Source organism: Cervus elaphus, chromosome X (genome assembly GCF_910594005.1).
Source record: "Cervus elaphus chromosome X, mCerEla1.1, whole genome shotgun sequence".
NCBI classification, from domain to species: domain Eukaryota; kingdom Metazoa; phylum Chordata; class Mammalia; order Artiodactyla; family Cervidae; genus Cervus; species Cervus elaphus.
The window spans coordinates 178051767-178192683 of record NC_057848.1 but is presented as its reverse complement, the minus strand read 5'-3'; the positions used below and the strand labels follow the sequence as shown (position 1 = coordinate 178192683).

At 49.6% G+C, this 140917-nt stretch overlaps 2 protein-coding genes, 1 long non-coding RNA gene and 1 other non-coding gene across 7 annotated transcripts; 3 read left to right on the top strand and 1 right to left on the bottom strand.

Moving 5' to 3' along the window:
• Nucleotides 1-37576: 37576 nt before the first annotated feature.
• Nucleotides 37577-90262, bottom strand: PRKX (protein kinase X-linked). 3 transcript variants are annotated; one of them, XM_043895718.1, is made up of 9 exons: nucleotides 89802-90262; nucleotides 67538-67706; nucleotides 56373-56636; nucleotides 48216-48335; nucleotides 44260-44355; nucleotides 42500-42557; nucleotides 40685-40762; nucleotides 39026-39175; nucleotides 37577-38035 (listed from the first exon to the last, which is right to left on the bottom strand). In XM_043895718.1, the coding sequence occupies exons 1-8, from the start codon at nucleotides 89932-89934 to the stop codon at nucleotides 39050-39052; spliced, it is 1044 nt and encodes a 347-aa protein (XP_043751653.1). In that variant the 5' UTR covers nucleotides 89935-90262; the 3' UTR covers nucleotides 37577-38035; nucleotides 39026-39049. The 3 variants fall into 3 exon arrangements, with proteins under 3 accessions (XP_043751653.1, XP_043751655.1, XP_043751654.1); XM_043895720.1 differs by lacking the exon at nucleotides 89802-90262 and adding an exon at nucleotides 80856-81349; XM_043895719.1 differs by lacking the exon at nucleotides 40685-40762.
• On the top strand, nucleotides 71974-72698 carry LOC122689350 (39S ribosomal protein L35, mitochondrial-like). Its single transcript, XM_043895721.1, has one exon. The coding sequence runs from the start codon at nucleotides 71974-71976 to the stop codon at nucleotides 72538-72540; it is 567 nt and encodes a 188-aa protein (XP_043751656.1). The 3' UTR covers nucleotides 72541-72698.
• Nucleotides 90263-99276: 9014 nt separating the features above from the next.
• LOC122691130 lies at nucleotides 99277-99381 on the top strand. Its single transcript, XR_006340365.1, has one exon. It is a non-coding gene; the product is annotated as a small nucleolar RNA U13 (small nucleolar RNA).
• Nucleotides 99382-106822: 7441 nt separating this feature from the next.
• LOC122690235 lies at nucleotides 106823-117212 on the top strand. Of its 2 annotated transcripts, none has more exons than XR_006340029.1 (4): nucleotides 106823-106932; nucleotides 108808-108858; nucleotides 109615-109754; nucleotides 117170-117212. It is a non-coding gene; the product is annotated as an uncharacterized LOC122690235 (long non-coding RNA). The 2 variants fall into 2 exon arrangements; XR_006340028.1 differs by lacking the exon at nucleotides 117170-117212 and adding an exon at nucleotides 113672-113886.
• Nucleotides 117213-140917: the final 23705 nt, after the last annotated feature.

The window sequence follows — 140917 nt, the reverse complement described above, 5'->3', positions numbered from 1 at the left end:
CTATAGCTCTTTTTAAGTATCTCCTCAGGCCAGGGGAAAAAAAATGTTTAACATCATCGAGGTTATTTACATATTTTTGAAATGTTTTCACGAGGTTACATAGAATTTGGTAGGAAAAATCAATGCCTCGTGTCAGGGAATCATATGCAGATTGAAAAAACAAAAGTGTGTACATTTCGTGCAACGCCAGGGAATCCAAATCTGACATTCTCCTGAAATAAAAGGGATTCGAGAAATTCTTTTCTCCAAGTTTAGAAACCATTCAAACTTGATGAGTTTGCTGTTTTGATCATAATTTAAATTTCATCCAGATTTGTACCCTTAGGGGGAAAAAAAAATATGGCTTCATGCTTTTAGCTAAGAAAGATCAAAATAGTATATTAAATGCTCTCAGAAGCTTTTTTTTGTACATAGAAAAAATTTTCAGTGAGTTAATATAAATCAGAAACAGGCAGATTCTCCGAGATTACATAAGCATTTCAGCGTTAAGAAAAGGAAGGGTAAAAAAAAAAAAAAAAGAATCAAAAAGTTCAATGAAAAAATATCACCTCTCCAAAGAGAAACACCTTCTCATCTTTCATCGAGAAGATCAATGAAGACGTATCAACTAAGCAAAGAGAAAGACCTCAAAAGCTTTAATTACGGTTCAGACGCCCACTTCCCAACAAAAACCGAGATGGTGTGTCTCTGCTCCCTACACAAGATGGGATCTTCACCACGCGTTCATGGAGGGGAAAACTGGCTGGGTAAGAACCACGTTGGATTAAGCCACAAAGGCATCTGATGACCTTATCCGAGTCGGGTGATGAACAAAATCTCACCTGAAATGAATACATTCCTTCCCCACGGTCCAACGTCCCCTAGTCCAAGGGAAATCCCTTCTGAACTTCAAGGGGACCTTGGTTCGACTGTTCAACGCGGCCACTTTGGAGAGACACGACCTCCCTTGAATGTACCAGCCTCCACCTGCCGACAGGCTTCCCGGGGCCATCACGTCCCCTCAAGACTAACGGCGACTTCTCGTCCATGTTCAAATTAATTGTAAACAGTGTGTTAGTTGCTCAGTCGTGTCTGCCTCTTTGCGAGCCCATGGACTGTAGCCCCCCAGGCTCCCCCATCCATGGGATTCTCTGGGCAAGAATACTGGAGTGGGTTGCCATGCCCTCCTCCAGGGGGTCTTCCAAACCCCAGATCGAACCTGCGTCTCCTGCATTGGCAGGTGGATTCTTTACCACGGAGGCGCTGGCAAGCCCTTTGTCTAATACAGAGAGGGGATCGCTTTACAGAAGGCTAGAAAGGGGCTGTCTTGAAAGAGCCTTCACGTGGCAGAGGGGAGCTCAACAGACAGGAAGGCAGCGGCCTCCCCACTGTGTTCAGGGTTTGTGCGGGTGTGTGCTATGTTTAAGGGATTTAAGCCATCTCTCTACATGGCTGAACCCACGTTGCTGGCGACAGACAGGCTCCCCCCTCCGTGGCAACCTTCTGAGTGTTCCTTTCTGCCGCGGAAGCGAGATTTAAAACTAGAAGCTCAAGCTGCTGCTGCATCTGGGCCCCGTGTGTCCGGAAGAACGTAGAGACGGCTCGGTCCTCGACGGTGTCAGCTGCTGGGACTCTGGGGCTGTCCTGCTACCCACGTACACGCGTAGGGTTCACAGTCCGCTGGGCAAACCAGGCACTAGAAGCTGGCAGGTGATAGCTGGGTACGGGGTATATATAAAAACCACACACACACTGGGAAATGGAAAGTGTCCAAGGCGGGTCCGTGGAGGAACGGCCATTCCCACTCAAGTGTTGAAAGATGGGTTTCATCGGTGGACAAGACCCAGAGAATCAGCAGGATGGGAAAAACTCAGGCTGTGAATGAAGCGAGGCATGAAATAACGTTTACAGAGAAGCAGAACCATCTAATTCAGGTGTCCCAGAGTGGAGGGTACTGCAACCACATGTCAATCATACCAAGACTACCATATGTCATATCACTGCCAATCATAATGACGAATGGATCAAGAAGACAGAATACACACACACCACGGAATATTACTCAGCCATGAAAAAGGACGAAGCAGCGCCACATGCAGCAACACGCATGGACCTACAGATTTTCACACTGAGTGAAGTCAGTCAGAGAAGGAGAAATACCGTATGGCATCGCTTATATGCAGAATCTAAAAAAGAAATGATACAGAGGAACGTGTCAGTGAGATAACAGAATTAAATCTTTGGCTGACCAAAATAAAAAATCGCCAGCCTCAGACGTGAGTTTCTGCAAAAATCCACCAGTCGATAATGAGTTAATATGTCAATGTCTTCCCCAGATGTGACCTTCCTGAAAGAAGTGAGAAATACACAGTGGTTGTAAACTCACTCACACATCCTATCCATTTCTTGTTGCTGTTTAGTCTGTAAGTCGTGTCCGACTCTGTTGCAACCCCATGTACCGCAGTCCACCAGGCTTCTCTGTTCTCCACTGTCTCTGGAGTTTGCTCAAACTCATATCGATTGAGTCGGTGATGCCATCCAACCATCTCATTCTCAGCTGGCCCCCTTCTCCTCCTGCCTTCAATCTTTCCCAGCATCCGGGTCTTTTCAGAGGAGTCAGCTCTTTGCATCAGGTGGCCAAAGGACTGGAGTTTCAGCTTCAGCATACGTCCTTCCAATGAATATCCAGGGTTGATCTCCTTGAGGATGGACTGGTTGGATCTCCTTACAGCTCAAGGGACTCGCAAGAGTCTTCTCCAGCACCACAGTTCGAAAGCGTCAATTCTTCACTCAACCTTCTTTACAGTCCCGCTCTCACATCTGTATATTACAAAGATCTCTTCAATCTCTATCATGATTGATCAAATCCTAGTGCAACTGGTCTCCTGAAATGTTTCAGGGGCTGCTATATGGCCAATGCAGCTCTCTCTCTCTCTCTCTCTTTCTGCAGACAGGGATCCACATTCTTCCAGAGGGGAGGATCAATTGTGGGTTTCCTGGGCAATCTGGTGCCTCACAGGACGTCGGATGAAGCCGGTTGTGGGTTTCACGCCCGGATGTTACAGCTAATGGGGAAACAGATGGTGGGACTCAGGCCGACCTTAGGAAAATAAAGTCACTGCAAACAGCACAGAAGGAAATCAGAGCGCTGTTTGCAATCAGGGTGAGATCCTGGGTTCTTGTACGTGCATATGGCCACTGACCTTTCCCAAGGGTGGTTTACAACAAAGTCAGCACGATGCCGTTTTCGGGACCGACCACACCGAACGTTTGCAAACTGGCGACTATGGCTTGGTGGTCTGCAGGGGAGACAGCTGTTTGCGGTTAAAGGCATCGCCTGCGTTTTCAGGGTGTCATCATGCTCCCTCGGGCCCCCTTCCTGCAGCTCACTTCCTCAAGTTTAGGGGCCAGCCTGAAGGTTTCATGTCCCAGCACACAAAGGTCATCCCACTGGACACACACACACAAAATTACATTTACATTGGATCAATTTGGGGAAAAGGATACTCTGGTCCAAAAAAAAAAAAAGCCCTATTTTTAGTTTTCCTCTTTTTAGCAAACTGTTGAAGTAATCTCCTTCATTAGAGAAAGTAATAAAAGCAACGTTTTTTTTATTAGCATCAGCAACTTTCTACACAGAAGGGTTTCATCAAAAACATGCTGCATTTTGTCAAGTACAAGGGTGAGGTGGGATATTTTCCTGCTTGTTTGGTCTGCTGCTTACGTGGAAATCTGCCTTTTCGAAGCTGAATTAAGAGACAGATAATAATACTTTTATCTCTTTTAAAGAAGTTTTATTTAATATATATTTAAATAAGGCTTATTTAAATATATATTATAAAACAAAAGTTTTATTTAAAAGTATAGTTGATCTACTACTATAGCTGAGTTAGTTTCAGGGACACAGCAAAGTATTAGAATTAGTAACATATAGATTTAGTAACATGTAGAATTAGTAACATATAGATAAACAGATATGTAAATCACTAATTCACTAAACCCAGACAGCATATTAAAAAGCAGAGACATTACTTTGTCCACAAAGGTACATCTAGTCAAGGCTATGGTTTTTCCAGTGGTCATGTATGGATGTGAGAGTTGGACTGTGAAGAAAGCTGAGCACCGAAGAACTGGTGCTTTTGAACTGTGGTGTTGGAGAAGACTCTTGAGGGTCCCTTGGACTGCAAGGAGATCCAACCTGTCCATCCTAAAGGAAATCAGTCCTGGGCGTTCATTGGAAGGAGTGATGTTGAAGCTGAAACTCCAATCCTTTGGCCACCTGATGTGAAGAGCTGACTCATTGGAAAAGACCCTGATGCTGGGAAAGATTGAGGGCAGGAGGAGAACGGACAACGGAGGATGAGATGGCTGGATGGCATCGCTGACTGATGGACATGGGTCTGGGTGGACTCCGGGAGTTGGTGATGGACAGGGAGGCCTGGCGTGCTGCGGTCCATGGGGTCGCAAAGAGTCGGACACGACTGAGCGACTGAACTGAACTGAACTGAATTCACTAAAGTGAACACACACACACACACATATTCTTTTTTAGATTCTTTTCCCACATAGGTCATTACAGCGTATTGATTAGAATTCCCTGTGCTACACAGTAGTAGGTCCTTATCTATTTTATATATTGTAGTGTCTAGGTACATGCGCACTTGCTCAGTCGTGTCTGACTCCCTGTGACCCCATGGACTGTAGCCCACCAGGCTCCTCCGTCCATGGCATTTTCCAGGCAAGAATATTGGGGTGGGCTGTCACTTCCTTCTCCAGGGGATCTTCCTGACCCAGGAATTGAACCCAGGTCTCCTGCATTGCAGGCGGATTCTTTACCGACTGAGTTACAAGGGAACCCCCATGCTATACAGTAGGACTTTATTAACTATTTTATCAATATATTGATACATTATTAATTAATTAATATATAACGTGTATGTCAATCTCCCAATCTCCCAATTTATCCCTCCCCGCTTCCCCTCCGTGGAAATCTTAAGGTTGATTGCTACATCTGTGACTCTATTTCTGTTTTGTAGGTAAGTTCAAAAGACAAATAATTATCAAGCCTGGCCTCATCTTGGGCACAGTGTGGAATAAACCTAAGAACAGAAGTTCACATAATTTGCAATGTGTGGGTGTGTGCGTGCTCTGTCTCTCAATGGCGTCTGACTCTTTGCAGCCCCATGGACTGTAGCCCTCCAGGCTCCTCTGTCCATGGGATTCTCCAGGCAAGGATACTGGAGTGGGTTGCCATTTCCTCCTCCAGGGGCTCTTCCCGACCCAGGAATCAAACACGCATCTCTTTCGCCTTCTGCATTGGCAGGGGGATTCTTTACCAACAGAGCCACCTGGAAGCCCAATTCATAATATATATAGGGAGACATCTAAGGGCTTCCCTGGGGGCTCAGCTGGCAAAGAATTCGCCCGCAATGCGGGAGACCTGGGTTCGATCCCTGGCTTGGGAAGATCCCCCTGGAGAAGGGAATGGCAACCCACTCCAGTATTCTGGTCTGGAGAATTCCACAGGCTGTATAGTCCACGGGGTCGCAAAGAGTCAGACACGACTGAGTGACTTTCACTTTCATAGGGAGACAGTCCTCGGAAAATATCAACCAACTTCTAGGCAAAATTTTAATAAGCACGAGACTGGGTATCCAAGCCCAAAGACCCCCAAAGGATCGAAGTGGGCAGAATGCAACAGCCTTATGTCCAAAATGCCAAAGAATTTACGGGGTTCAGAAGTCGGCAGAGAACATTGTAGAGAAGGTGGTTTGGAGAGGCTGCAAGAAAAGACCCAGCACAGGTTGAACACGCAGACTCCCAGAGGCTAGACCAGTGGTGTTTTCTGGTGCTGTGACACTGGGTCTTTGTCGCTTTGAGCAGGCTTTCTCTAGCTGTGGCAAGCGGCGGCTACCCTCTAGTTGCGATGCTCAGGCTTCTCTCTGCAATGGCTTCTCTGGTCGTGCAGCATGGGCTCCAGGCACACGGGCTTCAGTACTTTTGGGACGTGGGCTCAGGAGTTCCCGCTTCTGGGCGCTAGAGAGTGGGCTCAGCAGCCGTGCTGCTCGGGCGGAGTTGCTCGGCAGCATGTGGAATCTTCCTCGGCCAGGGATCAAACCCGTGTCCCCTGCACTGGCCGATGGATTCTTATCTGCTGGACCACCGGGGAAGTCCCTAGAATAGCGGTATGTACTTTCTGGGTGAAGATAGCACAAAGAAAGCTCCCTCCGCAACCAATTTCTGTAAACACAGGAAGGAAAAAAAAACAAAACAAAAAACTCCCCATCCAAAGGAGGAGGGGGTGCTGAAGGACTTCAGAAGGTGAGAAGAATTGGTCATTTCTGGAACACACCTACAGGAAAAGCATGAGAAATGTTCTGAGAACAGGGTGGAGCGCATGCACGCATGCCAAGTCACTTCAGTCGTGTCCGACTCTGCGCGACCCCATAGACAGCAGCCCGCCAGGCTCCCGTGTCTGCAGGATTCTCCAGGCAAGAATACTGCAGTGGGTTGCCACATGACAACCCAGACCCATGAAAATGAGTGACCTCAGAGTGGAACACATCTCAGATCACATCCCACAGAAAATCACCTCCGAGAGGCTGAAGACAAACTCAGACGGAACTGTAGAGCCCAGAGGAAATGTTTAATGCAGAGAAAATGGCAAGAGATGTGTTGTTGTTTTTGTTTGAATATAGAGAGGAGATTGAGCACCTCCGTGTAAGAGGAATCACTCAAGAAGACAAGCCTATTCAACCAAAAGACAGTCCAGGAAGCATAATCCAAGAAAACCTTCCTGAGTTGGCAGACATGAACCCACACACAAAACACATTCCTGAGTTAGTAGAAATGATCCCACAGACAAAAGATGTTCCTGACTTGGTAGACATGAACCCACAGATGAAAGACGTCCACTGAATCTAAAGAAGTGAGAAATAAGTTACCCATTAATTCTGCCCCACATCAGACAGCTGTCCAGCCCGAAATGTCAGGAGTGCTGAGGCTGAGAAACTGTGACTGACGATGAGGTCAAGATTTTATCTATCTAATCCATCCATCCATGTCTATTATGTATCCATTCATCCATCACCTATCCATCCATCTATCCATCCATGTCTACTATCTATGCATCATCTATCACTACCATCTATCTATGTAGCTATCTGTACTATCAATCCATCATCTATCAATATACCTGGCTCTACTATCATCTATCCGTCCATCATTTCTATCAACCCACCGACCCATCATGTATCTATCCATCCCTCCACCCATGTCTACTATCCATGCATCATCTATCTCTACTATCTGTGCATCTGCCTATCTATCTATATCATCTATCAATCTCTATTATCTATCCATGCTAACAATCAGTCTACCATCTGTCAAGCTATTTAGCTATACTATCTATCATCAATGTATCATTTTCATCAATCCATGCACCCATCATCTATCTATTCATCCACCCATGTCTACTATCTTTCCAATATCTATCTCCACGATCATCTATGAATCAATCTCTGTCCACCATCTACCAACCTACCATTTCTATCAATCCATCCACCCATAATCTATCCATTCATTTATCTCTACTATCTATCTGTTCACCCATCATCTACCTATCATCTCTCATCTCTATACAACCACAATCAATCTATCCATCTATCTATGTCTACTCCCTGTCAATCCATTATCTAACTCAACTATTTATCCATCACCTATCTCTACTATCAACGTATCTATCAATCGGTCTGTCTGTACTCTCTATCACCGACCAACCTATCTGCACTATCTGTCATCCATCAATCTACCATTTCTATCTATCAGTGCAGCCACCCATCATCTATCTATCCATACATCTATCCCTCCATTGAACCATCCTCTGTCTATCATGTCTATCTATCCACCCATTCAACCATCATCTATCATGTCTCTCTATCCATCTGTCTCTACTACCTACCTATCATCTATTTCTACTATCAGTCTATGAAGTCTACCATCTATCCATTTATCTGTCTCTACAACCTACCCATCTGTATGTCATCTACCTATCTGTATCAATCTATGTATCTACCTATCATCTATCCACGTGCCTACCTCTCCTATCTGTCTATCTTTTTATCTATCCATGCATCTACAGCTGCGGTTCTCAACTGGGGACGACCGTGCCCCTCAGAGTATGTACGATAAGGCATGGAGACATTTTTTGCTGTCAGAACTAGGGCAGGGGGGTGCTCCTGACACCTCATGGGAGGAGACCAGAGATGCTGCTCCACACCCCACAACACACAGGACAGACCTTCCCCCCCTCCCCACAAAGAACTACCCAGCCCCTAAACATTAGAGGTTCCAAGGTGAAGACACTCTGAACTAGATCTCTCATGTTCTCTTAACCTCCAACCTCTTTTCTGCCTCCATTCTGAGCTGACTTGGCCAAATGCCAGTTATGCATATATTTTTGCGGTTGTCATCAGCTGGACCACAGTGTCAAGAGATAAATGATTGTCCTTTAAAACTGGCATCACCCAGGATGGAGATTCCTCAAAAGACTCGAAATAAAACTATCTTATGAATCAGCAATCCCATTACTGGGCACACACCCTGAGGAAACCGCTAATAAAGACATATACAATCCAATGAAAAAGACATTGGGTTGAAAGAGACATATATAATCCGATGTTCACTGCAGCGCTATTTACAATAGCTAGGACAGGCTGCTGCTGCTAAGTCGCTAGGACATGGAAGCAACCTAAATGTCCACTGAGAGATGAATGGATAAATAAGATGTGGTTCATATATACAATGGAATATCACTCAGCCATGAAAAGGGACACATTTGAGTCACCTCTGATGAGATGGATGAACCGAGAGCTTATTGTAAAAAGTGAAGCAAGCCAGAAAGAGAAGAACAAATACCGTATATTAACGCATATATACGGAATCTAGAAAGATGGTACTGACGACCCTATTTGCAGAGAAGCAGTGCAGACGCAGACAGAGACCAGACTTCTGGACATGCTGGGGGAAGGAGGGTGGGATGAATAGAGAGACTAGCATGGAAGCACAGACATATGGCATATATAAAACAGACAGCCGGTTGGAAACTCCTGTGTGACTCCAGGGACTCAAAGCAGAGCTCCGTGACAAGCTACAGACGTGGGATGGGCCGGGAGGTGGGAAGGGGGTTCAAGAAGGAGGGGACATGTGTACACCTGTGGCTGATTCATGTGGATGCATGGCAGAAACCGACACAGTTTTGCAAAGCAATTAGTTACGCTTCAAGTCAAAGCAAGTAAAATTTAAAATCGGCCGCCACCCACGGCAGGATCACTCCCTTCCTGACGTGTCTTCAACCTTCACCTGATCCCTGCTCTCAGCCCCCACAGCCTGCATTTCGCCCCCCTTCCCTTGCAGTCTGCTTGACACATGTCTTCCACGACGCCTGTGGCTTGTCAACCCCATCACGGCGCTCTGCGAGGACGTGGTTCTCATTTCTATAAATAGGACGGTGCAGTAAATCTCACCCTGTTTTCTAAACGCCTCTCACTCAGCAAAATGCTTTTAGGGCCTCATCATGGAGCCGAGCCTCCATCTGCGGGGCTCGACGTCCGTCTGCAGCGTCCGGCTCACACGGCCTGCGAGGGTTCACGGGGTGAGGACCGCCCTCAGGCAGCCTGGAGTTCCCGAAGCCCGGGAGAGACCTGAGATGTGTCTGTTAAAAACTCCTGCACACACATCTGTGAAGAATTCCTCTGGGCTTTAGACCTACACAGGGTATGGCTGGGTCACGAGACAGTCCACTGGGGGAAAAACTCTAAAGTCTGGCCGGAATGCTCTCCACGAGGGCAGCCACAATACTGACCGTCACCCTCGCCGTAGGGGTGTTCTCAGCTTCTCAGGCCCTTGAGAAGGTCAGGTGTGTTTCCATCATGCACATTCTGCAACATCAAGGCGCACAAAAATCTCTCTCGATGTTGCTTTCCGTCTCCAATCCTCTGCGCATTAACTCATCATTGAATAGGGCTTATTCTTTTCTGCAATGGAAACAGTGACAGACTTTTATTTTCTTGGGCTCCAAAACCACTGTGGGTGGTGACTGCAGCCATGGAATTCAAAGACGCTTGCTCCTTGGAAGAAAAGCTATGACCAAACCTAGACAGCATGTTAAAAAGCAGGGACGTTACTTTGCCAACAAAGGTCCGTCTAGCCAAAGCTGCGGTTTTTCCAGTAGTCACGTATGGATGTGAGAGTTGGACTCTAAAGAAAGCTGAGTGCCAAAGAATTGGTGGCTTTGAACTGTGGTGTTGGAGAAGACTCTTGAGGGTCCCTTGGACCGCAAGGAGATCCAACCAGTCCATCCTAAAGGAAATCAGACCTGAATATTCATTGGAAGGGCTGACGCTGAAGCTGAAGCTCCAATACTTTGGCCCCCTGATGAGAAGAGCTGACTCACTGGGAAAGACCCCGACACTGGGAGGGATTGGGGGCAGGAGGAGAAGGGGACAACAGAGGATGAGATGGTTGGATGGCATCACCGCCTCGATGGACATGAGTTTGAACAAGCTCCAGGAGATGGTGAAGGACGGGAAGCCTGGTGTGCTGCAGTCCGTGGGGTCGCAGAGAGTCGGATATGACCAAGTGACTAAACAGTGACAATTCCTTTGTTCATTGTCTGTTCCTATATTTCACCTGTTTCTTTCTTTTCTTTTTAAATAGGGCTTCCGGTGTTCTTCCCCCATTAATTTGCAGCAGTCTCGTGTCTTCTAGATAAGAATCTCTTTTTTTCATTTTTTGAGCTCAAAAGAAAGCCCTAATTAATTTCATGGCTGCAGTCATCATCTTCAGTGATTTTGGAGCCCAAGAAAATAAAGCCTCTCACTGTTTCCACTGTTTCCCCATCTATTTGCCATGACGTGATGGGAACGCATGCCATGATCTTCGTTTTCTGAATGTTGAGTTTGATTAAGTGAAATGCGTCTAGTTTTTTCTTTACTCATAACCTGCATTTTTAGGATTTTTTTTTTTTTAAGAAATCTTCACCGAGGGACTTCCCTGGTGGTCCAGTGACTAAGACTCTGAGCTCTCAATGCAGGGGGCCCAGGGTTCAATCACCTGGTCAGGGAACTAGACCCCAATTGCTACAGGTAAAGGGTCCTGCATGTCAATATAAGTACATATAGAAAGTGAAAGTGAAGTCGCTCAGTCGTGTCTGACTCTTTGCGACCCCAAGCACTGTAGCCCACCAGGCTCCTCTGTGCATGGGGTTCTCCAGGCAAGAATCCTGGAGTGGGTTGCCACTTCCTTCTCCAGGGGGTCTTCCCGACCCAGCGGTGCAACCTGCATCTCCTGCATTGGCAGGCGGGTTTATTTTTAACCACTGTGTCACATGGGAAGACCCAGACCCTGAATACCTCTCACCAATATTTATCTCCTTTCCATTCCTTTTATAAAGAGCGGGAAGGTGGGCAGACAGACAATGGGGAGGTGCATACTACTGTTTGGCTTCCCTGCTTCCTAGAATCTCCATCAAAGTGTGGTTGTCTCCAGAGTCCCGTGGATACACACGTTTTTATCTGTTGCAATGATGTTGACTACAAAGCAAACTATACACAGGTAACCTACACAATTTAACAACAAGTACCTGGTGGGTTTCTACATTTGCAACAATATGACAGTTGGATCATAAAGAAGGCTGAGCACCAAGGAACTGATGCTTTTTCACACTGTGGTGCTGGAGAAGACTCTTGAGAGTCCCTTGGACTGCAGGGAGATCGAACCAGTCCATCCTAAAGGAAATGAGTCCTGAATATTCATGGGAAGGACTGATGCAGAAGCTGAAACGACAATCCTTTGGCCACCTGATGTGAAGAGCTGATTCTTTTGAAAAGACCCTGATGCTGGGAAAGATTGAAGACGGGAGGAGAAGGGGACGACAGAGGATGAGATGGTTGGATGGCATCACCGACTCGATGGACATGACTCTGAGCAAAGTCTGGGAGACGGTGAAGGAGAGGGAAGCCTGGCGTGCTGCAGCCCACGGGGTCGCAAAGTATCAGGAGATGACCTGTGCGCCTCTGTGTTTGCAGAGACGGCGCAAGGTACCGCTTTCAAGACAAAGTGATAAAACCCCGTGACTCAGCGTAGACTTTTGCCTTCGAGGTCGCTGCTTCATGAAAATAAAATGTCTCAGAAGATGGAAAACCATCGCATGTGTTCATTCAAAACGTTTTCCTTTGCCTGGAGAAACAACTCCCATCTGTGTAAATATCAGATGGCCAGGACAGGACTGTTTACTTATCATTAGAGAGTCTTCAGGACTCCAGGAAGAAGGATGCTGCGTTTATTTTTCAGCACAAAGAAACACTTGAAAGCCGCTGCCATGGCAGGATGAGACGGGATAGGAATAGTCACAAAACTGGTACAAGAGCCCAGATGTATCATCTGGTCGTTACTCTATATGATGTTGAAACCACTTACGGTTTCTCCTGAGTAGGACGGTGTCCGGCTCAGAGAACAGCCGGCCGGCCCTGACACAAACTGAAGCCCCGTGTATTTTCCTTTCTGCTCTCCGGCATTCAGAGTGTTGCCGACCGGGGTAAACGCCAACCCCGGTCAGCCAAGATTGGAGATTGTCAGCCAAGAACCATGAGGATATCTTGGGTGGACCGACAATGTCATTTCAAGCTATTTTAAAGGACTCTTTCTTTCTCTGCCAGCCCCCTCTCCTGCGATGAATGGGAGCCTTGTTCTCTTACTTGGAAGGATTGTTTTCTTTAAGCCAATCCTATTGAGAGCTCCTTCTGAGTAAAAGCATCTGGGGACGGTGACATGATTATGCATCTCGTCACGGACGATTTGCAGTAGCAGCGCCCTTTACCGACGGCGGCTGGTTTAGCGAACTAAATTACAGGACGCCCACGAGGACAAGTCTGTCGCCGACATTGCGTGTAGGACACATCTGAATTTACCAGCAGCGGTGACCACCAGTTAAATGTGAAGATGAGATAAACAGTGAACACTTTTTCTTAAGCACGTATGTCAATCGGGGACAAACTTAGGATTTAAAAATTCATTCAAAGAGATATGGAACTTGAGATGGACATGGACACACGGCTGTGTGTAACATGGGGAACCAGCAAGGACCTGCTGGACAGCACGGGGAATTCTGCTCAATACTCTGTAATAACCTGATGGTCACCAGGGGGAAGGATGGGGGAAGGGATAGTCAGGGAGTCTGGGATGGACGTGGACACACTGCTGTATTTACCATGGAGAACCAGCAAGGACCTGCTGTCCAGCCCAGGGAACTCTGCTCAATACTCTGTAATAACCTTATGGTCACCAGGGGGAAGGATGGGGGGAAGGGATAGTCAGGGAGCTTGGGATGGACATGGACACACGGCTGTATTTAACATGGAGAACCAGCAAGGACCTGCTGGACAGCACAGGGAACTCTGCTCAATACTCTGTAATAACCTCATGGTCACCAGGGGGAAGGATGGGGGAGGGATAGTTAGGGAGTCTGGGATGGACATGGACACACTGCTGTGTTTAACATGGAGAACCAGCAAGGACCTGCTGGACAGCACAGGGAAGTCTGCTCAATACTCTGTAATAACCTGATGGTCACCAGGGGGAAGGATGGGGGAAGGGATAGTCAGGGAGTCTGGGATGGACATGGACACACTGCTGTGTTTAACATGGAGAACCAGCAAGGACCTGCTGGACAGAACAGGGAAGTCTGCTCAATGTCACGTGGCAGCCTGGATGGGAGGGGAGTTTGGGGGAGAGTGGGAACGTGTGTATGTGTGGCTGAGTCCCTTCCTGTCTATCGGAAACTATCACACTGATAATCAGCTATACTCCAAAACAAAGTAACAAGTTTAAAGATAAAAAAATCATTCACCATTTACCCCAGCTTGAAACGTAAGCACGTCTCTTGTATTGTTATTGGGCTCCCCTACTTCTATGAGCTGAAAAAATACCTTTTTCTTTTTCTGGTAAGTAGATTTGCTGTTCAGCCGTTCAGCCGTGTCCACCTGTTTGTGACCCCATGGACTCCAGCAGGCCAGGCGCCTCTGCCCTTCACCATCTCCTGGAGTTTGTTCAGATCCATGTCCATTGAGTCGGTGATGCTACCGAACCATCTCATCTTCTATCATCCCCTTCTCCTCCTGCCTTCAATCTTTCCCAGCATCAGGGTCTTTTCCAGTGAGTCAGCTCTTTGCATCAGGTGGCCAAAGGATTGGAGTTTCAGCTTAAGCATCAGTCCTTCCAATGAATATTCAGGACTGATTTCCTTTAGGATAGACTGGTTGGATCTCCTTACAGTCCAAGGGACTCTGAGCTAGATTCAAATACACATATTGTGGTCCAGGGGCTAAGACACCACGCCCCCAATGCAGGGGACCTGGGTTCCATCCCTAGTCAGGGAACTAGATGCCACATGCCTTAACTAAGAGCTCATAAATCTATCTGCCAGTGCAGGAGACGTGGGTTCGATCCCTGGGTCGGGAAGATCCCCTGGAGGAGGGCATGGCAACCCACTCCAGTATTCCTGTCTGGAGAATCCCCTGGACAGAGGAGCCTGGCGGGCTACAGTCCATGGGGTCGCAGAGAGTCAGACACGACTGACCCCCTCAACACAACACACGCTGGAACTAAAGGCCTCACGAGGTGCAACTGAGATCCAGTACGGCCAAATAAACAAATGAATTATCTTAAAATTAAGAAAAAAAAAAAGCCAAATACACATCTGATGGCAGTCCCCACTGCAGAGGTTCCTGGAGGAGGTGCAGAGGTGACGGAAGTATAAAGAACTGAGAAGATGCCTTGTCCCCTTGAGGCTGGTTGCCGTGGCAACCCATTCATAGCAGAGGGATAAAAGAGGACCAAGGCCGGCTTGACGGGGACAAGAGAAAACAGGCTCACATCAGTTGATCTGCGTTCTCTTCTTGGACCCAAACACATTAAACCACTTTGCTTCTGGGTATGGATGTGAGAGCGGGACTCTAAAGAAAGCCGAGCACCGAAGAATTGATGCTTTTGAACTGTGGTGTTGGAGAAGACTCTTGAGAGTCCCCTGGACTGCAAGGAGATCCAACTAGTCCATCCTAAAGGAAATCAGTCCTGGGTGTTCATTGGAAGGACTGATGCTGAAGCTGAAACTCCAGTACTTTGGCCATCTCATGAGAAGAGTTGACTCATTGGAAAAGACACTGATGCCGGGAAAGATTGAAGGTGGGAGGAGAAGGGGACAACAGAGGATGAGATGGTTGGATGGCATCACCAACTCGATGGACATGGGTTTGAGTAAACTCTGGGAGTTGGTGATGGACAGGGAGGCCTGGCGTGCTGCGGTTCATGGGGCCGCAAAGAGTCGGACACGACTGAGCAACTGAACTGAACTGAGTAATATCAAATAAATGGAACAGAGATACTTCTAATAAGCTTCTCATTCTAAACGGGGAAAACCTGCTTTGGGCCTTCCAGGGGCAAGCTTTCTAGAATTGGATCTGATGAGAAATAGCAGATTTTTTAATAAAACAGGGGAGAAATGAGGCTTTGGGTCCCACCTTATATTGTTATATAAGACATGGGCGAGACGCTGGGTACGTGCGTCCTGCCACGACCAGCTAACCATCCAGTCCCGAATGGAAGAAATATGCCTCGAGGCTTTTCTGGATTCCCCAAAGTGCTGGAAAACCCAGCATTTTGCCCACATTTATAAATAATGATAGGATGTACTGGTGATGTTGAAATTATTTATTTACATGTTGTCCCTAGCAGCCTAGGGGCGTTTCTTCAATAAGTCCATTCCTGGACACGGCTAATCCTTTTGAAATTAGCTACACAGACCTCCTGGGATCAGCCCTGTCCGTGAACCCCACAAATAGTACACTGCTGTTTAATTTTTCAATAACTGTGATTCTGGTCTCTCTGACTGATGTTTGATCTTTATTCTCTTTTTTGGCTATGATGGGTTTTCACTGCTCTGCATGACTCGTTGTAGAGAGCAGAGGCTACTCTTGAGTTGCGGGGGTACTCTGTATTTGCGGGGGCTACTCTCTAGGTGCAGAGCATGGGATTCTCATTGCAGGGGCTTCTCTTGTTGCAGCATACGGGCTCTGAAGTCGTGCACAGGTTTAGTTGCTCGGTAGCATGTGGAATCTTCCTGGACGAGGGATCGAACCCACGTTCCTTCCACCGGCAGGAGAATTGTTATCCACTGGAACGCCAGGGAAGCCCTGTCTTTGTTCTTTTGTATCCAGTTTTCCAGTGAATGGGGCAGAAGAGAATTGTGGTTAGGAAGGTTCTTTTGCCTAATGAAAGATGATAAACTCGATCATGGAAAGGTCTGCATGTTCCTTTGGCTGGTAACGGCTCCCCGATAGGTCAGTTGGTAAAGAATCTGTCTGCAATGCAGGCGACTTGATTCCTGGGTCGGGAAGATCCCCTGGAGAAGGGTTAGGCTACCCACTCCAATATTCTCGGGCTTCCCGGGTGGCTCAGCTGGTAAAGAATCCGCCTGCAATGTGGGAGACCTGGGTTCCATCCCTGGGTTGGGAAGATCCCCTGCAGAAGGGAAAGGCTGCCCACTCCACTACTCTGGCCTGGAGAATTCAGTCCACAGGGTCGCAAAGAATCAGACATGACTGAGCAGCTTTCACTTTTACTTGGCTGGTAAATATTCTTTTGAAGTTGTCCTCGTTATCTACTGACTGTTAAATTGCTCAGCCGGGCTTGGCTTAAAAATAAAGGCTTTTCACCGTTTCCAACAGCCAAGACAATCTAAATGTCCACTGACAGAGGAATGGATAAATAAGACACGGTACCTATATACATCAGAATATTACTTGATCATTAAAAAGAATGAAATAATGCCATTTGCAGCAACATGCTTGGATCTAGAGGTTGTCACGTTGAGTGAAGTCAGTCAGACAGAGAAAGGAGAAATATCCTAAGGTATCCCTTAGATGCAGAATGGAAGAAGAAATGACACAAATGAACTCATTTGCAAAACAGAAACACAGTCACAGACTTAGAGAATGAAACTCTGGTTGCCAGAGGAGCAGGATGGGAGGCAGGGATAGTTAGGGAGTCTGGGATGGACATGGACACACTGCTGTTTCACATGGAGAACTAGCAAGGACCTGCTGGACAGCACAGGGAACTCTGCTCAATACTCTGTGATAACCTGATGGTCACCAGGGGGAAGGATGGGGGAAGGGATAGTCAGGGAGTCTGGGATGGACATGGACACACGGCTGTATTTACCATGGAGAACCAGCAAGGACCTGCTGGACAGCCCAGGGAACTCTGCTCAATACTCTGTAATAACCTTATGGTTCCCAGGGGGAAGGATGGGGGAAGGGATAGTCAGGGAGTCTGGGATGGACATGGACACACGGCTGTGTTTACCATGGAGAACCAGCAAGGACCTGCTGTCCAGCCCAGGGAACTCTGCTCAATACTCTGTAATAACCTTATGGTCACCAGGGGGAAGGATGGGGGAAGGGATAGTCAGGGAGTCTGGGATGGACATGGACACACGGCTGTGTTTACCATGGAGAACCAGCAAGGACCTGCTGGACAGTACAGGGAACTCTGCTCAATACTCTGTAATAACCTTATGGTTCCCAGGGGGAAGGATGGGGGAAGGGATAGTCAGGGAGTCTGGGATGGACATGGACACATGGCTGTGTTTAACATGGAGAACCAGCAAGGACCTGCTGTCCAGCCCAGGGAACTCTGCTCAATACTCTGTAATAACCTGATGGTCACCAGGGGGAAGGATGGGGGAAGGGATAGTCAGGGAGTCTGGGATGGACATGGACCCACTGCTGTGTTTACCATGGAGAACCAGCAAGGACCTGCTGGACAGCACAGGGAACTCTGCTCAATACTCTGTAATAACCTTATGGTCACCAGGGGGAAGGATGGGGGACGGGATAGTCAGGGAGTCTGGGATGGACATGGACACACTGCTGTTTCACATGGAGAACCAGCAAGGACCTGCTGGACAGCCCAGGGAACTCTGCTCAATACTCTGTAATAACCTTATGGTCACCAGGGGGAAGGATGGGGGAAGGGATAGTCAGGGAGTCTGGGATGGACATGGACACACTGCTGGATTTAACATGGAGACCCAGCAAGGACCTGCTGGACAGCACAGGGAAGTCTGCTCAATGTCACACGGCAGCCGGGATGGGAGGGGAGTTTGGGAGAGAATGGATACATGTACATGTGTGGCTGAGTGCCTCCACTGTCCACCTGAAACTAAGACAACATTGGTAATCAGCTACAATATAAAACAACACTTAAAAAAAATAATAAAGGCTTCTCTATCCAATTCCCTAATGAGAGATACTGTGGAGCAATTACATATTGATACCTGCAAATTTCAGTCCCTTTCTCCAGGTAACAGTAACTCAGAAAGTGATCGCACATATTTTGGTTTTTTACACTGAGACCGTGTGTGCCCTCCTCAGCTGCAAAAAAGGGTGGAATTCAGAATACACTCAAGCCCAAGCCCACATCAATTTTTCACTCACATCTCAGAGGGCTGGCTCAACCACCGCAAAGAGAAAACCACATCTTCCAACCACATGAGTGAAGACTTGAGATGCAGTCAAATGTATTTCAGAAATATACGATGCCTTGGAGTTCTAGAATTTTCCGAAATAAATTAAAACATGCGACGTGTCTCACATGCCACAGAGACCACACTATAACCTCTAAATAGATCCTACAATGGTCTGGGCAAGAGGCACTTATGAAATAATGAGCAGACTTTAGATCTGATGGCCCCATAAAAAAAATCAGAAATTGTAAAAACCTATAATAATAATTCTCTCTTTCGTGAGCCAAAAATCAGAGTGGAATCACTCCCCACCGCCGATAATTTGTAATAAGCACGTTGCAAACCGTCTCTTCTTACGTGAAATCTGTCATCATTTGGACTGAAATTTTTAATAATAGTCATTTTCCTATTATTCTGATTGAAGCGGGGTCCAATGCCTATTTTTAAGGATTGTAATTTATCTTTTTTTAAAAAAAAATTTCTCTGTGCATGCATGATTATAATGCCTAACACATGTGCATCTCTCAAACCTCCCCCCCCCCACCCGCCCCCAGAGAAGATGACAGGTCTGTAAAAACAAAGTAGGTATTCAGCTCAACTCTGCTAACACCGAACAAAAAACAAGTCATCAAATAAGGTCACAGGGTATTTTTAGAACGCACAAGGGGTTCACAGCACGAGGCAGGGGCCACACAGGAGGGAAGGGTGTGATATCTTCCAGGAAGAATCTTTCGATCTCAGACAAAGAGCCCTCAACCCAACTCTTGAGAGAGAGAGAGAGAGAGAGAGCCCATCAGGGTCGTGGGGAAGGAGCTGCTGAAGGCGAGGGGGGGATATTTCAACGCAAAGGGAGGCTTCACGGAAAAACGCGACCGAATTGGAAAGCAACTGGACTTCAAGAAAAGAATCTGGAAAGGTGGAAGGGATGAACCTACTTGTAGGGCCACCGGGGGAGATGCAGACATAGAGAACACACGTGTGAACCCTCTGTGGGAAGGAGAGGGTGGGATGGATCCAGACAGCAGCATGGGAAGGTATGCAGGACCGCGTGCAAGAGAGATAGCCAGTGGGCATTTGCTGCGAGACTCAAACCGGGGGCGCCCTGTGACCACCCAGAGGGGCGGGATGGGGTGGGAGGTGGGAGGGGGTCTCAAGAGGGCGGGTAGACCCGTGTCTACCTGTGGCTGATTCATGCTGGGGCGTGGCAGAAAGCGACACCATATTATAAAGCAAGCATCCTCCAATTAAAAACAAAGACACTCAAATTAAAAGGCAAGGAAAACGCTGTACCAAGAAAGGTTATCTACTCTTGGGAGATGATCAGGGACCAGCCGAGCTGCACGCTGGAATCCTACGTGCCAGGAGAAACGAATCCGCCAGAGAAAAACAAGGGACGTGAAAACAGGCCCTTCGAATGCTACGGCGGTGTAAATTCTGGTGGGCATATTTGAATGTGGGGTTTGGTTTCCAAACTGAAGCCACAGAGGCATAGACGGGAGTAAGCCGAAGTTTCTGTTTACGATCGACTTCAATTTTCCCCTAGCTCGAAGTGTATCTTCCTAGATCTTCCCTACCGATCTGGGTCTACAGACACATTTTGTTTGTTTAATTTTCAGTCGATAACTCATGGCTGACTCCCTTGCGACCCCATGCACGACGGTAGCCCGCCAGGCTCCTCTGTCCACGGGATGCTCCAGGCAAGAAGACTGGAGTGGGTTGCCAGGCCCTCCTCCAGGGGATCTTCCCCACCCAGGGGTGGAACCCACGTCTTCTCCACTGCTGGCAGATTTTCTACCGCTGGGCCACCAGCAAAGTAAAGTCCCGCCGTTGTGTCCGACTCTTTGTGACGACATTAACTGTAGTTCACGGGGTTCTCCAGGCAAGAATACCGGAGTGGGTAGCCTATCCCTTCAACCAGGGGATCTTCCTGACCCGGGGATTGAACCGGAGACTCCTGCATGGCAGGTGGATTCTTTACCAACAGAGGTATCAGGGAAACTCAAGCTACCAGGAAAACCCCCCTCCCCAATAAATGTATGAAGATGCTGAAAAATGTGTCGTTTCCCAAGACACATCACTGTCACTCCCACACAGCGTAGTCATTATTCTGCAAGTTGCTTTTCGACATACCAATATGTCTTAGAAATCTGCCCTCAAAATACAGGGCTTCCACCAATTTTTTTTTTTTTTTAAACTCTTGAAGTTTATTCTGTAGATTGGTTACACTCTGATTTATTTTCAAATCCCACCTGAATTGGGTGATTACTTCTCAGGCCACTTTTCTCCTGTTTTGCTTGCTAGTCTATTTCTCAGTACGCTTCATAGAAAAGAGTCACACAGCTCAAGCTCTATGGCAACCGCATCACAGAGAAATTTCTGCTGCCGTTGTTGAAAGTAAGTCATGCATGCCCCTGGCCAGAAAACTCCAACTGTATGGAATTCCTTCTTTATCATATGTTGCGCATACATCAATTATTAGGAAAAGATAATTAATGGAAAGAGCAGATGGCTTTCTACCCCTTTTAAAAGCCACATGAACAAAATAATACGTTACAGATGGGCAGTGCGGTTCATCTAAAAATGTACATTGCGGAGGAGGAAATGGCAACCCACTCCAGTATTCCTGCCTGGAGAATCCTACGGACAGAGGAGCCTGGCGGGCTATACAGTCCATGGGTTCAAAAAGAGTTAAGACCTAAGTCAGTACACACACACAACAGAAGACAGGATCACAGAACATATGGGACAGGACGTTAGAAGATATGGAAACTGAATAACAGATAAAATGGATAAATGGGAAAGACAATGCAAGAATGCACAGACAAATAAATCCCCCCCCCCAAAAAAAGGACATCAGTGACTTGGAGGACACTGTGCTGAATGAAATAAGTCGCAAACCAGAGTCCCTTGGCCAGCAAGGAGATCCAACCAGTCCATCCTAAAGGAAATCAGTCCTGAATATTCATTGGAAGGACTGATGCTGAAGCTGAAACTCCAATACTCTGGCCACCTGATGCAAAGAGCTGACTCATTGGAAAAGACCCCGATGCTGGGAAAGATTGAAGGTGGGAGGAGAAGGGGACGACAGAGGATGAGATGGTTGGATGGCATCAGCGACTCGATGGACATGAGTTTGGGTAAACTCCGGGAGTTGGTGATGGACAGGGAGGCCTGGCGTGCTGTGATTCACGGGGCTGCAAAGAGTTGGACACGACTGAGCGATTGAACTGACTGACCATGTATATGTGGAATCTAAGAAACACAAGGCACTCATGAACAGAACAGAAAAGAAGCAGTCTCAGAGATAGAGAGCAGAAACTAGCCGTGACCAGTGAGGAGAAGGAAGGGGCAGAAGCGACACGGCATGAAGGGACTCAGAGGCACAAGTTACCATGTGTAAACAAGGATATCCTATGTATATACAAGGATATACATTGTATATCACGGGAAATACAGGTGAGACACATGTGCATCCCAGGAAACGTAGCCAATACTCTGAAATAACTGTAAGTGGGGTATAACCTTTAAAAGTTGTATAAAATGTAAAAACTCACACAGAAAGCAGTTGAGAGAAAAATAAAAACTGCTTTAAATGCCCATCAAGGGAATTTCCTGGGAGTCCTGTGGTTAGGGGACTCTTGTGATTTTGCTGCCAAGGGCCGAGGTTCCATCTCTGGTTGGGGAACTTAGACCAGTCCTGGAACGGAAGATTGCTGTTCTTGTTCAATCCCTCAGCCGTGTCCGACTCTCTGCGACCCCACGGACCACAGCACGCCAGGCCTCCTCTGTCCATCACCATCTCCTGGAGCTTGCTCTAAGTCATGTCCATCGAGTCGGTGATGCCATCCAACCATCTCATCCTCTGTCGTCCCCTTCTCCTCCTGCCTTCAATCTTTCCCAGCATCGGGGTCTTTTCCAATGAGTCACTTCTTTGCATCAGGTGGCCAACGTATTAGAGCTTCAGCATCAGTCCTTGCAATAAATATTCAGGACTGACTTCCTTTAGGATGGACTGGTTGGATCTCCTTGCAGTCCAAGGGACTCAAGAGTCTTCCCCAACACCACAGTTCAAAGGCATCAACTCATGATTAACTGTACCTAAAACAATCAAGATGACATTGGTCCGACCGCCGATGACCGATTTCAAGATGCCTGTCGGAGCTGACCGTGTTGTTTCTGCAAGGAGCCCCCTACCTCCGCCCATGGCCCCCCTGAAACTCCCCCTCAAAAGTTCCTGTCCACTGCTGGGCAGAGGGGGAGATGGCTTTTGGACTTGAGTCTGTTTTCTCCCCCAGGTGGCCAGCATCCAAAATAAAGCAAACTTTCCTTCCAACCAACACGTACGTCTTGAGAACTGCATTTTGACCCGTGAGCCTGACTTCAGTAACACTGCTGCTGGGTTCTCAAGAGAACCCAGAATAGTTATTGGGGGGGAGGGTAGTATTTATGGCGTTCCTTATGCCTGGAAAGCCACTTAGATGGTTTTCTAAACGTGATCAGGATGCGGCTGATGGTGGGGACCGATGGAAAAAATAAACGAGGAACAGAACTCCGGAAGGCTTCCAGGAAACACTCTTGAGTTTGTTGAAATTCGGAAACCAAAGTAGAAGACCCAAGACCTTCCATGTAAATTCAGGAGGCAGCTGCCTCCCATGGGCAGCTTTCAGGTCAACGGGAAACAGAAGAGTCAACTCGAGAACAGGAATCGTCTCAATATGGAAAGAGGACACAGCGGAAACTCCATTGTTCAGAACAATCGGCAGGAACAACAACCACCCATCTGAAAACATCTGCCATATGACTTTCACATGTTATAGAAAGATCTTAGACCTACATCTGCTCCCGTGTATTCAAATGTTGCTCATGGACTGTAAGAAGCTTAAAGTGGGTGCTAATAATAAAAATACATAAATAAAATTAACACAAGTCTTATGCGGCACTAATAACCTAAAATAACAAGAAAGCTCCTTTCCATGGGATCATTTACCAAGTTCAGAAGTGGAAGAAAGAGTGAAGGGTGACTTTTAATGATTTCTTTAGAAGTTTTCGCTCCAGCGGAGAAGGGGATGGCAACCCACTCCAGTACTCTTGCCTGGAGAATTCCATGGACAGAGGAGCCTGGTGGGCTACAGTCCATGGGATCGCAGAGTTAGACACGACTGTTGCAACTTGCACTTTGATTAATTAAACTGATTTTTACTATACTTTCTTTTATGAATAACCGACTATCTCATGGTGTACCCTAAATTGGTAAATACATATTTTCTTTTCCCTTAAGGGAAAAAAAGTCATATACTTACATTCAACCATATGAAAATATGGTTTTGTGTGTGAAATGTTGGCTGTCTTTAAACTGGGCAAGCTATGTATCTTATGTTGAATAAACTTAAATGTAATTTCAAAAAAATAAAAAAATTTTGCTCCAAAACTGGACTCCATTTGAATGCAACTATTTCAAGGAAAGAGAAACAAACTCTCAGATTTGTTATAGGCACACACTACAGACAGACTCATGGAAGCAAATACAGAGACTTAAATACATCAAGAAGCTGGAATGTGGGAAAAGTTGGTTCCTTACTCGACAGAGAAAAGATGGGACTATTTAATAAATGGATTGGGAAAAGCCATCCATCAAAAAAAAAAAAAAAAAAATCCCTACCATACTTCACCGTATCAATAAATGACAAAGGCTTTAGCATTTTGATGTAAAAATAAATAAAACCAGAAAACATATTGCACAAAAAATAATCTGGATGAAACCCTAAGCAACACCCAAGTGTGAGAAAAGTTAAATTTGATGAAGTTACATTTTTTTAGAATTATATATATCTTGTTACACACATGCAGAGATACATAAAGATACATAAATATTTAGAGAAAAAATATGTATATATATATGCTGTTGTTTAGTCTCTCAGTTGTGTCTGACTCTTTGTGACCCCATGGACCATAGCCCGCCAGGTTCTTCTGTCCATGGGATTCTCCAGGCAAGAATACTGGAGTGGGTTGCCATGCCCTCCTCCAGGGGATCTTCCCAACCCAGGGATCGAACCCGTGGCCCATGCATTGGCAGGTAGATTCTTTACCACTTACTACCACCTGAAGAAGTGAAGTGAAAGTCATTCAGTCGTGTCCGACTCTTGGCAAGCCCATGGACTATATGGTCCATGGAATTCTCCAGGCCAGAAGACTGGAGTAGGTAGCCTTTCCCTTCTCCAGGGCATCTTCCCAACCCAGGAATCGAACCCACGTCTCCCGCATGGCAGGTGGATTCTTTACCAGCTGATCCACCAGGGAAGCCCAAGAATACTGGAGTGGGTAGCCTATCCCTTCTCCAGGGGATCTTCCCGACCCAGGAATCGAATCGGGGTCTCCTGCATTGCAGGCGGATTCTTTACCAACTGAGCTATGAGGGACGCCTAGTACCACCTACAATGTATAAAATAATGAATGAGAACCTACGTTTAGCACGGAGAACTCTAATCAATGCTCTGTGACCACCTAAACGGGAAGGGAATCCGAAAAAAAGAGGGAACATACGATTACACACAGCTGACTTGCTCTGCCATACAACAGACACTAACAGAGCGTCGTAACGCAACTACATACTCCAGTAAAAATTAATTTAAAAAAAGAAGAAATGAAAAGAGAGCCCTCCCAGGCACACAGTACTCCGAGGTCTGCACAGACCTTCAGTGAGAGCCGGAGACCTCTCGTGGAGGGGCTGGCTGCCTCGTCCCCGGCCGCCAAGAGCTGACAAAGACCTTCCACCATCGTAAGGAAGGCAAATCCGGCCAGCCAGGATCCCAGAGCGGGTCGTAAAAAATTAACGGCCGCAGGCGACGGCCCTGGCAATTTTGACCCAACAGTTATAAAAGAAGAAAAAGAAAAAGAACTAATCAAAAAAAAAAAAGAAGAAGAAAATCAACGCTGGACTAACTTTTGGTCAAAGTACAGATGTTGCGAGATTGTGAATATAGGCTGGAGAAAACCATGACTCCCCACAAAGACAGCGCGGTCATAAACGTGCTCCAAAACTCATAGATGACCGGTGCGTTGTCACGGTGAACAATGTGAATGAAGAGAAGAAAAGGATCACGTTTTTAATGCACAGATGTGCTGGGAAAAGAGATCCACGGCTGTCTTCCGCACGTGTGCTAGGCTGCCAGAGTCGTGTCTGACTCTGGACGGTAGCCCACCAGGCTCCTCCGTCCATGGGGTCTTCCAGGCGAGAAACACTGGAGTGGGTTGCCATGCCCTCCTCCGGGGGATGTTCCCGACCCAGGCATCAAACCCACGTCTCCTGCATTGGCAGGCGGGGTCTTAACCACGGAGCCACCCGGGGGAGCCCACAGCCTTCTTCAAGCCCCTGCCTAACACTCGGGCCCTGGTGAAATCGGAAACGCAGAGCTCGGAGTTTATGTGGAAAAAGAAATCGATTTGGAGCAGTCAGGTAGAGCGTTCGCACAAACACGAAGCTAGGTCCACGCCTGCGTCCGGAACGGTTCTGCCAAATATGCCAGCGCGGTCTCTCACCAGGACCACAGTCAGAGGTCTGGAAAGCACGAATTAAGGGGTCTCTGATAAAAGGGATGACAGAGGATGAGACGGTCAGATGGCATCACCGACTCAATGGACATGAGTCTGAGCAAGCTCCGGGAGTTGGTGACGGACAGGGAGGCCTGGCGTGCTGCAGTCCGTGGGGTCGCAGAGAGTCCGACACAACTGAGGGACTGAACTGAACTGATAAAGCCCTGATTCTGAGAAAACAGCATAAAATTCTCACTGTTAGGATACCAGAGGCCCCCTTCCTCAGGGGTAGCAGGAAAAGACATGAAATCCCAAGAAAAGAAAGCCAAGGACCTAAACATCTGGCTACCGGGAAAGGGAGAGTTCTCGGGTATCAGGATGTCCTCTGCACGAAGTGAATCCTACTTTCCTGCCTTTCAGGCATCTGGGCCGAGATTCTCTACGTGGACAATAAAAAAGGCACAGTGGCCAAGAACTGCCAGAATTCAGACCTCACTGGGCCAAATTAGTCTTTGTTCCTCCCTCACTTACTGGAATGACATCATTTAAAAAGCGCTGCCTTTTCTGGATTTCTTCCCCACCACCCCCCCACCTTCCTCCAAGACACTGCTGTTTAAACAGCGTGCACACACAGACTCTGATTCATGAGGAAGAAAGATTGTTCAGCCAGTGGCTTTCCAAGACACGGCCCACCCCCCTCCACCCAGGGGAACCGTAAACGCTAAATCTGCAGCCGGCTCCAAGCCAGACCTCTGTAACCCAGATACCAAAAGCTGGAGCCTATTCTCCGCGAAGTTCTTGAGAAGCGAAAAAAGGTTTCTGGGGAAATGAGAAACCCGGCCCCAGGGTCAGCGGGTAGAGGGGAATGGGGCGGGGAGGGAATGGGTCACTCACTGCTTGACGGGTATAAGGTTTCAGTTCTCTGAGTACAATGGATCCTCAAGAGATGCTGGCCAACACACAGTCTATGAAACCGGGAAGAGCAAATCGGATTCCATAATAAATCTGTTCTTTAACTTTTGTGTTTCCTCTGCTTACTCAGGCAGTCTCTGCACCTTCTGTGAAAGAATGCTGTCCCTAGCCTGATATATATACATTGTAGCGCATCCTCCTTTCAGAGTCTAACTGTTTTCCATTCCTCTAGAGATAAAACGTTGCAGAACAGACAGTAACATTTGTCCCTATTAGAGGTTTACAAGAACTTGGGGCCTGCTGTGGACAGCTCCGAGAACAAAGGATTCCAGCACCGACAATTTTGCAACAACTCAGCACACTTTCCCTCCTCCTGCTTTTAAAAGTGCTTTGCTGACACCATTCCCAGAGTTAGGGGGATTTTTTTGAGCACAAGCTACTGGTCTCCTTGCTTGGCCCTGCAATAAAATCCTTCTCAACTCCAAAGTCTGAATTATTTTTTTTTCCGTTTGTTTCGCCTCACTACGCCTCGGGCACATAAACTTGTGTTCAGTAACATCTATACCTAACAACAGTCAATCCCAAAGGAAATCCAACCCTGAATATCCACTGGAAGGACTGATGCTGAAGCTCCAATGCGTTGGCCACCTGATGTGAAGAGCTGACTCATTAGAAAAGACCGTGATTGATGTTGGGAACGATTGAGGGCAGGAGAAGAAGGGGGTAACAGAGGATGAGATGGTTGGATGGCATTACCAACTTGGTGGACAGGAGCTTGAGTAAGCGCCGGGAGATAGTGAAGGGCAGGGAAGGCTGGCGTGCTGCAGTCCATGGGGTCACAGAGACGGACACGACTTAACGGCTGAACAACAACAAAAGTTAACAAGACTGTACTTCTTGCACTTAACATTTTATTGAGGGTAGATCTCATGTGATGTGGTCCTTACCGATTCTTTCCTCAAACCGTAGGAACACTTCAGGTAATTTTAACTAGAAATAAGCAAAAACAAAAAAACTAGGACATATTCAGACAGAGAAAGAGAAATATTCTAAGAACTCCTTATATGTGGAATCTAAAAAGAAACGATACAAACGAACTTATTTACAAAACAGGAACAGACTCACAGACTTAGAGAAAGAACTTCTGGTTATGGGGAAGGATGGGGGAAGGGATAGTCAGGGAGTCTGGGATGGACATGGACACACGGCTGCATTTAACACGGAGAACCAGCAAGGACCCGCTGGACAGCTCAGGGAACTGTGCTTAATAGAAAATAAGAAGCCTAATTTCAAAAGTTTAATCATATACACATTACTAAACATAACACAGGCAATCAGGGGCCTACTGTATAGCCCAGGGAACTGTACTCAATACTCTGTAATGACCTCTATGGAAAAAGAACTTTAAGAAGAGTGGAGATATGCTGAACAAAATGTAAATACTAAAGTGTGGGCTGATGGAAAATCCGTGGGCCGAGCACAAAATAACTGTTTCTGTCCTTACCAGCCTCTCCTATTCTCACATCAAAAGCAGTTTCCATTAAAGCCTGAGGTGTTAGAGAAGGGTTAAAACCATCATTGAAAATGTAAAGGAACAGGGGCTATTAATTCCCTGCAAAAGTCCCTACAACACTCCTATTTTGGGGTGTAAAGAACTCAAATGATAAATGGAGAGTTGCTGAAGATACACGAATAAGTAGTGTCTAATCCTTATACTTTATTGTCTGAAATTCCTGGACGAGCCAAATATTTTTCAGCCGTTGATTTGAAGTTTGCTTTCCAGAGTTGAACCTATACTAAATCATCCTCTACCTAAGACTTTTAAGACAATTGAGAGGATTCTTGGCCATTATAGGCTATGGCCTCATTTGGATTCCGGGTTATGGGGAACTAGCCCGGCCTTTATGTAAACTTCTAATGGAGACTCAGCAGCTCCAAACGCAAACCGGTTTGGTCCCCAGAGAGACGCAAAAGGCTTTTAAGGATCTTCAAACCACTCTCTTGCAACATCCTGCTTTCAGCTGGCCCACAGGATCAGAGTTTAGTTTGTTATTGAAAAAAAAAAAAAAAAGGACTATGGCCACAGGGCTCAAGGGTAATTGCCGCTATTGTTTTGCTAATGACTAAAGCTCCTAAGTTTACCGTTGAGCAAAGTCTTACAGTACTGACTTCTCAGGATGAAAAGTGGGATCTTAAAACTCTAGCTCCACCTTTAAAGCTACTGTTAACTCAAGGGGTGTCAGAACTCAAGGGGTGTCAGAATAGAAAATCCCTTACACTGGTCCTAGAGACCCCAATCTTCAGGAAAAGCTAAAAAGGCCGATTACATTATTAAGAGGCATCTGTGTAAGCTAACTCAGGAAACGCAAGATAGTTTCAAGTTTTACCCGTAGTTTTAATGAGGGCTCAGATTGTCCCTAAGAAGGGGCTGTCTTTATGACAGAACGCTTTCGTGAGTAGTTACTGTCACAGATCCTGAAGCCTTAAAATTAACTATGTGACTCAGCTTGGAGCTTTTCAACCACCCCATCAATCGACGGCTTCCCGTGGTGGGTTTCTCTGCTTCAAGGAAAGGACTTTCCTCAACTCCGTGATGACATCTAGCAATCCTAGGATGGGACTGGTATAACATATTGTACCTTAACTATGGACATAATGTCACTTTTAATTCTGATTATGCTTTAACGTGGCTTAATGATTATTTTGCCTTACCTCTGTAACTATAACATGGTTTGTCTGTAACTGTTTGAAAGCTGTGAAGTCACAAATGGTCTGTCCAGGCTCCTTGGAGGACCGCAACCTCCTCCAAATTACCATCTTGGGGCCCCTGGATCAGAGACCCTCAGCGTGAGGGTGAGGAGAATTTGTTGCCTCAACGATTTAGGGACGACGCCCCTCAACAGCAGGAAGCAGTTACAGAAGGAAAATGACTCCCCTTTCCCTTGACAATATAATTCTCCTAAAGAGAAAAGGAGGGGTTGAGAGAGTCAATTCCTAGGCAGATTGATAAGTCTGGGGTCCCCAAGGAGGAGATGGGTTCTGGGGCTCTCGAAGAGGAGATAGGGGTCTGGAATTCTCAGCGGGGAGGAAAGGACAAACGCCTTTTTTATTTCTACATTCCTTAGCCTTAGTCACATAAAATGTGTTTTTTTTTTTTCTCTCTCTAAGCCCGGAACTGATGGTTTACACAACAAACAACTCAGTTTAATTCAGCAGTAAGGGATTATATAACCACCATGTATGTATCCTGCTTGAGGACAGTTTCTCCTTCCTGAAAACCTTCTGACAAACCCTGGTATCTCAGAATGTGTATAATGGGAGTGGGTCTGGTAAGATCTTTCAATTGCTAAGCTCTAATCCTCTCATCCTGAAATGTAAACTGTGGGAGTGGGTCTGGTAAAATTTTTTTACAACCTTGAGACATTCTTTTGATTTATTGTAATACCCTATTAAAAAAGTACATCACTCCCTTGCTAACACTAGCAAGGTGGGGCACTCTCCCTCCCCCTTGTAATTTCTACGTCAGAAGCTTTGTCAGTCACTTTTCATAGTTTAATAAAAACTCTGCTGCACACACACACACAAAGAGGGTGGATAAATGTATATATATAACTGATTCACTCTGCTATGCACCTGAAACTACTACAATATTGTAACTCAACTATACTCCGATTTTAAAAAAAAAATTGTTTTTAATGTTTATCCAAACTTGTAGCCTCACAAGTTTATAACACAGCCTCTGGTCTGTATTTTTGGAAGGTAATTTGCCGGTGATGAATCTGACTCTCAAAAGCATTGACGGACCCGGGTTCAAGTAGATCAGAGCTTTTTGCCTTCAGTTCAGTTCAGTTGCTCAGTCGTGTCTGACTCTTTGCGACCCCATGGACTGCAGCACGCCAGGCCTCCCTGTCCATCCGCAGCTCCCTAACCCTAACCCAAACCTACGTCCATTGGGTCGGTGATGCCATCCAACCATCTCATCTTAAGACACACCAAAGCATCCAATTGTCCGTACCAATACAGTGACTGGAGATCTTTAGCCTCCAATGCTTTCATCTGAATACAGAGAACTTAGCTCTTCACTTCTTCAACGACTGTCCTAACATTTTTATTATTGCGATGCGTGGTACAATGGAATGAGCAGGGATCAGAGAAGCGTTTGAATCTCAGCTCCACGATTTATTAACTGCGAGACGTTGCATGACTAACTTAGTCTTTCTCAGCCTCAATTTCTTTGAAGGAGACAGGGGGAGGAGAATATCCTATTTCTAAATGTTAAATCATAGCGTCCGCACAGGAGTGGAACTGCTGGATCTCATGGTCGTTCTTGATCGCCTGGAGAAGGGAACGGCAGCCCACTCCAGTGTTCTTGCCTGGAGAATCCCGTGGACAGAGGAGCCTGGCGGGCTGCAGTCCATGGGGTCACAGAGAGTGGGACACGAATCAGCACCACAGCAACGGCACTTCTACTTTTAATTTTTGAGGCGCCTCCACGCTGTTTCCCGCAGAGGTTGGACCAGTCTACATTCCCACCCGAGGCTCACGAGGGTTCCCTTTTCTCCACGTGGTCACCAACATTTGTCACTTCCCGTCTCGTCGAGAAAAGCCACTCTGACAGGTGTGAGTTAATATCTCACGGTGGGTTTGATTTCCATTTGGAAAAAGATACCTGGAGTCGCGTGCTCACTGCGGCATGATTCATAACAGCCAAGATATGGAAACACCCTCAGCGTCTGTACGTAGATGGATGGATAAAGAAGGTGCAGAAGATACATACCATGGAATATTACTCGGCCATAAAAAAGGAGATCCGGCCATTTTTCCACAATGGAAATGGACCTGGAGGGTATTAAGCTAAGGGAAATAAGTTAGACAGAGAGAGACAAATACAGTATGATCTCATTTATACGTGGAATCTAAAAAGGCTAATTAAAAAAAAAGAGTAAAATAGTGGTTATCAAGGGTTCTGTGTGTGCTGACTCAGTCGTGTCTGACTCTTTGCAATCCCATGGACTGTAGCCCGCCAGGCTCCTCTGTCCATGCGATTCTCCAGGCAAGAACACTGGAGTGGGATGCCATTCCCTTCTCCCGGGGATCTTACCAACAGCGAGACAAACGGACGATTCCTGCAATGCAGGCAGATTCTTTACCGTCTGAGCCATCAGGGAAGCCCTGTGATGTTTGACACTCAGCTGCGACAACGTGATTCAAGTATTAAAAAAAATCACACATGGGTGTGATTTACAGTGAGAAAGGCAACAATTTTTTTCTTTTTTTTAACCAAACTGCAAAGGTGACTTGGAAAGTCGGCTGTCAAGCCAAGCTATGTGAGCGAGTGAGGAGAATGAAATTTTAAAATATTTTTGTGATGACAATGACGAAGCCACACTTGGAACCAGCTCCAAAGGCGACTTGGTAAAGACACCACAGGGCCGCAGATGAGAGGCCGGCAAACCCGGCGGCCCCCCAGCCTGCGTGTATAAATAAAACTTTATTTCAACACAGCCACACCCCTTCGTTGTACACATTGCCTGAGGCTGGTTTTGCACACTACACAGGTAATGCCCAAAAATACTGGCCATCTGGCCCTCTGCGGGAGAAATTACAAGGCTGTATCATACACCTGCCACTTGTTTCAAAGGAGCAGAGTGTGCAAGTTCTCAGCACAAGAAAAACACTTTGTCACTATGTAAGGGGATGGATGTTACTGAGATGCACAGGAGGGTTTTTTCCTTTTGTTTGTTTTGCTTTATATACACATGTAAATCCGAAACGAAGATAATTTTGTGGTCACTTACATCTCAGCAAAACATAGAAATTTAAAAGGACTGCTGACACTCGGGGCTAGATGAAAGCAGAGAAGCCTATAGCTTTTCCCATGACCAAAGAATCAAACCGGAGTCAGACTTCTATCTTAAAAGATACAAAGTTTTATTAAAGGAACCTGGAATCAATGGTATCATTCCATAAATTAGACAGCAGTAAAATCTTCCCAGGGTGTATATATATATATATGTATATACAAATCACAGTGATTTTCATTGTGCAAGGAATGGAGAGGTGTAGAAACAGGGTTTTTTTTTTTTCTTTCTTTCTTTTTTAAACCACTTGAGAAGCTGAAACGATCAGGGTGGGGCTCCCCGTATGACTTGAGCAGGAAGGAGGAACACCAGCCCTGGATGCTTCATCCCTGGAGCAAAGAAGGAACCTCTGACCGCCCCGCAGAGCCAGAGAAAGCGTCTCGGGGAGCCAGGAAAGGCAGCCGGTGAGTGGAAACGGTTCTGATCCCAGTTGCAAAAAAAAAAAAAAAACAAACACACGTGCCATGAGTTTTATTTAAATAACACAGGAGTCCACCACGGAAGATCAAAGAGAGTGTCAACAGAAAACGAATGCAGACACAATAACTTAGAGGGAATGGTTCCAGAATATTTCCTTTCTGATTATCAAGGGTAGCGTGTGCTGGTGACCACACGGGGTCAGCAGGAACAAGCTTGGTATGAAAACGTGACGCTTGGTGGAAGCATCGCCCACCACTCAACCTCCACCAAGACACAGACGGACACACACACAGACTCAAATATATTATTTAAGACAATCGTACAATCGCTTTTTCTCTTTCGTTCTTGGTGAGTCAGCAACGCCCACTCAAGCTGAGCTGATTAGTCAGAATCTGATAAAGGAGTGTACAGTATACACGATGTTTCAGCAGGTACAGAATACGCGCCAGGCAGAGGGGCCACGGGAAGAAAAAAAAAAAGAACAAGACAGGCACCTCATTTTAATCTCAATCGGGAGCGACGGAGAGACTTACACGATGCAGTCAATTTTGTGATGCAAAATCAAAGGGCTAGGGACCAAAAAAAAAAAATACAATTCCAATCTTTCCTGCAGCTGAAGCTACACCAAAGATTCTGTTGTTACGATGAGGAGTAAATGCAGCCTTCAGGGCTCCCCCGGAGGGGGGTGCCTATCATATCACTCAACCGCCTGGTGCTTCTGCTGACTCGGACGGGTGGCAGGTTGGTCTTGATGTACAGGTGGAGAGAAGGAAAGAGACGGTGAAAAATAGGTGATGCCAAACCTGCTCCAGGAGCAAGACTGGGAGGAGTTTTAAAGCATCGTGATGGGGTGACGTGCACGCCGGTTATCTGTTACTGGTTTTTTTTGTTTTTTTTTTCCCTTTGCATATTTTGACAAATCGCCAGCAGAAATCATGGTTTTTGTGTTTTTTATTTGTTTTTCCACTGCTGGCCAATGATACATCACTGCTGAGTGGGATATCCCAACTGCCGGGACCACGGGTCATATGCCGTGACGACCGGCTAGCATTTTATCTCCTTCTGCATTTTCACAGATGGCTCTCCAAAGCAGGCTGGCTTTATTTTTTCCCTGAGGAAACCAAGACCCACCCCGATCCACCTCTTGAAATCAATGCATTTCCTAAAGACTTTATAAGAATTTTTTTTCGGGAGGGGGGGGACGATAAGGACCATTTTTAAAGTCTTAACTGAATTTGTGACATTGCTTCTGCTTTATATTTTTGGCTTTCTGACAGTAAGGCATGTGGCATCTCAGCTCCCCCGACCAGGGATTGAACTCACACCCCGCCCCCCTCAACATTGGAAGGTGAAGTCTTAACCACTTGTCCACCAGGGATGGGGTGGGGGGAGTCCCAAGACTTCTTATAGAGTATTGTCATTTAAGGAGATATTGCCAACTTGTCAAATGGCAGCAAACAAAAAACAGATCTCTCCTTTTCCGGTTCGGAATGTTGTCACGGTGGCCGTGAACTTTCTTCAAAACCTAGCACACCCTGATTACTTTTGATCCAAGACTCCAACATCACAGAATGCCTCCAGGGAGTGAACGATTTTCTGGTTGTATACGGCGAGCCGTCCATGTCTTTAAGACTCATTTTGATCACGCCCAGCATTGCATGATGTCAGACCATTTAATTTACGGCCCAGGCACCAGCACATGAAGCTCTCGACGACTAAATGGGCACCAGGGGTGTCAAAGGTGAGGTAAACCCCATCTGGCAGTGTTGGAATTCCTCTTCCTTTCCAATCTGCTTTGCATGGCTGATGGTCAACGACCATGGTTTTATAAAGCAGCGAGCCATCCATGGTATTTGAACCTTTGTTTGCCCTGCATAGTTCTTCAAAATTAAGGCAACGCATTTTCATGCGTTCTTGTGCTATTTTCATCTCATAAATTACAACCTGGACAGGAAGAAGCAAGCCAAAAAAATATGCATCGGGATCAATGTCTGTATTTACAACTTTTGTATTGTGTTCAAGAAAGGTGTTTCATTTATTTTGTATTTTCTTAAGCATAAGGCTCCAAATAACAGTCATTTATTTTTACAGTCAGAGGACACAAGACTTAATGCTTTTCCTCATGGGTCTCTATCTCTGTGCAGGTTCCCGCTGCTCATTTAACCTTCTAACATTCAACGACGTAATAGCTCAGAAATGGCATGATAAAATTTTAGTCCCAGCTGGCTCACCGTTTAATCCAAAGAGCGCGGTGATGGGCAAGCACAGACTCAAAATAACAGCTCTCCGGGAACATCTGTCCAAGTGCACCGTTTGAAAGTAAATTTTTAATGAGTTGCCCATTGTAAGGTTTATTTTACTTAAATCTTGGACTCACTCTTGCCTACGGAATGGACTGCTCTTTGAAGACGAGGTCATTTACGAGAAGGGGTGATTTAGCACCTTCGGCTCAAAGCTTTTATAGGTGTCATTTCCCTTCGTATCTCCTTCAAGCACACACACCCCTTGTCTTCCGATCCAGGAGTTGCTTCTTGCTGGTCAGTCGCTCAGTCGTGTCTGACTCTTTGCGACCCCGTGGACCGCGGCACGCCAGGCCTCCCTGTCCATCACCAATTCCTGGAGCTTACTCAGACTCATGTCCATTGAGTCGGTGATGCCATCCAACCATCTCATCCTCTGTCGTCCCCTTCTCCTCCTGCCTTCAATCTTTCCCAGCATCAAGGTCTCCAATGACTCAGCTCTGCGCCATCAGGTGGCCAAAGTATTGGAGCTTCAGCTTCAGCATCAGTCCTTCCAATGAATATTCAGGGTTGGATTCCTTTAGGATGGACTGGTTGGATCTCCTTGCAAGTCCAGGGGACTCTCAAGAGTCTTTTCCAACACCACAGTTCAAAAGCATCCATTCTTCAGGGTGCAACTGGTCAAATCTGACATACACGTGTATGTCCCCTGACATTTGTGCTACGTTAAAAAAAAACTGTTATGACTTTCCCAAACAGCAGCTCTCCACACCCCTAGGTGTGCCTGCAGAAGCGTGGGAAGGAAAAGCTGAGAAAGACACAGCGTTCCGGCCCCCAGCACAGGAAGAAACAGTGTCGACAGCAAAGAACTGACCAGGTCACCCAAGGATACCTGAGTTGCAGAGACCTGAGCAGCTGAGAGCTGAGGGCGCACCCAACGCTTTGCAGCAACACATCCCGAGGGCACACTCCGCCTGCAACCCTGTGGGCCGAGGAACGGAACCTCTCCCACGGGGAAAGCGAGGGTGCAGGGCCTCGGGAGACGGGGGGTCTCGGAGGTCCAGTGGGCGATCCCCCGCAGCCACTGAAGGCTCGAGAACCGACTGCTTAAACGCACAGACCTCCGCCGGGCAAGGGCCTGGCTGGACCCTACGACCGGATTTTACACAACGGGTCCGAGCCACGCTTGTCTTTCCAGCTGAGTCGACAGAAGAAGCACGGCCCACTTAGGTGTCTTTCACAGCAAAGCTCAGCATCAGAAAGCATAAGGAAAAGAGGAGGGTTAAGAAGGCATGGAGTGAGGCGCCTCTGACCAAGCCCTGCTCCTGGGGGGACGCAAACGTCAACAGCAACCCTCGCCCACAGCAACACGCTCAATACCTAGCGTTCGTGATCCACAGGGTCCACGGTCGCCACCCCCCCCCGGCCCCTTGGGTCCAAAGGGAAAAGGAAAGCTTCCCCCAGGCTTGTTCGGCACAGGCCCGGTGTATCTGTGAAACCAGAAACACAGCGAACGCTGAGGAGGAGAAGTGAAAGCAAGCAGAACTGAGGAAGGGTCAAACGGCTCCATCGTGTCCCTGCCGTTCCTTGCTTTTCCCAAAACCAAAGGGGAAAAGGAAAACATGTGCTTTAAGTTCCTCGAGCCAATGCTGAAAAGAGACTCTTCCATGTCAGGAGATGCACGTTTGGTCCAGGAATTGAACCTGGAATACGAACAGCTAGCCATCTCCCTACAGAGTCTGAAATTTTTTTTAACGCCACAGACAAAATTCCTCGAAAAGCATTTGCGGTCAGTGGCTTAGTCTTGCAGTAAAATTCAAACTCACATCTCCTTCCTTTGCATTCTGGTTTCAAGACCCCAGGCTGCCAAACATAAACCACTAAACATACTGGATACAGACCGTTACAGGATATAACCATAAAATGCATATAAGATGATACAAAATGCATATATCATAACTTTTAAAATTGTGTCCGGCAAGAGAACAGATTCATTAAAAAAAAAAGAAAGAAAAAATCTGAAACATAAATATTATCTCTGGAAAGTAGGAACATGTACATCACTACACAATTTCTGAGCTCCAAGCATACCGCCTTTTTTATACACAGACATGAGCAAACGCACACACACACACACACACACACAATTTGTGGTTAAATCTGAACAAGTTCAGCTCAAACATAAAAAGTCAAGTCTATGAGGGAAAAACAAAAAAAAAACGAAACCAAGATATTCCAGTAGGAACACACAGGGCTAAAAAGCAGAAAACCTACAACCAAATGAAATGTTCAAAGTGTCCTACTGTGCAGTCGATTTCCAGTAGATTAAATAATTCCAGGGCCACGAACGTCAACAGCTCTGCAATCTCTTTATACACATCCGGGCATATACAAAGGTGGAAATATCCTTCCTCCAAGAAGAAGATGCTTCCTCGGGCTGGCCATGGGGGCCGACCCTGACCCATGGCGGGGGCCACTGTGTGTCCCGGCAGGCTCAGATCACCCTGTGTCTGGCATGAAATAAAACAAAGGGCTTGGTTACTTTTATTCTAAATGTTTATTCTTTTTTATCTTCTGCTTACCCTGTGTAGCACAGGGGGTCTTCTTTCCCCAATCAAGGATCGAACGTGCATCACTGGAAGCAGGGAGTCTTAACCCACGGGACTGCCAGGGAAGTCTGGATTTTGTTAAGTTTCCAAAACACCCGGGGAACATCTGTCATCTCAACAGTAACAACAAACAACGGTAGTGCAAAAGCAGCCAAAGATGCGTTTCACGTTCTTACGGCAAAGACCCCCAAGCCTGAATTCTACGGAACGAGAACGCCGGATGAAGTAAAATTGAAAGGGTTTTATTAAAGGTGGGCTCTCGAGGTTCCATAGAACTAGCCCGAGTTCGTCCACAATTTGAAAAGAGATTCATGACAGAAACAAAAGTGGGTCCCAGTTTCCTGGTACCTTGCCATAGGACCTCACCATCAGACAAAACATTCTGTGATGAAGAAAATCTACAGGGGCCCAGACTCACAATCTAAGTGTGCTTCAACCCACCAAGACCCACTGTTCTAGCACAGGGAACTCTGGTCAGTACTTGCTAATAACCTATATGGGAAAGGAATTTGAGAAAGAAGAAATACATGTATATGTAAAAAAAAAAAAAAAAAACTATATAAGAAATTTAAAAATAAACAGAATTCAACTGATACAGGGCTTCCTGGGTGGCTCAGATGGTAAGGAATCCGCCTGCCAATGCAGGAGACGCAGGTTCGATCCCTGGGTTGGGAAGATTCCCCTGGAGGAGGAAATGACAACCCACCCCAGTATTCTTGCTGGAGAATCCCACGGATGGAGGAGCGTGGTGGGCTACGGTCCACGGGGCCACACAGAGTCAGACACAACTGATCGACTAACACTTTGACATACTTTCAAGTGATAGAATGAGTGAATGAAATAAAAGAGGCCTTGATATTGCAAAAATCAATACATAAAATACAGATCTACCTTCCAGGCGGGGGAGTCCCGAGCTCAGAAATTCTTGAAGACATCCAGCTCTTTCTGTGACACGGGCGGGGCAGAAGCCCAGTCGTTCTCGGGATACGCCTCGAAGTTGGAGGTATCGTCTTCACCGCACAGCTTGGGGACGATGGGGGGCTGAGGGACCAGCAAAGACACAGCGCCGTGGTCAGAGGGGAACTGTGCTCACCGGGTGATCTTACATTCAGCCACGCTTCAGTGTGACTGCACTTTGCAGATACTGTTTTTTTTTTTAAAACAAATCAAAGCTTTGCAGAAACATTGCCAGTCTGTACCAGGAAGTTGTTAACCTCCAGGCGAGCCCGACTTTTTTTATGGCACTTTTAACATACTATATTTGTTTTGTTTTGTTTTTAATCAAAGCTTTGCAGAAACCTTTGCATGGATCAAGCCTGCACCAGGAAGTTGTTACATTCAGGCACGCCTAGTTTTATTGCACTATACAGATACTATGTATGTTTGCTTTTTTTTTTGAATAAATCAAAGTTTTGCAGAAACCTTGCAAGGAGACAGCCTGCACCAGGAAGCTTGCTACGTTCAGGCACGCCTAGTTTTATTGCACTTTATAGCTCAGCTAGTAAAGAATCCGCCTGCAATGCAGGAGATGCTGGTTCGATTCCTGGGTCGGGAAGAACCCCAGGAGAAAGCATAGGCTACCCACTCCAGTGTTCTTGGGATTCCCAGTGGCTCACCCTGTAAAGAATCCACCTGCCATGCGGGAGACGTGGGTTCCATCCCTGGATCAGGAAGATCCCCCGGAGGAGGAAATGGCAACCCACTCCAGTATTCTCGCCTGGAGAATCCCCATGGACAGAGGAGCCTGGTGGGCTACAGTCCATGGGGTTGCAAAGAGTCGGACAGGACTCAGTGATTAAGCTTGCGCACACACACACGCCCACACACACACATACATACTCCCTTTTTTTTAAAAAAATGTAATCAAAGTTTTGCAGAAATCTAGCATGGGGCAAGTCTGCCCCAGGAAGTTGTTACATTTCGGCACGCCTCATTCCATTGCACTTTGCACATACTGCGTCTTTTGCAAGTTGAAGCTTTGCAGAAACTGAACATCGAGCAAGTCTATCTGCGTCCTGTCTCCAACAACACTGTCGCACTTCTTGCTCTGTTAATTCTGATAATTCTCACATTTAAAACTTTATGATTAGACTTGTTGGGTTGAACTGGGACCACTGATCTTTACTGTAACCACTGACCTTGGTATAGCTTTTGTTTTGTAATTTTTCAATTAAGGTAGAGATGGTTCTTTTAAGACTCTTCGCCACTCCATGGACTGCAGCCCGCCAGGCTCCTCTGTCCATGGGATTCTCCAGGCAAGAAGACTGGAGTGGTTTATCAGTCCCTTCTCCAGGGGAATCTTCCTGACCCAGGGATTGAACCCGGGACTTATGCATCACAGGAGGTCTCTTTACCAACTGAGCCTCCAGGGAAGCCCGCGACTCTTCAGCCAAGGTCTTCCCTCAACAGTGTGAACTTAGTAACGATTTGAATCACTCCATTAGGTATTCATCCCAAGGAATTGAGCCACAGACTCAGAGCCCGAGTTTGCACTCAGGAGAGCCTGAGGCCTCCCCGGGTACCAGCCGGCCGACTGACGTCTGGTCGTACCTTCAGCTTCCTTTCGGGGACCGCGCCCCAGTCCACGAGCCGGAACCACCGGTGCTGTTTGACGTCCTCGGCTCCGTTCTGCAAAAGGAACACCCGTCATCAGCGCAGAGAAGGCCGGCAGGACAGGAAAGCCCGTGTCACAGAGAGGCGCCGTACGATTCCACACAGAGGGAAACACGGGTTCGCTAGGGCTTGAGCCACTGTCCCCGGAGAAAACTGCCAGTGAAGGCATCTGAGCATCATGATATGCTTTTCTTCATTACAGACAGAAATTCAGTCATGGTGTTCAAGGCTTACCTGCTGGCTCAGTAAAAGAACCCGCCTGCCAATGCAGGACACGTGGGTTCCATCCCTGGGTCGGGAAGCTCCCCTGGAGAAGGAAATGGCAACCCACTCCAGTATTCCTGCCTGGAGAACCCCACGGACAGAGGAGCCTGGCGGGCCACAGTCCACGGGGTTGCAAAGAGTCGGACACGACTGAGCAATTAAACGACAACATGGTGTTCACGCGTATAGAGCTCTGGACCACAAAGACCAAAGCGTAACTATGGTCCAGGCCCTCCCAACGTGAAGTGGGATTTTCACCTTGACATTTCCTTCAGCTGAAGCTGTGGCTCATTATGTGTGTGTGTGTGTGTGTGTCAGGCCCTCAACCGTGTCTGACTCTTTGTGACCCCATGGACTGTAGCCCTGCCAGGCTCCTCTGTCCATAGGGATTGTGTAGGCAAGAACACTGGAGTGGGTTGCCATTTCCTCCTCCAGGGGATCCTCCCGACCCAGGGATCGAACCCGGGTCTCCTGCATTGGCAGGCAGAAGCTTCACCACCTGAGCTACTTTTCCAAACACATAAAATGAGGTTCATAAAGTGATGTCATCTGCTCACCACTGCCGAGAGATTAAGCCACGTGACTACGATGCAAACTGAGGATGTCTCACTTGAGAGATGGGTTTTTTTTTTTTCCTCAAGACCTTGCAGCGTGTGGGATTTTGATTCCCCAGCCGAGGGGTCGGAAGCGGGCTGCCTGCAGCAGAAGCCTGGAGTCTTAACCACCGGACCGTCAGGGAAGTCCGCAAACCTCAGAGAAGTGGCAGCTACAGGGTACTGGCTTCTTTTGGAAGGAACGAGCCTGTTCTTTAAAACGGTGGTGACAGGTGCACCATTTTGCAAACACAGCACAAAAGCCGTCCGACTTGTCGGATATAAAGGGGTAAACCATGTGCTATGTGAATCACAAGAGGGAGATTCAAGGGGGAGGGGACATAGGTATCCCTATGGCGGCCTCGGGCTGGTGTGTGGCAGAAAAACCAACATGATATCGTAAAGCAATTATCCATCACTGAAAATTAAAAAAGAAAAAATAAACATAAGTAAATAGAGAAAGCGATGATTAGTTAGCTTATAGATCACTGCTGAGCCACTGGCTTCTTTGGAGGGATGTGGAGACCTGATTCTGGGTGAATCAAATCTGAAATCTGGCCAAGGAATGGGCAAGACTGTTCTGCCGTTGCTGACCATGTCTGAAGTCAGATGAGAGGCATTTAAAGTGAGTACCACTTAATGCGTGCTGAGATGCTCAGCCATGTCCGACTCTTTGCAACCCCCGAGGACTGCAGCCCGCCAGGCTCCTGTGTCCGTGGGGAGTCTCCAGGCAAGAATACTGGAGTGAGTTGCCATTTCCTGCTCCAGCGGCTCTTCCCAACCCAGGGATGGAACCCACGTCTCTTACGTCTCCTGCAGTGGCAGGCAGACTTTTCACTACAAATATCGAGTAGGAAGCCCCTACCGTTCCACATATGCGGACGCAAATACTGACCTTCATGTTTCCCAGTCTTTTCGTCCTGTCGGTAACAAGCAGTTTCTTGATGAGGTCTCTGTTTCAGAGGGGAAGGAGACAGACACAGAGAAACATTGAAATGTGGGAACAGAGCAGGTCAATAGCAATAAAATCCAGTTTGGCAGGGACACCCGCCCAGCGGGTCGGTCTGCACGTTGGCTAAACATCTTCTGGCGCTCCTTTCTCACCACTCTTGACTGCTAAGTCGCTTCAGTCGTGTCTGACTCTCTGCGACCCCGTGGACTGCAGCCCGCCAGGCCCCTCCGTCCGTGGGAGTCTCCAGGCAAGAACACTGGAGTGGGTTGCCATTCCCTTCTCCAGGGGATCTTCCCCAACTCAGGGGTCGAACCCGCGTCTCTTGTGTCTCGTGAATGGGCAGGCGGGTTCTTTACCGCTAGCTCCACCTGCGAAGCCCCTTTCTCACCATTATCTGTTCCTAGACAACCTAAACAATTTATGCGATGCAGAGCTGCAACCCAGCTAAGGCACAGAGGTTGATCAAATCAACGTAGAGACAAACAGCCTTTGAACATGAGCAGGAGAAACTCTCTCTGCCCTGGGGATGTCTGACCTTCATTGCAAATATACCTGCCAGGCCAACCCCGGCCAACTACACAACATGTGATTTTACCATAATCAGTCATCACGCTTTGCCTGGTGGGTCTACTTATCTGTGGGATTCCTGTCTGGACGTCCTTGCCTTCCCAGAAGCAACGGAAGTATTTTTGTGTGTGCTGGGTCACAGAGATTTTCCTTCTAAATAGCCGATGATATCAGAATACTGACTCACTGGACATCAACCCTGAATATTCACCGGAAGGACTGATGCTGAAGCTGAATCGCCAATATTTTGACCACCTGATGCAAAGAGCTGACTCATTAGAAAAGACCCTGGTGCTGGGAAAGATTGAAGGCAGGAGGAGAAGGGGACGACAGAGGATGAGATGGTTGGATGGCATCACCGACTCGACGGACATGAGTTTGGGTGGACTCTGGGAGTTGGTGATGGACAGGGAGGCCTGGTGTGCTGCGGTTCATGGGGTCACAAAGAGTCGGACACGACGGAGCAAGTGAACAACAACAACAAAAAATCAGAACCCAGAAGGATAGAGAAGCCTGTATTCACACAGCAGACGAGGATTCAACACAGTTACGTCACAGCGTGTTTCAAGAAATCATTTCCTTCTATTTCCCCCTTAAAAATTCTATTTAAGTAACGTAATCACTCACAGTACTTACACATACAAGGGCTTCCCCGGCGGCTCAGCAGTATAAAATCTGCCCGCCAGTGCAGGAGATGCAGAGACCCGGGTTCGATCCCTGGATCGGGAAGACCCCCTGGAGGAAGGCATGAAAACCCACTCCAGTATTCTCGCCGGGAGAAAGAATCCCACGGACAGAGGAGCCTGGCGGGCTGCAGTCCATGGGGTCGCCAAGAGTCGGACGCGACTACAGCGACTTAGCAGGCAAAGTCGTGGACGCCTGCACCAGCCGCCAAGCTTGCTGGGAGGAACAAGGCCCTTCTTCTCGAATAACAGAACTGCTTCCTTATTCAATATGATGATGAACGACCTTTATTTGCTAATGATACACACACCCGTTATCTCAAAAGATGTAAAATACGGCTGCGACTCATGGAGAGGTGAGGTGTCATCCCTCCAAGGACGCCTCCACTGGGCCGTTTCTCAGGGGCTTTAGAAATAAACGCCCCCACTGACCGGAGAAGACGGCTGACTTACTTGACAGTGAACTCCAAATGTCTGGGGAAGTCTATCTTGCCAGCAAGAATCTTCTGATAAATGCCAAAGGCGTTGTCATCGAAAAACGGAGGAAACCTGTTAGAAACATAGAAACGGCTTATTTTTAGCGGCCAGTGGGGGGAACAGCCCCAGGCTTTATATGGATGGCTCCTTCCACCTGGCATGGGCAGAAGAGAATTCTATTTTTCCGTGTGCACTTTCCTCTCTCACCCGGGAGTCACGGATGACTCAGGGCCAGCTATGAAGGCATGGTTCCCAGGGGCCAAGCGCGGAGCACTCTGTCCCAACAGCAGAGGGCAGGCAAATGTAGAAAATGCAATGACCATGATGAGCCTTTGTGACCAGCTGTGTGGCCACTCGCTGACGGCTGCTTGGTCACTGAGGTGCGTCCGCCTCTCTGCAACCCCGTGGACTGTAGGCCCACCAGGCTCCTCTGTCCATGGGATGCTCCAGGCCAGAACACCAGAGTGGGCTGCCATTTCCTCCTCCAGGGGAATCTTCCCAAGCCCAGGGATCCAACCTGCGTCTCCTCTCTTGGCAGGCAAGGTCCTCACCCCTGAGCCCACCTGGGAAGCCCACGACGGTCTCTTAACTACAACTAGCCCGGCCAGCTGCACTTCTAGAGTAAGCAGCTTCCGTGGATCTCGAACCTACTCAGGCCCAGAGACATCCAGTCCTCGCCGAGTGTGAACGCCTTTGAGTGAACAAACCCCTGAGTCGGGCCTCCGCCCGTGAGCCAGAAGCCGGTTCCAACAGTGGCCGGGGGGGTTGGTGTTCCTGCCCTGAGTGGAGGCTCTGAATGAGCACACGCCGCGGGACGGTCTCCATGAAGAAGCGGGCCCGGGAGAAAACGCGTCATACATTCCTCCACGGGCTCCCGGAGAACGCGGCATACGGAGCTCCGAGGGAGCTGGCGTGACACGCCACCGTCATGGGAGAGGTATTCTAGCAGTAGCTTTAATGAGCGGAAAAAACTCATCACGAGGGAGCGCCCACAGATCCAGCCGGAGAGAAAAAGCAGAAGGAACGCATATCTGAGACGTCGGAGTGCAGAAAGCGGCCAAAGACGGTGCCCAGATCCAACGTGTGTGTTTATTCACTCGGTCGTGTCCAACTCTTTGTGACCCCAAGGACTACTACAGTCCATGGGATTCTCCAGGCCAGAATACTGGAGTGGGTATCCTTTCCCTTCTCCACGGGATCGTCCCGACCCAGGGATGGAACCCAGGTCTCCTGCATTGCAGGCGGATTCTTTACCAACTGAGCAATCAGGGACGCCCGCCCAGATTTGAAAGTATCTTCAAACGTCTATCTTTAACCCAACAGAAACCTTCCAATTTTTTTTCCCCAATTTTCTTTACTTACTGGCTGCACGACATGGGATACGGGGTAACACTTCCCTGACCGGGGATCAAACCCACGTATCTCACAGTGGAAGCTCGGCGTCTTAACCACTGGACTGCCAGGGAAGCCTCCTTCTAAGTATTTTTTTTTAATTGACTAATTTAACTGGAGGATAGTTACTTGACAACATGGCGAAGGTCTTAATAAAGCGGGCAGGGAGTCAGCCGTGGCGAGCTGTAGACAGAGGGACCGCCTGTACTGCCCCACGAAGGCAGGCTCCAGCAGTTCATCTTAGAAAAATGCACGGCCAGGAACTTTGCTGGCGGTCCAGTGGTTGAGAATCTGCCTCACGACACGGACGACGCCGGTTCCATCTCTGGTCGAGGATCTAAGACCATGATGAAGTGAGCCTGATGTGCTGGATCCACAGTGTCCAAGCAACACAACTTGAGGGTCTGCAGGCCACCATGAAAGAGCCGGCGGGCTGCAACTGACAGCTGACCCCCAATTCAGCCAAACAAACGTTCTTTTTAAAAAATGCACATCAGGGCCTCCCTGGTGGGTCAGCGGTAAACACTCTGCCTGCCAACTCAGGAGACACGGGTCCGAGCCCTGACCCGGGAACATCCCACATGCCTCAGAGTATCTAACCACCTCCCCCCGCCACACACAAAAAAATACATGCCAATTTTGCCATTTTCTTCCCCCCATCATCTATCCATGATCTTTTTTTTTATAGACATCTTTGACCTACCTCAACGTTCCTGGTGGCTACAGACCCCATGGACTGTAGCCCGCCAGGCTCCTATGTCCGTGGGATTCTCCGGGCAGGAATACTGGAGTGGGGTTGCCATTCCCTTCTCCAGGGGATCTTCCTGACCCAGGGATCGAACCCCGGTCTCCCACATGGCAGGCAGATTCTTTACCGTCTGAACCACCAGGGAAGCCCCATATGTTGTAATAATATGCCATTATCTTCCAACAACATACGTTCCAATCGTATACTATATTCCAACATGATCTTTGCTACGACGTTCCATATTATTATATTCCGTGAAACGACAGTATTTTTTTTCCCCCATAATAATAGAGACAAAAGAGAAGACACAGCAAGTCATTTCTAGTAAAAGTGCTCCGGCCGCTGGGATTCAACGGTTGGGCAACGCTACCCTCTGCTGGTCAGAAATAGTCAAGAAGGAACACACCCACCCGCTGCTGGGACACGGGTGGAACACCGATCACGCACAGGTGCAGAAAGATGTACCATTTTACATTTCTTTTTACATTTCACATTTCTTTAACATCTTGCATTTCTGATAGCGTAGGGAATGCCTTTCAGCCTTCTGTTTCTGACCGGGACTTCCTGGGCTGCGGTGCACGGAAGGGCTTTTTTTGGTCTATGTGATTGACTACAGAGGCGTCTGAGCAGAGAGAGAGAGAAAGAAGAACTGGGGAAGGGCAAGGGGATGGAGGAGGGGCAGGCGGGGAGGAGAGACCTGGGCGGGCCGCCCCACCTGCCCGCCAAGCACAGCGTCCAACAAAAGAGCCTGGTGAGCGCAGGATGCCAGGAAGCATCGGGTCCACGGACGTCTGCGGGGAAGATGCTTGTGCTGTCTGCCCTGTGGGGAAACGGTGTGCGTGCGGGCTCAGTCGTATCTGACTCTTTGTGACCCCATGGACTGTAGCCCCGCCAGGCTCCGCTGTCCATGGGATTCTCCAGGCCAGAATACTGGAGCAGGCTGCCATTCCCCTTCCCCACGGGGATCTTCCCGACCCAGGGATCGAACCCATCTCTTTCTTCTCCTGCCCTGGCAGGCAGATTCTTTACCGCCTCATGGAATTCCTAGCAACACCTCACAGCAATGCCAGACTTGAGTGGTTAATCATGCTGATATAGGGTGCCTCTCTCCGGAATCTGGACCGGGGAGGTCAATGGAATTCCAAACATCCCCCGAGGCACATTTGGGGTTTTCAGGAAAGAACACACTCTTTCCTTTCTGGAACACTGTTCCTTCCGAACGTCCTGAAGAGGATTTCTTTATCCACACGCCCGCTACCCAGCTCGGGGCTTCCCTGCTGGCTCAGATGGCAAAGAATCTGCGTGCAATGCAGGAGACTTGGGTTCCATCCCTGGGTCGGGAAGACCCCCTGGAGGAGGCACGGCAACCCACTCCAGTGTTCTTGCCTGGGGAATCCCAAGACAGAGGAGCCTGGCGGGCAGCAGTCCATGGGGTTTCCAAGAGTTGGACACGACTGAGCGGCTAACATCACACCCAGCTCTGGGGACCACTCCACACTGATGGGTGGGTAATGAATCACATGTTCACGGCAGACAGGGACACTTTGAGACAAAAGATCGCACCAGACGTGCCCTGCTGGTCCTCCCAGCTCCTGCTGTTTCCTCTTTTGAAAGCAAGCCGAATGGTCATTCATAGCATCATCACCCACAGTGGGAAACTGTCAGAAGACGCCACTCCAAGTATGTCCGTCCGCTGACCCCCTTGCATCAAATCCTGGGGGCTGAGCCCCCCCCAGAACAAGCGAACAGGGCAGGGAGCCGCAGGCATCTTCCCCACGCAAGCGGTACTCACCCTGACAGCATCTCGAATATCAGGATGCCGAGCGCCCACCAGTCCACCGCTCGGCCGTGGCCCTTGCTCTGAATGACCTCGGGGGCCAGGTACTCGGGGGTCCCGCAGAGGGTCCACGTCCTGTGGGAAGAGAAGAGGGAGGTGGGTGTCCACAGAACTCAGCTGTGATTGGCCGACGCGTGCATCTCAGGAGCGGGGAGGTTACGTCACTGAAGTAACCTACGCAGAGACCTAAGACCCCAGCCCCGGAGATAAACATGGCAACACTGTTCTCTGTGACTTCTTTCCTTTTATAAACACTTCTTTTCCAATTGAAGGTTTTTAACTTTCACTTTGTGTTGGCATATAGCCTATGAACAATGCTGTCTGTGATGGTTTCAGGTGGGCAGTGAATGGACTCGGCCACACATACACATACATGTATCCCCTCTCCCCCAAACTCCCCTTCCATCCCGGCTGCCACGTGACATTGAGCAGAGTTCCCTGTGCTGTCCAGCAGGTCCTTGTCTTTATCCTACCCCATACATAAAGACAGTAACCTTGTCTCCCCTGACTATCTCTTCCTTTTATGATCATGACGAAATGATGAATGTCACTCAGTCGCGTCCAACTCTTTGCGACCCTGTGGACTGCAGCCCACCAGGCGCCCCTGTCCCTGGAAATCTCCAGGTAGGAATACTGGAGTGGGTGGCTGTTCCCTTCCCCAGGGGATCTTCCTGACCCAGGGATCAAACCCAGGTCTCCTGCATTGGCAGGTATTCTTCACAGTCTGAGCCACCAGGAAAGCCCTGCTTCCTTTTATAAACACTCATTAAGCAAAACAGACTCGAAGTCACAGTCCTGTTATCACAGCCGTGTGTTGTTCTTGGTGATCCCCTTCACTGCTCAGAAGCAAAACCCTCACAGTCCTGATTCCCCATAAAACGATATGAAAAAAGATTCAAGCCACCGACTCATGAAGCCCGCTGTGCCTGGAAGTGACTGTCAGGAACCCGTATGTCTGCTTTATAAATAAACGAGCTGGCTCTCTTCTCCGAGAGGAAAAGCAAAACATCAGTGAAGTATCTTTTCTGCCCTCTCTGCAAAAGGTCTGAAGTGTGTGCTGACCTTTTGTGGGTTCACTGTCCCGCCAGTATCGGCAGCGGCTTTTAAAAATCCTCAGGTTAAGGGGCTCTGGGATGTTTGCGGTAGAAACGGGGCTGAGAACTTTAGAAAGGATTTTCTCCCCCAGATGAGCTGAGATCTGCAGAAAAGTTAGCTTTTGGCCCCACCTAGAGGACAGCAGGGAGAAGACCCTGATGCTGGGAAAGACTGAAGGCGGGAGGAGAAGGGGACAGCAGAGGATGAGATGGCTGGATGGCATCACCGACTCGATGGACATGAGTTTGAGTAAACTCTGGGAGTTGGTGATGGACAGGGAGGCCTGGCATGCTGCAGTCCGTGGGGTCACAAAGAGTCGGACAAGACTCAGCGGCTGAACAACAACACAGCACATTGGGCTGAAAGCTGGAGATCCAACCAGCAAAGACAGACCCAGCAGAGAAACGGTCTCCTAAAGTCTCCTGCACCAGCAAGCTTTTTTTTAAAAAGAAAAAAAACCCACTATCATCACCTTGTCGCTTTGGCTCACTGAATTCTTTAGTTCTGCTGTCCAATCCCATTTGTGCTCTATTTCCAGCCTGGGGGGCACATCCAAGGTTGCCTGAATACAGCTGCAAGCCCGGGGCTCAGCTGTGAGGTCCAGAGCAGCTGGAGGCGGTAGCAGGTAAGTATACCCGTGTCTCCGCTTACAGGCGGAAAGCTGAGTCTCTGTCTGGCGGCAACCTCAGGTGAGGGGCCCACACATCGAAGGCTGTATGACTTAGCAGTTTTCCAAGTAGACTCAGGTAGCCTGACACCTTTTTCCTTTTTTTAGTTCTAACAGTTTATTGCTACCAACCCATCTCCCTCCAACCTCAGGCACACATGCTCAGTCATGTAAGCCCACGAACTGCAGCCCGCCAGGCTTCCCCGTCCATGGACTTTTCCAGGCAAGAATACTGGAGTGGGTTACCATTTCCTTCTCCATATCTGTTTGAAGCAAAATCTTTTTCCAAAAAGGCTCCACGCTTCCTGGGAGCTAGAGAGGCATACATTTTCTTTAAAGAGCTCCAAAATGCAGCAAAATTTCTTAAAACTTTACATCTCGAAGCAGTATTGCAGTTCCGTGAAACGTTACAACAGAATTTCCAAAAGGCCCAGAAATGTCAGTCTTCAGTTAATATCCCTAAGGAAAACAGAAACCTGGGAGTTGAACAGACTTGCGTACACCCACGTTCGTAGCAGTTACTGAAAAGCAGGAAGATTTGTCTTCTTAAGAGAATTCTCTTTATACTTAAAAACTTTTCCCAATCCTCTTGGGCACAGACGCATACACCGATAGAAACAAGCTTCTGACTGCAGGAAATATGGAAAGCCAACGACAGAAACAGCTTTCGATGCTGGTGGAAAAGTGCTGGTCCAGGCTGTGAATTATCGATGCTCTGGTGTTCTCTTTTTCACTCACTCAGCTCGTGGAGAGAAGGCAAGGTGATACCCACCGGTGTTGCTTTTCTCTGTGTTAGCATTTCCACCACGACAGGGGGCTTCCTGGGCGGCTCAAACAGTAAAGAATCTGCCTGCAATGCAGGAGACCCGGGTTCGATCCCTGGGTGAGGAAGATGCCCTGGAGGAGGGCATGGCAACCCACTCCAGTATTCTTGCCTGGAGAATCCCATGGACAGAGGAGCCTGGCGGGCTGCAGTCCATGGGGAAGGAAATGACAACACACTCTAGTATTCTTGCCTGGAGAATCCCATGGACAGAGGAGCCTGGAGGGGCTACAGTCCGCGGGGTCGCAAAGAGTCGGACACAACTAAGCGACTAACACATTCACGGGGTAGGAGGCTGTTATCCAAGGAGAGAGACGTTGCCCTGGAAAACAGATGTCCAGCTGGTGCTACGTTCATATTCCCAAGTGCCCACCATGGCAGCCATACTGGGATGAGCTGTGTTCAACCACAAAGTCCTAACGAAAGCCTGGTACCCGTGAATGTGATCTTGCTTGGAACAGGGTCTTGCAAGATGTAATCAAGAGAAGACTGGGACTAAGCCCGTGACTCATGTCCCTGTTAGAAGAGGGAGGCGGACAGAGATTTCTCTTTACCACGGGAGGACACGGTGAGGATGAGCCGGAAAGAGACCAGCCTCAGGAACTCAGGTCAGCCAGCAGGCTGATCGTGGACTTCCAGAACTGGGGGTGGTAATAAACATCTCACAGGGTCACACGTCCTGTAGTTTTAAGACCGCACTGCCGTGACGTCATCTGACCTTAATTTCCCTGGCAACAAGACTATCTCCAAATAAAGCCACAATGGGGGTGGGGATAGAGCTTTAAGACAGGAATTCTGGAGGAACATAAATGCAGTCCACAGCAAAGGAGAGTGATCACGATGGTGGTCATGATGACGGGGGTGACGATATTGATGGTGGTGATGTTGATGGTGATGGTGGTGGTGACCTTGATGGTGATGATGGCGGTGATATTGATATGATGGTGGTGATGTTGATGGTGGTGATCCTGACATGATGGTGGTGGTGTTGATGCTGATCCTGACATGATGGTGGTGATGTTGATGCTGATACTGACATGATGGTGGTGATGTTGATGCTGATACTGACATGATGGTGATGATGTTGATGCTGATACTGACATGATGGTGGTGATGTTGATGCTGATACTGACATGATGGTGGTGATGTTGATGCTGATATTGACATGATGGTGGTGATGTAGACAGTGATGACGGTGGTGATATTGATGTGATGATGGTGGTGACGATGGTGGTGGTGGTGATGTTGATGGTGATATTAATGATGATGCTGCTAATATTGACATGATGGTGGTGATATTGACATGATGATGGTTATACTGATATAACCATGTTGGTGGTTGACATGATGGTGGTGATGTTGACGGTGACGACGGTGGTAATATTGATGCGATGGTGGTGACGACAATGATGGTGGTGATGTTGATGGTGATATTGATATGATGATGGTGATGATACTGACATGATGGTGGTGATGTTGACGGTGATGATGGTGGTGATATTGACATGATGGTGGTGATGTTGATGGTGATGATGGTGGTGATATTGATAATGGTACTGATGCTGATGATGCTGGGAACAGTGATGAAAGTGATGGTGACAATTATGGAGATGACGTTGGTGTCGTGAGGGTGGACGTGATAAACTCAGAAGCACTGGCTTTCTAGTTGATGTTCACTACCTGATTGGAACTGTTTTTAGGAAAGACTTTCCAATGAGCAGATCCATCCATCCTTACCTGTCACCCTACACAGTAGGAATAACTCTCATTTCACAAATGACATAAGCAACGCAAGGGAACACAGGGGTGACCACAACCTAACCTACAGCACACTCAATCCGATCTGCTAGAAATGGGCAAAAACACAAGTCCAAGGCATACGAGTGGTCCCCGTAGCAGCACTTCATGCCTCACTGCCCCTCTGAGGTGCTTCCATTAACAGAGGCTCTTGGTAAGGGAAATAAACTTAACCAGAAACTCATAAAGCACTCTCGCTTGGCAACTGTGGGGATGTGGGCAGACCGTCTCACCTCTCAGAACCACAGATTTCTCAGCTGGGAACCGGTGATGGTCGGGCAAAGTTATCACCCAGCACATCTGTGAAGCATTTTACTGACAGTTTGTTGGCATCAGGCGTCCAAACAAAATGACTTTGGAAAAAAAAAAAAAAAAAAAGGACATTCGTGTGGATGTTTGGTAGACACCAACACAAGACTATAGAGTATTATCCTTCAACTAAAAATACATAAATTTAGAAGAACGAAATTCTGTAAAGCAATTGTCCTTCAATTAAAAAATCAATTGTGGAGAAGGAAATGGGCTCCCGCTCCAGTAATCCTGCCTGGAAAAGTCCACGGACAAAGGAGCCTGGCGGGCTGCAGTCCATGGGGTTACCTGACTAAGCGTGCGTGCATGGCGATTCAGGGAGATGGGCTGGTATCAATAAACTGGTAGAAGCAAAAACAAATAAATTAATTAAAATTTTAAAGGTAAAATTAATTAATTGATTTTAAAAAAAAAAAACTGGCCTTCCCTGGAAGTTCAGAGATTGGGAATCCACCAGTGGGGGTGGTCACAGGTAATCATCACCCCTGATTCCTTGCTTTGTCCCCTGGGTCCCATCCCTGGTCCAGGAAGATCGCACATCACTCAGGGCAGTGAAAAGCCCGTGTGCCATCGTGAGCCAGCCCGCTCTAGAGCCCGCCCTCCACTACGGGAGAAGCCACTGCAGGAGAAGCCCACGGATCACAACCAGAGAGGGGCCCTGCTCGCCACTAGAGAAAGACCTGTGTAATCTGCTCAGTCGTGTCCGACTCTTTGCGACCCCATGGACTGCAGCCCGCCAGGCTCCTTCTGTCCATGGGATTCTGCAGGCAAGGACACTGGAGTGGGTTGCCATGCTCTCCTCCAGGAGATCTTCCTGATCCAGAGATGGAACCCAGTTCTCCCGCATGGCAGGTGGATTCTCTACCAGCTGAGCGACCAGGGAAGCCCAAGAATACTGGTGGGTAACCTATCCCTTCTCCAGCAGAAGTTCCCGACCCAGGAATTGAACCGGGGTCTCCTGCATTGCAGGCAGATTCTTTACCAGCTGAACCACCTAAGTACAGCAATGGAGGCCCAGTACAGCCAAAAAGAATAATTTTTTTTTTTAAAGGGTGGACTTTATACCCAACACTGCCAATAGGTGGCATCACCACTATCATAGAATAAAACCAGTGTTTAAAGCTACCTGCACGCTTCTACATAAACTGAAAGTGAAAATCACTCAGCTGTGTCCAACTTTGTGACCCCGTGGACTATACAGTCCATGGGATTCTCCAGGCCAGAATACTGGAGTGGGTAGCCTTTTCCTTCTCCAGGGGATCTTCCCAACCCAGGGATTGAACCCAGGTCTCCCGCACTGCAGGCGGATTCTTTCCCAGCTGAGACACAAACCACCCCATTTTATTCTTAGCCATGTTAGGTGATTAAATTCTATAGGGGAAGATGACATTGACTTTTAACTGCATCAGAAAAAGTAACCCCAGGATGGCCCCCGTCTAAAAGCCATCAGATGTGAGTTATTTAATGTAAATCAGCTCAGTTCAGTCGCTCAGTCGTGTCTGACTCTTTGTGATCCCATGGACTGCAGCACTCCAGGCTTCCCTGTCCCTCACCAACTCCTAAGCTTGCCCAAACTCATGTCATCGAGTCGGAGATGCCATCCGACCATCTCATCCTCTGTCGCCCCCTTCTCCTCCTGCCCTCAATCTTTCCCAGCATCAGCGTCTTCTCCAGTGAGTCAGTTCTTCACATCATGTGGCCAGAGCATTGGAGTTTCAGCTTCAGCATCAGTCCTTCCAATGAACATACAGGACTCATCTCCAATGACTATTCAGGATTAATTTCCTCTAGGACTGATTTCGTTTAATGTAAAACTGCTCCCCCAACTGTTTGCCATAAAACGTTTCTGCGACGTGAGGAACAGTTCTCACGTGAACCAACCCCAATTCGTCACAGGAATGGACACCATGGGTGTTTGTTCCAGATCTAGCTTCTGATACGGGAGTCACCAGCTGCACTTTCACCGTACAGAGTGAAATTCTAACCCAGTTTTAATTTGAATTTACATGTAACAACCCACACTCAATGCACCGACTGAAAAACGGACGTGAATCTGCTTTCTTTCCAACCGTTTCAAACGTCACGGGCAATAAACACACATCTAGAGTTTCTGATGGGAAATATCAGTGCCCTCCTTAAAGATACACCAAAGGAGAAAAAGTGTTTGGAACTTCAAAACCTGAGTACCAACGATTCATGGAGAACTTCCCTGGAGGTCGAGCGGTTCAGACCCCACGCTTCCAAAGCAGGGGGCACGCAGGTTCCATCCTTGATCGGAGAACTAAGATCGCACATGCCGTGTGGTGTGGACAAAAAATATTCACGGAGAGTCTCTCAACGCGGATATGGACAATATGCTGAAATGGTCCCATTTGGGACATCCTGAATTAAACCAGCTTGTGAATGAAATCATGTACACCTGGTTTGACTTTTTGAAACACAGCTCCTTAAAAATGTGGAATAATACAAGAGGTCTGTGTCAAACTTGTTTTGGACAGCAATGCTCTCGATAGCAACCTTAGGAATTTAAATTAGTAAGATCATGCAGAGGAAGGGAACACACATCTTTGTCCTCGGAAATACAGTACTGCATGCTCCTCTGCGTGCTAAGCTGTGTCCGACTCTGTGACCCCCAAGGACTGTCAGAAGGACTCGGTCCTGAGGCTCTCTGTAAGATTTGGGGACCCTCCAGACACTGGGGCTGTCTGTAAGATTGTCCTGGGCTTGTGGGGGCACACCTCTACCTCTTAAAACTTCATCATCCTTACTACAGACAACAGCCAAGGCGTGGAAACTTCCACATTGTCCATCAGTAGAGGAAAGAATAAAGGAGATGTGGTACATATGCGCGATGGAATATTACTCAGCCATGAAAGAGAAAGAAAGAATGCCATCTGCAGCTATATGGATGGGCGTACAGACAGAAGTCTGTCAGATAAAGACAAATACTATACGATAACATTTATAAGGGTGAGGGTTAGTTGCTCAGTCATGGCCAACTCTCTGCCATGAATTGTGGCCCGCCAGGCTCCTCTGTCCATGGGTTTCTCCAGGCAAGAATACTGGAGTGGGTAGCCATGCCCTCCTGCAGGGGATCTTCCCCACCCAGGGATCACACCCAGGTCTCCCGCATTGCAGGCGGATTCTTTACCAGCTGAACCACCAGGGAAGCCCAAGAATACTGGAGTGGATAGCCTTTCCCTTCTCCAGGGGGTCTTCCTGACCCAGGGATGGAACCCGGGTCTCCCACATTGCAGGTGGATTCTTTACTCTCTGAGCCACCAGAGAAGCCGCCCATCACTTCTGCCGAGATGCGGAATCTCATCAGAAAGGAGCTCCCCGCAGAGAGGACGCAGTGGAGGCTGCCCCAGGCAGAGGGCGGGGAGAGAGGGGGACACGGGGGAGAGCAGCGGTCACTCACTTGTCCACCAGCTTCTTGGCGAACCCAAAGTCGGTGAGCTTGACGTGGCCGTCCCTGTCTAGCAGGATGTTCTCCGGCTTCAGGTCCCTGTAGACGATGTCCCGGGAGTGCAGGTACTCGATGGCGCAGACAATCTCGGCCGCGTAGAACAGCCCGGTGTTGCTGGTGAAGCGGCCGCGGTTCCGCAGATAGCTGAAGAGCTCGCCGCCCGGCACGAACTCCATCAGCATGTAGAGGAAGCGGTCGTCATGGCCCGTCCAGAACCTGCACCGGGGGAGGCGCGGGGGGATCACAGTGAGACCAAGCGCAGCGCCTCGGCCGGCCGGCCGGACAGAGGCTGAGGTGGGGAGAGGACGGAGGTCTGCTGCGTGAACAGGTCACGTGAAGATACAGCCACAGGGGCTGTCCAGCTGTCCAGACCCAGACATTCAGGGTCTGAATGTGAGAGCTGGACCAGACAGAAGGCTGAGCATCTGAGAATGGATGCTCTCCAACTGTGGTGCTGGAGAAAACTCCTGAGAGTCCCTTGGACTGCAAGGAGACGCAACCAGTCCATCCTAAAGGAAATCGGTCCTGAATATTCATTGGAAGGACTGATGCTGAAGCTGAAGCATCAGCCAATACTTTGGCCACCTGATGCAAAGAGCTGACTCCTTGGAAAAGACCCTGATGCTGGGAAAGATTGAGGGCGGGAGGAGAAGGGGACCACAGAGGATAAGATGGTTGGATGGCATCACTGACTGGATGGACGAGTTTGAGCAAGCTCCGGGAGTTGGTGATGGAGAGGGAAACCTGGGGTGCTGCAGACCATGGGGTTGCAAAGACTCAGACACGGCTGAGCAACTGAACAACAACTTCCTTGGTTCTGCAAGTCCTGTTTTCATCACATAGGAGGGTGACGGACTCTAAGCAGAGGTGACAGAGGTGTTGGAGAAAGGGAGAGAAGAACAGAACAGCCTGGCAGATTCAGCAGCCGGCGCAAGGCCCTCAGTCATGGGAAAGTGGGTGCTGCAGTCCCTGGGTTCACAAAGCGCTGGACAACACACATAGTCACAGACATGTATTCGCGTCTGTGTATACACATCATGAAAAGTGAAGTCGCTCAGACGTGTCCGACTCTTTGCAACCCCATGGACTGTATGTAGCCTGCCAGGCTCCTCCGTCCATGGGGTTTTCCAGGCAAGAATACTGGAGTGGGCTGCCATTCCCTTCTCCATATACTGGAATAAATACAATTGTATAAGATACGGCCCTGGAAAAGGTACCCATAAGAAAGAGATGATCCTACTAAGTGAAGCCAGACAGAATCACAGAAATACTATATGATCTTATATGCGGAATCTAAAAAACAATGACAAAGCCCCCTAAACAAAACTTTTAGACACACTGGGAAACCTAAAACTTCTTGTGACTTGCTTTACCGCACTCATCTGCTTTACTGACGGGTTCTGCCACTAAACCCACTGTATCTCTGAGGTCTGCCTATAGTAAACAGTGATCAATATATAGACGAAGCACTGGAGATCGCTTGCAATGACCCAAAACATAACTGGAAGGAAAATCACAAGTAATCAAGTGCAGTGGTCAGGAAAGTATGTGTGCTAAGTCACTCAGTCATGTCTGACTCTTTGTGACCCCATGGACTGCAGCCCGCCAGGCTCCTCTGTCCATGGGATTCTCCAGGCAGGAATACTGGAGTGGGTTGCCATGCTCTCCTCCAGGGGATCTTCCCGACCCAGGGATCAAACCCAGGTCTCCTGCACTGCAAGCAGATTCTTTATCGTGTGAGCAACAGGGAAGTATAAGTTTAAGCAAAAAAAGATGAGGGAATTCACCAGCGGTCTAGCGGTTAGGACTCTGCTTTCACTGTTGAGGACGTGGGTTTAAAGCCTGGTGTGAGAACTAAGATCCCACAAGCTGCACAAGGTAGGCAAGTTAAAAAAGATGGGCTGCAGAGAGGAAAAACTTTTCTATGTCCAAGGAAAGCCTTTCAAAAAGGAAAAACAACATACTGTTCTGATGTTCAAATGAATGTCTATTTCGCTCATCACCATGGTTATCCGTTAGAGGAAAGTATGGGTCCTGCATACAAGAGGCTTTCCCTAAATGTGCATTTAAATGTGAAGACTCTGTGAGGCTAGGCTCAGATGCGTAGTCGCTCAGTCCTGTCTCACTCTTGGCAACCCTGTGGACTGTAGCCCTCTAGGCTCCTCTGTCCACGGGACTTCCCAGGCAAGGACACTGGAGTGGGTTGCCATTCCCTTCTGCAAGTGGATCTTCCAGACCCAGGGATTGAACCTGCGTCTCCTGCATCGGCAAGCGGCATTCTTTACCATCTGGGTCACTTAGGGAACCCGCTACGCTCAGATGGAGCTGCTGTTACCGTAAACGCAAGATAATTTGCCTGATACCCAGTGAGACCAAACAATACTAGAATACTGGAGTCCGGAACACAGAAAAGTTTGTTACAGGGCTGTGCAAGAAGGGTGCTTCATGCCTTAAGAAACCCAAAGTTACTGCAAGCTTTCAGCAAAGCCCTTTTGTATAGAAGGTGAAGAGTGGACGTGCTTAGCTCTTGCCAACTTCTTCATGTCAGAATCTTTACTCAGGCTTCCTAAGTGGCTCAGGGGTGAAGAATCTGCCTGCGATGCAGGAGACACAGATTGATCCCTGGGTCACGGGGTCAGGAAGATCCCTTGGAGGAGGGCGTGGCAACCCACTCCAGATTTTTGCCTGGAGAATCCCATGGACAGAGGAGCCTGGCAGGGTGACAGTCCACGGGGCCGCAAAGAGTCAGACATGACTGAGCACATTCACACGCACACACATCCTTCGCTCTTGAGGTCACGTCACGGTCAGTGGACAATGTTCCGCTAAATCTCTACCAGACACATTATATTCTCTGTTCTGAAAAGAAAGGGCCAGGTCCCCAGGCACAGGTTTCACCCTCCAGGGTCCCAGGCCTGGCTCAGAAGGGTCAGAACTCAGCGGGCAGCTCCCTGAGGGCCAGGTCCCCAGACCCTGCCCAGCTGTCATCACTGAACTGACCCTCGGACCTCTCAGGGAGCCCAGATGGGGGGAGACGAGGTCCCATGGGGGTCCCTGACTGCACGGTAGCCAGGACAGACGCCCGCTATAGTTAGATCATGGACGCAGGGATGGGCGGAGACCCCCAGGCTTCTCAGGCCCAGATGGGGGAGACGGGTCCCATGGGGGTCCCTGACTGCAGGGTAGCTAGGACAGACACCCGCTGTAGTTAGATCACGGACCAAGGATGGGCAGAGAACCCCAGGCTTCTCAGGGTGCCCAGATGGAGACGGGTCCCATGGCGGTCCCTGACTGCAGGGTAGCTAGGACAGACGGCCATTGTAGCTACATCACAGACCCAAGGATGGAGGAGAGGGTCACCGCGGCCTGAAGCCACGGGTCCAGCCAGTGGGTGGCCGTGGCAAGCACCCTGGAAAGCTCCCTCCTCCCAAGTCAAAACCCGCAGCCTGTTCTCTGGGTGCTCCGGGCTCTCCCGCTGGACCAAGGCTGGGTGAGCTGGAGGGCCCCCGGGGGAAGGCCAAGACCCGCGTCTGCGCTCTCTGTCCACCCGATGACCACCAGTCCACACACCTTTGGATGAAGGCCCTCACTAAAGGGCGATCATTGAATGACAGCTGCTAGCCTGTGGGCGGGGCCCGCTGCAGCACCGTCCAATGGCTGAGCGGCATCACTAAGCTGTTCTTTGATGCTTGCTTGCCAGTGGGTGGGGCCCAGTCGGTGCCGTCCAATGGCCGAGCAGAACCATTAACGGTCACTCATTGGCAGTTGGCTGCTTGTGGGCGGGCCCCACTGCAGTACCGTCCAATGACTAAGCAGCATAACTAGGGCTGTTTGTTGATGCTTGCTTCGCAGGCCACTGCTATGCCGACCAATGGCTGGCCAGGACCACTAAGGATTGCTCATTGGCAGCTGGCTGCTTCTGGGCGGGACCCGCTGCAGAGTCAACCAATGGCTGACTGGATCCATGAAGCGTTGCTCATTGCCAGAAGCTTGTGGGCGGGGCTCACTCAGGCGCTGTCCACTAGATGAGCAGGACCACTAAGGGTTGCTCATTGGCAGTTGGTTGCTTGTGGGTGGGGCCTTCTGTGGTGCCAACCAATGGCTGAGCAGGACCACTAAGGGTTACTCATTGGCAGTTGGTTGTCAGTGGGCGGAGCTCACCAAAGCATCAACCAATGGCTGGACAGGGCCACTAAGGGTCGCTTATTGACGATTGTTTCTGGGCGGGTCTTTCTGCAGCACCGACCAATGGCTGAGCGGGACCACTGATGGGCGCTCATTCATAGTTGGTCGCCAGTGGGCCAAGCCCCCTGAGGCCTCAACCCATGCCTGAGCAGGACCACTAAGGGTCGCTTATGGACAGTTGGTTGCTTGTAGGCGGGGCGCTGCAGAGCTGACCAACGGCTGAGCGGGACCTGTTGCCTAGTAACGGTGTAGAGTAGTGATACACATTGAGGGCTGCATGCTAAGTGATATACTAACGTCACTTTGTTGCACTCCTACAAATGCCTTTCTTTCTGCATTGCTAGATTTCTGCCTCTTGCGGCCAGAGCTACCCAGGGACCCGCGTCTTTAGGAAGCACAGTGGCAGCCACTTCCAGGGGTTTCTCTTTCCCCAGTTCCTGTGTATCTTTGTCCCGCTCCCACTATCAAGGCTTGAGATCTGCAGTGTTGAGATGTGACGGAAGGCAGGGGGCAGGAAGAGGGCTTGGGGTGGGGTGGGGGTGGTTTGTGGCTTTTGTTACTGGAAAAGGAACAAAACCTGCCCTCCCCCAGTATCTCTCTAGCATGCAGATTATCTCCAGCTGAAAACAATCAAGAGAAGGTCAAGCAGACTCCCCAGAAAACTTGGAGCTTCTCGCTGAACTGCCTAAAAGAACGTAGATAGAGGAGTTGGTCCTGGAATCTCTAGTTTCAGCAGAGATGTCTGCATAGAATACGGGCCCCACTGTGGTGGGGCGAACAGAGCCTGGAGGCCAGAGTTCACGCTAGGTCTCTACGTCTCTCCTGGCCCAGCAAACATTTATTTATAAAACTTTTGTTTTTTATCTGTTTCTATGTCAACTGCCCTTCCTCCTCTTTGATATCTCAAACCACTACCCCCAACATCCTCTTTTGTCTTCAGCTGAAGACGGTATTTAAGGGGAGGGTTAGGGCCATGTGGGGAGTCCCAGCTGGCTCAATAGTAAAGAGTCCGCCCACCGATGCAGGAGACGCATGAGATGCAGCTTTGATCCCTGGGTTGTGAAGATCCCCTGGAAGAGGAAATGACAACCCACTCCAGGATTCTTGCCTGGGAAATCCCATGGACAGAGGAGCCTGGCGAGGCTACAGTCCATGGGGGTCACGAAGAGTCGAGACACAACTGAACATGCAGGCTACACGTTGGGCCATTTTCATACCTCTCTCCCATGTATATGTGAGATTAAATTTTTGTGTGCTTGTTCTCCTGGTTCATCTGTCTCACGTCCATGTCATTCCTAGACCAGCCAGAAGAGCCTGGAAGGATCAGGAACATGTCTCCCTCCCTGGCATCACTGTCTAGAGAAACCAGGTGACCAGACGCCCGTCTTTTTTCCATCACTTATAATCGAGACAAGTCTTTTTCTCTGGGCTGCATGCACTCCTTCTCTGGGTCACATCATGACATGTCTCAGTCTAGCCAGCCTGTTCCTTGCCGTGAGGCTCAAACAGAAGCACACAGTATCCCAAAGGCATGACAGCCTCGCTGTTCTTTTATGGGAGAGCTTAGCACTCAGAGAGGGCTTTTCTGATGGGGTAATGTCTTCAAGGGTCCCAATGACACGTGACTGATGACCCTGCACAATGAACCTCTATGGAAACTCCTGAGAAATGAAATTATTTCCAGCCTTATCAGTAAATCAAGGATGTCACAGTCATGAGTGATAGTTCCTAAGGGAACTCAGGAAAGAGCACCTGCCTTCTAGCAGCCAGCAGACTACAGCCACTCCCCACGGGGAGCCCTGAGGAAACTCAGGAGGTGAACACACAGGACGCTGGCCCCAGGTAGCTGAGATGCAGAATAAAAGAATGTCTTCAGCAAGTCCAGATTCTTGGCATCTTCCTACACATCAGTTCAGTTCAGTTCAGTCGCTCAGTCGTGTCCGACTCTGCAACCCCATGGACTGCAGCATACCAGGCCTCCCTGTCCATCACCAACTCCCAGAGCTTGCTCAAACTCATGTCCATCGAGTCGGTGATGCCATCCAATCATCTCATCCTCTCTCATCCCTTTCTCCTCCCGCCTTCAATCTTTCCCAGCATCAGGGTCTTTTCCAATGAGTCAGCTCTTCTCATCAGGTGGCCAAAGGATTGGAGTTTCAGCTTCAGCATCAGTCCTTCCAATGAATATTGAGGATTGATTTCCTTTAGGATGGACTGATTGGATCTCCCTGCAGCCCAAGGGACTCTCAAGAGTCTTCTCTGACACCACAGCTCAAAAGCATCAACTCTTCAGCGCTCAGCTTTGTTTATCGTCCAACTCTCACATCCATACATAGAAAAGCACTAAATTCCTTAACTTCAGATATCTGATTTCTTTCATTAACAACCACCTTCTGATGTTGACACGACCTGCTCTCTGTTGCAAAACTTCTATATAACCTTGCTCCGTCCTGCTTCCTAAGAGCAATTCTCAGGATTAAGAGAGATGCTGCCTCCTGGGCTTAAGTCCTAAAAATGTCAGCAGTGCTGAGAACACCTGTCCTGGTGCCACTCTCGAAAGAACAGGGAAGTGTTTGTCACTCAGCCGTGTCTGACTCTTTGCGACCCCATGGACTGTAGCCCACCAGGCTGCTCTGACCATGGGATTCTCCAGGCAAGGATACTGGAGTGGGTTGCCATGCCCTTTTCCAGGTCCCACTCTTTGATGCCAGCAATGTCTATACGGCAGAAAGGACAAAGAGCAGACACAGGGTTGCGTTCTTCAGACAGGACCGAAGCCTTCCTCCCCTGGGAAATCTTGACAGCGTCACAATCCTTCTACACCCTGGACACTGAGTTACTCGGCTCTTCTAAAATTATCTCTCTGCAGGCGCACTGACCTTCGGAATGGCTTTATCCCAGAACAGAGAAGTGTTGTCTGACTATCTATGTAATGAACCTCCTGGCTGGTCTTCAGAAAAATGCAACCAGTAGCACTTCAAATCACAAACTTGCTGATAACACCCCGAGCAAATGTGCCAAACCACTCAAGAGAAAGTTCAAACTGGAGTCTTTCTTCAGCATGATCTTCCGTGCTCCACGCAGCTTCATGTAAATGCAAGGAAAACCCTACTAGGGGTTTCTGGACAGTGTTTGAAAAGGCAGACGTTGGGAGAAGTGACTCCTTCCAAGAGAAAACTGCGCATCTGGGAGGATTCAACACCTGCTGGCCTCCTGGTTTCTTCCCACTCAACTGGGTGCTCCACCCCGTGGCCCTGGGCATCCCCTGCCGTCTGTTCCCAGGGCTGGTCACACAGATCCCTCTCGCCGCAGCTCTGTATAGGGGTGCACCCAGAACCTGCTGGCCCTGGATCAATGCAATCACAGTTTTCAAATACAACCTGGTCTCTGAAGTGATAAGCCATGGAAAACATCCCAAGCCTCAAGGACCTTATGACAACACCCTCATGGGCCAAAAGACCTGCACTTAGCAAGTCAGTAAGCTGGTGTTCTGGGCTGGATGGTGAAAGTGTCAGTCGCTGGGTCATGTCCGACTCTTTGGGACCCCATGGACTGCAGCCCACCAGACTCCTCTGTCCATGGGACTCTCCAGGCAAGAATACTGGAGTGGGTTGCCATTTCCTCCTCCAGGGGATCTTCCCAAGCAAGGGATGGAACCTTGCATCTCCTGCCATCTCAGGTAGATTTTTTTTTTTTTTTTAACCGTCTGCATCATCCCAAATCTGTATGTTGAACTGCTAACCCCTCCAGGACCTGATGATATCGCTGTATTAGGAGATGGGTCTTCAAAGAGAGCATGAAGGCCGACTGAGGTCACTAGCGAGGGTCTCGATCGCATGGGACTGGGGTCCATACAGGAGGAGGAGGTCAGGACACAGACACACACTGAGGGACAGCTGTGTAGACTGAATCACAGGGAAAAGTTCCCACTGCCTTCTCCTGGGGATCTTCCCGAGCTAGGCCTCTTGGTATAAGGCCACCCATCAAATTGGATGAACAACACATTTCTACAGCACCTCAACAGTTTAATTCTTACCTGCAATGACCCAATTTCCAAACAAGGTCACTTTCACGGGGACTTACGGCATCTTTCTGGGCTTGGGTGCTACTTGACCAGTCATGTGTATCTCTTTGTGACCCCATGGACTGTTGCCCGCCAGGCTCCTCTGTCCATGGGGATTCTCCAGGCAAGAGTACTGGAGTGGGTTGACATTCCGTCCTCCTGGGATCATCCTGACCCAGAGATCAAACCCAGGTCCTCTGCATTACAGGCAGATTCTTTACCATCTGAGCCACCAGGGAAGATCCATCTTTGGGGGAGGCAGACACAATTAAACCCACAAAGAGGTGGAATATCCAGAGCCGGAATCCCCCCCACCCAAGATTCACAAGAGCATCACCCTAATGTTTCCTGAGCCCAGAACACACACAACGAGGTCAACTCAGCATCTGCACCCCGCCACCCCCAGCCCTGAAAAGAGCTTCTCCAGCCGGCTTCTTGCCTCTTTTGCAAACTCTTGTCTGCTCAACATCACCTCGGACTTTTCCTATTCACCATCAAGTCTATCTGCTTCTCTTCCGTGTAAGTGTTAAGTCACTCAGTCCTGTCCGACTCTCTGCAACCACATGGACCACAGCCCGCTGGGCTCCTCTGTCCATGGGATTCTCCAGGCAAGAACACTGGAGTGGGTTGCCTTTCCTTCTCTTGTTCCCGACCCAGGGATTGAACCCGAGTCTCCTGCATCGCAGGCAGATTCTCTAACCATCACATAAGCTACCACAGCAGCTCAACAGACCACTAGGTCTCCAGAACAAACAGGAATCCGGCCACCGGGAGGCCTGTCTTCCTGGGAAAACTGGGTCACAAAGCATCCTTAGGGACACACCCTGGGGTTCTGGTTTGAGGACTTCCTGTATTTGGTTAAAAAAAAAAAAAAAAAGGCTCAAGCCGGTTCTCCTAAATCATGTGAGAATGCCTTGGCCACAGACAGAACATGAGACTCCAGTGACCCGGCCACACGGACCCCAGACTGCCCTCTGGCTCCGTAAAAGGAAAGTCAGACACACTGAAAAAGCCAGTTGCTCCCTTCTGTCTCCCATCAAACATGCCCCGACTCGTCTCGAGACGCTGGTCCACTGGTTTTGACTTTATGGGTGTTTTCGTCCGTGCGTGGCGGCGGAGAGGGGGGGAGACACGCAAGATGCTCTGAGACCACAGTAAATAGTCCTATGTCTGCATGCCCGGGCGGTGGATCGTGGAAGAAAGGCAGGTGTGGGTGGCTGAGGCGGGAGGGGGTGAGGGGCAGGGCAGCGGAGGCAAGCACCGCAGCGGAGGGGTGATCCTGGGCTGACCACGTGGTTGGCACCCCATCTTCCACTGCGGGTCACTGTGCTGGGATGATGGAGGGAAGGGCATCTCAAAACAGTCACCGTGCCCGCGGGCTCAGTCGCTTCCGTCGTGTCCAACTCTCTGCAACCCCATGGACTGTAGCCCACCCCGCCAGGCTCCTCTGTCCATGTGGATGCTCCAGGCAAGAATACAGGAGTGGGTTGTCATGCCCTCCTCCAGGGGATCTTTGCAGAGCGGGGATCGAACCCACGTCTCCTGCATTGGCGGCTGGGTTCTTTACCCACTGAGCCACCTGGGAAGCCCGAAAAAAGAGTCAAAGCCAAGGTCAAAGCCACAGCCCGTGACCAGCGGTCTCGAGGACATGATTAAATAAAACCCCTGGGGTCATTCTCTACAGAACTGCAAGTAGAAACGCAGATGGCCTGCAGGGCACGTTGTGGGTGGGTGGACCCCGACGGCTGCAGGAAAGCGAAGGATGCCTTGAAAGCAGGCAAGTTGGGGAGGCCAGAACAGGTGTTTACTCGGAGTCTCAAGGAGGAGGCTGGGCTGGGGAAGAAGCCGGGTTGAGAGGAATACAGTGGAGGTAGGAGGTGGGAATCGGGAATGAAGCCCCTTCCGCCCCCCGCCCGGGAGGGGGACAGAAAGCCTCCCGTGGATGCCGACACCTCTGGGCCGTGGGCCAGGGGCGTACCTTTCAATAGCAAAGAGCGCGGGAGAGCCGCTTTCCTGCTGGCTCAGCGGTCAAGACTCCACCGGCCCGTGCAGGGGAGTGAGTGAGTGAGTCAAAGTCACTCCGTCGTGTCCGACTCTTTGCGACCCCGTGGACTGTAGCCCACCAGGCTCCTCTGTCCGTGGGGATCCTCCAGGCCAGAATACTGGAGTGGGTCACCATGCCCTTCTCCAGGGGACCTTCCCAACCCAGGGACTGAACCTGGGTCTCCCGCATTGCAGGCAGATTCTGCACCCTATAAGCTGCCAGAGAAGCCCAAGAATACTGGAGTGGGTTTCCATGCCCTCTCCAGGGGATCTTCCCAACCCAGTGATTGAACCTGTGTCTCTCGGCTCTCCTGCACTGGCAGGCGCGTTCTTCACCACTAGCAACACCTGGGAAGCCCAACAAAGACACACCAAATCATGAGTCAACTAATAAATCAAACTTTAAAGAGCCTGGGAGAGAGAGGAATGTATCCACTGCATGATGGGCACCATCAACTGGATGAGGCCAGGATCTATCCGAGGAGAGGACACTCGGAGAGTCCACGAGACACCCCAGAGAGGATGGGAGTGAGCAGATGTGAGCGGGTGACTGAGGTCCCAGGAAAACCCAGGAGATGAGCGCTCTGGCGATGGGAGGCGGGGAGCCCACGTGGATGTCTTGCTGGGGCCAGCCAGGCATCGCTTCTCCCCGCCGACCTTGGGCAGGCACTTGGTGGGAACAGCACCCTTCCTTGGGTAAGATGGGGAGCTTGAGGTGTGTCAGGGCCCGCCGGGAACACGCTCCATCCCCGGCACACACAGGAGAACCCCACGGTGCGGGCTCTGGGCGGGCGGGCGGGAGGGGGACCCGGAGCAAAGGACTCACAGTTTGACCAGGAACGGGTGGTTGACTTCCTTGAGCACCGACTTCTCATTGTGGACGTGCTGTTCCTGCTTCAGGCGGATGATGTCGGGGATGGTCATCACCTTCAGGGCGAAGAAATGCTTGCTCGTCTTCTCCTGGACTAGCTGCACGCGCCCGAACGTCCCTGTCCCTGCATGCGGACGGCAGAGAAGGGGGAGAGGCGTGCTCAGCGACCACGGATCCCCCGCACCGGGAACATCAGACAGCCCGGCAGGTTGGACGACTCGATACCCTACGAGACGCCAGGCAACAGACACTCCTCTGGAATGGTCAAGTTAAATTCGCGCGCACACACAGCATCACTTCACTCTACGACAAAGCTACATACAGTCACAGCTGTGGTTCTTCCAGGAGTGACGCACAGACCTGAAAACTGGACCATAAAGAAGGCTGAGCGCATCTAGGCATTGATGCTTTCAAACCGTGGGGCTGGAAAACACTCTTGAGAGTCCCTTGGACCCCAAGGAGATCCAACCAGTCCAGCCTAAAGGAAATCAGTCCTGAATTATTCATTGGAAGGACTGATGTTGAAGCTGGAACTCCAATCCTTTGGCCACCTGATGCGAAGAGCTGACTCATTGGAAAAGACCCTGATGCTGGGAAAGACTGAAGGCAGGAAGAGAAGGGGACGACAGAGGATGAGGTGGTTGGATGGCATCACCGACTCAATGGACATGAGTTTGAGCAAGCTCTGGGAGTTGGTGATGGACAGGGAGGCCTGGCGTGCTGCGGTCCATGGGGTCGCAAAGAGGCGGACACGACTCGGCAACTTAATGACAAGAAGCGTAACCTGCCCCTGAATTGTCCTTCGACGAGCATGACTGACCATCGTTCCTGGAAATGAGTCACCCCAGAGAAAACACACACACACACACACACACACACACACGCAGGTGAAGGCAGAATGGAAAAGCGTGCCAAAATACATTCCTTCGACGCGTCTTTTTCCTGACGCTTTTCCAAATCAGGATGAGGCACAGATAACAAACTTAGGGTGACCGAAGGGGAAAGGGTTGGGGGAGGGTTAAATGAGGAGTTTGGGATGAACAGATACACAGGACTAGATGGAAAACATTAGACAAACAAGGAGCTACTAGGGTACGGCCCAGGGAAATCGAGTCCACATCTTGTAACAAGCGTATATGGGGAAAGAATGTGAAAAAGAGCAGATACGTAACTGACTCACTCTGTCGTACACCTGAAACTAACGCCACGCTGCAATTAACGCCTGCTGCCGTAAACTCGCTCAGCAGTGACGGACTCTTTGTGACCCCACGGACTGCGGCCCGCCGGGCTCCTCTGCCCGTGGGGATTCTCCAGGCAAGAATACCGGGGTGGGTTGCCGTGACCTCCCTCCAGGGGATCTTCCTGATCCAGAGATCGAACCCCAGCCTCCTGCATTGCAGGCGGACTCTTTACTGAGTCACCGGCGGTGGCCCTAAACCCAGGGACAGAGTCCTTATAAGACACAGAGGAGAAGCCGCGTGGAGACGGAGGCAGAGACGGGAGGGAGGCGGCCACCAGCCCAGGGACGGACGCCTGGAGCCCCCAGAAGCTGGAAGAGGCGGGAAGGACCCTCCCCTGGAGCCTCTGCAGGGAACTCAGCCCGGGGACCCCTTGACCTCAGACGTCTGGTCCCCGGGATTCAGAGAAGATGAATGTCTATGGTTTCAAGCTTCCCAGTTTGGTGGAAATTTATTATGGCTGCACCAGGGGGTATGAATTCAACCCAACAGTGCTCAGGAATTCTCCGAGCATCCTTGTTGTTTAATCACTTAATACCACACATTCATGTTTTTGCATATATAACCTAACACAACTTTAATCTTCCTCTGGTTTGAGAACAGGTCTGGACATGGAAACATACATGTTTCAAGTGCCCCAGCAGATCTCCGCTCAGGTCTTCTGATAACGCTGGCATGGTCTGGGAAAATTAAAGGCCAACAGTGAGGACACCACGCTCAATTGTCTTTGTCCAGATTAATGCTGATGAGGACAAATTCAAAAGAAAGACAATCAGAAATCATTAAAAAGAGAAGCCAGCCTGTTCTGGAAAAGTGATGAACTTTCCAAAAGCTTATCAAAAGAAGCAGGCACAAGCAGTGTGTCTGCTTCTGGCTAATAATAGCAACATTTTCTTGGCAAAGGAAATGGTGCTGAGTTTCTGCTACCCGTGGGGTAAGCCCCTGGGCGGTCCTCACTGGGAACACGCGCTGGCTAGAAAGGGGAATTACTCTCAGACTTCCTAGAAGAGGAAGTTTCTCCAAAAAGGCTGCCACAGTCCACATTCCTTTTCACGAACTTCACTCGCCCTGTTCTTTTTAATTATTGGAAGGGAAAGGATTCCTCATCTTATTAAAAAATGTTTCTACACGTGTCTCTGCAGGGTGAATCATGCAGAAAATGGACACAGTAACACTTCTCTTAAGACATAAAGTCTTGCTTCCCCAAAACTGTATTTTTTATCCTTGAGACTGCAGGAATCAAATGTGTGATGACATTGTATCTTTTTTTTTTTTTGATACCTCTGACACAATTTGGAAGAAATCGCATTGGTTTTCATTGTTCCACATCATGGAGACGATCAGGGGCATTTTCTTACATGCTTACACCTTGTGTTACATTTTTTACCCTTGAGACTGCAGGAATCAAATAAAATATGCGATGCCTCTGTATCTTTATCCAGATACCTCTGGGACAATTTAACTTGGAAGAATCACAGAGCTTTTTTTTTTTTTTTTTAATACCTTTAACATCAAGGAGGCCAGTAGTAGCATTTTCTGACATATTTCTCTCTTTGTTTAAGAACGAAAAGACCCCGTGACGAAGGACATATTCACTCTTTCATGAAGAAAGGAAAATGAGAGTAATCAAAGAGTTATCCGATCAGTTGTGCCCAACTGTTTACCACCCCCGTGGACTGCAGCCCACCAGGCTCCTCTGTCCATGGAATTCTCCAGGCAAGCGTTCTGGAGCGGGTTCTGATGAGGAAAGGGGCAGAAACAAACCATCTGAAGACACGTTTAAAAAGAAACGTTATTTCACCAATAAAGGAAAAGACAACAGGAAACAACAGGATGAGGATAACAACTGGTGAATTTAGAATCGACAGAAACCCCATCAAGGCAGACATTTACCAAAGCCTGGTTAAACGTACAAGAAGACCCTACACACAGGAATTTCATCTCCAGTGATCTGCTGAAAAACAGGGAACTCAACTATTAGTTTCACCCGATGAGAAATCACCTTTTCTTCCTGTTTCAGAAATTCAGAAGCAGTGGGTGGGCCAAAAAGTTCATCCAGGTTTGAGTAAAACATTTTTCATTTTCACACCAAGAATTTTACAGAACAATGGAGTCGCTAGGCAAACGAACTTTTTTGGGCAAGCCAATAGCACTGGTTCCTTGAAGATGACCGAGATCATGCTTTAAAGGGGCTTCTCCGGTGGTTCAGACAGTCAAGAATCTGTCTTCAATGCTGGAGACCCAGGTTCGATCCCTGGGTTGGGAAGATCCCCTGGAGGAGGGCATGGGAACACACCGCAGTATTCTTGCCTGGACAATCCCATGGACAGAGGAGCCTGGCGGGCTACAGCGCAGGGGGCGGCAAAGAGTCAGACACGACTGAATGGCTGAATGCACACACACACACAAGATACAGAAGACAGATAATGAACAAGGACCTACTACATAGCACAGGGAACTCTCTTCAATACTCTCTAACGACCTATATGTGAAAGAATCTAAAACAAGGGGGAGAGATGTATGTATAACTGACTCACTTTGTTATATACCTGAAACTAATAATACAACATTGCATATCAACAATACAAAAATGAACTTACATACAAAACAGAGAGAGACTCACAAGACTTAGAAAACGAACTCATGACTGCCAGGGAGAAGAGATAGTCAGGGAGTCTGGGATGGACGTGGACACACTGCTGTCTTTACCATGGAGAACCAACAAGGACCTGTTGTCCAGCCCAGGGAACTCTGCTCAATACTCTGTAATAACCTGATGGTCACCAGGGGGAAGGACGGGGGAAGGGATAGTCAGGGAGTCTGGGATGGACATGGACACACTGCTGTATTTAACATGGAGAACCAGCAAGGACCTGCTGGCCAGCACAGGGAAGTCTGCTCAATGTCACGCGGCAGCCTGGATGGGAGAGGAGTCTGGGGGAGAATGGATGCGTGTACATGTATGGCTGAGGCCCTCTGCGTCCGCCTGAAGCCACCACAACATTGTTAAGTGGCTATACTCCAGCATAAAATAAAAAAGATTAACACAGAACAAAATTTGGCTTCTGGAAATTATGGCTACAAAGCAGTACAAAACTCCTGTTTCATTCGGGCCGGGGGGAACCTTCAAGTGTTCTGTAAAGAGGTTGCAAGATGGCGGTCTCCGTGTTCGCCGGTCCGGTGAGAGCAGGCTCCGGAATTTTACGGCCCCTGAACATTTTGGCATCTTCAGCCTATCGAAACTGCACCAAAAATGCCTGTCTTAATTCTGTACTGTCCTCCCGGCATTTCAGTCATATTCAGACACCAGTTGTGTCCTCTGCTCCCAGACTGATCACATCTGTCAGAAACCTGACATGTGGGCAGACTGCCACAGTCCTCAATAGAATGGCCCTCTTGCTCCCAAACGTCCTGAAGCCACCAGTCAGAACTGTAACATACTACAGTTCAAGAAAAGGCAAGAGGAAGACTGTGAAAGCTGTCATCTATAGGTTTCTTCGACTTCATAGTGGCCTGTGGCTAAGGAGGAAGGCTGGTTATAAGAAAAAATTATGGAAAAAGACGGTTGCAAGAAAAAGACGCTTGAGGGAATTTGTCTTCTGCAGTAAAACCCAGAGTAAGCTCTTAGATAAAATGACAACGTCTTTCTGGAAGAGGCGAAACTGGTATGCTGATGATCCTTATCAGATGTATCACGATCGAACAAACTTGAAAGTATAGATCAGAAGATCTATGATTTCTCAGTTGTTAACTGTGTATTTGTGTGTGTACGGTGTCTTTGCAAAGATGAAGTGGTATCAGACATGATGTAAATTGTACCAACTGATACTTGAAACATGGGGTACCAACATTAAACTTAACAATGTTTTAAAACTTAATGGATTAAACATTCCCAGATTTGTTTGCGGAAATATAAAAAAAAAAAAAAAAAGAATGTGCGCTAACTTTGATTAAATTTAAAATCACGGAACTGGACCCTTCCAACAGGTGAATTTTATTGATTTGGGAATTCTCTCTTAATAAGCAAAATCTACCCTCAAAAAAATGTGTGCTTTGGATAAAGTGATGAAGGTTTTTTTATTTTTTTAAGCTTGGAATCTTCAGCTTCAAAGATCAGCTGAATAAGCTGGACACAGTTCAGCTGGGCGCTGGGTGGGGCAGACCGCCCTTGTGAGTCCACTCGTCTAGACAGGCTTTCTAAAACAAAAACCAGTCATTCCCTCAAAATGCAGCAGAGTCAAGCCACATTCCAGTTGCACAGTGCCCTCCTTGCTTCTGTAAGATATTTACTTTTAAAGGATAAAAATAGAACAGATACTTCAGCGCCCACCCAATTCCTCTAGTTGCAGGCTATTTAAGTTATGCTGTCTCCTATCAAAGATACAAAGTATATAATCACAAAAGAAAACCAGGAACACAGGAAGTCAGCCAGGCTAACTCCCACTTGCTAACAAATGTTACACAAGGAGATGCCTGGAATTCCTGGTCTTGCACTGGGCTCCCTGCAAGGAGATATGAGGTGCTCTGAACCTCACCTGGTAACTCTTGACCCAGAAGCAAAGGTTGGTCTCTGTAATTTGATAACACGAGCTGGCCACTTTCAAACTCAAAGCAGTCAACTGCATCCAGGGTGGGAGGTGACGATGTCGTATGGTCCGTGCTTAGTCGTGTCCGACTCTTTACAACCCCAGGGATTGCAGCCCGCCAGGCTCCTCTGTCCATGGGATTGTCCAGGCAAGAAAACTGGAGTGGGTTGCCATTTCCCCCTCCAGGGGATCTTCCCGACGCAGGGATGGAACCCGAGTCTCCCGCACTGCAGGCAGATTCTTTACCGACTGGGTCAGCAGGGAAGCCCTCCCGGAGGCTAGACTGATATTTAGCTGTTCTGTATCACAGTTTCAGCACCGCAGTACGTTCAGTTGTGGCGCGCGGGATGTAGTTAGCTGACCAGGGCTGGAACCTGCGTCCCCCTTACACTGGGACCATGGAGTCTTTAACACTGAAGCACCAGGGAAGTCCCAAGACACTGTCTTTGGAGGAAGCCAGTCCTAAAGCAAATGAGTCCTGAATATTCACTGAAAGGACTGATGCTGAAACTCCAATCCTTTGGCCTCCTGATGCAAAGAACAAGACCCTGATGCTGGGAAAGATTGAAGGCGGGAGGGGAAGGGGACGACAGAGGATGAGATTTTTGCATGGCATCACCGACTCAATGGACATGGGTTTGGGTGGACTCCGGGAGCTGGTGATGGACAGGGAGGCCTGGCGTGCTGTGGTTCACGGGGACGCAGAGAGTCGGACACGTCTGAGCGACTCAAGTTTGCGGTACAAACCGGGGAGGAGGGAGAAGACTGGAGCTTGCAGTCTCCTTGAAATCAACGCGGGGTGCCGGCCACAGACAACAGCTGAGATTCAAGAGGGCGGTGGAAACGGGGCTGGAGAAGGGCCGGGCCTTCTGAAAGCCTTCCGTCGCATTCTGTGCAAGAGACGGGTTCCAGGAAGTCACGAGGCACAGAGGAGGGAAGTGGCCCGGCTGATCCGAGCTCTGGCGTGCTTTCCGTTTGTTTCAGAGATTTCCCTGTGGCCGCAGGGAAGAACCGAAAAAGAGGGCCTTGCAGACTCAAAGAGAAAATGCTGCTTTGGGGACGGGCGGGGATGGGGCTGGCAGAGGGAGGCAGGGCAAGGAGGACCACACGGTGTGGCTGAAGCATCTGAGAAGGTCCTGACGGTCCCCTCGCAGACAGAGGAACCCTGGCGGGTGTCCAGAGGGGTCTGCGGAGTTGCTTTGTTCTGGGGGAGAAATGGCGACAAGTTCCGTGCGGAGGCTTCGGACAAGCGGAGGATGTGGGATACAGTGGACGGAAGGATGTTCGTCCCCGAAACAAGATACACATCCGCCTGAAACCTTTTTTTTTTTTAATTTTTATTGAATTTGGTTCAGCTGGTAGAGAATCCACCTGCCATGCAGGAGACCCAGGTTCGATCCCTGGGTCAGGAAGAGTCCCCCGGAGAAGGGACATGGCTACCCACTCCAGTATTCTTGCCTGGAGAAGAGGGGCCTGGTGGGCTACAGTCCAGGGGGTCGCAGAGAGTTGGACGGGACTGAGCGACTGACACACACTATTTTCCCTTACCTGGCTGCAAATGGTCTTACTAGCTGCATGTGGCAACTACTTCCCGGACCATGGATCGAACCCAGGCCCCCTCTGCTGGGAGCGTCGGATCTTAACCACTGGACCACCTAGCAAGTGCCCACCCAGAACTTTAGAATGGGGAGTTACTTGGAAAGAAGGTGTTTGCAGACATTGTGAAGAGAAGGGTCTGAGATGAGGCCCTCCTGGATGGGGGTGGCCCTAAACCCAGGGACAGGGTCCTTATCAGACACAGAAGAGGAGAGACAGGGACACAGAGGAGAAGCCGCGTGGAGACGGAGGCGGAGACGGGAGGGAGGCGGCCACCAGCCCAGGGACGGATGCCTGTAGCCCCCAGAAGCTGGAAGAGGCAGGGAGGACCCTCCCCTGAAGAGGCTGCAGGGAGCCCAGCCCAGGGATGGACGCCTGGAGCCCCCAGAGGCTGGAAGAGGCGGGAAGGACCCTCCCCTGAAGACGCTGCAGGGAGCCCAGCCCTGGGACCCCTTGAACTCAGACGTCTGGTCTCCAGGGCTGGGGGAGGGGGGATGGGTGTGGTTTTAAGCCACCTGGTTAGTAATGGTTTGTAACAACAGCTCCAGGAAGCTAACACAAGGGGATCCCTGGATGTTCACAGACAGAGACGGACCCCCAACAAACACCGCCTTGGGGACAGCCCCTCAAGCCCACAAGAGAAAGCTGTGGATGCAAGTGGTGCCTTTGGGAGCCCCCAGCCCCAGAACGATAACAAAATTCACCAGGATGAATAAGCCCCTTCTCCTCTGTCATGTCCGTGCAGCCTGTCAAAAACTCTGTGACTTACTGCCACTTCCTACTTTTGTTCATGAACACAGCATCTTGTCAAACTGCTCTGAAAATATTAGTCAAAGTGAGACTTGTTAAAAAAAAAAAAAAAATTCCTCTCTGGTTCCCCTCTTGGTTCTTATCGTCTCTTAGGTTCCCTGAATTCTTTGTCTGTTCTGGGATCTCAAGCCTTCTGCTATCTCGAAGCCTTGGACAGTTGTCAACGTACCGGTCACAGTGAGGTTGCTGGCCTTTTCCTGTTAAGGAGGAGAGAAAAAGGACTTCCCTGGTGTTTCAGCGGGTGAGACGTCACCTTCTCACACGCAGTTTTGATTCCCGGTCAGGGAACTAAGAGTGAAAAAGCTGGCTTAAAACCCAACATTCAAAAAACTAAGATCACGGCATCTGGTCCCACCACTTCATGGCAAATAGATGGGGAAACAATGGAAATAGCGGCTGATTTTATTTTCTTGGGGCCTGAAACCACTGTGGACGCTGACTGCAGCCATGAAATTAAAAGATACTTGCTCCTTGGAAGGAAAGTTATGACCAACCTTGACAGCATATTAAAAAGCAGAGACATTCCTTTGCCAACAAAGGTCCGTCTAGTCAAGGTTATGGTTTTTCCAGTGGTCATGTATGGATGGGAGAGTTGGACTCTAAAGAAAGCTGAGCGCCGAAGAATGGATGCTTTTGAACTGTGGTGTTAGGGAAGACTCTTGAGAGTCCCTTGGACTGCAAGGAGATCCAACCAGTCCATCCTAAAGGAGATCAGTCCTGGGTGTTCATTGGAAGGACTGATGCTGAAGCTGAAACTCCAATCCTTTGGCCACCTGATGCAAAGACCTGACTCCTTGGAAAAGACCCTGATGCTGGGAAACATTGAAGGCAGGAGGAGAAGGGGAAGACAGAGGATGAGATGGTTGGATGGCATCACCGACTCAGTGGACATGAGTTTGAGCAAACTCCACGAGTTGGTGATGGACAGAAAGGCCTGGCGTGCTGCAGATCATGGGGTCGCAAAGTGTCAGATACTCATTAACAACTAAAGAGCAGGAACCAGATGCCATGTGACTAGGAGCTCGCATGCCAGAACCAAGACCTGGTGCAGTCAGATAAATATATAAATGAATAACTTTTTTTTTAAAAGATGCTGCAGCACATTGAACAAAAAAGCCCCCCTAGTCTGTGACCCCGGACTAGGGTAAGCACCCACCGTTCATATTTGCATGATGCACTCAAACCGTGTTCTGGGCAAGCCCACGGGATCCACACGTCTATGAGGAAAAACAAACAGCGGTATGTCTCCAAATGCCCCCGGCCTGAGACTGGCCCGGCAGGAGGCAGAGAGCACAGTCATCACCCAGGGCACACACCATTCTGCAAGCCCAGGCACGGCAGATCGGAGCAGAGTCTGGACACGCCAGGGATCTGTCTTCAAAGGGCGATGCCATGCCAAGCCACTTGGGAAAGTCAAGTTCAACACCGGCAACAAATAAAAAGCCACCGAAAGACCACGTCTCCGTTCCTCAAGTGGACCGAAAATACTCGCTCATCTGCTCAGTCGTGTCTGACTCTCTGTGACCCCCTGGACTGTAGCCCTCCAGGCTCCCCTGTCCGTGGGGATTCTCCAGGCAAGACACTGGAGTGGGTTGCCATTCCCTTCTCCAGGGGATCCTCCCGACCCAGGGATGGAACCCAGGTCTCCTGCGTGGCAGGCGGGTCTGTTACTCCTAGGACCACCCCAGCCGTTCCTCAAGAGCCCTAATAAAAGCTGGTCGCTCCGTCTCCACGGCCCGCCTGTCAATCTGCCTTCCTTCAAGAATCCACCTGCCCTCAGTGGTGCTGGGTAGCTCCCGGGCTGGGCTGACATCCTGATTTTACACGATGCCTTCCTTCAAGAATCCACCTGCCCTCAGTGGTGCTGGGTAGCTCCTGGGCTGGGCTGACATCCTGATTTTACATGAATGCAGTCTTCCGCTCTCCTATCCCTGTGAGATGTTGGTCACCATCCACTGTCGTCTTTTCTGGGCTGGGAACGCAGCCGCCTAGAGCCCCGACCGTCAGAGGTCACACTGCTTCCCACCTAAGACGTTCTAAGGGGACAAGCACAAACCACCTCCGGGGCAGGTTTGGGACTGTCTGCCTGGGAACTTCCGTGGGGGCTCAGCTGGTAAAGAATCCGCCTGCGATGTGGGAGACCTGGGTTCGATCCCTGGGTTGGGAAGGTCCCCCTGGAGGAGGGAAAGCCTACCCACTCCAGGATTCTGGCCTGAAGAATCCCATGGACTAAACAGTCTACGGGGTTGCAAAGAGTCGGACACGACCGGGCGACTTTCACACACACACACACACCTGGGAACTACCTGCCCAGGTAGGAATGACCTGCGTCCTGACTCAACAGGCAGGCCAGGCTCTGAGTCCCAGAGCAGAGGATGGCTTTTCCCGTCCCAAGAGGCAGCGGGTCTCAGGTTTCGTCCAGAGTTATTTGTCAACATGCAAAGAACCGGAGTGTTTTCAACAGCCAGAAGGGTTCTCCCCCGCCCCTTGGGCAGAAACCTTCCTACGTATACGGGTGTGTGCCCTGACTCGTGTGGGCAGAAAGAAAAGCACACGAAGTCGCTGGACAATTAAAAGAAGTTGGATTCCTCTTGTCCAAAGGCAGACCTTACCCAGGAGGTCGAGAGCCAGGTCCACCCAACCTCACACCCAACCGTGAGCAGCATCCCAGGTGCTAGATGGCGATCCTTAAGGTGATGTTGAAAGCTGTCAGCCCCTGCATTTTTACTTTTAAGGAAGCCAAACAACTGTCCCGAAATGGATACCTCTCAGAAACAGGCTTCTGGGAGAACACTATGGAGAGTCCTTAAAAAAAAAAACTAGGAATAAAATAGGAATAAAGCTACTGAGTCAACACAACAAATACCCCAGAATCTGTTACCAAAAAAAAAAAAAAAAGGCTAACTAATCTTTCTGAGGATCAACCAAATGAACATCTTCGTGAGTAAAATCACATCCCAACAGGAACTATCTCCATTCAAGGATCCACATAATCCTCTGATTCCTTGGTGGGTTTGTTTTTTTATAATGGGTAAATTTGCTTTTTTTTTTTTTTTATGAACGTGTTAAGGATAAGTGGAAACTATCACTCAAGCAAGCAGAATTTCCGAAAGATGAAATTTGAGATAGTGTCCCATTTTAAATACAGCAGTGTGTCCATGTCCATCCCAGACTCCCCAACTATCCCTTCCCCCATTCTTCCCCCTGGTGACCATAATGTTATTACAGAGTATTGAGCAGAGTTCCCTGTATTATACAATAGGCCCTGGTGGGAAGAGCTGACTCATTGGAAAAGACCCTGATGCCGGGAAAGATTGAAGGCGGGAGGAGAAGGGGACGACAGAGGATGAGATGGTTGGATGGCATCACCGACTCAATGGACGTGAGTTTCAGCAAGCTCCGGGAGCTGGTGATGGACAGGGAGGCCTGGCGTGCTGCAGTCCATGGGGTCGCAGAGAGTCGGACACGATTGAGTGAGTAACACTTGAGTTTACTTTAGACCCCAAGCTCCAGTTTTCAACCTGAACTAAATTTTTTTTTGAGGGGGGGAAGGAATTGCCCCCAAACATCAGCTGGTTCCCTGTCCACCTCTTCCCCGATTCCTGCAAGCCCCAGGGCTAAGCGTGCATGCACGGGCGCGCACACACGCAGAGACACACACCCAGGGTCACAGAGCCCTGCTTCCGTCTGTCCCTCCACACTCAGACTCCGGGCGCCCTCACCTCCAGACTCGGAGTCCGGGCGCCCTCACCACGACAAAGGGTGGCTTTCTATGCAGCCAGAGCCCCGCTGGCCACACTCAGCCTCAGATGCGCTGGCTCTTTCGTTCCGAGAAGAGGCTCCCCAGAGAAGGAGCCAGCAGGGGGAAGCCATCCGTTCAAGTCATCGTCCGCCTCGTCACAGGAACCCCAGGGAGGCTTCCCTCCAAACCCCGCCGCCTGCGACGAGCTGCCTCATCAAGCAAGTGTCCACACGAACCATCTGGAGAGAATTCAGAGACCAGCAGAAACCTAGCTACGTTCAGCAACACCATTTCTCACCAAAGCTAAAAACACTTTGTATTTCCTTCCTGACCACCTGCCCAGTCCCCATGTCTTGGGAACAGATACGCTTCAACTGAATTATTTCATCTGCTTGATGACTCGCAATCATGACTTTATTGCTACTTTTCTCTCAGGTCTTTCTTTGGAAAAGGGGTGTTGCACTCACGTATTCAAATGTACTGTTTACAGATTATAAGATAAAGTCAAGCATGTACCTGCTGATCCTTCCTCACCTCATACTTAGAAATGTCTCTTCAGTTCAGTTCAGTTGTATCCAACTCTTTGCGACCCCATGAACCGCAGCACGCCAGGCCTCCCTGTCCATCACCAATGCCCGGAGTTTACCCAAACCCACGTCCATGGAGTTGGTGATGCCATCCAACCATCTCATACTCGGTCATCCCCTTCTCCTCCTGCCTTCAATCTTTCCCAGCAACAGGGTCTTTTCCAATGAGTCAGTTCTTCACATCAGGTGGCTGAAGTATTGGAGCTTCAGCTTCAGTTTAGCAAAAGATGCAGCATCCCGTCTACCCAATCCACCACAGCATTGGCGATCCCAGCCATGAAAGGTGGGGAAGGCTATTTCTGCAATCAGGAGTAGCTTACAAGCATTCATTAATTTCCCTGGTGGCTCAAACCATAAAGAATCCGCCTGCAAAGGCCGGAGACTGGGGTTCGATCCCTGGGTAGGAAAGATCCCATAGGGAAGGGAATGCCTGGAGAATCCCATGGACAGAGGAGCCTGGTGGGCTACGGTCCATGAGGTCGCAAAGAGTGGGACACGACTGAGCAATTGACACAAAGGCAGAAGTATCTGTAGTGTTGGTCTTGTTATTCTTCAAAGGGTAACCTCAGAAAAAGTAAAACAGCCTGCCAAGTTTACCGATGGACATGAGTTTAAGTAAACTCGGGGAGACGGTGAAGCACCGGGAAGCCTGGCGTGCTGCAGTCCACGACGGGGTAACAAAGAGTCACAAAGACCCGACTGAACAAAGCTTACCAAAAAAAGGGAGGTAAATGGACTCGTGATGTCAAATCAGGCGACACTCTAAAGGCTCCTTGCAAACAAGCCTCCCCTCCATCACCCGCGTCTCCCTCGCCCGGGTGGATACGAGCTTGGTTTCCGGGATTCCACGCGGCTGCCCGCCCGACGTCTGTACTCCGAGACCCGTGGCTCAGAGCTGCGTGTCTAAGGGTGCATGCCGGGGCCAGAAGCTCCTCCTCAGAAGGGAAGCTTTTGCAGCTTATCCAGGAGCAGCCCTGGGCCTGGGGCCATCCTGTAACACCCAGAACTGGTTCTGCCCGTCCGGCGTCAGGGAGGGGCAGGCCTGGTGGAGGTGGTGATTAGTGGTGGACACTCCTGAACCGCCTGACAGCCTCAAGTGGTCATGGATACCTTCCCCACTGCGCACACACGCCCACCTCCAGCCCCATCTGTTGCTCATCGTGTTTCCCATTTGTAGTAAGGAAGAACTTTTTTTTTTTTCCCAGTATTTATTTGGCTGCTACGGGTCTTAAATTGTCCCAAGGCATTCCCCGGTGGCTCAGATGGTAAAGAATCCACCTGCAATGCGGGAGACCCAGGTTTGATCCCGGGGTTGGGAAGATCCCCTGCAGAAGGGATAGGCTACCCACTCCAGTATTCTTGGGCTTCACTTCTGGCTCAGCTGGTAAAGAATCCGCCCGCAATGTGGGAGACCTGGGTTCCACCCCTGGGTCGGGAAGATCCCCTGGAGGAGGGCATGGCGACCCACTCCAGTATTCTTGCCTGGAGAATCCCACGGACAGAGGAGCCTGGTGGGCTACAGTCTATGAGGTCGAAAAAGAGTCTGACACGACCCAGCGTCCTGGTGGGACAGTAAGTGGAGATGAAACCTCTTAAGGAGTAAGGATGTCTTAAGGACCCTGATCCAAGAGGGCCCATCCACGTGTCCTCAGAAGAGGAAACCCCAGAGATGACACCTCCTTCTTCTCTCTCTCTCTCTCTCTCTGCGGACACGCAGCCAACAGAGGACCTGTGGACACAGCCGTCTGCCAAACCAGGAGCCACGTGCTGTCACCGCAAACCCCTATCAGCTCACATCCTGAGCGTCCGGGGAGGACACCCCAAAACGCCCCGGTCGGACCCCTTTCCTCCCAGAGACCTCCGTGAAAATCCAGGGAGATGCCCGTGGTCTTCCCCGGGACCGGAGCTCCCAGAACAGTGAACCTTGCTTTTTCCCGGTATTGCCTGATTCCTCCCGGCAAGAAAAAGTACTTGCAGTGTCAACAAAAAGAGGACAAAGGGAAACGTTTCCGAATGGTGTGAGGGTGGTGACATGTGGGTGTCTAAAAAAAGAAAACTTGGGGAAAATTCAGGAAAGACCCACAGAGTCGAGCCCAAAGCGAATGAGGAAGGTTTCTTGAGAGTGGTGAATGAGGCTTTTTTTTTTTCCCCTCCCCCCTACAGGAAAGACAAGGTGGTTACAAGGGTCAAGTGCGCCCAGGGAGGGGATGGTCACGTCTGTGCCACCTGCTGTTCTGGCCCTTTCCTTAGAGAAGGACGCGACCTCCTGGGTGGTACCCAGGCGAGAAGCAAGGCTGACTCCAGCATCACACGGCCGTGTCCTGGTCCACACGGATGACCCAGGAGGGGCTCCCAGCCCCAGGAGAGATGCTCTCCTGTGAGGATTCTAGGACGTGGCCAGGGGCTGGTGCTCCTGGAGACGGCCCCCTGTAGCCCCAAAGGCAGGTCAACCTTTGACCTCAAGAGGAGGTAGGTCAACACGTCAGGAGACGTCAACCCTGGTCTCATGGACTGAACGTGCGTGCCCCTTCAAAACGCTCAGGTGGAAGTCCAAACACCACACACACACACACACACACAACGAGATGGTGTCTGGAGGTGGCTCTCTGGGACGGGATGAGGCTGAGAATTCACGAGGATGGGATGAGCATCCTCAGGAGCATTTCCTACTATCCAGCACCCTTAAGGACACCGCTAGAAGCCCACCCAGGAAACCTCTCGGGGGACCAAAATCCAACCACCCTGACTTTGAACTTCCAGCCTCCAGAACCGTGTGAAGCTGGTCTGTGTTGCAGACAAGATACCCCATGGATGGTGGTCTTGGCGGGCCCACGCCCACCAAGACATCGAGGTTGGGATGGATTCAAGATGGTACCCGCTGGCCTAACCACACGGGAAGCTGGTGGAGACTCTGCCCCAAGGAGCTCTGCCAAGCAGTGAATGAGGGAACGCCTCATCCTCTGAAGGGGTTTCCCCAGGGGGCACTCGTGGTAAAGACTCCACCTGCCCACACGGGAGACGTCAGGGATGCGGGTTCGATCCCTGGGTCAGGAAGATCCCCCTGGAGAAGGAAATAGCAGCCCCCTCCAGTATTCTTGCCATGGACAGAGGTAGCCTGTTGGGCTACAGTCCATGGGCTGGTGGCCGCCTCCCTCCCGTCTCCGTCTCCACATGGCTTCTCCTCTGTGTCCATATTTCTCCTCTTCTGAGTCTTATAAGGACCCTGTCCCTGGGTTTAGGGCCACCCCCGTCCAGGAGGAACTCATCTCAGACCCTTCACTCCATCACGTCTGCAGAGAGCCTGTTTCAAAGTAAGGCTCCCCACTGTAAGCTTATGGGAGGACATGATTTTGTGTGTCCGTGGCCAGGGGTCTAGCCTACCAGGGTTTTGTGTGGACGTACCTGTGGCTTGTTCACGCATCCCGGTGTCCCTCTTTCCCCAAGGGAGAATGAGAATGCAATTGTTTTCCGATGCACATTTCTACTCCTGCATGGTCCTGCCCCTCCTGTAATTTTCCTTCCTCAGGTTAATTTTCCTCTCCTTTCTCCCGAGCAGGGAACTTCCACCTCTGCACCTCCCAAGCTTCTCTTGAAGCGAAGGGAAGCATCACTCGCTCAGTCATGTCCGACTCTTGGCAACCCCATGGACTGTAACCCACTGGGCTCCTCCATCCGTGGGATGCTCCAGGCAAGAATCCTGGAGTGGGTTGCCATGCCCTCCTCCAGGGGAATCTTCCCCACCCAGGGATCGAACCCGGGTCTCCTGCATTGCGGATTCTTTATCCGCTGAGCTCCGAGGGAAGCCCAACCCTTGGAGATGAAAGTTTACAAAGGCTCTAGCCCCCCAGAGATGGAACGTAAGGAAACAGAGGCTATATGAAGACGACGACACGGAACAGGCAAAACCAAGGAGACAGACAGCAGACAGGGGGTTCTTAGTGGCTGCAAGAGCAAGAAATGGCTGGGGTGGGGGGCGGGGATGACTGGGAGAGAGTCTCCTTTGCGGGGGACAAAAATGTTCTGCAACCTCACAGACGGGAGGGCCACGCAACTCTGTGAATATGCAAAAGGCCAGCAGACGGTTTCCTTGAAAACAGTTCCTTTTACGTTACATCAATGTCACTGCAATCTTTAAAAAACTGACAAGGGACAGGGATTTCTCTGGTGGTCCAGGGGTCAAGACTCCACACTTCCAACATAGGGAGTGCAGGTTCAACCCTGGCTCAAGGAACTAAGATCCCACAAGCCACACAGCATGGCCATAAAGTAAAAAATAAAGTTGTTGTTTTTTTTTTTAAATGAGGACAAACAGCCTGCAGAACTTGTGTAAGAAGCAATATTCTTTTCTGGTCTTTAACCCAACTTGCGAAGTTGCCGTGACGCTCTCAGGATGAAACTATCCTTCGCACCCACGCAAGGTGAGTAGGATTAAAAGGTGAACACAAACAGATTTTTCTGGGTATCCTTGCACAAGAAACCACATTCCCTGCTAATGGCGGCTCCTGTCAACACCGCCCGGACAAGGAGTCAATTCAGCAGCGTGGGAGATCTCGCCCGTCGGGATCCCGCCTGCCACGGAGGTTATGTCTGTGTTGTGGTTTGGGAGCAGAAGCTCGCCCATGTGGGAGCGAGCAAGATTAGGGTCGATTCTGGGGAACCAGGAGGCGGAGCAGCTGCGAGGAAAACAATCGTAAGAGAGAACAGTACGGGTTTAATTATTCACTACGGAAGGCCTCCCAGGCCGTGTAAGAACACACGGCTTTCTGACACCGTGACGCGACGCTAAAAAACAAAAAGTCAGACGTGAGCACATTTCCTGGTCAGGGAAGGAGTTTTGTGCCTTGATCTCGATCTCGGCCACGGAGGGGCTGGCCAGGCACACAGGATAAAACTGCACAGAATTATACACACACACACACACACACGCACACGCACACCCTTCTCACACACTCAAAAGAGCTTCCATGAAAAGTGGGCACAGTGATTGGGGCTATCCTCTCTTCACAGGATATGGAACCCATTCCAACATCCTGGTTCGTTTTCTAAAAAAAATAGAAGATAAAAAGCTTTTTATCTTATACTGGGGCATACCCAATTAACAATGTTGTGATGGTCCCAAGTGGACAGCAGGGGGACTCAGCCATAGCACACTCGCATCCCTTCTCCCCCAAACTCCCCTCCCATCCCGGCTGCCACGTGACATTGAGCAGAGTTCCCTGTGCTGCCCAGCAGGCCCTTGCTGGTTCTCCGTGTTAAACACAGCCATAGGTATAGCCGACCTCCTGGTTTGGATAGCGTGTGACAGCTAAAGAAGATGTCACAGGAAGGAAAGCTTTGTGATTGATACACGAGACTAGGTGAGGGTTTCGGAATCCCCTGCGCATCTACTGTAATTCCCAAACATTTCTTCTTAACAGGACCACTGTCTGTGCTCATGGCAAGAAATCCAGCGTGGCTGCCATCCATTCCTGCTGTAACTGAGCCTGAGTTTCCCAATCCAGGAAATCAGTTTAGCCAAGATGGTACCCCACCCCACCCCACCCCACCCCCGCCGCCTCACGCCCTTTGAAAAATGCCCTTCATGGACTTCCGTGGTGGTCCAGCGGATAAGACACCACACTCCCAATGCAGCGGTGTCCAGGTTCGCTCCCTGGTCGGGGGACCTGGTCCCACGTGCCACAGCTAAGACTTGGCGCTGCCCAATAAATACACATTTTAAAAATGAATAAAGAAAAATGCCCTTTCTGAGATTTTTCACCAACACAAGCAGAGCGTTCTTCCCAGCTGTTTGAATTCGTGGAGAACTAGTCAACAATTCCAGACAGTTTTCCCAGAGAGGGTTTATCCAGGAGCACAGGACAAGAGCATCTGATCACTTACTGCTCACTGACTTTCCTTAGTCTAGCCCTCCAAGGTGTCGTGGCCTCCCCACGAACTGGGCCGTCTGCTTCCAGCCGGCTTCTGAGGTCATGGTCCCTCCGCCCAACAGCGGGGAGGCTGGGGGGCGGAGGCGGGTGTCCCACCATCTGAGAAGCCCTGGCCCCTTTTTTTTTGCTAAATCAGGCAGAGGCACACCTGTGCCCACCTGCGCTAAGAGATCAAACGTCATCACAACCATCCCTGGAGGACGGTGAGTCAGCAAATGGATCCCACAGGTCACTCCCCCTGGGGCTCAACTCACAGGCAAAAGGAAATGATGAAAGAAAAAAAAAAATGTGTGTTGGTAAGAAAACAGAAGAGCTCACCCACCACAGTGGACGCGGGACCCGTAGGCCAGGGCTCTACGACAGCTTTCAGGGTGCTGGCTCCGTTGGTCAAGAATCCGCCTGCCAATGCAGGAGAGCCAGGTTCGATCCCTGGGTCGGGAAGATACCCCTGGAGAAGGGAGTGGCAACTCACTGCAGTATTCTGGCCTGGAGAATCCCCACGGACAGAGAGGCCTGGTGGGGCTACAGTCCATGGGGTTGCAGAGTCGGACACAACAGGGCGAGTGACACATTCAGGCTGGGGGACAGGTCCGGCCACCCTGACTCATTCTGGAAGTTTCCGAGGGGGTGGGGCCTGCAATAAGAAAGGCTGAGAGGCTTGCGGGAGCAGTTACTTTGCTTTGTGCTTTGCGTGTGGGTTCCTTTAACATCATGCAGAAAGGCCTTCCTCAGCTGGAAGAGTGCGTACAGACAGTTTACAGACACCGGGGGTGCCTGTCTGTGATGGGGGCTGGTGAGGCGCGGGTCCGTAAGCAGTGAAAAGGAAAACTGCAGTTTCCCCGAGTGGAACCTTAGGATGAAGAGACAGCAGGCTAGCCTGGACTGCATGCTAACAGCAGGCAGCCTCTCGCTCTTGCTCGGGACACCTTATGATATAAAGTTACTGGAAACTGTGACACCTCCGGAGGCTTTGGGACTTCTTCAAGCCTATTCTGAGTTTCTTAGCATCTCGGGCAGTGCAGTTTGCCTGATTTTAATGTTAAAAGATTCTCACACGAATCTTTTAACAGTAAAGAAAAAGGTCTTGGCAAAAGGTGATTTCAAAACAAATGTGATTTAAAAAGAAAAAGTCAGCTGTATACCAATGGCTGATTCATGTTGAGGTTTGACAGAAAAGAACGAAATTCTGTCAAGCAATTATCCTTCAATAAAAAAATAAATAAAAGTCAGCAAAGCTCCAAAGCCACACACACACACAGAGACATACATACATACACACACACACACACACACACACACACACACACACACCCCCGCCTTGGTCCCACCCCTGACCTAGTCCAACATCCTAAATATGGATGACCTGGCTCTCCCTTCATACCCTTGGAGCCCACAGGAAGTTATCCTTCAAGCGTAAGCATCTTCTTCATTAAAGAAAGGCAGAGAGCTCGTCTTACCCTACCTGGCCCCGCTCCGTCCCCAGAGGCAGTGAGGCTCTATTTTTAAGGACCAGATGACTCACCGGGGCTCCCCATGTCCACCAGGCAAGCACCCAGAGTGTCCCCAGGGTGCTGCAGACACCAGGTGACGTCACGCCCGCAACCCACCCTTCTGACCGCCCCCCCGGGGGGGGGGCCCCGCCCAACGCCCTGGCATCTTTCAGGAGAGACTGGCTTCAGTGCCCCCAAACAGATCCAATTGCCAGAGCTGTGTGCCAAGGGGCCGGCGGGGCCTCCACCAACTTTCCATTGCTGGCTGATGTGCGTTTTACAGCTGGGGGGGTGGGGAGGGGCGGTGGCTGCCCCGGGTCTGGGGTTTCTCACCTCCTCTGCTGCCCTACAAAACAAAACCAAAAAAAAACACACAAAAACCCGGGCAGCTTCTTAAATCAGCCCAGTGGAGTGCCGCAGAGGGACGAAGAGAGAGACAGAGAAGCTGAGAGACAGAGAGAGAGAGAAACGGGAGAGATGAAATTGAGAAGGAGGGACAGAAAGAGACAGGAAAGGGAAGAGACAGACAGAGACAGAGTGGATGGAAGGAGGAAGAGGAGAACTGGGCAGACAAGGAGAGGAGGTGAACGGCAGGACAGACGGAGGATGCCATCCATTCACTCTGTCCCAGATCAGGCTTCTTGGGGACCCTTCCCTCACTGCTGACTACACACGGCCAAGAGGTTACAGAAGAAAAGGGGAAGTTTCAAGGCCACCCTGGCTGTGCCCTTTGGTCTTATGATGCCTCAAGCATGATCCTGAACTCCATGCTTCCTCCCTTGAAAAAAGAGGGTAGTGATGGTAGTTGCTAAGTCATGTCTGACTCTTTGGGACCCCACGGACTGAAGCACACCCGGCTCCCCTGTTCTTCACTGGCCAACCACTCCGGTATTCTTGTCTCTCCACAACCCCACAATAGTATGAAAAAGGCAAAAGACGGACAGGCTGGCACAAGGCCCTCAGCAACAAAGAGTGGTCAAGAAGTCACAGGCTGGCTTGAGCCCCAGGGGCTGGATGAAGCGCCCTTGTGGGGTTGGGACATTCTAACCACTCGGGGGCGGACTCCAGAAACCAACCCAGGCGCCCAGGGACCGGGACACTTTACCTATTCAGTTGCGTAGGAGTGGTCAGGTACAAAGGTGGAGGTGGAAAGTTAGTGTTGCATTAAAAAAAAAAAAAGCCAAGTTTCAAATGCACACAGGAAAAGTATCGGGATGCAACGAAACGTGTAGTCTGCTGTCATCTACCTCCAATGCCGTCCACTGCCCCCCAAAACTCCATGGGCCACCCCAGATGTTCAAACGCACACAGGAAAAGAACTGCGATGTAAGGAACCTCCCCCCAGAACGCCACGGGACACCCCAGAATTCTAAAGTCCAAGCGGGAGCATCCTGCCCCTGGGCAGGGGAAGGGGAGACTGACCAAGGTGAAGTCGGCAGGTGTCTCCACGGAAGCTGCCTGTGCGCCCAAGAGTCCCGGCCCGGGTAGGGGGCGGGGGTGGGGAGGGCCCGCGCGAGCCCACCAGTGTGAAGTGATCCTCGGCAGGCTTTGTGACGTCGGGGTCGGGGGTGGGGGCGGCCAGACAAGGAGATGGTTGCTGGGGAAGACCGCGCGGTGCGGGGGGACTCAATAAAGAGACTTTGAAAGATCTAGAAAGAGTGCCCGCAGGTGGGGAGACGAGATCTCAGGGGCCGGGGTTGGAGGGGGGGGGGAAAGCCTTCCAAATCTAGGAGCGCTGGGGAGGGGTGGGGGGCGACAGTCCAGAGAAAGGGATGGTTGCTGGGGGGGGGGGGGGGGGGGGGCGGCGCGGGGTGTACCGGCCGGGAAATCGCAATAAAGAGACTTTGAAAGATCCGGAGAGGTTTTCAGGTGGGGTGGCTCTTAAGGACCGGGGCGGGGTGGGGGGAGAGAGGGGGAGGTCTTCTAAATCAAGGAGCGCTCGGGAAGTGGGGGGCAGTCCAGACAAGGGGAAGGTTGCTGGGGGACTCTGGGGGATGGGGAGAGATGTAAATAAAGAGAGTTTGGACGATCGGGAGAGAGGGAAGGCTCTCCAGGACCAGAGGAGTCGCGGGAGAAGCCCTCCAAGTGTAGGGGCGCTCGGGGACTCCCGCGTAGGCAGGCGGGGAGGGACCGCGCCAGCAGGGCGCGCCCCGGGAGCCGGCGCTGGGGAGGCGAGCGCACGCGACCCCTTTGTGTGCGGGCCCGAGTACCCTCCGGGGGCGGCGGCGGCGCACGGAACTCACCCACGGTGGCCCGCATGTGGAAATCTTCCGGCCGGTAGGTGAGCAGCTCGGGCTCGGGCGCGTCCGCGGTGGGCTCCGCGGGTCTTTCTCGGGGGCCGGCGGCGTCCGCCTCGGCCAGCGCGCGCGCCTCCATGTGGGGCGCGCAGAGGTCCCGGGGGGGCGCGGGGCGCGGGGAGGGGTCCGCGCGGGGCCGGGCTCCTGCGGACGCAGCCTCGGAGGGCGGCGCGGAGGCGGCGGCATCAGCCGGGCCCCGCCATGCGCATCCCGGGGGGCGGCCGAGCGCGCCGGGGACAAAGGCGCGGCGCGGCGCTCAGTGCAGGGACGGCTGGAGAGAGCAGCCCGCGGCCTGCGGAGGCGCGGCTCGGGTGCGCGGCGGCGGCGGCGAGGCGGGGTCCCGGAGGCCACGGGCGCCGGGCTGCGCGTGCATTCCTCGGGGCCCGCGTGCGCCGCCCCTAACGCCGACCGCTGCGAGCGCGCTGCTCCGAGGGAGGGAACAGCCGGCGGAAGCGGGCTGGGCGGGGCCGCGAGCGCGCTCCCTGCGCCAGCCCCGGGCGCCGGCCCCGACCCTGCGCGCGCGGCTCGGGCGTGGGCCCGCCTCCGCTGGCCGCTCCTCCGCTGGCCACGCCCCTTCCTACTCTAAGTTCGGCTACGCCCCGCCTCAGCTGGTACCGCTCCCGCTGGCCGCGCCTCCGCTGGCCACGCCCCTTCGTACGCTACGTTCGGCTACGCCCCGCCTCCGCGTGTGCCTCCTTCGCTGGCCACGCCCCCACTGGTCCCTCCTCCGCTGACAACGCCCTTCTAAGCCCCGCCCCCTGTGCGCTCGGTTACGGCCCGTCTCTGCTAGCCCCGTCTCCGACGGCCACGCCCCTGCTGGCAACGCCTCCTCTAAGCCCCGCCCCTCCTTACTGTACGCTCGGCTATGGCCCGCCTCCTCTAGCCCCGCCTCCCACACCTCCGCTAAGCCACGCCTCTGCTAAGCCACGACCCCTCTGCGTTCCGCTACCGACCTTCAGCGACCACCCTCCGCGTCGCCGTCCCTGTGCGCGCGGCTCGGGCGTGACCCCGCCTCCGCTAGCCACGCCCCTTCCTACCCTACATTCGGCTATGGCCCGCCTCCGCCCCGCCCCACCACCGCCGGCCACGCTTCTGCTAGCCCCGCCCGCTAAGCCCCGCCTCCCTCTGCGTTCCGTCTCGGCCCGTCTCTGCGAGCCACGCCTCCGTTAGCCACGCCCCTTCCTACTCTACGTTCGACTATGGCCCGCCGCCCCACCTCCTCTGGCCACGCCTCTGCTAGCCCCGCCCTCTAAGCCCCGCCTCCCTCTGCGTTCCGTCACGGCCCGTCTCTGCCAGCCACGCGTCCATTAGCCACGCCCCTTCCTACTCTACGTTCGGCTTTGGCCCGCCTCCGGGGCCCCGCCCCACCTCGGCTAGCCCCGCCTTCGCTAGCCCCTGTCCCTATGGCCCGTCTCCGCCACGCCTCCGCTAAGCCACGCCTCCGCCGAGCCCCGTACCCTGTCTGCGCTCCGCTATGCTCCGCCTCCGCCACGCCACGCCTCCGCTAGGCCGCCACTACTCCCCGCCTCCGGCGAGTCTCCGCTAAGCCCCGCCCACGCCACGCCCCTCTTCCTCCACGCCCCTTCCTCTGCGCTCTGCTAAGCCCCGCCTCCGCCGCTGCTCGCGTCCGCTGCGCCCCGCCTCCGCTACGCCCCGCCTCCGCCCCGCCCACAAGCTGGGGTGCCACGCCCTCATCCCCTACCCGCGCGAACCCTGGCCGCCAGGCCTCCCCGTCCATCACAAACTCCCGGAGTTTACTCAAACTCATGTCCATCGAGTCGGTGATGCCATCCGACCATCTCATCCTCTGTTGTCCCTTCTCCTCCCGCCTTCAATCTTTCCCAGCATCAGTCTCTTTTCAACTGAGTCAGCTCTTCGCATCAGGTGGCCAGAGGATTGGAGTTTCAGCCTCAGCATCAGTCCTTCCACTGAACACCCAGGACTGACCTCCTTTAGGATGGGCTGGTTGGATCTCCTTGCAGTCCAAGGGACTGTCGGGAGTCTTCTCCAGCACAACTCCAAAGCATCAATTGTTTGTTGCTCAGCCCTTTTTTATCGTCCAGCTCCCACATCTGTACATGACTACTGAAGACACCATAGCTTTGACTGTAACGTCTCTGCTTTTGGCTACATGTCTAGGTTTTGTCATTGCTTTTCTCCCAAGGAGCAAGTGAGAGCAAGTGCTCATAGGGGGAGGTGCGCACTCAGCCTCCACATCCCGGGGCACCCCAAGGGTGGAGTCCCTGCCAAGCTCCTCTGGGAGACTGGGCGTGAGAGGTGTCACCGACCCAGGAGCCCGAGGGCGTGGTTCACAGTTTAAAAAATAACTTTTTCTAAGAGCTTCCCTGGTTGGTCCCTTGGCATTTCCTTATAGCTCAGTTGGTAAAGAATCTGTCTGCATTGCAGGAGACATGGGTTTGATTCCTGCATGGAAACGATCCCCTGGAGAAGGGAATGGCAACCCACTCCAGTATTCTTGCCTGGAAAAGCCCACGGACAGAGGAGCCTGGCGGCAAAGAGTCCATGGGCTGGCAAAGAGTCGGCCACGACTGAATGACTGGTGGCTCAGATGGTAAAGAATCCACCTGCAAGCTGGGAAACTACGGTTCGATCCCTGGGTTGGGAAGATCCCCTGGAAAAGGGAATGACAGCCCACTCTGGTATTCTTGCCTGGAGAATTCAATGGACAGAGGGGCCTAGTGGGCTATATAGTCCATGGGCTCTCAAAGACTTGGACACGACTGAGCGACTATCACTTTACACTGAAAAATAAAACTGGAGTTGACCAGGTGCTCAGCTGACTGCACCATGCCCATTAATCCACAGCAGTAATCAGGCGATTACTGATTACTGATCTGGCGAGTAATCAGCGGGACCGGGTGACTTCCAGCCCAGCCTTGTTGGACAAAAGTGATGTTATAAAGATGTGCACAGTGCGGAAGGTGTGGACCTGCACGGGGACCTCCCTTGAGGGTGTCTTGGCAGCTTCAGATAAATGTCTTTTTTTTTTTTTTAATTTATTAGGCTGCTCCAGGTCCTAGTTGCAGCGTGTGGGATCTAGTTTCATGACCAGGGATCGAACCCTGGTCCCCTGCATTGGGAGCACAGAGTCTTGACCACAGGACCACCAGGGAAATCCCTGGTAAATCTTTAATTACTTCAAAAGAACTATTTTTAAAAATACTAAGAGGCAGATGATAGAACAAGCCAATGAAGTGCATGGGAGCTGATGGGCCGCTGGTTTAAACACACCAGGGAAGATTTGGGGAAAGAAACGCAAGATGATTCAGATACGTTCAAATTTCAGACACACAAGGATACTTTTTGTTTTCTTTTTCCCTAGTGGAAGTGTGTCTCAGGCCACCTATGATTATAGCTATGCCACTTATACCAGCCAGGCACTGCTTCTCAGGTTGTTGGTCAGTCGTCCAGTCGTGTCCGACTCTTTGCCACCCCATGGACTGCAGCACACCAGGCCTCCCTGTCCATCACCGACTCCCGGAGTTTACTCAAACTCATGTCCATTAAGTCGCTGATGCCATCCAACCGTCTCATCCCGTCGTTCCCTTCTCCTCACGCCTTTAATCTCTCCCAGCATCAGGGTCTTTTCAGATGAGTCAGCTCTTCGAGTCAGGTAGCCAAAGTACTGGAGTTTCAGCTTCAGCATCAGTCCTTCCAAGGAACATTCAGGACTGATTTCCTTTAGGATGGACTGGTTGGATCTCGTTGCAGTCCAGGGACTCTCAGGAGTCTTCTCCAGCTGCAGCTCGGCTGGCCCAACTAGAATCGCCTCTAATGAACTTTTCTGAGCCGTCCCCGCCCGCCCCCACCCCCACGACCCCGCAACCAGGCTCACCGGGCCACACAATCTGAGCCCACAATCTGAGCACCGTGCCAGCCAATAGTTTGGCGGATTTCCAGCCCTTCCGCCCTTGGAAGGGTGTGTCCGGCCCCTGCGTCCTGGGGGTCGGGGTGGGGACCGCCTACCGCAGCGGGAAGAACTTCAGAAAGGAGGCGTGGGCCCGCTGGGAGGGGGTGGCAGGAAATCGGAACCAACCCTGGGTGTGGCTTTGCAGCCAGCCTCACCCCAGCCCAGTCGAGGCCTTGTGGGTGGCTTTCAGCCCCGGGCGCGTGACGCCTGCTCTCGGCAGGTTGCCAGGCAGTGGGCTGGAATGCGAAGAATGCGCTCCGGGAGCGGGCGGGGGACGGGGGAGGTGGGGAGGGCCGCTCGCCCCAGCGGCTGGTTTAGACAAAGGCCAGTGCCCAGAGCTCGGGCCAGCCGCCAGGTTCTATCCCGCAGAGGGCTCGCCTGGGGGTCTGACGGGCTGATGAAGGTCGATGGTCAAGGCTGGGGTTTTACACCCAGGGAGAGGCACGCCTTCCCTTTCTGAGTCCAAGCTCTCTCTGTTTGCTGCTGCTGCTGCTGCGTCGCTTCAGTCGTGTCCGACTCTGTGCGACCCCATAGACGGCAGCCCGCCAGGCTCCTCTGTCCCTGGGATTCTCCAGGCAAGAACACTGGAGTGGGTTGCCATTTCCTTCTCCGGCTCAACGGCCGGACAGGCCAGTGAATCCGAGCGAGGAGGTGTTGAGGCAAGGAAGAGACTTTAAATCGGGGAGCTGGGACACTGAGAGGAGGGCAGGCTAGCGCCTCCAAATAAGCATCTTATTGGCATCTGGATGCTAGGTTCTTTTATAGATCCGAGAGAAATAAACAATCAGGACCTAAAGTCAAAATGAAGCCTAGAGAGGGAGAGGAACTGGGGAAGTAAACTGAAAGGGCCTTCAGTCTTGCAAAAACATCTCCAAGGGAGGGGTGTGTTAATCTCATCAATCGAGAGTCCCTTGGACTGCAAGGAGATCCAACCAGTCCATCCTAAAGAAATTAGCCCTGAATATTCACCGGAAGGACTGATGCTGAAGCTGAAACTCCAATACTTTGTCCACCTGATTCAAACAACTGACTCATTGGAAAAGACCCTGATGCTGGGAAAGATTGAGGGCAGGAGGAGAAAGGGGCCGACAGAGGATGAGATGGTTGGATGGCATCACTGACTCAATGGACATGAGTTTGAGCAAACTCCAGGAGTTGGTGATGGACAGGGAGGCCTGGCGTGCTGCAGTCCATGGGGTCGCAAAGAGTCGGACACGACTGAGCGACTGAACTGAACTGAACTGAATCTCATCTATTCACAGGTGGGCAGAGACAAACCAAGTCTCATTGAGCTGAACAAAGACACTTTAGTTTTCAGTCCAGCACAGGGGCAGGGTCCTCCAGGCAAGCCACTGAGTATGATTATAATAATTAAAGCAAGTCAGACAAACAAGTTTCCAACATGGAGTCAGAGTTGGCTTTCTCCCTGCAACAATGATATCCCAGGAGGAAAACTGTTAACAGAGACACTTTGAGACTTCAAGTCTGGGTTGCGGGGTGGATCTGACCCTTGCTGTCTAGTCCAGGGGAGTGATCTTGTACCTACCTGTTGCTATAAATATCCTGGGCAGGTCTCACCACACCTTGAAAACAAAGCAGCTTTCATCTGCAAGGTTCATAAAAAGTCTTCAGCAACCACAGCATATTTCTTGAAAGGCAAAAGAGAGGGGTGGGGGGGAAGCCTTTTAAGCAAGACATTATATAGTCATAACCGCCTTTGTGATAAGCTTGAGGTTGTGATGGGAGACAGAGAGTTCTGTAATCAAGAAGGAATGACAACCACCTCTACCAAAGATGAGGTGTCAATTCAACGCCATAACAGGTGTAGGCAGAGAGGAGAGAGGCAAAGGGTGGTCTGGGAGTGCAGCTGGACACTTCTTTTAGGATTGCCTGCGTGCTAAGTTGCTCAGTCTTGTCCGACACTTGGCAGCCCCATGAACTGCAGCCCTGAGACAGAGTGAGCTTCCCTGATGGCCCAGATGGTAAAGAATCTGCCTGCAGTGACCTGGGTTCCATCCCTGCCTTGGGAAGATCCCCTGGAGGAGGGAATGGCAACCCAGTCCAGTGTTCTTGCCTGGAGAATCCCCATGGACAGAGGAGCCTGGTGGGCTACAGTCCACTGGATTGAAAAGAGTTGGACGCGACTGAAGCAGATTGGCATGGACTGCAGCCCACCAGGCTCCTCTGTCCATGGGATTCTCCAGGCAAAAATGCTGGCGTGGGTTCCCATTGCCTTCCCCAGGAGATCTTCCCGACCCAGGGATCGAACCCAGGTCACCTGCATTGCAGGCAGATTCTTTACTGCCTGAGCCACCAGGGAAACCCATGAAGTATTATAGTCATCCACATTTTCTAACAGACTCTGATCTTCATTATGTAACGAGATGGCCCACCCACCCGAAAAGTAGGAAAATATCCAAAAAGTTTTATCTGGATTAGAAAATACCTTTACAGTAAATTTTCTATTGTGCAGATTTTCTGATCCTGAGAACACAGGTTTTGGAATACACAGGATTTCACAGGAGACACAGATGGAAAGGCTTGGAAACCTGCTTTTTTTATATTTTTAAATAGTGATGGATTAGATTAGAGTTATCTCGAGGTCTTGCTCAGAAGCTGTGGTTCTGTAGTTTATCTTAACTTCCAGGAGGGACAGCAAGAACGTTTAAAATCCTTATCTGAGAAAGATTGTTGTCATTGGTCATCAGTACTTATGGGTACAAAGAGGAAAGTTGAAAACTCCTGAAGGACATGAGGAAGATGTGACTGAGTAGAAACAGTCCCCCAGACCTTGGAGGAAGGCGTCTGTGGCTAGAATTCTCCCTTCATGTGTGATTCAGGCCAGCACCTCAGAGCACCACCATAACATTCCCTCAGAGGTTTGGAGGTTAAATGAAAATGAAGAGTCAGTTGCTCAGTCGTGTCCCACTCTTGCAGACCCCGTGGCCTGTAGCCCGCCAGGCTCCTCTGTCCATGGGATTCTCCAGGCAAGAAGGCTGGAGTGGGTTGCCATTCTCTCTTCTCCAGGGGATCTTCCTCACCAGGGATCAAACCCGGGTCTCCACATTGCAGGCAGATTCTTCACCAATTGAGTCACCGGGGAAGTCCATGAAATGAAACTATTTCCTGCTGTATCGGTGAGCAAGAAATGTCACAGCCATGAGCGATTCCTGGCCTCCAAATGTGAATGAGGGCTCCCCAAATGGGACACAATGCCTTCGACCAAACAAATGCTGTCCCCACCCCACCTCCGCCCGCCCCAAGGTGATTGCTCATGAGCTGGGGGAGGGTGGCATGCAAGAAGCAGTCATCTGCCATCACTGCCACTCCTTAAGGTGAACTAGGGGCTTCCCAGGTGGCGCTAGTGGTAAAGAACCTGCCTGCCAATGCAGGAGATGTCAGAGACTCCGGTTCCATCCCTGGGTTGGGAAGGTCCCCTGGAGCAGGAAATGGCAACTCACTCTCAGTGGGAATTTGCCGTGTCACACAGGTAGCTCAGCCCGGTGCTCTCTGACAGCCTAGAGGGGTCTGACTGAATGGCAGGTGGGAGGGAGGTTCAAGAGTGACTTAGCAAGGGGAACAAGGAACAGCATTTGGCCCCAGATAACCAGGGTGCTTTTGAACTGAGGTGTTGAAGAAGACTCTTGAGAGTCCCTTGGACTGCAAGGAGATCCAACCAGCCCATCCTAAAGGAAATCAGTCCTGAATTATTCATTGGAAGGACTGATGCTGAAGCTGAAACTCCAATCCTTTGGCCATCTGATACAAAGAGCTGACTCCTTGGAAAAGACCCTGATGCTGGGAAAGATTGGCGGTGGGATGAGATGGCTGGATGGCATCACCGACTCCATGGAGATGAGTCTGAGTAAACTTTGGGAGTTGGTGATAGACAGGGAGGCCTGGCGTGCTGTGGTCCATGGGGTCGCAAAGAGTCAGCCACGACTGAGTGACTGAACTGAACTGAGGTGCGTGTGAAAGGAATGAATTCAGTGAGCCCAGAAGCTTGCATCCTCCCGTTCATAGAATGCTAGATTCCTTAACCTGATACCTGATTTTCTATGTTGGGACTACCTGCTCTCTTTATAGCAAACGTGTATACAGTCTGACTTCCCTTCCCATGAGTCCCCTCTGGTGGCTAAGCCAGTCAAGAGTCTACCTGCGATGCAGGAGACCCGGGTTCAATCCCTGGGTTGGGAAGATCCCCTGGAAGAGGAAATGGCAACACACTCCAGTATTCTTGCCTGGAGGATCCCATGGACAGAGGAGCCTGGTGGGTTATAGTTCTTGGGGTCGCAAAGAGTCGGACACGACTGAGCTCTAACACTTTCCCTTCCCGCCTCCTTGGAGCAGTTTTCTCAGAGCTACTGAGATGCTGTCTCCCCGCCTCCAAGTCCTAAACATGCCCACCAAATAAAATAACTCTCTACTTTCAGGTTGTGACTAAGTTTTAGTCAACAGTTTGAACCAGAGAAAACAAAGTGACACTTATCTTGAAGGACACTTGCGAGAGATGACGCTCTACAATGCGGAAAATTAAGTTTGGTCGAGAGGTGGCAGCTAGCTTTGCTCATGATAAAGCCATGATTTTGAAAATCATCTTGGGATTAGAGAGGAAAGAAAATCTTGAGAACTGCACCTGACAAGACTCTGGAACGCAAATGCCATTTTCACAACGCAGAGAATGGGGGTCATGCAGGAAATCTTATTCAGAGAAAATGTCATACATTTACACATGTATGGGGAAATCTATGGGTGTTTCTGGTGTGTCAGATAGTTAAGAATCTGCCTGCAATGCGGGAGACCCTGGTTTGATCCCTGGGTCGGCAAGATCCCCTGGAGAAGGGAATGGCAACCCACTCCAGTATTCTTGCCTGGAGAATCCCCTGGACAGAGGAGCCTGGCGGGCTGCAGTCCATAGAGTCACAAAAAAAATGAAACATGACTGAAGTGACTGAGCACCCATGGCATTCACAATATATACAACTTATGTCTATATATATGATATATATACATTGTATATGTACAACTGAATCACAGGTGTCCAACAAAAATGCAACATTGTAAATCAAATATACTTCAGTTTAAAAAATAGAATATGAAGAATGTAAACTTTCAAATTGTGGTGTTGGAGAAGACTCTTAAGAGTCCCTTGGACTGCAAGGAGATCCAACCAGTCCATCCTAATGGAAATCAGTCCGGAATGTTCATTGGAAGGACTGAGGCTGAAGCTGAAACTCTACTTTGGCTACCTGATGCGAAGAACTGACTCCCTGGAAAAGACCCTGATGCTGGGAAAGATTGAGGGCAGGAGGAGAAGGGGACGACAGAGGATGAGATGGTTGGATGAGATCACTGACGCAATGGACGTGAGTTTGAGTAAACTCCGGGAGTTGGTGATGGACAGGGAGGCCTGGCGTGCGGCCGTCCATGGGGTCACAAACAGTCGGACATAACTTAGTGACTGAACAACAACAAGAAAACTACATCTAGATCCTTTTGTAGTTCATGAGCATGGTGATTGGGTGTTCACGCTGCTGCGTGATATGTGCCTCCCTCCAAAGCTTGTTACGACATTGGCACATTACCTGTCTGACGTGAAAAAAAAAAGAAAACTACATCTAGACCCATAATTAGGATGATTTGTGTTGTTCCTACGATTTGGTCTGTGTTTATAAAGTAGATGGAGGCAAAGACAAAAAACACCTAAAATAAAGACAGGGTAGAATACCATCTAGTCCATACTGGATTCGTTTAATGATCTCGTGGTCCTCATTTTTTATTTTTTATGGTTTACCCTGTATAATTAGACCAACCCACTTGAGGCCCAAAATGATGGACTATGAAAAATCACGCCACTAATGGCTGTTTATTTATTTTTTTAATTTATAAGCATCGTTCTCATCAAAAGATGCCTTGCGATGGAGGATAGAGAGCAGACACTCAGAGAAATAAATAAACTGGGCTCTTAACGTCTTTCTAAGGAAAATACACGGCTGGTTTTTAAGGTAATACCCAACTCTGCACTTGGGAAAGAGAGCCAAAGAGTTGAACCTTTTGCTTCTTCTCTGGGATTTGGACCTGAGCCGAGAAGATTCTGGGACACCTTTGAAGGCATCAAGTCTTTTGTTCGTTTAGAACGGGGCTTTGCTGGCTTCCCGGAAGCTGCCAGATAAGAAATGCGTTAGTCGCTCAGTTGTGTCTACCTCTTTGCAACCCCATGGACTGTAGCCCACCAGGCTCCTCCGTCCATGGGATTCTCCAGGCAAGAATATTGGAGTGGGTTGCCATGCCCTCCTCCAGGGGATCTTGCCGACCCAAGGATCGAACCCGTGTCTCTTGCATTTTGCAGGCAGGTTCTTCACCCACACGACTGAGCGACTGAACGTCAACTCTCAGTTGAACACAGAGATGAGGCAAGTGTGGCAGATAAGCCCGAGGGTAAATACAGAGAGAAAACGACCTTGGTGGGATAGGGACCTCGAGGGGTGTGGAAGCTTTGAGGGACACGGAACCGAAAACAACTTCCAAATGAATCTGATGTGCTGTGACCTCGGCTGACCTGGAGTTCACTGAATTTCAGAGTGCCTTAGCTTTTACATATACCTATACGAGTTTGTTATTTTTTTACTCGAAGGATAATCGCTTTATAATCGGTTATACATATATGTTATTTTTGAGATTGTTTTCCACTATAGATTATTATGGGCTTCCCTGGTGGCTCTGAGGGTAAAGAATCCACCTGTCAAAACAGGAGACGCAGGTTAGACCTCTAGGTCGGGAAGATCCCCTGGAGAAGGAAATGGCAACCCACTCCAGTATTCTTGCCTGGAGAATCCCATGGACAGAGGAGCCTGGCAGGGTACAGTCCCTGGGGTCTCAAAGACTTGGACACAACTCAGTGATGAAGGCTTTCACTTTCCCTTCAAGCAAACAGCTTAAAATGAGGTTGAAGCCAGGCGATCACGACTCTTAAAAAATACTCAGACACTGCTGCTGACTTTTGAGGCGTTTTAAAATGTTTCAAGGACTTCCCTGGAAGTTCAGTGGTCAGAACTTCACCTCCCAATGCAAGGGGTGTGGGGTGGATTCTAGGCCAAAACACAAAAGTGTGAAATTTTGGAGCCGACCACCCCTAAGGCATCTGTAGACACGCCCATATTCTTTTGGTGTTTGGTTTAAATGGAACCCTGGAGACTTAGAGGGGAAAGGGGTGATCTGTCTAAGGAATTCTAATCTTATCTGTCTGATGAGTCTCTGCCTTTCCTGGGGGTTGAGAGGGTTTATGTCAGGTGACCTTACTGTTCCTAACTTTAGGGCTTATCTCATAGTGACTCAGAAGAGAAAATCTAGGGTCAGGAGTCTGACTCATGGGTTGTTGATTGACCTGGAGATTCTTTTAACAATGGACAAAAAAAAAAAAAAATGGAGAAAGCCTAGTTGTATGAACAGAGAGATGTTGCTGAATTCATTTAAAATGAATGCCTTTAATCTTTTATTAAATGAATAATATTCATTTAATTTAATGTTTATTAAAGATCCATTGGAGAAGGGTTAGGCTCCCCACTCCAGTTTTCTTGGGCTTTCTTGGTGGCTCAGCTGGTAAAGAATCTGCCTGCAATGTGGGAGACCTGGATTTGATCCCTGGGTTGGGAAGATCCCCAGGAGAAGGGACAGGCTACCCATTCCACTTTTCTGGCCTGGAGAATTCCATGGACTGTATAGTCTTTCTGACTCTTTGGACTGTAGCCCGCCAGGATCCTCTGTCCTCCAGGCAAGAATACTGCAGTGGGTTGCCACGCCCTTCTCCAGGCGATTTTCCCAACCCAGGGAATGAACTGGGGTCTGCTGAATTACAGGCAGATTCTTTATCTGTCTGAGCCACCAGGAAGAATGCCACTAGTTATCTCTTTGATACATGGTAATGTATTTAGTTTTTAAAAGGAAGGAGAATCAGATATGTTACGTTGATTGTTTTAATAAAGGATTTTTAAAAATGTGAAACAATGTATCAGTACATCTGTGCTATTTAAGTGGAATTCTGTGAAGACACAGGTGAGCTGGATGTCTTCCTAAGCGTTGTTAACTGTCATTCAGTCAATAAGTCATGTCCAACTCTTTGCAACCCCATGGACCGCAGCACGCCCGGCTTCCCTGTCCATTACCAACTCCCCGAGCTTGCTCAAACTCATGTCCATCCAACCATCTCGTCGTCCCCTTCTCCTCCTGCCTTCCATCTTTCCCAGCATCAGGGTCTTTTCCAGTGAGTCAGTTCTTCACATCAGGTGGCCAAAGCAGAATTAGCAACTAAGATGAAACCTCCTTTATTGATTTAAGTTGGAATTGAGATACGCTGTCATTTCAATGCTGAGTTCAGCTTTCATCCTCTCAACTTTCCTGAGATACCTGAGACTGCTGTGTTTATTCCATCGCGTCAAAATAGCCTCTGATTCTCCTAAGAGGTCTGATCTTCTATTTTTACCTAGAGAAATACAGTCGTGAGCTCTACCCCTGAGGCATTTAACCTGTATTACAAAAACACACTGGCAAACCAAAATGCATTTCCTAAAATATAGTTTGGATATTGGAGTGGAATAAAATGCTTCAAACAAATGAAGCCAAAAAGAATTTTAAAAGGTCCAAAGTGTAAAGGACAGGGAAGCCTGCAGTCCATGGGGTCATAAAGACTCGGACACGACTGAGCGACTGAACTGAACTAAACTGGAAGGATGGATACACCCTTAAGAACTGAAATGTGAAGTCTGCTTGTATGGTCCGTTTGAAAGGTGTTTTAGGATTCTGTGTTTGCTCTCTGGCAAGCGATAGAGAAAATTTCGCAAATGTTTTATTTCTGGACAAGAAGATCTAAAACACAGCGCTTGCTTAAGAGATGAGACATGAGCACAGAGAAACTGCACATGGCTCATCCCCACCCCACCCCTGACCCCCAACTCAAATACATTGATATTTATCAATAACCTCAGATATGCAGATGACACCACCCTTATGGCAGAAAGTCTAGAGGAACTAAAAAGCCTCTTGATGAAAGTGGAGGAGAGTGAAAAAGTTGGCTTAAAGCTCAACATTCAGAAAACTAAGATCATGGCATCTGGTCCCATCACTTCATGGGAAATAGATGGGGAAACAGTGGAAACAGTGGATGACTTTATTTTTCTGGGCTCCAAAATCACTGCAGATGGTGATTGCAGCCATGAAATGAAAAGACGCTTACTCCTTGGAAGGAGAGTTATGACCAACCTAGACAGCATATTAAAAAGCAGAGACATTACTTTGCCAACAAAGGTCCGTCTAGTCCAGGCTGTGGTTTTTCCAGTGGTCATGTATGGATGTGAGAGTTGGACTATAAAGAAAGCTGAGTGCTGAAGAATTGATGCTTTTGAACTGTGGTGTTGGAGAAGACTCTTGAGAGTTTCTTGGACTGCAAGGAGATACAACCAGTCCATCCTAAAGGAAATCAGTCCTGAATATTCATTGGAAGGACTGATGCTGAAACTGAAACTCCAATCCTTTGGCCACCTGATGTGAAGAGCAGACTCATTGGAAAAGACTCTGATGCTGGGAGAGATTGGGGGCAGGATGAGAAGGGGACGCCAGAGGATGAGATGGCTGGGTGGCATCACTGACTCGATGGACATGGGTTTGGGTGGACTGTGGGAGTTGGTGATGGACAGGGAGGCCTGGCATGCTGCGATTCATGGGGTCGCAAAGAGTTGGACACGACTGAGCGACTGAACTGAACTGATCTACTGTGTGTGAAATCACTCTTTGCTAACCTCAGCATGTCTGACACCTGAGGCTGGACGAGTCTCTGATGTGGGTCGTCCTGGGCACTGTGTGGGGTGTTGAGGAGTGTCCCTGGTCTCCACTCACCAGGTGTCAGGAGCACCCCGTCCCCCAGTTTTGGCAGCTAAAAATGCCTCCAGATATTGTCATATGTTCCCTCAGGGCAAAGTTGTCCCTGGTTGAGAACCGCAACCATAGCAGATAAATGGATGGGTGGATGGATAGATACATAGATGGATGGATATATAGATAGATAGATAGATGGATAGATAGACTCAGTGGATAGATAATTTGACAGTCTCTTATGCTAGTTCAGGATTTTTCAGCCTCACTCTGATGGATGGATGGACAGATAGATGGATAGATAGATGGATGGCTAGATGTATATATATAGATAGCTGGATGGAAAGATAGACTCAATAGACAGATAATTAGACAATCTCTTGTGCTAGTTCGGGATTTCTCAGCCTCACTCTGATGGATGGAAAGATGTATAGATAGATGGATAGAATAAGTAGATAGATGAGACAGTCTCTTATGCTAACTCCAGATTTCTCAACCTCATTCTGATGGATGGATGGATAGATAGATGGATAGATGGATGAATGGGTGGATGGACAGATGGATAGATAGATAGATGGATAGATGGATGAATGGGTGGATGGATGGGTGGGTGGATGGGTGGGTGGATGGGTGGGTGGATGGATAGATATATGGATGGATGGATGCATGAATGGATGGATAGATAGATAAATGGTTAGATGGATGGATGGATAGAATAAATGCTTTGCTTAGTCGTTCAGTCATGTTTGATTCTTTGCAACCCCATGGACAGTAGCCTGCCAGGCTCCTCTGTCCATGGGGCCTCTCCAGACAAGAATACTGGAGTGGGTTGCCAGGCCCTCCTCCAGGGGATCTTCCCAACTCAGGGATCAAACCCAGGTCTCCCACATTGCAGGTGGATTCTTTACTGTCTGAGCCACCAGAATAACTAGATAGATAATTCGACAGTCTCTCATGCTGTGTCAGGGTTTTTCAGCCTCACTCTGAAGGATGGATGGATAAATGGATGGATGGATAGAGTTGGGCATGCGTTAGTGACAGAACAACAACATCTTTTACCAAGAAAGGCAACTCTGAGCTGCATTTCAATTCTTTTTAAATAGCTGGGTTTTGTTTTTTTTTTTTTTTTAAAGAAACAGCCATGCTTGAAAAGGACTTTTTAAGGACATGGGGGGAGAATTGATTTAACATCTATGTTTTTCAAGGAACATCGGCTCTGTGTTGTATCACCCAGCCCCACCAAGCAATTACATGGTTTTGATACAGACTGAACCGGTTGCTATAATTATGCTAACCATCTAATCCAATGCATAATAAAAGTGCCATTACAAGCCTAATTACTATACAGTTAAGTATAATCTGAAGTTTTCCAGCTAATGGGACCACATTCTTTGCAAGGACAGGAATGTGTGTGTGTCTGTGTGTGTGTGTTTGCATTAGTAATTATAGTGTTATTACAGTGGTTTGGAAAAAAAAGGTGGGTTTTGTTTTACTTTGCGTGCGTGCTAAGTTGCTTCAGCTGTGTCCAGCTCTTTGTGACCCCCATGGACTGTAGCCCGCCAGGCTCCTCTGTCCATGGGATTCTCCAGGCAAGAATCCTGGAGTGGGTTGCCATGCCCTCCTCCAGGGGATCTTCCCCACCCAGGGATCAAACTGTGTCTCTCATGTCTCTTGCATTGGCATGGGGGTTCTTTACCACTCCTGCCATCTGGAAAGCCCTTTATTTTACTTTAGGTACCTTTTATTAAAAGGTGTTAGCAGTAAACAAGTTGACTGCTAGTGCAGGAGACATAAGAGACGTGGGTTAGCTTCCTGGGTCGGGAAGATCCCCTGGAGGAGGGCATGGCAACCCACTCCAGTATTCTTGCCTGGAGAATCCCACAGACAGAGGAGCCTGGCAGGCTACAGTCCATGGGGTCACAAAAGACTTGGACACAACTTAGCGACTTTCACTTCACTTCACATTGTACACCTGACAGATTGTACATTAACTATTTTGTTGATGTTCAGCCACTCAGTCGTGTCTGATTCTTTGCAACCCCATGGACTGCAGCACGCCAGGCTTCCCTGTCCTTCACCATCTCCCTGAGTTTGCCCAAGTTCATGTCCATTGAATCCTCCATCCAACATTAACTATACCTCCATAATATATATATATATAAAAGACAAGATTCAAGGGGGCTTGGGTGGGGAGGAACAGCCTCTCCATCACCCTCCCTCTTCAAAATCAGCACAAACAAGCCACCATCTCTTGCACCCGGAAGATGTTCAGAAGCTTGTAGCATCTTTCATGAGTCATGCCATCTACGTGCAGAGACACAGGCGTGAAAGCGAATTCCCTTCCGTGCTTTCCCTCTGGGTCTTGTTTGTGCTATTTTGGGTCACCCAGTCACACGGTCACAGATGCTTTTAGCACGGGCAAAAGGAACGGACATCTGCCTGCCTGCTTCTTTTGTTCAAACGACACAAGTCTCCCCTAAGGGGCTCAAGGAATGTTGTCGCTTCAAAGTGTGGTGCTGGAGAAGACTCTTGCGAGTCCCTTGGACTGCAAGGAGATCAAGCCAGTCAATCCGAAAGGAAATCAGTCCTGAATGTTCATGGGAAGGACTGAGGCTGCAGCTGAAGCTCCAATCCTCTGACCACCTAGTTCAAACAGTCGATTCATTGGAAAAGACCGTGATGCTGGGGAGGATTGAAGGCAAGAGGAGAAGGGGACGGCAGAGGATGAGATGGTTGGATGGCATCAAAGACTCGATGGACAGGAGTTTGTGCAAACTCCGGGAGATGGTGAATGACCAGGAAGCCTGGCGTGCTGCAGTCCACGGGGTCGCAAAGAGTTGGGACACGATTGAGCAACTGAACAACCACACATCTCTTATAGTGATGCCTTTCTACTATAGAAACGAAAAAAAAGTATCTGTTCTTTCCAAACTCACTGCCGAGAAGAGAGAAGAGAGTGACCCTCACGAGGGGCAAATGTTTGTCTTTGAAACTCAACTGCGCCCATCTATGTACCAGGACAATCTCGTCTTCCTGAGAAAACGTTTGGGAGTTCCATTTTCGGCAGCTTGGTGCCCACGTGAGCAGTTTAGAAGCCGTGGAAGACGCACAGAGGTCCCGTGGAAAGGTCCAGAGTTTGTGCCAGGGAGGGAGAACTGGCATCAGAAAGAAAAAAAGAGAAGAGTCTGACCTGTGAGGTTTGCAAAGAGTACAACAGAACACACACCACGGGAGCAGAAAGGAAAGTAGACAGCAGTGTACATTACACTACGTGTGAAATAGGTAACTAACGGGAGTGTGCTGTTTGACAGAGGGACCTCAAACAGGAGCTCTGCGACCACCTCGAGGGCTGGGATGGGGTGGGAGGTGGGAGGGAGGCTCAAGACACAGAAGACACACATGTAGCTGTGGCTGACGCATCTGGTGTGTGTCAGAGGCCAGCAGAACACTGTGGAGCAATTATTCTTCAGTGATGAATAAGTAAATTTAAGCAATAACCAAACAAAAGATCCACGTGGTCCACATCAAAAGCGTTTAAAAATTTTTACTGAAATCCATTGAAAGTGAGCATCGAATTTTGCTAAAATTACTGTTATATAAAAATGCACTTGTAACACATTCGTTTCAAGTTTTATCTATATTTATATATTATTTTGCTGGCACCACACGACTTGCAGGATCTTAGTTCCCCAAGAAAGGATTGAGCCTGAGACCCCTGCATTGGAAGCACAGAGTCCTAACCACTGGGGCTACTAGAGAAGTCCCTTCAATAAAATTTAAAAAAAAAATAATAAGGGCAATCTCGGATAATGCAAATCAATAAATGAAACAGGCACATGTATTTTAAAGTCAGCATGATTTGTTAAATTCTGATTCCTTCCTTGTGAAAGACCGGGGTCTAGAGTAAGGATCACAAGAATAGCAAGTAGAATTCATTTCTACTGCACACCCCCCCCCCCTCCACCATTCAAGCTGGTAGTTCCCTTTTCTCAATATTAAAAATAAATAAACACACGTTTCCTTTCAATCATGCCGGGTCCTAAAGGGGACGTTATCTGAGCCTTTGTTCTCTTTTTTCTGAATGCGGGTCACAGCCACATCCTGTTGACTGTGGCCTTATCAGGTCCTTCAGATGGAAACCTTTCTCCCCTAATCTCGGCCATCAGCCTCCCATCCAGGGCCGTGAGGGGCCTGTACCTGTGTGCTGGCCACAGCCGTCCTCTGAGGCTCTGTTTGGACTATCACACGCCCTGATGAAGCAGACTGAATGATTTTTCTTAGATAGTACTATTCCATCCAGGGATGGATAAATGCTCGTCCATTCACCAACCCATGCATCCATCTCTCCAGCAACTCATCCATCCACCTATCCATCCATCCATCGATCCATCCATTGATCCATCCATCCATCCACCAACTCATCCATCCACCCATCCATTCATCACCTATCCATCCATCCATTCATCCATCCATCCACCTTTTCACCCAACCACCAACCCAGTCATCCATCCATTCATCCATCCATCCACTTATCCATCCAGCAACCCATCCATTGATCCATCCATCCACCAACCCATGCATCCATCTCTCCAGCAACTCATCCATCCACCTATCCATCCATCCATTCATCCATCCATCCACCTTTTCACCCAACCACCAACCCATTCATCCATCCATCCACCCACTTATCCATCTAGCAACCCATCCATTGATCCATCCATCCACCAACCCATCCATCCATCAACCTATCCACTCATCCACCCATCCATCCATCCGTCCACACATCCACCCATCCATCCATCCATCATCCACCCATCCACACATCCACCCATCCACCATCCATCCATCCATCCATCCATCCACCCATCCATCATCCACCCTTCCACCCATCCACCCATCCATCCATCCATCATCCATCCATCACCCACCCACCCATCCATCCATCCATCCGTCCACCCATTCATCCATCCATCTATCCACCCATCCATGCATCCATCTATCCATTCATCCACTCACCCATCCATCCATCCATCTATCCATCCATCCTTCATTCACCCAACCACCCACCCATCCACCCATCCATCTTTTATTCTCTGTTGTCTTTGTGTATCTTGAAGCCAAAATTGAATTTAATACTCCGTTTTTTCTACTGACCAGGGAAGGTGGAGATAGTTTATGATGGAGAAACGCAAACACTTTTTCACCCAGGTAAAGCTTCCTGTTTGTAAACATATCCTCTGGTTTCCTGAAAGTTCTTCTCCCTTCCCACTGATTCTGAAAATTTACCCTGCTCTCCCCAAGCCACATATTCAGTCCCTCATAAGACACAGAATAACATCAAGATTTCTGTTTAGGGAGATTCCCTCTTTGGCCACCTCATGGGAAGAGCTGACTCTCTGGAAAAGACCCTGATGCTGGAAAAGATTGAAGGCAGGAGGAGAAGGGGGCGACAGAGGATGAGATGGTTGGATGGCATCACTGACTCGATGGACATGAGTTTGAGTAAGCCCTGGGAGCTAGTGATGGACAGAGAAGTCTGGCGTGCTGCAGCCCATGGGGTCACAAAGAGTCAGACGTGACTGAGCGACTGAACAGCCTCTTAAAATAGCTGTAGTTATAAATGCATGTGTGTGTGTGTGTACTCAGTCATGTCCGACTCTTTGCGACCCCATGGACTGTAGCCCACCAGGCTCCTCTGTCCGTGGGATTCTCCAGGCAAGAATACTGGAGTGGGTTGCCGTTTCCTTCTCCAGCGGATCTTCTTGATGCAGGGATCAAACTCGGGATAAATAGCAGTGTTTTTTTCTATCTTTTTAAAATCTTTTGACATGCAGGATGTTAGTTTCCTGAGCAGGGATCGAACCCGTGGCCCCTGTATTGACAGCTCAGAGTCTAAACCACTGGACTGTCAGGGAAGTCCCACATAGCAGCATGTTTTGCATTGAGTGTTTATGTTCTTATCAGACTGTCAAGGTTAAGAAAACTGGCCTTCAAGTCCAACCACCCTGACGTTGCATCCTGGCTACGCCTATGTAACAAACCCATGTGATGAAAACAGCACAAGATATTTCCTGTAAGGAGCTTATGATAACGTCTGACGTCTGGTGAGTAACCAAAAATAAACACTGCTTAACAATAACAATAACAATCAGTTTTGTGGTGCTTTGCATACTGAATAATAATAATAATCCTTATAATAAATTTCATGTTTGGCACTCTGCTTGATGGGCTTTCCTGGTGGCTCAGTGGGAAAGAATCCACCTGCCAATGCAAGAGATGTGGGTTTGATCCCTGGGTTCGGGAAGATTCCCGTGGAGGAGGAAATGGCAATCCACTCCAGTATTCTCTCCTGGAGAATCCCACGGCCAGAGGAGCCTGGTGGGCTAGAGTCCATGGGGTCGCAAAGAGTCGGACACGACAGAGTGACTGAACGACAATATAGGGTGAAAGAAGCCTGGCAAAGAGACTTATCTGCTCGGGGTGATCATCATAGAGAGGGGACAGGGAGTGGCTCATTTGGTACCGCAGATCTTGATGGTTAAGGTCCAAGGTTCTGGAACGCAGAACAGCTATAAGAGCAGCCAAGAGCTGTTGAAGGGAAGAGTAACCTCCGTTTGCTGAGTGACGAAGTTCAAGGAGAGAGAGAGGGGGTTTAATCTGGAGGGTTCTGACCTGCTGGCAGAACCGGGAAGTGGGGGGGCGGTGGACGGGTTGGGCTGATAACTTGCTTTCAGCACAAGCCAGAAAGAAGGGCCTCATGGATGATTCCTTTAAGGGAGCTAAGATGAGTTGTCCATTTGTCCATTTGAAATTTTTCCTCTTACCCTGGCTTTATAGCTATGTCTTGGAATCCGAAACTAATTTTTCCCTTTTTTTTTTTTTTTTAAAAGGCATCATTCCATAGTGGCTTTGTGATAGAAAAAAAAAAAAAAGGGAGAGAGAGAGAGACTGAGGCAAATCAGACTGGAAGAATCAGACAGTTTTATCTGGGGATTTCCTAGAGGCTGGTTAGCTGAGACCTCTGCAGTTGGTTCCCCGGTGGCTCAGACGGTAAAACGTCTGCATACAATGAGGGAGACCCGGTTCGATCCCTGGGTCGGGAAGGTCCCCTGGAGGAGGAAACGGCAACCCACTCCAGTATTCTTGCCTGGAGAATCCCAGGGACGGAAGAGCCTGGCGGGCTACAGTCCACGGGGTCACAAGGTCTCAGATACGACCGAGCAGCTAAGCTCACATGCACACTGCCTTGGTTCAGACTGTGTATGTGTTTTTCTAGTTTAGTTTTTATTTCATATTGGAGCAGAGGTTGATGTACAATGTTTTGTCGGTTTCAGGTGTATGGCAAAGTGAATCAGTTATGCATCTACCTATATTCATTCTTTATGTATTTTAAGAAGCAGAGTCCAAAGGACTTCCCCGGCAGCCCAGTGGTTAAGACTGTGCTGTCCAAGGCAGGGGGTGAGGGTTCTATCCCCGGCCCGGGGAATAAGATCCCACAGGCATTGCAGTCAAAACACCAAAACGTGAAACAGAAGCATTATTGTAACAAATGCCATAAGTGGTGGTGGTTTAGTTGCTAAGTTCTGTCGGACTCTTGCAACTTAATGAACTGTAGCCTTCCAGGCTCCTCTGTCCATGGGATTTCCCAGGCAAGGATACTGGAGTGGGTTGCCATTCTCTTCTCCAGGGGATCTTCCCCACCCAGGGATTTAACCCAGATCTCTTGTATTGCAGGCAGATTCTTTACCATCTGAGCCACCTGGGAAGCCCCAACAAATTCAATATAGACTTAAAAAAAAAAAAAAAGTCCACATCTTAAAAATAATAATTGGAAGTAGACCTGAGCACAGGCAAGGTGCCCTTTGATGGGTTTTACTTTAATTGCTCAGTACGAAAAGCTTAGAGCTGGAAAGTTCAATTGCTGGTGATGATCAGGGCGTTGTCCTGGAAGACCTCTGTGGTCACTAATGCAGAAGGCAAAGAGAACAGCAAAGTGCTTCCCTGAGAGTCTCTAAAATTTTCCATATTAAGAATTTAAATGGATTTGCGATCAAGCTCTGGTGTGCAGGCAGAGATTCGTAGTTTGAAAATAAAATGGAAAAGGTAACTGAGTGTCTGGGAAACAGATGCTCTACATGAAGTTCACATATCAGCTGTGAGCTCTCAGCAAACTCTTAGAAGTGGTTTCATTGCTCTATGTCAAGCATCCGTAGGCGACGAACCCTGGGCCAAGTCCGGCCCTTGGTCTGCTTTTATAAATAAAGTTTTATTAGGACACGGCTGCATACATTCATTTGTATATGGGCATGCAATAACCTGTATGCAGGTCAGGAAGCAACAGTTAGAACTGGACGTGGAACAACAGACTGGTTCCAAATAGGAAAAGGAGTACGTCAAGGCTGTATATTGTCACCCTGCTTATTTAACTTATATGCAGAGTACATCATGAGAAACGCTGGGCTGGATGAAGCACAGGCTGGAATCAAGATTGCTGGGAGAAATATCAGTAACCTCAGATATACAGATGACACCACCCTTATGGCAGAAAGTGAAGAGGAACTCAAGAGCCTCTTGATGAAAGTGAAAGAGGAGAGTGAAAAAGTTGGCTTAAAGCTCAACATTCAGAAAACTAAGATCATGGCATTTGGCCCCATCACCTCATGGGAAATAGATGGGGAGACAGTGGAAATAGTGTCAGACCTTATTTTGGGGGGCTCCAAAATCACTGCAGATGGTGACTGCAGCCATGAAATTAAAAGACGCTTACTCCTTGGAAGGAAAGTTATGACCAACCTAGACAGCATATTAAAAAGCAGAGACGTTACTTTGTCAACAGAGGTCCATCTAGTCAAGGCTATGGTTTTTCCAGTGGTCATGTATGGATGTGAGAGTTGGACTCTAAAGAAAGCCGAGCGCCAAAGAATTGATGCTTTTGAACTGTGGTGTTGGAGAAGACTCTTGAGAGTCTCGTTTATTCTTTTTTTTTTGTCACTGTTTTGTTGTGGCTGTTTTTGCAGAAAACATCTGCTGGGACTTCCTTGGGGGTCGACTAGTTGAGGATTCACCCTCCAAAGCAGGGGGTATGGGTTTGATCCCTGGTCAGAGAGCTAAGATCTCACAGTCCTCACCACCCAGAAAACCAGAACATAAACAGAAGCAGTATTATAATAAGCTCAATAAAGACTTAAATAAAAAGAAAAAAGAAAGAAAGAAAACATTTGCCAACATTTCTCTATTTGATCTAATTTCACTGCCTTTCAGACAGAGCCCTCTGTGTCCACGGCTTTGGAGGTAAAAATGAGCAGTTGGGAAGTCTTCACTTTCTGTGTGTAAAGCTTGAACAGGTGTATTCACCTTCCCCACTCCACTCCCAATATTTCCCACGCCTATTTGACTGCAATGAGATGCTGTTATAACGCAGTGGTTAAATGCCAAGAAACAGGGAAAGCGCAACTGAAGGACTGAGTCGTTTTACTCATTCATTCCAGCCGGAAATACCTGAAATATCCATTAATTTTTGCACACATGCAAGGCTTCCTTTCCCAAATCAGCCTCTTTCAGTAGCAGCTTCGCTACAAAAGGATGTTAAGGAGTCAACATCCTTGGGATGCTTCAGTTTGCACGAATTTCTCCAGTCTGAAATATCTCATGATACAGTAAGAGTTCTCCTAGGTACCGTTGGCTGGGTTCCAAAGTTTCCAGTCCTGGGACTTCCCTGGTGGTCCCGTAGCTAAGACTTTGCTTTCCAATGCAGGGGGGTGTGGGTTTCATCCCTGGTCAGGGAACTAAGATCTGATATTCCTCGTTGCCAAAAAACCGAAACATACCCTTGAAGCAATGTGGTAACCAATTCAATAAAAACTTTAAAAATGATCCACTTAAAAAAAAAAAAGAGTTGCAGCTCCCTGCCCGTGACCCATTGGTCTTAAAAACCAAAGTACCTTACGAGAGCATGACTGTGGAAATTGTTCTTGATTTCCTGCAGTGAGCATTATACTATCAGTTCTATTCATAATTACAGGTTTCACACAGCATGTAAATAATGCACGGGGCTGTCCGCGTCCATCAGACCTTAAGTCCTTTTCTCTTCGAGAGTCTCCCGTGAGTCATTTGAAATCCGCTCTGCAAACACCATCTCAAATCACCTAACGGCGTTTCTGTGGTCGTTGAGATAAGCAGAAAGAAACCACGGTCAACAGGCCCACCCACAAACAGGGCAGAACATGAACATGTTGACAGCAGGTGGGTTTCATGTTACGGGGTTATGGTCACGTGAGGCACTCCACGTCTAAACACGGGAGCCAGCCAGCCAGCAAGTTTTCTTCCAAACGTGGGGGACACTTAAGCGGGTGGTCCCGGGTGGGGATACACGGGAGCCTTGAGTTTTGTGATGGGTGGTGAACAGGAAACTCATTTCAAAAGTCTGGGAAAGACACAGGCAAGAACGCAGGAGACTTCCCTGGTGGTCCGGAGGTTACTAATCTGCCTTGCAGCCCACGGGACGTGGGTTCAATCCCTGGTCGGAGAGCTAAGATCCCGCGGGCTCTGGAACAACGAAGTCGGTGGACCACAACTAGAGGACTACACACCACAAGCAAAGACCCCACCTGTGATGCCATGGAGACTCCACGAGGTGCAAATAAGACCCAGAAAGCCAAATAAATTAAAAACAACAACAACAATTCACAGTATAAGGAAGGAGTGGTGTAGATAATCCAACCTGAGTGTGCCTTTGAAATGAGTTATGAGACCTGTAAAAGAAAAAGGTAAATGTATATCAGGGAATAACCAACTATTTAAAAAAAAAAAAAAGAATGCCAAAGTCTGTGTCACAAAGGACTTTGTCTTCCTGGGAGGGAGAAGGGTTACCAGAACCTGGAGGCTTAGAGGGCTGTGTGGTCAGCCGCCCCCCGCCCCCACCCCCTGCAATCTGCCCTCACCTTCCTCTCTTCTGCTGGGAAACCCCTCCCTTCTGACTCACGGGAAACCAGAGGGCAGGAAATCTCTCCAAGCTATCCACCCAGGTCACTCTCAGTTGCTGCTCAGTCGCTCAGTCGTGTCTGACTCTTTGCGACCCCATGGACTGCAGCACGCCAGGCCTCCCTGTCCATCACCAACTCCCGGAGCTTGTTCAAACTCACGTCCATCGAGTCGGTGATGCCATCCAACCATCTCATCCTCTGTCGCCCCCTTCTCCTCCCGCCTTCAATCTTTCCCAGTATCGGGGTCTTCTCCAGTGAGTCAGCTCTTCGCATCAGGTGGCCAAAGGATTGGAGTTTCAGCTTCGGCATCAGTCCTTCCAATGAACACCCAGGACTGATCCCCTTTAGGATGGACTGGTTGGATCTCCTTGCAGTCCAAGGGACTCGCAAGAGTCTTCTCCAACACCACAGTTCAAAATCATCAGTTCTTTGGTGCTCAGCTTTCTTTATGGTCCAACTCTCACATCCATACATGACTACTGGAAAAACCATACCTTTGACTAGATGGACCTTTGTTGCAAAGTAATCTGTCTGCTTTTTAATACGCTGTCTAGGTTGGTCATGAGTTGACTCCATTTAGCATACTGTCCTCCAGGTTCATTCAAGTTGTTGGAAATGTCTGAACTTTTCTTCTTTTTTAAGACTGAATGATACTGCATTGGGCTTCCCTGGTGGCTCAGAGGTTAAAGCGTCTGCATGCGATGCAGGAGACCTGTGTTCGATCCCTGAGTCGGAAAGATCCCCCGGAGAAGGAAATGGCCACGCACTCCAGTATTCTTGCCTGGAGAATCCCACGGAGGGAGGAGCTTGGTAGGCTACAGTCCACGGGGTCGCAAAGAGTCAGACACGACTGAGCGACTTCACTCACTCACTAATACTGCATTGCATATATTTATATGTATATACATACACATACATACACCAAAATTTCTTTATTGATTCATCCAGCAGCAGACACTTAGATTGTTCCATGTGTTAATGACTTATGTTGATAATGCAATGGGGACTTCCCTGCTGGGACAGTGGATAAGAATTTGCCCGCCAGTGCAGGGGATCCCTGGTCTGGGAAGATTCCACCTGCCACGGAACAGCTAAGCCCGAGAGCCACAATGCATGTTCACAGATCTAGAGCCTGTGATCTGCAGCACGAGAAGCCACTTCAAGAAACAGCTAGAGAAACTAGAATACTAGAGAGAGCCCAAGGGCGGCAAGGAAGACCCAGGGCAGCCAAAAAATAAACCAAGAAATGATGCCGAAGCGGATATCAGAGGGCAGAAATCTCTTTGAGACACACGTTTCATTTTCCTTGGGGATGTGCGTGTGCGTGTTAGGCGCTCAGTCGTGTCCGACTCTCTGCGACCCCGTGGACTGTAGCCCCGCCAGGCTCCTCTGTCCTTGGAACTCTCCAGGCAAGAAGACTGGAGTGGGTTGCCATTTCCATCTCCAGGGAGTCTTCGTGACCCAGGGATGGAACCCAGGTCTCCCGTATGAGCAGGCAGATTCTTTACCGTCTGAGCCACCAGGGGGGCCCTTCCCTGGGGACGTATGGGCTTTTATTCATTTAAAATGAGGGACAGTCACCCACTGTCAAGTTAGAATAACCACACCAGGTGACGTATAAAGGAGGTCGTATCCGTGACCGTACCTGATAACCCTCCACCCTCCAAACCCCTCATAGGCAAGTTCAAGGCAAACATGTCATTTTCAAGATGATGCTCTGTACCGCAAAGGCAATTTCTCTTGTCCCAGGATTAGAGACAAGCTCGTCCATCTTTGCCTAAATGCCCTGTCTGGCAGGGCAGCCTGTGTTTTTTTTTTTTTTGTTGTTGTTGTTTTTTTCCCTCGTCTCATTAGACACACAGACGTCTGAGCCATTATCTCCAGAACGGCTTCTGCTCATTGTGGTTTTGGCTGTGTTGGGACAGTAATGTGATTCCGGAAACCAGACACCAAATATGATCTGAAACTACTTTACGAGAAAGGGACGCCAGACGCGGTGGGTCTTGAACGTCAGGGTGGTTCAGAAAGACGCAGGACTTAATTATTTGATTCTTGGCTGTGTACTGATTTATTTAGTTTTGGCTGCGCTATGCCTTGGTTGCTGGGTACAAGCTTTTCTCTAGTTGCAGTGAGCTGGGGATCATTGTTATGGGTTAATTGTTCATAGCTGTGGTTCCTCATTGCGGTGGCTTCTGTCACTGCAGACCACAGATTCAGTAGCTGTGACCCCCAGACTCTATAGGACAGGCTCAATAATCGTGGCATACGGGCTGAGTTACTCCAAGGCAAGTGGGATCTTTCCGGCCCAGGGATCGGACCTGTGTCTCCTGCTTGGCTACGCAGATTCTTTGCCACTGAGCCGCCAGGGAAACCCTGAAAACAGTTTTTATTTCAGTGGGTCTTGCAGGGTGGTTTGTATTTGGCTTGAGGACTTGCATTTGGATCAAGTTTCTAGGTTGCCTTGATGCTGCTGGGACAAGAACTGGCTTTGGAAACTGCTTAGAAGGGTTTCTGATTCTTTTTATTTTTTTTTTTAGTTCTACCAGTTTATTGCTACCAACCCATCTCCCTCCACCCTCATGCACACATGCTCAGTCATGTGACCCCATGGACTGCAGCACACCCGGCCTCCCTGTCCATCACCATCTCCTGGAGCCTGCTCAAACTCATGTCCATCAAGTTCGTGACGCCGTCCAGCCATCTCACCCTCTGTCGCCCCCTTCTCCTCCTGCCCTCAATCTTTCCCAGCATCAGGGTCTTTTCCAGTGAGTCAGCTCTTCACATCAGGTGGCCAACGTGTTGGAGCTTCAGCTTCAGCATCAGTCCTTCCAATGAATAGTCAGGGTTGATTTCCTTTAGGATGGACTGGGATGGGTTTTGGTTCTCACCAGTAATGAAAATACACCCATCTCTGACAGCAAAGTTTCCCAGACGACAGTGTTTGATGGTACTGACATTGTGTTTCCCTTCTGGTCTGTTGTCTATAGCGCTGGGTACAACAAACTCACATTTAGAACCTGAGCTTTGGTGGGAGGGGGGTTCAGTGTGGGGAACACATGTAAATCCATGGCTGATTTATGTCAATGTATGGCAAAAACCACTACAATATTGTCAAGTAATTAGCCTCCAACTAATAAAAAAAAAAAAATTTAAAAAAAGGAAAATAAAAAAGAACCTGAGCTTTAATTTCTTTAACTTTTTATTTTTTATTGGGGTATAGCTGATTAAAAATGTTGTGATAGTTTCAGGCAGACAGCCAAGGGACTCAGACATATGTGGACACGTATCCACTCTCCCCCGAACTCCCCTCCCATCCCGGCTGCCACATGACATTGAGCAGACTTCCCCGTGCTGTCCAGCAGGTCCTTGCTGGTTCTCCACATTAAATACAGCTGTGTGTCCATGTCCATCCCAAACTCCCTGACTGTCCCTTCCCGCATCCTTCCCCCGCTGGGAACCATAAGGTTGTTACAGAGTATTGAGCAGAGTTCCCTGGGCTGTCCAGCAGGTCCTTGCTGGTTCTCCATGGGAAATCCAGCAGTGTGTCCATGTCCATCCCAGACTCCCTGACTATCCCTTCCCCCATCCTTTCCCCTGGGAACCATAAGGTTATCACAGAGTATCGAGCAGAGTTCCCTGGGCTGTCCAGCAGGTCCTTGCTGCTTCTCCATGTTAAAAACAGCAGCGTGTCCATGTCCATCCCAGACTCCCTATCACTTCCATCATCCTTCCCCCTGGTGACCATAAGCTCCTTCTCTAAGTCTGCGAGTCTCTTTCTGCTTGTAAATCAGTTCATTTGTATCATGTTGGATGGAAGCTTCATCTTGTGACCGGCACAGCTGGGGGTATGTAAGACCCCAAACTGCGCAAGGGGAGTGGTCTGCAGGCGACAATGTAACTGCTTCCTGGGAGGGGTCCGTCGTGGAGCTCCCTCCGTGGTTATGTTTCACGGTGGAAGCAGGTTACGAGCTGATGCAGTGCGTTCAGACAACGTGGTTCGCCCGTGTCATCTATTTCCCGGAGGTCAGAAGAGGAGGAATGATGAACGGATGAGAGCAGGTGGAGGAAATACAGGAATCGGATCCTGCATATACCTGTCTTCTCATTTATCTTTACCAATAATATTTCATTTTTTTTTCACAGACATCTTATGTATCTGTTTGTAATTATTCCCATGAATGTAATTTTTTGGGGTGCTATTTTATTTTTTATTTATTTATTTTTATTTTAGATTTATTTGGCCGTGCTGCATAGCGTGTGGGATCTTAATTCCCTGACAAGGGATTGAACCCACTGCCCCCTGCATTGGAAGTACAAAGTTCTAACCACTGGATCACCCAGGAAGTTCCTTTGATGCTATTTTAAATTGCAATTTTTTTTTCTGTTTGTAATTATTATTTTTTTTGCTAAATAGATACCGGGTCATCTGTTGGCTTTATTCTGAGAGGCTCAGCCATGTCAACTATGGTGACGTTTAGAAAACGTTTCTCTTTTTATGCACTCTTTTTTCACTTTTAAGACTTGTTCTTTATGGGCGTGTATGTGATTCAGTGTTCCGCTGTGAACATTTGGGTGAAATAAAAAGATTTCTCAGGGATTTTCCTTGGTGGTCCAGTAAGGGTTAGACTCTGTGCTTCCAATGCAGGAGGTTGGGGGGGGTCCCATCCCTTGTCAGGGAGCTAAGATGGAGCTTGGCTTGCGGCTAAAAAGCCAAAATGTAAAAGAGAAGCAATATTGTAACAAATTCAGTAAAGACTTTGCAAATGGTCCACATCAAAAACAAGACCAAAAAAAAAGAAATCTTAAAAAAAAAAATAAAGGATTTCTCAACAACTGATACTGGTGTGTAGACATCAAGGAAGGTAGACTTCCAAATGTTTCCCTGTGAACTTGTGGGTGAATTAAAATGGTTTCTGAGGCACTTGCCTGGTGATTCAGTGGTTAAGACTTCAGCTTCCAATGCCAGGGGTATGGGTTTGATCCCTGGTCGGGGAACCTAAGATCCCACAGGCCTTGAGGACACAGAACCAAAAGGTAAAACAGAATCAATATTGTTACAAATTCAATAAAGACTTTAGAAATGGTCCACATTAAAAAAAAAAAAGATTTCTCAGCAACTCATACTGGTGTGTAGATATCAAAGAATGCAAAGCAGAGAATGTGCCCCGTGGACACATTTCATTCCGGAGCTGATGGCTGTTGGAGGAAGTTCTTGTCCTAAGCAAGCGAAAGCTTGCCTGAACTGAGAAATGACTTGCCTTGAAGAGATGGAAGAAGACAGAGGAGAGAACCTCCCTGGCTGTCCAGGGGTTAAGATTCCGGTTTCCACTGCACAAAGAGCGTGGGTTCCATCTTTGGTCTGGAAGGGAAGATACCAATGCCTCATGTCTTGGTATTTTTCAGTCCCTCAGTCATGTCGATCTCTTGATGACCCATGGAGTGCAGCACACCAAGCCTCCCTGTCCTTCACTATTTCCCAGAGCTGACTGAAACTCATCTCCATCGAGTCGGTGATGCCATCTAGCCATCTCACTGACCTCTGTGGTCCCCTTCTCCTCCTGCCCTCAATCTTTCCCAGCATCGGGGTCTTTTCCAATGAGTCGGCTCTTCCTAGCAGATGGCCAGAGTATTGGAGCTTCAGCTTCAGCATCAGTCCTTCCAATCAATATTCAGGACTGATTTCCTGTAGGTTGGACTGGTTGGATCTCCTTGCAGTCCAAGGGACTCTCAAGAGTCTCCAACACCACAGATCAAAAGCATCCACTCTTTGGCACTCAGCCTTCTTTATGGTCCAACTCTCCCATCCATACATGACTCCTGGAATAACCAAAGCTTTGACTAGACGGACCTTTGTTGGCAAGGTACTGTCTCTGCTTCTTAATACAGTCTAGGTTTGTCATGAAAAGAAAAAAATCTACTTATTAAAATAAGAAGAAATCACAACATCATGTACAGAAGACAGAAAGGGGTACTTTCATCTCTCACTCATGATTCTCCGAGGTTACAGTTCTTAGTAGGAAAAAGGCAGAACCACCCAGGGAGCATTTGTGAAACGATGTTTGCCACAAACCTCTTCCTCCTCCATTTGGTTCCGAGTATGCTCACCCACAGCACAATATGTACTAAAATCAATAAAGTGCTCCTGTGAAGGAAATCTTAGTTATCATCTGCTTCCCGTGGAGGACACTTCTTTGTCTCCACAATTCTCCCCTGGTGCCCAGGATGGCTGGACTCTACTAAACGGATGAAAAAGAATTTCTCTTGACGTGTGCTCTGAGAAACACAGGAGAAATTAAATTTCTCTCTAGAAGAAGCAGCGATAGATCAAACCGGTCTTCAACTCGATGCATCCCTGTAATTGCCAGGAAAGAGCTGTCTCTATGAAAGTGTATTATGAGTAAGTGATCATCTGGGTTTCTTCACTGTTCCAGTTATGAAGAGAGTGGCATTTGTACGAACCGGAAAGTATGCCATAGACGCAGGTTTTAAATGCAATTTTGAAAATGTGTGTTGTACTCATCTTGTATTTCTCACCAAAGTAATTGGTCCTGATTCTCTATGTCTTCTTTCCTTGACTATAAGACGTCAAGGCAAGGTTCCCAAGGACAGGGAGACCTTTATTTGGGGTTTGGGTTTCAGTGAAAACAAGAGGGAAACAATTAAACAGATACAAGTTATGCTTGAGGTTGGGCTTCCCAGTTAGTGGTAAAAGACTTGCCCGCCAATACAGGAGACATAAGAGATGTGGGTTCAACCCCTGGGTTGGGAAGATCCCTTGGAGGAGGACATGGCAACCTACTCCAGTACTTTTCACTTTCTTTTTCAAACTACTATATATATAGGATGGATAAACAACATTCTACTGTATTGTGTGAGGGCTTCCGTGGTGGATCAGTGTTCAAAAAGAATCCGCCTGCGATGCAAGAGTCGCAGGAAACACGGGGTTCGATTCCTGGGTCTGGAAGATCTTCTGGAGGAGGGCATGGCAATCCACTCCAGTGTTCTTGCCTGGAGAATCCCAAGGACAGAGGAGCCTGGAGGGCTGCAGTCCAAGGGGTCACAAAGAGCGAGGGAGGACATACACACCCGTGTAGCATGGGGCTCTATCTGATATCCTATAGTAAGCCATCACGGGAACACAAACTCTCCACTACGCTCCTCCAGCATGTCCTGGGTTAGGTCTTCCAGGGTCATGGAGTGAATTCAACTGTGTTCTTTCCCCAAAGAGACAAGATGCTCAATCCATGACCACTGTCATTCAACCACTGCTTCAAATGCCATTGTTTTGAGCCTTGCTCATTTTTTTTTTTTTTTTAAAGCTACCATTCAATCCACGTGATTGTATTTTGAATAAGGGAGGGAGTCAGGGTGCTTATCCATTTGGGGATCTTGTTTCCTGCTCCTGGGGGTGGGTGAGTGTTTCAGCTCTTAACAGTTTTCTGAGGTCTTTTTTTTTTTCTTTTTTCTTCAGTTCTTAGAAATGATCTGGGGCAGAGATATCAGGGCTTCTCTCTGGGCAAAGAATGACTTTGGGACTTGCATGGGTCTGCTTTTAACTTCTGGGCAAAATGACAGGGAAAAAAAGGCTGGTTTCTGTTGAATTGCACTTAGTTTAAGAGTTTGCATTTAACATAAACACATTCAGTCAGTTCAGTCGCTCAGTCGTGTCCGACTCTTTGCGACCCCATGGATGCAGCACGCCAGGCTTCCCTGTCCATCACCAGCTCCTGCAGCTTGCTCAAAGTCATGTCCATCGAGTCGGTGATGCCATCCAGCCATCTCATCCTCTGTCGGCCCCTTCTCCTCCTGCCTTCAATCTTTCCCAGCATCAGGGTCTTTTACAATGAGTCAGTTCTTCCCATCAGGTGGCCAGAGGATTGGAGTTTCACCTTCAGCATCAGTTCTTCCAGTGAATATTCAGGGTTGATTTCCTTTAGGATAGTCTGGTCTGATCTCCTCGCTAGTCCAAGGGAGTCTCAAGAGTCTTCTCCAACACCGCCGTTTGAAAGCATCAATTCTTTGGCGCTCAGCCTTCTTTATGGTCCAACTCTCACATCTATGCATGACTACTGAAAAAAAAAAACCTTGACTTTGTAAGGACCTTTGTTGGCAAAGTGATGTCTCTGCTTTTTTCACACGCTGTCTAGATACGGCAGGAAATGTTCCATTTCTCAAATCCCATTTCAAGCTTAACATGAAACAAAACCTTTTATGCAGGATTGATGTCCCCTGACAAAGCCAATTTTAAATATGGGAGCCATTTGAAAGACACTTTAGAACCGGCCAGGAAAGCACGTTCTGGTGTGTGCAATCGACGATGAGCTTGACTTTTTTTCCCCTTCTCGTCCCCTCTCGCCACGTCCATAAGTCCATTCTCTACATCTGTTTCTCCATTGCTGCCCTGTAAATAAATTCTTCAGTCCCATTATAAACGGAATCTAGAACAATGGTGCTGAACTTGACTTGGACGTTAGGAATAGGAAGGGTGAGTGAACAGAACAGGAGGCATCGGGGACCAGCGTAGCTTTGTCCGCTTCGACGTCTCCTCCTGCGCTGGAAAGCTGGCGTAATTTGCAAAGAGGGACGTGGGTGTGAGTCGCGCCTGGAATGACCCCTGGGCGAGCTGAGTGCCTCGCTGGAGGAATTTTCCACACGCGTTGGCCTGTTTCCCGTCGGAGGAGATAAACAGAAAGGAGAAAGGAACTCCAGGGTTAGCTCAGAGCTAAGGGCTCTGGAGTGAGCGGTCCCATTTGCCTGGAGTGAGCGGTCCCATTCGCCTGACTTTCGGGGGGTGGAGCGTGGCTGGTTTTGCCTTTCTTTTCCGCCCCATTTCACGAGATGAACCGGGAAGACACACCAGCCTGAGCTCCTGGTTTCCCCTAAGTGTTTTTTTTTTCACCTTCTCTTTCTCTCCAGCGCTCTGTAAATTGATTCCACGTTGGCGCCTCCCTTGGAGACCACTCCAAAGGCCTGGAAAATAAAAGAGACGGGAGGGGCTGTGGGAGAGAGACCTGCTTCCTCTGAGCCCCTTAGGAGTTCTCCCAACAAAGCTGGGGCGCCCTGGGTGCAACCCAACCCCACAGGGGTCCTGAGAAAGAGGGCCGGTGAGGCCCCCCCACCCCCACCCCCGCCGACCTTTCAGGCTGATCCTTTTGAAGCCTGACTCCAGTGCATCTGTCTGCTAAAGGCTCTGCCCCAGATGGACCCGCAGGAGGTTTTGCAGGCCGCCCCCAGCCCTGCCCCCCAGGGCTGTGAAGGGAACCCGGAGCCCCCTCTGGAAGGTGATGGGGCGGGGCCAGCTCCCCTACCCTACCCTCCGCCTCCCCACCCCACCCCCCCTGCAGCGCTTGTAAGGTGAGTTTTCTTTGGCTCCGAGCCACGGCTGTAAGTGGTTCTTTTTTTCAGGTGGATTTTTCTTGTAGTGGAGAAAACGGGCCGTTTGGGGGGCAATTTGGGCTTCCCTGGCGGCTCAGCGGTACAGAAGCTGCCTGCCGATGCAGGAGACACAGTGGATCCCTGGGTCGGGGAGATCCCCTGGAGGAGGAAGTGGCAACCCACTCCAGTATTCTTAGAATTCTGGGGAATTCTATGGACAGAGGAGCCTGGTGGGCTGCAGTCCATGGGGCTGCAAAGAGTCGGACGTGGCTGAGCCGCGGAGCTCGGGGTGGGGGAAAGCATAAGGCAGGAGGCTGTGGACTGAAAAAGTGTTCACGACCTAAAAGCTGAGAGTTATGCTCATATATAAATATATATAATTGAGGGATAGTTGACTCAGTGTTTCAGTTGCATAGCAAGGCGATTCAATTATACGTATGTTGGTGGTGTAGTCTCCAAGTCACGTCGGATTCTTGCAAGCCCATGGACTGTAGCCCCGCCAGGCTCCTCCGTCCGTGGGATTCTCCAGGCAAGAATACTGGAGTGGGCTGCCATTTCCTCCTCCAGGGAATCTTCCCGACCCAGAGATCAAACCCAGGTCTCGTGTATTGCAGGCAGATTGTTTACCTCTGAGTCTCCAGGGAAGTCCCAGTTATACATATACACAGATATTATTTTTCAGATTATTTTCCATCGCAGGCTATTACAAGATATTGACTATATAGTTCCCTGTGCTATACAATAAACCTTTGTTGCTTGTTGCACATTTATTTTTTTTAAAGTTAGATTTCTAGCATTCTATTCATACTAAGCCAAACAAGTGGAATCAAAGTGTCAAACATTTTTTAGCTAGGTAAAAATTCAAAAATTTTCAAAAATTTCAAGGATACATGTATCATACACACTGTTTGTATGGGCTTCCCAGCCAAAAAAATGTCTGTGGAACCTCCAAGTGTCCCCATGGGGGCAGAACCAGTCCTGGTTGAGGACAGGTGCTAGACCAGCTAGGATAGTTGGTCTAGACCCCGGAGTTTGAGCAGCTTAAGGAAATGCCCTCTAAGTTAAGTGTTTCACAATCATTAGCTTGCAAAGGGATCAGTTGCAGATTGTAATAAAGTGCACAGGCTGAGTTCAGAAGCCTGGGTGGGATGTTTCTTCTCCTAACCAGCCTGTGGGTGATGCTGGCAGCCTCAGAAGCTTGGACCACGGTCAGATTGGATGCCACGTGACTTGTAATAAAGAGAGGTAGGTTAGAGGCAGAACCGAGGTAGAATCATGGGCTGTTTCCTTTCCCCCTCCTTTAGGAAAAAGACAGCAAAGTGACTGCTGATTCCCAAATGTCGTTTTCTTTTGGGTTGGGGAAATTCCCCGGGTGCTCCTTCAATGTGAGTCCTTGGGTAACTACATATTTTCATCAGGACCTCCTCTCTCCAATATGGCACAGCCAAGCTCATGTTCTTCTCCAAAAGGCAGTTTTCTTGTTGAAAGAAAGGGTGAAGGGTGAAAGAGTTCGTCACTCAGTCATGTCCCGACTCTGCGACCCCAGGGACTGCAGCCCGCCACGCCTTGCCTGTCTCCAGGCAAGAACACCAGAGTGGGCTGCCGTTTCCTTCTCCAGGAGGGTCTTCCTCTTCCGGCCCAGGGATGGAACCCGAATCTCCTGTATTGCAGGCAGTTTCTTTTTACCGTTTGAGCCACCAAGAATGAAGAGGGGGCCCCAAGGGCTGAACCTGGATCAGCTCTTCTTAGCTTGCTTCCAGCATCATTCCGAATGCCTTTTTCTGCAGGAGGTAGAAGAGAGTGAAAATGTCCTTATGTCAAGTGGGTGCCTCCTTAAAATCTAATCATTTAACCCTTGAAGTGTTGGTTTGTGAAGTGGTTTCTGGTCACTTTTGAAAAGTACTGGGGTGCCATGTTTTCAGTCTCCCCACGTGGACCCGTGTCTCTGATCACCCTTGAAGTATTAGTTGCTGCTCCGTCGCTCATTTGGGTCCAACTCTTTGCGACCCCATGGACTGCAGCACGCCAGGCTTCTCTTCTTCATCATCTCCCGGAGCTTGTCCAAACTCATGTCCATTGAGTCAGTGATGCCATCCAGCCATCTCATCCGCTGTCGTCCCCTTCTCCTCCTGCCTTCAATCTTTCCCAGCATCAGGGTCTTTTCCAACGAGTCGGCTCTTCACCTGGAGGGCCATATTTTAAAGCTTTCCGCATAGAGGTTGGTTTCTGATCACCCTTGAGGTATTGGACTGACATATTTCAGATCTTCCCACGTGGTCACAGGTCTCTGATCACCCTTGAAGAATTGGGGTGCTGTGTTTTCAACCTCCCCTTATGGACACAGGTCTCTAATCACTTTTGATGTGTTAGGGTACCATCTTTTAAATCTTCCCACGTGGTCACAGGTCTCTGATCACCCTTGAAGTATTAGGGTGCCGTGTTTTTAAGCTCTCTGCATGGAGACAGGTTCTGATATGGGAACTGTGTTTATTTCACATGTAGAGTTGGACATGACTGAAGTGACTTAGCAGCAGCAGCAGTAGCAAGCCAACTGTGAGGTTTGCCTGGGAGCCCTGAGGGATTAAGAAGGAAAATCACACCCGTTTCATCGTCCTGGTGGGGAGAGAGCATCCCCGCTCCCAGGAGTGACCCTCTCCTTGGAGACTCAATTATCAGGCCGACCGATGTAGTATCAGCCGTCTGAGTCCTGGGGTTTTGCCAGTATTGGTGCTGCCAGATAGCAGCTCCTGTTAGCTCAAGAAGGCTTTGCATCCAGCTTCAGATAGAAGCAGTTCCTTCCAGTCTCCAAACAATCTGACTTGTATGGTCTTCCTCCAGAACACACTTTCCCGGTTAACAAGAAGGGATGGTTGAGGCCAAAAAATAATTATTTAAAGGGTTTGGGGGAAGAAGACAAATAACATGAAGAAAGCGTGTATCACGCAGCTTGTGATGGAATCGGGGCATTGTTGGGGGGAGGTGATAAGATAGAACAGTTTCCGAGGAATGCCTGAAATCAGAGGTCAAGGATAAATCCAACTCTGTGAGTATGTGTGTCTTAATTGAGTCAAGATGCACTTGACAAAAACTTCCACGTCAGCCCCTTTTGGGTGCACAGTTTGGAGGAGGCATTAAGCATATTTACATGGTGGTGCAACCATCACACCATCATCTCCAGAACTTTTTCGTCTTCACAACTAAAAGTCCATCTGCATGCCTATGTGCTCAGTCGCTCAGTTGTGTCCGACTCTTTGCGACCCTGTGGACGGTCGCCCGCCAGGCTCCTCTGTCCATGGGCTTCTCCAGGCAAGAACACTGGAGTGGATTGCCATTTCCTCCTCCATGGGCTCTTCTCGACCCAGGGATCCAACCCACATGTTCTGCACTGGCAGGCGGGTTCCTTACCACTGAGCCACCTGGGAAGCCAATTCTGTCCTTGTCCAATACCAACTCCCCATCCCCTCTTCCCCCACAGCTTCTGGGAACCAGAATTGTACTTTCTATGTGTATGAAGTTGCCTATCCCAGGCACCTCCTGAGTTGATTTACCTTAAACCTGTTATATGTGCATTTGCAAATACGATGCTGACATCTGCCGGGCATTTATCATGATGATGGTGATGATGATGGTGGTGATGAGTGGTTCTGGTAATGGTGATGGTGGTGATGATGATGGTGGTGATGAGTGGTTCTGGTGGTGGTGATGGTGGTGATGAGTGGTTCTGGTGGTGGTGATGGCGGTGATGATGGTGGTGGTGGTTGGTGATGATGATCACGATGACGATGGTGGTGGTGATGAGTGGTTCTGGTGATGGTGATGGTGGTGATGATGGTGGTGGTGATTGGTGATGATGATCACGATGACGATGGTGGTGGTGATGAGTGGTTCTGGTGATGGTGATGGTGGTGATGATGGTGGAGGTGATGAGTGGTTCTGGTGATGGTGATGGTGGTGATGATGATGGTGGTGATTGGTGATGATGATCACGATGACGATGGTGGAGGTGATGAGTGGTTCTGGTGATGGTGATGGTGATAGTGATGGTGGTGGTGATTGGCGATGATGATCACGATGACGATGGTGGTGGTGATGAGTGGTTCTGGTGATGGTGATGGTGGTGATGATGATGGTGGTGATTGGCGATGATGATCACGATGACGATGGTGGTGGTGATGAGTGGTTCTGGTGATGGTGATGGTGGTGATGGTGGTGGTGGTGATTGGTGATGATGATCACGATGACGATGGTGGAGGTGATGAGTGGTTCTGGTGATGGTGATGGTGATAGTGATGGTGGTGGTGATTGGCGATGATGATCACGATGACGATGGTGGTGGTGATGAGTGGTGATGGTGGTGGTGATTGGCGATGATCACGATGACGATGGTGGTGGTGATGAGTGGTTCTGGTGATGGTGGTGATGATGATGGTGGTGATTGGTGATGATCACGATGACGATGGTGGTGGTGATGAGTGGTTCTGGTGATGGTGATGGTGATGGTGGTGGTGATTGGCGATGATGATCACGATGACGATGGTGGTGGTGATGAGTGGTTCTGGTGATGGTGATGGTGGTGATGATGATGGTGGTGATTGGCGATGATGATCACGATGACAATAGTGGTGGTGATGAGTGGTTCTGGTGATGGTGCTGGTGGTGGTGATGGTGGTGGTGATTGGCGATGATCACGATGAGAATGGTGGTGGTGATGAGTGGTTCTGGTGATGGTGATGGTGGTGATGATGATGGTGGTGATGAGTGGTTCTGGTGATGGTGATGGTGGTGATGATGGTGGTGGTGATTGGCGATGATGATCACGATGACAATAGTGGTGGTGAGGAGTGGTTCTGGTGATGGTGATGGTGGTGGTGATGGTGGTGGTGATTGGCGATGATCACGATGACGATGGTGGTGGTGATGAGTGGTTCTGGTGATGGTGCTGGTGGTGATGATGATGGTGGTGATGAGTGGTTCTGGTGATGGTGATGGTGGTGATGATGGTGGTGGTGATTGGCGATGATGATCACGATGACAATAGTGGTGGTGATGAGTGGTTCTGGTGATGGTGATGGTGATGGTGATGGTGATGTGGTGATTGGCGATGATGATCACGATGACGATGGTGGTGGTGATGAGTGGTTCTGGTGATGGTGATGGTGGTGATGATGATGGTGGTGATGAGTGGTTCTGGTGATGGTGATGGTGGTGATGATGATGGTGGTGATTGGCGATGATGATCACGATGACAATAGTGGTGGTGATGAGTGGTTCTGGTGATGGTGATGGTGGTGGTGATGGTGGTGGTGATTGGCGATGATCACGATGACGATGGTGGTGGTGATGAGTGGTTTTGGTGATGGTGATGGTGATGGTGGTGGTGATTGGCGATGATCACGATGACGATGGTGGTGGTGATGAGTGGTTCTGGTGATGGTGATGGTGGTGATGATGATGGTGGTGATTGGCGATGATGATCACGATGACGATGGTGGTGGTGATGAGTGGTTCTGGTGATGGTGATGGTGGTGATGGTGGTGGTGGTGATTGGCGATGATGATCACGATGACGATGGTGGTGGTGAGGAGTGGTTCTGGTGATGGTGATGGTGGTGATGATGATGGTGGTGATTGGTGATGATGATCACGATGAGGATGGTGGTGGTGATGAGTGGTTCTGGTGATGGTGATGGTGGTGATGATGATGGTGGTGATTGGTGATGATGATCACGATGACGATGGTGGTGGTGAGGAGTGGTTCTGGTGATGGTGATGGTGGTGGTGATGGTGGTGGTGATTGGTGATGATGATCACGATGACGATGGTGGTGGTGATGAGTGGTTCTGGTGATGGTGATGGTGGTGGTGATTGGTGATGATGATCACGATGACGATGGTGGTGGTGATGAGTGGTTCTGGTAATGGTGATGGTGGTGATGATGATGGTGGTGATTGGTGATGATGATCACCATGATGATGGTGGTGGTGATGAGTGGTTCTGGTGATGGTGGTGATGACGGTGGTGGTGATTGGCGATGATGATCACGATGACGATGGTGGTGGTGATGAGTGGTTCTGGTGATGGTGATGGTGATGATGATGGTGGTGGTTGGCAATGATGATAACGATGACGATGGTGGTGGTGATGAGTGGTTCTGGTGATGGTGATGGGGATGGTGGTGGTGATTGGTGATGATCACGATGACGATGGTGCTGGTGATGAGTGGTTCTGGTGATGGTGATGGTGGTGATGATGATGGTGGTGATTGGCGATGATGATCACGATGACGATGGTGGTGGTGATGAGTGGTTCTGGTGATGGTGATGGTGGTGGTGATGATGGTGGTGATTGGCGATGATGTTCACGATGACGATGGTGGTGGTGATGAGTGGTTCTGGTGATGGTGGTGGTGATGATGGTGGTGGTGATTGGTGATGATGATCATGATGACGATGGTGGTGGTGATGAGTGGTTCTGGTGATGGTGATGGTGGTGATGATGATGGTGGTGATTGGCGATGATGATCACGATGACGATGGTGGTGGTGATGAGTGGTTCTGGTGATGGTGATGGTGGTGGTGATGATGGTGGTGATTGGTGATGATGATCACGATGACGATGGTGGTGGTGATGAGTGGTTCTGGTGATGATGATGGTGATGACGGTGGTGGTGATTGGCGATGATGATCACGATGACGATGGTGGTGGTGATGAGTGGTTCTGGTGATGGTGATGGTGGTGATGGTGGTGGTGATTGGCGATGATGATCACGATGACGATGGTGGTGGTGATGAGTGGTTCTGGTGATGGTGATGGTGGTGATGGTGCTGGTGATTGGCGATGATCACGATGACGATAGTGGTGGTGATGAGTGGTTCTGGTGATGGTGCTGGTGGTGGTGATGGTGCTGGTGATTGGCGATGATGATCACGATGACGATGGTGGTGGTGATGAGTGGTTCTGGTGATGGTGCTGGTGGTGATGATGGTGGTGGTGATTGGCGATGATGATCACGATGACGATGGTGGTGGTGATGAGTGATTCTGGTGATGGTGATGGTGGTGATGATGGTGGTGGTGATGAGTGGTTCTGGTGATGGTGGTGATGACGGTGGTGGTGATTGGCGATGATGATCACGATGACGATGGTGGTGGTGATGAGTGGTTCTGGTGATGGTGATGGTGATGGTGATGGTGATGTGGTGATTGGCGATGATGTTCACGATGACGATGGTGGTGGTGATGAGTGGTTCTGGTGATGGTGATGGTGGTGGTGATGATGGTGGTGATTGGTGATGATCACGATGACGATGGTGGAGGTGATGAGTGGTTCTGGTGATGATGATGGTGGTGGTGATGAGTGGTTCTGGTGATGGTGATGGTGGTGATGATGATGGTGGTGATTGGCGATGATCACGATGACGATGGTGGTGGTGATGAGTGGTTCTGGTGATGGTGATGGTGGTGATGGTGCTGGTGATTGGTGATGATGATCACGATGACGATGGTGGTGGTGATGAGTGGTTCTGGTGATGGTGATGGTGGTGATGGTGGTGGTGGTGATTGGCGATGATGATCACGATGACGATGGTGGTGGTGATGAGTGGTTCTGGTGATGGTGATGGTGGTGATGGTGCTGGTGATTGGTGATGATGATCACGATGACGATGGTGGTGGTGATGAGTGGTTCTGGTGATGGTGATGGTGATGACGGTGGTGGTGATTGGTGATGATCACGATGACGATGGTGGTGGTGATGAGTGGTTCTGGTGATGGTGATGGTGATGACGGTGGTGGTGATTGGTGATGATGATCACGCTGACGATGGTGGTGGTGATGATGATGGTGGTGATGAGTGGTTCTGGTGATGGTGATGGTGGTGGTGATGATGGTGGTGATTGGTGATGATCACGATGACAATGGTGGTGGTGATGAGTGGTTCTGGTGATGGTGATGGTGGTGGTGATGATGGTGGTGATTGGTGATGATGATCACGATGACGATGGTGGTGGTGATGAGTGGTTCTGGTGATGATGATGGTGATGACGGTGGTGGTGATTGGCGATGATGATCACGATGACGATGGTGGTGGTGATGAGTGGTTCTGGTGATGGTGATGGTGGTGATGGTGGTGGTGATTGGCGATGATGATCACGATGACGATGGTGGTGGTGATGAGTGGTTCTGGTGATGGTGCTGGTGGTGATGATGATGGTGGTGGTTGGTGATGATGATCACGATGACGATGGTGGTGGTGATGAGTGGTTCTGGTGATGGTGCTGGTGGTGGTGATGGTGGTGGTGATTGGCGATGATCACGATGAGAATGGTGGTGGTGATGAGTGGTTCTGGTGATGGTGATGGTGGTGATGATGATGGTGGTGATGAGTGGTTCTGGTGATGGTGATGGTGGTGATGATGGTGGTGGTGATTGGCGATGATGATCACGATGACAATAGTGGTGGTGAGGAGTGGTTCTGGTGATGGTGATGGTGGTGGTGATGGTGGTGGTGATTGGCGATGATCACGATGACGATGGTGGTGGTGATGAGTGGTTCTGGTGATGTTGCTGGTGGTGATGATGATGGTGGTGATGAGTGGTTCTGGTGATGGTGATGGTGGTGATGATGGTGGTGGTGATTGGCGATGATGATCACGATGACAATAGTGGTGGTGATGAGTGGTTCTGGTGATGGTGATGGTGGTGGTGATGGTGGTGGTGACTGGCGATGATCACGATGACGATGGTGGTGGTGATGAGTGGTTCTGGTGATGGTGATGGTGGTGATGATGATGGTGGTGATGAGTGGTTCTGGTGATGGTGAAGGTGGTGATGATGGTGGTGGTGATTGGCGATGATGATCACGATGACAATAGTGGTGGTGATGAGTGGTTCTGGTGATGGTGATGGTGGTGATGATGATGGTGGTGATGAGTGGTTCTGGTGATGGTGATGGTGGTGATGATGATGGTGGTGATTGGCGATGATGATCACGATGACAATAGTGGTGGTGATGAGTGGTTCTGGTGATGGTGATGGTGGTGGTGATGGTGGTGGTGATTGGCGATGATCACGATGACGATGGTGGTGGTGATGAGTGGTTTTGGTGATGGTGATGGTGATGGTGGTGGTGATTGGCGATGATCACGATGACGATGGTGGTGGTGATGAGTGGTTCTGGTGATGGTGATGGTGGTGATGATGATGGTGGTGATTGGCGATGATGATCACGATGACGATGGTGGTGGTGATGAGTGGTTCTGGTGATGGTGATGGTGGTGATGGTGGTGGTGGTGATTGGCGATGATGATCACGATGACGATGGTGGTGGTGAGGAGTGGTTCTGGTGATGGTGATGGTGGTGATGATGATGGTGGTGATTGGTGATGATGATCACGATGAGGATGGTGGTGGTGATGAGTGGTTCTGGTGATGGTGATGGTGGTGATGATGATGGTGGTGATTGGTGATGATGATCACGATGACGATGGTGGTGGTGAGGAGTGGTTCTGGTGATGGTGATGGTGGTGGTGATGGTGGTGGTGATTGGTGATGATGATCACGATGACGATGGTGGTGGTGATGAGTGGTTCTGGTGATGGTGATGGTGGTGGTGATTGGTGATGATGATCACGATGACGATGGTGGTGGTGATGAGTGGTTCTGGTAATGGTGATGGTGGTGATGATGATGGTGGTGATTGGTGATGATGATCACCATGATGATGGTGGTGGTGATGAGTGGTTCTGGTGATGGTGGTGATGACGGTGGTGGTGATTGGCGATGATGATCACGATGACGATGGTGGTGGTGATGAGTGGTTCTGGTGATGGTGATGGTGATGATGATGGTGGTGGTTGGCGATGATGATAACGATGACGATGGTGGTGGTGATGAGTGGTTCTGGTGATGGTGATGGGGATGGTGGTGGTGATTGGTGATGATCACGATGACGATGGTGCTGGTGATGAGTGGTTCTGGTGATGGTGATGGTGGTGATGATGATGGTGGTGATTGGCGATGATGATCACGATGACGATGGTGGTGGTGATGAGTGGTTCTGGTGATGGTGATGGTGGTGGTGATGATGGTGGTGATTGGCGATGATGATCACGATGACGATGGTGGTGGTGATGAGTGGTTCTGGTGATGGTGGTGGTGATGATGGTGGTGGTGATTGGTGATGATGATCATGATGACGATGGTGGTGGTGATGAGTGGTTCTGGTGATGGTGATGGTGGTGATGATGATGGTGGTGATTGGCGATGATGATCACGATGACGATGGTGGTGGTGATGAGTGGTTCTGGTGATGGTGATGGTGGTGGTGATGATGGTGGTGATTGGTGATGATGATCACGATGACGATGGTGGTGGTGATGAGTGGTTCTGGTGATGATGATGGTGATGACGGTGGTGGTGATTGGCGATGATGATCACGATGACGATGGTGGTGGTGATGAGTGGTTCTGGTGATGGTGATGGTGGTGATGGTGGTGGTGATTGGCGATGATGATCACGATGACGATGGTGGTGGTGATGAGTGGTTCTGGTGATGGTGATGGTGGTGATGGTGCTGGTGATTGGCGATGATCACGATGACGATGGTGGTGGTGATGAGTGGTTCTGGTGATGGTGCTGGTGGTGGTGATGGTGCTGGTGATTGGCGATGATGATCACGATGACGATGGTGGTGGTGATGAGTGGTTCTGGTGATGGTGCTGGTGGTGATGATGGTGGTGGTGATTAGCGATGATGATCACGATGACGATGGTGGTGGTGATGAGTGATTCTGGTGATGGTGATGGTGGTGATGATGGTGGTGGTGATGAGTGGTTCTGGTGATGGTGGTGATGACGGTGGTGGTGATTGGCGATGATGATCACGATGACGATGGTGGTGGTGATGAGTGGTTCTGGTGATGGTGATGGTGATGGTGATGGTGATGTGGTGATTGGCGATGATGTTCACGATGACGATGGTGGTGGTGATGAGTGGTTCTGGTGATGGTGATGGTGGTGGTGATGATGGTGGTGATTGGTGATGATCACGATGACGATGGTGGAGGTGATGAGTGGTTCTGGTGATGATGATGGTGGTGGTGATGAGTGGTTCTGGTGATGGTGATGGTGGTGATGATGATGGTGGTGATTGGCGATGATCACGATGACGATGGTGGTGGTGATGAGTGGTTCTGGTGATGGTGATGGTGGTGATGGTGCTGGTGATTGGTGATGATGATCACGATGACGATGGTGGTGGTGATGAGTGGTTCTGGTGATGGTGATGGTGGTGATGGTGGTGGTGGTGATTGGCGATGATGATCACGATGACGATGGTGGTGGTGATGAGTGGTTCTGGTGATGGTGATGGTGGTGATGGTGCTGGTGATTGGTGATGATGATCACGATGACGATGGTGGTGGTGATGAGTGGTTCTGGTGATGGTGATGGTGATGACGGTGGTGGTGATTGGTGATGATCACGATGACGATGGTGGTGGTGATGAGTGGTTCTGGTGATGGTGATGGTGATGACGGTGGTGGTGATTGGTGATGATGATCACGCTGACGATGGTGGTGGTGATGATGATGGTGGTGATGAGTGGTTCTGGTGATGGTGATGGTGGTGGTGATGATGGTGGTGATTGGTGATGATCACGATGACGATGGTGGTGGTGATGAGTGGTTCTGGTGATGGTGATGGTGGTGGTGATGATGGTGGTGATTGGTGATGATGATCACGATGACGATGGTGGTGGTGATGAGTGGTTCTGGTGATGATGATGGTGATGACGGTGGTGGTGATTGGCGATGATGATCACGATGACGATGGTGGTGGTGATGAGTGGTTCTGGTGATGGTGATGGTGGTGATGGTGGTGGTGATTGGCGATGATGATCACGATGACGATGGTGGTGGTGATGAGTGGTTCTGGTGATGGTGATGGTGGTGATGGTGCTGGTGATTGGCATTGATCACGATGACGATGGAGGTGGTGATGAGTGGTTCTGGTGATGGTGCTGGTGGTGGTGATGGTGCTGGTGATTGGCGATGATGATCACGAAGACGATGGTGGTGGTGATGAGTGGTTCTGGTGATGGTGCCGGTGGTGATGATGGTGGTGGTGATTGGCGATGATGATCACGATGACGATGGTGGTGGTGATGAGTGGTTCTGGTGATGGTGATGGTGGTGATGGTGGTGGTGGTGATGAGTGGTTCTGGTGATGGTGGTGATGACGGTGGTGGTGATTGGCGATGATGATCACGATGACGATGGTGGTGGTGATGAGTGGTTCTGGTGATGGTGATGGTGATGGTGATGGTGATGTGGTGATTGGCGATGATGTTCACGATGACGATGGTGGTGGTGATGAGTGGTTCTGGTGATGGTGATGGTGGTGGTGATGATGGTGGTGATTGGTGATGATCACGATGACGATGGTGGAGGTGATGAGTGGTTCTGGTGATGATGATGGTGGTGGTGATGAGTGGTTCTGGTGATGGTGATGGTGGTGATGATGATGGTGGTGATTGGCGATGATGATCACGATGACGATGGTGGTGGTGATGAGTGGTTCTGGTGATGGTGATGGTGGTGATGGTGGTGGTGGTGATTGGTGATGATGATCACGATGACGATGGTGGAGGCGATGAGAGGTTCTGGTGATGGTGATGGTGATAGTGATGGTGGTGGTGATTGGCGATGATGATCACGATGACGATGGTGGTGGTGATGAGTGGTGATGGTGGTGGTGATTGGCGATGATCACGATGACGATGGTGGTGGTGATGAGTGGTTCTGGTGATGGTGGTGATGATGATGGTGGTGATTGGTGATGCTCACGATGACGATGGTGGTGGTGATGAGTGGTTCTGGTGATGGTGATGGTGATGGTGGTGGTGATTGGCGATGATGATCACGATGACGATGGTGGTGGTGATGAGTGGTTCTGGTGATGGTGATGGTGGTGATGATGATGGTGGTGATTGGCGATGATGATCACGATGACAATAGTGGTGGTGATGAGTGGTTCTGGTGATGGTCTGGTGGTGGTGATGGTGGCGGTGATTGGCGATGATCACGATGAGAATGGTGGTGGTGATGAGTGGTTCTGGTGATGGTGATGGTGGTGATGATGATGGTGATGATGAGTGGTTCTGGTGATGGTGATGGTGGTGATGATGGTGGTGGTGATTGGCGATGATGATCACGATGAAAATAGTGGTGGTGATGAGTGGTTCTGGTGATGGTGATGGTGGTGGTGATGGTGGTGGTGATTGGCGATGATCACGATGACGATGGTGGTGGTGATGAGTGGTTCTGGTGATGGTGCTGGTGGTGATGATGATGGTGGTGATGAGTGGTTCTGGTGATGGTGATGGTGGTGATGATGGTGGTGGTGATTGGCGATGATGATCACGATGACAATAGTGGTGGTGATGAGTGGTTCTGGTGATGGTGATCGTGGTGGTGATGGTGGTGGTGACTGGCGATGATCACGATGACGATGGTGGTGGTGATGAGTGGTTCTGGTGATGGTGATGGTGGTGATGATGATGGTGGTGATGAGTGGTTCTGGTGATGGTGATGGTGGTGATGATGGTGGTGGTGATTGGCGATGATGATCACGATGACAATAGTGGTGGTGATGAGTGGTTCTGGTGATGGTGATGGTGATGGTGATGGTGATGTGGTGATTGGCGATGATGATCACGATGACGATGGTGGAGGTGATGAGTGGTTCTGGTGATGGTGATGGTGGTGATGATGATGGTGGTGATGAGTGGTTCTGGTGATGGTGATGGTGGTGATGATGATGGTGGTGATTGGCGATGATGATCACGATGACAATAGTGGTGGTGATGAGTGGTTCTGGTGATGGTGATGGTGGTGGTGATGGTGGTGGTGATTGGCGATGATCACGATGACGATGGTGGTGGTGATGAGTGGTTTTGGTGATGGTGATGGTGATGGTGGTGGTGATTGGCGATGATCACGATGACGATGGTGGTGGTGATGAGTGGTTCTGGTGATGGTGATGGTGGTGATGATGATGGTGGTGATTGGCGATGATGATCACGATGACGATGGTGGTGGTGATGAGTGGTTCTGGTGATGGTGATGGTGGTGATGGTGGTGGTGGTGATTGGCGATGATGATCACGATGACGATGGTGGTGGTGAGGAGTGGTTCTGGTGATGGTGATGGTGGTGATGATGATGGTGGTGATTGGTGATGATGATCACGATGACGATGGTGGTGGTGAGGAGTGGTTCTGGTGATGGTGATGGTGGTGGTGATGGTGGTGGTGATTGGTGATGATGATCACGATGACGATGGTGGAGGTGATGAGTGGTTCTGGTGATGGTGATGGTGGTGGTGATTGGTGATGATGATCACGATGACGATGGTGGTGGTGATGAGTGGTTCTGGTAATGGTGATGGTGGTGATGATGATGGTGGTGATTGGTGATGATGATCACCATGATGATGGTGGTGGTGATGAGTGGTTCTGGTGATGGTGGTGATGACGGTGGTGGTGATTGGCGATGATGATCACGATGACGATGGTGGTGGTGATGAGTGGTTCTGGTGATGGTGATGGTGATGATGATGGTGGTGGTTGGCGATGATGATAACGATGACGATGGTGGTGGTGATGAGTGGTTCTGGTGATGGTGATGGTGATGGTGGTGGTGATTGGTGATGATCACGATGACGATGGTGCTGGTGATGAGTGGTTCTGGTGATGGTGATGGTGGTGATGATGATGGTGGTGATTGGCGATGATGATCACGATGACGATGGTGGTGGTGATGAGTGGTTCTGGTGATGGTGATGGTGGTGGTGATGATGGTGGTGATTGGCGATGATGATCACGATGACGATGGTGGTGGTGATGAGTGGTTCTGGTGATGGTGGTGGTGATAATGGTGGTGGTGATTGGTGATGATGATCACGATGACGATGGTGGTGGTGATGAGTGGTTCTGGTGATGGTGATGGTGGTGATGATGATGGTGGTATTTGGCGATGATGATCACGATGACGATGGTGGTGGTGATGAGTGGTTCTGGTGATGGTGATGGTGGTGGTGATGATGGTGGTGATTGGTGATGATGATCACGATGACGATGGTGGTGGTGATGAGTGGTTCTGGTGATGATGATGGTGATGACGGTGGTGGTGATTGGCGATGATGATCACGATGACGATGGTGGTGGTGATGAGTGGTTCTGGTGATGGTGATGGTGGTGATGGTGGTGGTGATTGGCGATGATGATCACGATGACGATGGTGGTGGTGATGAGTGGTTCTGGTGATGGTGATGGTGGTGATGGTGCTGGTGATTGGCGATGATGATCACGATGACGATGGTGGTGGTGATGAGTGGTTCTGGTGATGGTGCTGGTGGTGATGATGGTGGTGGTGATTGGCGATGATGATCACGATGACGATGGTGGTGGTGATGAGTGGTTCTGGTGATGGTGATGGTGGTGATGATGGTGGTGGTGATGAGTGGTTCTGGTGATGGTGGTGATGACGGTGGTGGTGATTGGCGATGATGATCACGATGACGATGGTGGTGGTGATGAGTGGTTCTGGTGATGGTGATGGTGATGGCGATGGTGATGTGGTGATTGGCGATGATGTTCACGATGACGATGGAGGTGGTGATGAGTGGTTCTGGTGATGGTGGTGGTGGTGGTGATGATGGTGGTGATTGGTGATGATCACGATGACGATGGTGGAGGTGATGAGTGGTTCTGGTGATGATGATGGTGGTGGTGATGAGTGGTTCTGGTGATGGTGATGGTGGTGATGATGATGGTGGTGATTGGCGATGATCACGATGACGATGGTGGTGGTGATGAGTGGTTCTGGTGATGGTGATGGTGGTGATGGTGCTGGTGATTGGTGATGATGATCACGATGACGATGGTGGTGGTGATGAGTGGTTCTGGTGATGGTGATGGTGGTGATGGTGGTGGTGGTGATTGGCGATGATGATCACGATGACGATGGTGGTGGTGATGAGTGGTTCTGGTGATGGTGATGGTGGTGATGGTGCTGGTGATTGGTGATGATGATCACGATGACGATGGTGGTGGTGATGAGTGGTTCTGGTGATGGTGATGGTGATGACGGTGGTGGTGATTGGTGATGATGATCACGATGACGATGGTGGTGGTGATGATGATGGTGGTGATGAGTGGTTCTGGTGATGGTGATTGTGGTGGTGAGGATGGTGGTGATTGGTGATGATCACGATGACGATGGTGGTGGTGATGAGTGGTTCTGGTGATGGTGATGGTGGTGGTGATGATGGTGGTGATTGGTGATGATGATCACGATGACGATGGTGGTGGTGATGAGTGGTTCTGGTGATGATGATGGTGATGACGGTGGTGGTGATTGGCGATGATGATCACGATGACGATGGTGGTGGTGATGAGTGGTTCTGGTGATGGTGATGGTGGTGATGGTGGTGGTGATTGGCGATGATGATCACGATGACGATGGTGGTGGTAATGAGTGGTTCTGGTGATGGTGATGGTGGTGATGGTGCTGGTGATTGGCGATGATCACGATGACGATGGTGGTGGTGATGAGTGGTTCTGGTGATGGTGCTGGTGGTGGTGATGGTGCTGGTGATTGGCGATGATGATCACGATGACGATGGTGGTGGTGATGAGTGGTTCTGGTGATCGTGCCGGTGGTGATGATGGTGGTGGTGATTGGCGATGATGATCACGATGACGATGGTGGTGGTGATGAGTGGTTCTGGTGATGGTGATGGTGGTGATGGTGGTGGTGATTGGCGATGATGATCACGATGACGATGGTGGTGGTGATGAGTGGTTCTGGTGATGGTGATGGTGGTGATGGTGCTGGTGATTGGCGATGATGA

Coding starts and splice junctions, on each gene's coding strand:
- LOC122689350 (XM_043895721.1), top strand. CDS start 71,974: ATGGCGGTCTCCGTGTTCGCCGGTCCGGTGAGAGCAGGCTCCGGAATT.
- PRKX (XM_043895718.1), bottom strand. CDS start 89,934: ATGGAGGCGCGCGCGCTGGCCGAGGCGGACGCCGCCGGCCCCCGAGAA. Junction 67,707..89,801: donor CCACATGCGGGCCACCGTGG/GTGAGTTCCGTG, acceptor GTCCGCATGCAG/GGACAGGGACGTTCGGGCGC. Junction 40,763..42,499: donor AAAGACTGGGAAACATGAAG/GTCAGTATTTGC, acceptor TTCCTTTTGCAG/AACGGAGCCGAGGACGTCAA.